Here is a 144,179-nt window from a genome sequence, read left to right as displayed (position 1 = left end):
TCACTGTCGTACAGATAACCAATGCCCGACACTATTGTCCGAATCGATACTTCCTCGTTGTGGGGTTCGACACTTTTCACGCATGTAAGTCGCTCACGGTTAGAACAATGATGGAGACACAAGTTTTTTACCGGGTTGAATTTTCATCACAATGGAGGCATGATCTGTTCACCGATTTAACGTTTCCGATTCGATGGTGGTGCGAGTAGTTTATCTACTTCAAAGTCTGTGCTCCTGGTATTTGTCACTGTTATCACTGCACCATTTTTTCACAAAAGAAACCCTAGTGGACTTGGGTTTTTTTTATCGGTTTCGGTGGGGACAACCCCTTAGCGATTCGGCCGTACCTCCAGCTGGCAGAGACCCGCCAAGAAGTGGGACCCGTATCACTTGTTTTTCGCACTACTGACAGGGCTACGGAACACTGCACTCGCGTAAAGCTTGGGTTAGATAGGTACCACGACGATATGTGCGGGATGGCGTAGGCCGAGCTGGCGAGGTCTGGGAGGCTAAGCTCGAGCAAGAAAGATCCCGCTAGCGTATCGGAGTACTAGCTTTTTCGAGCAATCACAAAACCAAAACCGATCACTCCGAGTGATTGAAACGATTTGGGGTTATATAAAAAAACGCTGCAGAACATGCACTGAGTTCAATGTTTTAGTTTCAAACTGGAACCGGTTTAATAACACTATAATTTATTAAATAATTTAATTTGTTTGGCCATTAATCGTTTAAGAAATACTTAACATCATTATCATTAGTTCATTATTGAACATTTAATTGAAAAATGTAAATTTAATATTTCGTAGAAGAACTGAATATTTTCTTTGGCGAGCATGGGCTTCCTCAGTCTTCAGACCTTCTTTCGCGGGAAGCATCGTGAGGATCCTTCACCAATGGCGTCGTGAGGATTATTCAAATATCTCATGTTGTCATTAACGTCAAAGTTATCATCGTTAAAACTGACGTGATCAGTTGTTCTTCCTTGCCTCTAACGATCACGACGGGTAACGATCACGAACTCGCCGTCATTGGCATTATATATATTTTTTGAATTGCCACCTTAAAAGAGCGGTAAGAGAATTGTGAAGGGGTTTCGTACATAACTAAAAATTGTTGTACAAGAGACGGCGCCGGCGGTTGAGTAGTAAGCGTGACCGCCACTTATTCCAGTTGATCTGGGTTCAGTCTCAGCCGAGGTCGTTGAGATTTTTCTGAGTTGAAAAAAAAAACTGTGTTACGTCTAAAGTAAAGCCGTTGGTCCCCGGTCCATGAGTTGATGGATCGATATCTAGTCCTTATAGTAGAGTAGTCACCTCTCTGGTTTTTGGCTATGAAGAAGTACAATCGAACTGCTATACTTAGTAACAAATATCCTCCTCCCGCGATACTTGTCAAGTACGCAGTAGTATATACGGCCTCTAGCAAAAGCAAGTATCGCACTAACATTCGTTCCCATTACTTTCCGCGAACTACGTTCGGACCTGGCCGACGCCGGTATTGATCAATAAACACTTTAGGATTACCAGGAGCTGCACATTGAAAGATGCTTCGCTGCCTCCAAGCTTAATTATCTACTGATTCCCTGTTCCACTTCACCTAGTCCAAATCGATAACGGAGTAGCAACCAGGGGAGGTCGTACAAGATCAAGCTCAAGCTATAAATGAGCTGTAGTCCATTCACAAGAAAATTTAGCAACCGAACACATCGAACCGATTCCAGTTGTGGACCAAACTCTGGCCGGTGTCAATGTCGATGAAATGATGATTACCAGAGCTTATGCTCGGCTTAAATCGTCTTTTAATCCGGGACCCGAAGATTTCTTTTTGGTTCCTCTCGGAAGAAACATCGACGTTTCGGTAACTCTACTTCTTCTTGAGTTCTCTTGCCAGTGACATTTTTTCGTCTTACTGGAAATCTAACCTATAAAAAGGAAAATGGTAAAATATCAATTACTATCATGGAATAACTACATTGAGCGCTCTCTCGAGCTGGTGATTCTAGATCCACTTCAGGGTCAATATCTGTATCTAATCAGTCTACTTTTTAGTTTCGATCGGATCTGAAGCTAAAACCGTTCTGTTGTTAATAGTGTAGTGAATCTAACGAACGTGCTATAAAGAAGGAAAGCAATCGAAAAACAATGTGTTACTTTCATTGAACAGTTATTAAAGGTGCAAATGCAGTTTTAACTCGCGGAACTCGTCGTCATCCAATTCAACACATTCATATTGCTATACTGATAACATTCAAAACTTTGGCCATGGCGGAAAGTTTTGCTATGGTAATCAAGATACCCGCTTATATTAACGATGATAAGATTGATGTGCGTCTGCAAGATCTATGCCCGAGTACTACCAATAAATTTATTACAACCATCATGTCGGAATGCGTAAGTTGGATGCCCGAAGAATTTTTTTCCGGGTGTTTGTGTTACGAGAATGTGAGTGATGAAACCGATTCCTTCATACCTGAACTTTCAATACGAAATAGAAGGCGTATCCAAATCTCAAATCACGCTGTGTACGTCTTTCACTTTCGTTACCCCTTGCCACTTTCGTTACAAGAAGAAACACTACGGGAAACCATGTACAAAAAACTCAAGCGAAACAACATCAACTGCTAAAAAAACCGATACAGAGCACTCATGAACACTACTTCCCGCACCATTGACAATAAAGTAAATGGCAAAAAAACAAGGTTACACGACCGTTACCCGTAGGTCCCACAAACAACTTAAAACTGATAATCGCGAAAACCCATACAACAGCAATAGCGAAGACAGCATGAACTAAAACGATTAGCCGAGATAAAGCGCACCAAATGATCCCCAAGCAGCAACAGGAAATGCAGCTAAAGAATCTCCGACGAGAACGAAGATCTTTAGGCGAAGTAACAAATCGCGTACACAAGATCCGCTGAATATTCAATAAAATTCAATTTATTTATGTTTATATACCCATTATAAATAAGCTCAGGTAAGCTAACGCATTGAGCCATGTCAAATTTCCGAAATAAAAAATCCACGATTAACATAGCTTCACGTCTAGACGCTGAACAACAACTAACCTACCGAGTCTAGCATCCTACACAACAGTGAGTCGCGCTCAAACTGATATTATTTACACCATTTTTCATATAACAATTGATAAAATGGAGAAATTTGGAATCAACAGTACGTTTAGCAGCTGTTTCGATCCTAGCTCTCAGATCGAGAGATAATGGTTATCGTTGTAGATTGCCAGGTATAGCGCAGGGAAGCGCCGAGGGACCATTGATGTTTCTGATTTACTTTAATGAGGTATATTTAAAATTTAAACTGAAAACTCCTCGCCAGTCCTGCACAGACGATCTCAAAATATTTCATCTCATTCACTCAATTCAGTATTGCTGATATCTGCAACGACAGCATGAAACATTTATTGATGGTGGTGTAGCAAGAACTGTGTGCGTGTAAATCCGAAAAAGTGCTCGGTGATCGAATTCCGAAGAAAGATTTTCTGGCAGAGCTTTTTCTCCAATACCACCGAAGTTTTTTACTGTCGAAGCTCTGCCTGCCAAACCCCAGAACTTCTTAACTGCCGAAAACCTGTGGGGAAGGCACAGTCGATTGAGAGGTAACGGGGGGAGGCAGTCCTCTTTCAACTGTCCTGAGCGTTTACTCGCCTGATATGATTACTCGATTTTAATGGGCAGGGTACATAGCAAACTGTAACATATGGGAGCAGGAGAGTAAGCTAGAGCGTGAGTAGATTGTTTGGAAAGATTCGTTCGTGAATAATATTGCACACTTCTGAAAAAGCTACATTTTTAATGTCACCCTGGTCACGTCATGTACACAACCCCGTTATTAAAGTATGCCATACATACTACAAAATTTAATACAACAATGATAAAAATAAATGTATTCTCGATCTCTCAGAACCTTCATTCTCGAAAGATTTTTGTGGCATAGTCTTTATTATCTCGAATTATCATTTGAAACACAATATTAAAATTCGGGACTGCCATAGCGTAGTTGGAAAATCGATTGACTTTTACGCAGATCACCTGGGTTCAGTTTCCAACCCCGCACATAGGATTTAGACACTTTCCTAGCTGGAAAAAGAGGCAAAAGATTCTAAGGTTTAACCTCTATAACCGCAATGTAAATAATACCAAAATGTGTTATTAATTTGTAAGCTTTAGTTATGTTTTCACTTCGACTAGGGCTTTTAACATTAAATATCATTTCTGTCATATGAAATATAACTTTCTAAGGAGAGAAGCTAGAGGTTCGGTATATTGAGACAAATTGTTCTCCTTCGAAAAATCTGAAAGAATTTTAAGAAACACCCAATTTTGTTTTTGGTAAATTTCTTGTAAAATGAAAAGTACACGACATAGAATTCCAGTGTCTTCGACAAAAATTTTTCAAATTTTATATTCTAGAATTTTCTGGAAGACAACAAAACTCTGTCTCGAATAATTAAAAAGTTAATTTATTGATTTACAAAAAAATAGAACCACCCTACCCACTATTTAAAAGAATAGAAAAACATTGCAAAAGGCAATATTCTATCATGAAAACGAAACTATATTTTTGCCTTTCTCATATAGAAAGGTTATGCAATCACTCTGAAAAACGTCAACCTAATCCCGGCCCGGAGGGCCGAGTGCCATATCCCATTCGACTCAGTTCGTCGAGATCGGAAAAAGTCTGTATGTGTGTGTGTGTGTATGTGTGTATGTATGTGTGTGTGTATGTGTGTGTATGTGTGTGTGTATGTATGTGCGTATGTGTCAAATAATGTCACTCATTTTTCTCAGAGATGGCTGGACCGATTTGCCCAAACTTAGTCTCAAATGAAAGGTGCAACCTTCCCATCGGCTGCTATTGAATTTTGGATCGATCGGAATTCTGGTTCCGGAATTACAGGTTTCAGAGTGCGGCCACACAGAAATTTCTCATAAAAACTATAGGAAAAATTAAAAATAGAATTTTTATTTTTGATGCTAAATCTATTCAAGGTGCATAAAACGTCGAGATTTGATGCAAACACGAAAAAAATTTGACGAAGATTCACTTTTTTGGATTTTGCACATTTTTGCCTTTCTCATATAGAAAGGTTATGCAATCACTCTGAAAAACGTCAACCTAATCCCGGCCGAATTTTTTTTTCGACTCGCATAAGGTTTCTGGATTTTAACAGGGGCGTAGTTGATGGTTTACGGAGAGGGGTTACACCCCCCCCTCTACTGTTCACTCCCCTCCTTTAAAAATCTCCTTAAATCACCCCTCAGACCACCACCTCATACCCCTCCCTTTCAACCCCATCATCTTTAAACCACCACTATATTACAAAGCATACCAATTTAAGCTGGGGAGTCGTTCGTTCATGGGACTTTCGCCCTCCTCACATACCCATCCCCGCATGACAAAATAAGTTAGCAAGCAGATAACATTGATCTAATGCTGATTAGGCTAATGGAGTATGATATTTTTTTGTTTCAAGTGCTTCACCGTCGACACGTAGCTCATCAAGTTCGTGGCTGGCATGCCATTGTGTATAAGTGCAAAGTGTACTAAGAATGTAATGGACATTTCCACAATTATGTTGAACATAAAAAGCCTCCGTGCCATAGTTTAGAGAAATGAGAAAGGCACAATTGCACCGCTAGGTGGATTAAAACAGGTTTTTATATTGTGTCGTTCTACAAATTCGTTGAGGAGGGTGGGCGTAGCGTAGTTGGTAAATCGATTACCTTGTACGCAGCGCACCTGGGTTCAAGTCCCGAGGCCGCAAAAAAAATCGTTGAAGGTCGTTTGGCTCTAACTAGAATAATTAAATATTAATTTTTTGATCTTGGTAAAATTAGAACCGCCCTAATACTATGTTCACACTACAGTGTTAAAACATGTTATAATAATTGGCAACAAGAAAAACGTCATGAAGATAGCGTTAAAACACGTTTTAACTCGTAGTGTGAACGTAGTATAAGAGTTGTTTTAACAAAACGAGCCCAAACTACGAAAACTTCTCCAAAGACATAAGAAGTCTACGTTGTAGTACAGTTCGGTATAGTGAAGTGGTTGAATCGATTGTCTTGTACGCAGATTTTTCTAACCCGAAAAAGAGGCATAACGTTTAAAACCTCTATAATCGAAATAAAAGAAAACATTACTAAAATTGGTTACTATTTTGTAAGCCTTTGTTAAGTGGATCAACTGTTGTAAAATCAACAAATTTTCAAAGATAAGTAATAAAAGCCAATACTAATCAAATAAGTCAGATTTTTACTTTCTTCGCCCCGCCATTTTCACATCTCGGTGTCAACCTTTTCTACTACACCTATCTTCGGAAATATTAGAAGTTTGAAATAGTTCTCTAAAGTAATAAATCTCTTTCATAACAATAAATCGATTTTATGTAAATTCTGGATAGTGATTTCCTTAAACAATTTGCCAAAGCTGCTCGATCAGAATTGGAATGATTGAAAACTTATGCAAACTATTGTAAACTTTTGGCCAGAGGAATCTAATAAAGCATGTAGTTCTACACGGAGTACAAAGAAAGCTAGCTGTAGTAGCAATTTGATCCATCTTCGCGTGTGTCTTCAATTTCACCCGGCGAAATTCAACTCGTCGTCGTTTTTTTCATTTCTTCCTCCATCTCCCACCACACCACACAGGAATCATTTCGCAGCCAATTTTGTGGATCACATCCATTCCGGTGCGATGGGTTGGTTGGCTGGTTACTGCACAGTTGCTGAAACTTTTCTTCATCCCCATGGCAGTCGACGTAGAAGTGGAATCGGTCGTTTATTGCCCGGGTGTTTTGTGTCGTTTGATGTTCGGTCGGTGCGGGATCTTTCAAGGAACTCCGGTTCCGGTGTCGACCTTCGAGTTACTTATCTGCTAGTTTTTTTCTTCTCCCCACTACTATCTTGCTCCGTTGGGTATGGATTGTGCTAGCTTGTTATCGAAAACCGCGCATCGAACAGCAGTTGCATGGGAAGGATGAACGAAAAAAAAATTCCCGAACATTTTTGCTCATGTCAGATGAGTATGATTGCATGTCAGGATTTGCAGCGGAAAACTACTGTTGGACAGAGTTTGGTGCTAGTTTGAAATTGGAATCGGAATGGCTCCGAACGGTAATGTAGATTTTTTTTTCTGATCTGCTTGTAAAGGTCTCAAGTGTGGTGAAGGAGTGTGAAGACGGAGAGGAATTATATTAGTGATTTCTCGTTAACATTATTGGAATCTTGCTGGAAGTAACGAAGAACAAGTTTCCAAGGCGGTTATTTCTTCTGTGCGCTTTAGCCGCATCATCCCCCGGCAGAAAGCTGACGGGTGATGGACTTATGTCCATTGGACGTTGTAAATGTGAATAGATTTGGGGGCGGTAAGTCTTCAGCTGGCATAATAAGAAAACTTATGGTAGAAGGTTCTCGGTATTTGTTTTATACCCGGGTCAATAAGTATGTTTCTGGTGTTGGAATGTCATTGCAATGTGGAGGTATATAAAACTTTTTTTGAATTGGATCATTAAAAAGAAAGTGAAAACTGAATAAGTTGAATAAGAAATTCGTCAATGTGGATAAGAGAAAATTAGTGAACAATCACACTATCTGCGACGGAAATAGCTAAACCCAATAGAAGCAGCAATAACTATTGAAAGTATCGATTTACAGAAAAACAAAAACGATTTAGTTGGCATCTATATACTGTTGATATGGACATTGCCGTTTTTACGTATGGGCACGCTGGGCCAGTGGCCCCACCATAAGCATGAATCTATTCATATTGAAGCCTGAATTTGGGAAAAGACACTGCGTTGGTAAAAATGAAAGTTTGTAGTTCAATAAATATAATTTCATCAATATGCTTGCTTCTTACCGATGGATCGATTGCAGAGCAGCTCAGAAAGCTAAGCGGAATCATGATTCCGGAAGAAAAACAGCACTGCAAAGCCAGAATGGTATTGAACCAATTCATTAGTCGATCCAGCATTTCGATTCAACTTTTCATCTATTTTGAACAAAAACAATAAAATCCTTTTGGCTACACGTAGAAAAGTACGAATAGTACTGAACCTTTGCGAAAAACATTACATGGTTGCCACAATTCATGCACGAAACCTGTGCAGGAAGTAAAAGAAAAGGCTTACCAAATTGGTCAAAAACGCTATGTCTAGCAAGTAATTTGCGGATGTGGCAAAATGATTCAATTCATCATCACATCTGAGATAAAGTTATGCTTTTTAGAGCCTGATCCTGTTATGGCCGACTTAGCATCTTCTACCGGACCGCTTTAGAGTTGCACAGAAGCAATAATGTTATATTTGTTCTAAAAGAGGACCTTCTATCTGTTCCAGAACTTCGCCTTATCGATACATTTTGGGCCAGGCAAACGCTTGTGAAATCACCTTCCCTGTGTTAAATTTAAAAGCCCTGTTTGCGAACAAAGGTAAAGCCAAATTATGGGTCATGACGGGGTTCAATTGTTGTTGCAAAGAATGGTTCTGCTTATATTAATAAATTCGAGTAATTTTGATATTTCACTTTAGAAGTAATTCGAACTAACTTTACGTATTATTGAATATATTGAATACTTCTTCCTTCGATTCGTGGAGATACCGATTTGTAATAATTTTATATAATTTACATCGGATTCTGTCCTAACTGAGTATACAGCATCCGACTCTAGAGTGGCGACATTACTGTCACTAATAACTGATATAAGCGTAAAAAACGCAATAGCGTACTACTATAGTCCACATAGTCTAAAAATTAATGAAACATATTTGACGTTGAATTTTATTGACACATTGGTACTTGTTTTTGGTGGACTGTATTATCAGAAAAACTGTGCATCGTGTTCGTGTATAATCAATAGAATCATCGGCACATGCACTGCTTCTTTCAATCAGTTCAGTCTGAATGCATAATTTCTAGTAGAGAAGACATTCTTTAGCATAAGAATTATGAGAAGAGAACTTCGGAAAATCCAATATTACCAATGAACAATGGTCAAAAGCAGAAACAAATAATGAACTCTAATTTGTATTCTTTTAAGCATGAGCACACTGCACTAGGGCGAAGGCCCTGCACTAAGTGTAGATATAAAATAATTTCTGCTGCCTTCACATGTTCAACAATTGCTTCAACAGCTGTACCGGTTGGGCTCAGTAGTTAGAGGAAACGGGCAGACAAATCGTGGCATAAGACCAATAGTTCCGTAGATTTTTCGATTGTTAACCCTTTGCGACGCAGTGAGACGTATACGTCCCACCTACTTCTCCTAAGTTTTTAATAGATTTCTAGTTAACGTTGACATATAAAAGCGAATTCTTTCTTTTAATCTACTCTTAGGGATGTAAGGAGTACCACAAAAAATTATGTGAATTAGTTAATTAGGGACCATCCATAAATGACGTAGCATTATAGCGGTATGGGGAGTTTTGTATTTTGTGATTATGTGTGACGACAAGGGGGTAGGGGTCATGTCATGCTACGTAGCTTTTTTAAAGGGGAATAGGGGTTGACCTAATGGCACGACAATCTAACCAGTTTAATCTAACTGACATCGTTTTTTTGTTTTTTTAATTTTTTTTACTGGGACAAGGGGGGGGGGGGGGTTACCTGCAAGCTACGTAATTACGAGAGGGAGGGGGGGTATTTAGAGGTTTGTGACGAAATGCTACGATGGGGGAGCGGGGTGTTAAAAATCATTCAAAACATGCTATCTCATTTATGAATGGTCCCTTACTTATTAGTTATAAACAATTAAAACTCGAAAATTTAGTTTTTTTTTACAAAAAAATTGGCTGTGTCTGAACTAAAAGTCCTAGAGATCTAAAAAATTTTTGGAAGTATTTCAAACATTGAGCTGAATAAAAGATTTTTTTGTAGAATTTTTCGTAGGTCAGTTTTTTTGAAAAAAATTGTCAAAATTTGCAGAAATGGAGTTATTATGTCGGTCTATAAAAGATTCTGAGATACAGGAATAACTTCTTAACTAGCATAAAAAAAGATTATGTAGTTTTGCAATCAGCGATTCTGATAACAGAATTTGAAAATTCAATATGTCGACTACACAATGGCAGCCATTTTTTACTAAAATTTGCGAATTTTGTTACAATGAGCATAAAACTCGATTTACGAGTTTTTGGGGTCACTGATTACGATTCTGATATCAGAATCAGAGAGCCCAAAAACCCCTTTGTAAGACGCTTCAGGCCAATATAAAAACATGAAATTTAGCCAAGCACAGTCGCCATATTGGATCCGCCATTATGAATTTTACATTTTCCTTTTGCGACATCAGAATCAGCGACCCCGAAAACTCCCTTGTAAGACGTTTTAGGCCAACATTAAAAAATCATGAAATTTAAACAAACACAGTCGCCATATTGGATCCACCATTTTGAAATTATTATTTTCGACGTCACTATAAGAATCAGCGATCCCCTATATATAACCTATATAAAGCTAAAAATAACAGTATTTACAATAAAAAAATCGCATCGCGCAGGGTTAAGCCAGTTTTTACGTACAAAAGTGCTAGTGTCCCGACTTCAGTGGCAGATATCCTGCCATATATTGCACATTCTAGATTTAAGTAGTACAGTCCTTTACATATCCTAGACGACAAAATGTGGTTAGTTTACGGGTATGAAATCATTTAGATTTGTTCTGGTGAAAACTTAGGTCTAATTTAGTTAGTAGCTAGCTTTGCTTGGCTTTATGTTTTTTTAATTGCTTAATTTGACATGACCCCATGAGTCAGCTTGATTGAGCCGTCGATCTTTTATCGCATACAATGCGCAAAATATAAAAAATAACGAAATTCAATTCCTGTCTGATGGATCCTCTTGGCGCAGATTCTTTTGCTTATCAGTGAAGCATTAACTATACATAGTACACCGCAATTTGGGGATCAATTAGTCTGTTTTTTTTCGCGTCGTCATCGTACACGCCCATGTAGCCATCGCTACTGCCTTCTTGATGTTGATGGTCGTATGTTCTTGTTTGTTTACTGTTTTTATGTCTGTCTTTATCGACGATGGCTTCTTTATTTGTGTTGCTGGTTTGGAGGTACTGAGCGCAATCGTTGTTACTGTTCAGTTTGTGCTGGCATGATCGAATTTTCATTGTGTTTTAGTAGCGGAGGCAGTTTGTTAAGGTTGGTTGTAGTAGGTTGATTTTTCATATCGCCTGGCACGTATCCGACCATAATAGGTGCAATGCGTTGCTTGCCTATAATTGATGTATTTTTCTGCTTTGCACACAAAAGTCAGATAGGAAGAGATAGGTTTGGTTAACCACTAACCCATCACATGAACGCGTACAATTTCATCGTTATCATTGTAAACAGCGATCTAGGTTTTAAAGTGGTCATGTTCGACATGTTGATCTTTGCAGTGAACTTTTTTGCCTGGGCTAAACTTCTCAACGTTACTAGTACACAGGTACGAACATCGTGGAACTGTATGCATTCTGGAGATTAAGATCATTTTCATTTTTGGTATCTGTTCCACCTTGTGGACAACAAGTCTAATATGAGTAAATCGAAGTTGTGTTTCTCCGTAGTACCTGTACTACCGTTTTCTGTGACAAGCTCATTTGACTACGTAGTCGGAGGTAACGATACAATATTGTTTGTGCAGTGGATAAACAACAAAGTGGGAGGTAGAATTGTTTGCTTACTTTGTTGATAGCTTTCGCTTTGCGAGATGGCAAGGTAGACTAATTTTTGCACTTATTGACTGGCTTTTGATATGCTTTCCGAAGGCAGGATTACCGCAAAGTACTGCCTCAAATAGTGATTTGTAGCATATAAGTTAAATACGACCGTATTAATAACAGTAGACAATGAGTGAGTGAGTTAATGTAACTGCCTCGAGGTATTAATGAACGTTAAGGCGATATACTGCCCATAAAAGCATAAGAGTCCCATATGGATTTTTGTCGAAATTGAGTTATTTGTTGGATTATATTCTGCATCACCACTGAATCACAATGCACAAATAAAATTACCAGGTTTGTTTTGAAAATATTGTAAAAATACCCAAACATGGTTGTCCCACCCATAAGGCTCAATGAAAATGTAAATCTTGAACAGCGTTTTTCTCGGCTTGCTGTTTTTCCATATGGGACTCTTATGCTTTTATGGGCAGTATAGGAGTATTACAATGCTTTCTGGTTCAATCTTCGAAAAGGATAAGTCAAAATATGTTGACGATTTTATGCATTTTGTGAAACACATTTTAGTCTTGAACAAAAAAAATTAATGACGTGCCAGAAATTCAACTTCAATTAGCCGGAAGTAGTGGAAAGGGGCACTACTTCCGGCTAATTGAAGTTGTCAGTGCAAAAATAGACGAAATGCGGTACCAAGAATTACCGCTCATACATTCATCGGAAAATGAAAAAAATCTAATAGAGTCTTCAAGCATATTCAATTATTTTTTCCTTGTCCTTCTTTGGAAATTCAAATTAAAAGAATAAAATGGTGAGCATTTGAAGCAAAGAAAACCATTAGTGCCTAAAAATTGCCTTTGATTGATTCAAAGAAATATTGATTATTCCAAATTTGCAAAAGGAGCGGGTCAAAGACCCTTTGAGCTTAGAAACAAAAAAAAAATGAAGGGGATAGTTTGTACGTTTGTTTGTTTGTACCGATTTTGTAGTCACGGTTTTGAGAAAAAAAAACGGGAACCAGTTTTGTGTACAATTTGTTTGCTGACAAAAATCGGCTCGGTTCAAAGTTGCTAATCTCCTTAAATAATAATTCGATTTGTCTGAAATTTTTGGAGAATAATTTCAACAAAAAAAACTTTAAGAAAATGCAACCTAATCAATTTTTTTTTTTCAAAATATAATCATAACCCCTAACGCACCACCTCTACCGGTTTGCCATTGATTTCAAGGGTTGTAAGATTCGGCCGTCTGTTACTAGTATTGCTCTCATGCAGGTAGTTAGGAACGGCGTCAAAATGAACTACCTAATCGCATGCTATTAAAAGTGCCGTAATCTGAAAAATAGTAAACAAATTGTGTGAAATACATATGTATACTCAGAAATGATACAAGTGTTACCGAGACATAGTTACATGTTATGAATTTTGGCAGATTGCAGATTTCTTTCGTTAAATAGCACAGTGTCCTGTCAGATCAAATTTAATGCACCACCAAGGTGGGAGAAAGAATCCTCATGTAGATCTGACTTCAATTCAAAGCAAGGCACACCAAACTGAGTAGTTGTGTTATAGTTTATAATTTAGAATATGTAATCTTGATTTTTTTAAACTTTAGAGCTCAAAGAAGAAAACCGTAAAAGTAGATTTAACATGTGAAAATCATATACTAAATGACGAATTTCGCGCCAACTCGAATAAATGTTGGCAGCACCTTCTCAAATTTTAAAGAAACTTTCTGTATATGGGAACTTTGTCACAAAAACTACTTTGCATACTTTGTTTTTCCAAACATGATCTAGACTGTCTTTTGAAAAGGGTTGAACTTTTTTGCCATTTTTTTTTCAAATGGCTATAGTCTAAAAATGACAAATCCTACAAAAATGTTGGAAAGATTTTCATAAAATTAGTCAAATTTTTGAGTAAAAATATTTAAAAAATTCTACATCGACAACTACACTGAAAAAAATCGATTTTAAAAATTTAAAGTCGATTTACAAAAAAAAAACCATCTTTGATTTCGATGAAATTTTGTTCCAAGATAGTTAATTATGTTTCCTACCTACCGTCAAAAATTTAAGTTAGGCGCTTTCAAGAAAAAAGAAGTTATTTGAAAAAACCTTTTCCTTGTCCAAACTGAATTTTTTTTCAGTGCATTTTTATCGAAAACTAAACCAATGAAAGTCATAATCAACTCAGAATCCAATTTCCCAACTGCGAGTTTCCTGATACATGCTAAAAGTATCAGTAACAAATTTGGTATTCGTTTGGCATAGACTATGGTTACCTGTACCTTTCCTGCATCACTACTCATTTTACCAAATAACAGTGCCTACTATAAAACTAAGACCTTAAAGTAGTTTAGTAACAACGGTTGTGAAGTGTTCTAGTAAAATTATCATTGTGGATCAATTGTATAAATCAAAGTTAAACAATATCAAGTGCTGCGCAAAGATAAACAATCCAAAGTGTAATCGTAATAATTTACGTTCGAAAGTCGCCATTTTGGATTTCAACATGGCGTCAAACATAAATTTCTGGCACCTACTCGTCAAGACCATTCCGAAAATACCCAGTCAGTCTAGATTCTAGAGCGTGAACTCTGGACCCTTCACACTGGATTCTGAACGCCGGGTTCTGGCCTCGATATTCTGTGCAGAGCTTAAAAAAATTGATATCCCTGCGTGAACTTGAAATAAAATGAAATACAATTCATGCCCGCTGCGATGAATGAAATGTTTGGTTCGTTTCCTTCGTCATTCGTTCTCCCGACACAGCGCATTCAGGTTCGGACATGTTAAGTTCAAGGCAAGCTGAATTTTGTTTTTATTCTACCTACGAGAGGGATTCTTCAACAAAAGTGCACCAGATATAGATTACGCAGTTCGCTTATGCTCGAAAATGTAAAAGATGCCAACTTCTGCCATCAAACTGTCCACATAATACCAAATGAATGCTTTAGTTGGTGAAAGAATTTTCATTCCCTCTGCTCTCAAACATTTAATTCTGTATGAAATTTCAGTCAGTTGGAAAGTGAATGAATGCGGGAGGCGTTGAATCTGAATGTCGTTTTCGGTAAATGCAAGCAGAAATAGGTAACTGATTTTGAAATTTCCGAGCACTGATTCTGTGCTATGGATTCTGGACAATGAATTATGGTCTCTGGGGTCTTGATTCTGAATTCTGGAATCCAAACTCTAGACTCTAGACTCTGAAGTCTGGACTCTGAACTCTGGGATCTGCACTCTGGACTCTGGACTTTTGGCTCTCCCCTCGGGACTCTGGGTTCTGGTCTCTGGACTATGTACACTGAATTTTAGAATTCTTCACTCTCATCGCTAGATCATGGACTCTTGGCGTGGCCTCGAATTTATGTATTATGCACTCTGGACTCTGAACCATGGGCTCTGGTATCTGGGGTCTTGATCCTTCACTCTGGAATCTGAGCTCTAGATTTTGAACTTTAGGCTCTGCACTCGGGTCTCTGGATTCTGGACTGTGGACTCTCTCCTCGGGACTCTGGACTCTGGATTCTGGTCTCTGGGCTTTGTGCTCTGAACTCTGGACTCTGTACTCTGGTCTCTGTACTCGGGACACTGGGCTCAGCATTTTGGGTAGAGGACTCTGGTCTCTGAACTCTGGTCTCAGGATTCTCGTCTCTGGATTCTGAACTCTAGATTCTGCACTTTGAACTCTGGATGCTGCATTCTTCACGCTGGTTCTGGACTCTGAGCTTTCGCCTCGAGATTCTGTGCTATGGACTCTGGATTCTGGCCTCTTGGTTCTGGGCTATGGATTCTGGATAATGAATTATGGTCTCTGGGGTCTTGATTCTGAACTCTGGAAGCCAAACTCTAGACTCTGGACTCTGAACTCTGGAATCTGCACTCTGGACTCTGGACTTTTGGCTCTCCCCTCGGGACTCTGGATTCTGGGTTCTGGTCTCTGGACTATGGACACTGAATTTTAGAATTCTTCACACTCATCGCTGGATCATGGACTCTTGGCGTGGCCTCAAATTTATGTACTATGCACTCTGGACTCTGAACCATGGGCTCTGGTATCTGGGGTCTTGATCCTTCACTCTGGAATCTGAGCTCTAGATTCTGAACTTTAGGCTCTGCACTCGGGTCTCTGGATTCTGGACTGTGGACTCTCTGGGCTTTGTGCTCTGGACTCTGTACTCTGGTCTCTGTACTCTGGATGCTGCATTCTTCACGCTGGTTCTGGACTCTGAGCTTTCGCCTCGAGATTCTGTGTTATGGACTCTGGATTCTGGCCTCTTGGTTCTGGGCTCTGTGCTCTGGAGTCTGAACTGTTGCTTAAGTATTTTGGGTTAAGTATTTCGAGCTCTGGACTCTGGGCACAGTAATTTGGGTTGAGGACTCCGGGCTATGTATTCAGGATTCCCGATTCTGTTCTCTGCACTCTGAACTCTGGACTTTGCATTCTAAACTCTGAATTGTGAGCTCTCGCCTCGAGATTCTGTGTTATGGTCTCTAGACTGTAGACTGTGGTCTCTGAGCTATGGGCTCTGGGTCTTGATTCTGGACTTTGGACTCTGAACTATGGCTTCTGAACTCTAAACTCTGGACTACGCACTCTGCACTCGGGACTCTGAACTCCGGACTCTGGGCTCTCTCCTCGGGTCTCTGGGTTCTGGTCGTTGGGCTATGGAATCTAAACTCTAGATTATCGAACTTGAACTCTGGATTCTGGACTCTGAACTCTGGAATTTGGACTCTATACTCTGGTCTCACTAATTTGGGTTGGGGGCTCTGGACTTTGGGCTCTGGACTCTGGATTATGTGCTGAGGACTCTGGGCTCAGTATTCTAGACTCTGATTTCTGGTCTCTGGGCTCTGGACTCTAGGTTTTGGGCTCTGGGCTCTTGCATCTGAACTCTGAATTCTGGGCTCTAAACTTTGCGCTCTGGACTCTGGATCCTGGACTCTGAGCTCTGTCTTCGGAACTCGGGGCTCTGATCGCTGCGCTGTGGACTCTGGACTCTGCATTCTCGACACTGAACGGTGGATTCTGGGCTCTAGATTCGCCTCAGTATTTTGGGTTAATGACTCGCGACTCTGGATTCTGGTCTCTCTCCTCGGGACTCTGAACTCTGGGCTATGGAATCTGGAGTCTGGGTTCTCTTCTAGGGATTCTGGGTACTGGTATCTGGGCTATGGACCCTAAATACACTGAAAAATTCAGTTTGGATAAGGAAAAGTTTTTTTCATATAATTTTTTTTCCTTGAAAGTGCCCAACTTGAATTTTTGATGGTAGGTAGAGAACATAATTACCTATCTTGGAACAAAATTTCATCCAAATCAAAGATGGGGTTCATTTGTTAATCGACTTTAAATTTTTAAAATCGATTAGTTTTTTTAGTGCATGAGTCGATGGAAAATTTTTTCATTATTTTTTTCAAAAAAATGACTAATTTTGTGAAAATCACTCCTACAACATTTTTTTTAGGCTTTGTAATTTTTAGACTATAGCCATTTGAAAAAAATTTGAAAAAAATGGTAAAAAAAGTTTGACCCTTTTGAAAAGACAGTCTAGATCAATTTTGGAAAAAACAAAGTATGCAAAGTTACTTTTTGTGACAAAGTCTTAATGGGCAGAAAGTTTCATTAAAATCTGAGAGGTGCTGCCAACTCTGAATACGATTTAGTGCACAATTCGTTAAATAAAGTTTTTAAGAAATCATAAATAGAGGAACGATTCGTTTAGGAAAGCAACTGTAAAATATGGTATCCTACGAAGAACTATTTGCTGACCTGAACAACGAAGTTCGCATAGAGCATGTGCATTCCATCATTGCTCTTTCCAAGCAGAGGCATTCTTCAGACTCAAACAATGCCATGTAATTATGAACGTCAACGTGCAACGTGTTAATTCTGTCGGCATTATTTTAGAAACTTTGCGATTAAACTCGAAACTGAAATGAGGTGATTTATCTTTTTATTGAATGTAACTATAGATCTGTTCGCTTATAGGGGCCCCTCAATTCAATAGTGCTCAGGGGCCCCGACTGATGTTAAGACGGCCCTGGAGATGGAAACGAAATAGATATTGTGCCTGTCTGATCAAAAGGGGTTTCCTGAATTTAATCCTTAGGGAAAGAGTTCACAAAGAGCTAGCTCGTAGAAACGTGTTTCGATTTCGTTAGGGTTTCATGAAAATCAGATTTTTTGTTCTGGAGAGATTCTAACCGTTTCCTGTCAGTGTTTTATTTTGTGAAAACAAGTAGTGTGCCGTTTTTCATTTAACGTATATGTGGTGATCAAGTCAGCTGATGAGATAAAATCGAAACGCTAAACTTAACTTTTCAATGGGTAATGAAGTGTGTGTCGACTATGAATTTAAACTCCCCTTATTTTCCTCAGGAAAAATTCGTCTATCCACGACAGCTACTGTACATGTAGTCTTTAAATGAAAGAAAATTCTCTGGCCCCGTCTTCCACCCGAAGCCACCTTCTGGAGCGTAGTTCCACGCCACGATACCAATCCGCCCGTCGGAAGGATATCATTCTTTTCCATGCTTCAACTATGCTCCCAGGAGGAATTCGAATCGTGTATGCCCATAACTATTCAGACTCGTGAGTGAAACAAGCTCACGAAATGTGATTTGGCGCCAGTCAAGCATGTGCACATTTTGCTCGTTTAAAAAAAGAACGGATTATTTATGGCGAGTGCGGCCGGGAGCGAAGAAGCTCCAATGATATTCCAAAGAGAACCCCAAAAAAAAAAATTGCAAACGAAACAAGCCCTCGGAATCAGAGAGCTGCGGGAAGATTGAAGATTAAGCGATTCGTTTGTGGACGATGGTGGCATGCTTGGAAGATTTGGGTTTGTTAAAACCAGCCATCGTATAGTTTGTAGTTTTGACATGATATCAACCGGTTGTAGTGTTGCAGATTTTTTGAAAAAAAAATGCAGCTCGCTTAATCCTTTCGTGTCCATGTTGTTTATAAACAATAATAATGATTGACATATATTTAAAGCAAGCAATTTTAGTACTTGTCCGCTTCAAGACGTTGTTGCTAATATTGTTTTGTGTTGAGTGATGGTAAAACTACACCTTACCTGGAATGTTCATCAACCCATTGACTTCATCTATCTGATAGTTATGTCAGCTCTTACAGGCATTAACTTCCAAAAGCCTTTGTTTCCCCCATACAGGATCTCTGTTTAGAGGAACCAGGCAGCTTGCTGTCCATCAGGGTTCGCTAGGATATCCATCAACCTGACAAGAATTTGACCACCTTTCGCCCATAGTTAGTAGTCCAGAGTAGTTTACCAAGTACAGTCGCTTACGGCTCTCTAGTCCAGCGAACAATCCGCCTGCCATTCCGAGAACGCACTGAAACAGCAAGCTTTGTTAAACAAGCTACACCCGCCCATTTGCTTACCTACACCTTACCGATACGGAACGGCACCGGTAGTGAAAGGATGATAAATTTTCTTGCAAATTGGATCAAAGCAAATTGCACCGCAATGAAAATTCCCCATCAAAGAGCCAGAGATCAGACGCGTTGGAATGTGAAAAAAAAAATACCACAAAACAAAAGGATCGATTTCCCAACCCCAACCGCTTTCGTACAAGCCAGCGGAATGCGTACGCAATCATCCCAGTTAATCATTGTGGCACTTCTTTAAACATTCAACGCTCGAAGATCGTATATTTCCTTCTCTCGTTGATGGAAACACCGCCACATCCTCCTGAGAAGCGGAGTCCGGAAGCGAACGGTTACCTAGATACACGTTTCTGTGGCATGCAGAGTGCGGTTTTCAACCCCGGAAAACCCATCGAATCGAATCCATATCCATCAGGGGCCCAGGGATGAAATCCAATTCGCAGACTGGTTAGTGTGCTGTTTGTTGGCGCTGGTATAAGGTGGGGAGAGGAAACAGGAAAAGGGAACACATCACATACCCCCAAGTTCGATTTCCTTGCACGAATACGTAATGATATCAGGTCCAAGAAGGAGAGAAGCGGTATGAAATGCTCTCACAAATGATTTTGTAAAGGAAACTATGCAAAACTATTTTGTTTGAAAAGTGATGTATATTTCAAGGGAAGAATTGAATTTTCTCAGTCAAAGGTGTAAAATACCACCATATTCCTTTCGCAGAGCGTTTAACCCCATTCAGCCATACGAGTTAGCGGAAATGTATTCAGTCAGTTAGAATCCGGGTGTTGGGTGATGGTTATATATCGGACATTGAGTACTTATCGATTACAAATCTCGCATGCTGATAAGAAGTCTCTCCGGGATCGAACTGGCCTGCATTGCAACTGAAATAGATCGCAGTAATATCTTGTTGAGAATCAGGATTAGATGCATTAACATGACAAGATGATGGTTCATCACAGATGCTTCCAGTTTTTCCGTTTATTTTGTAAGTTAAAACGAATGCATCGGAACGCTGACAACCTCAGTCATATGCGATGGCGCCACAGTGCGGTGCGACGGTCGGAATAGTGAACGAAGAGATAATAAAAATATCACTGCGAGTTAATAATAGTTTGGTATGTTCTAAAATATGCTGTTTCGTCCTAGAGATCAAATTGGATTTAACCAATTTTATGCATAAATTGCGCAACCTAACTTTAATTAGTAAAGTATCTGGCGCATTCAAACAAAGAAGTCTGGTAAAAATCGGACTACCATATCGCACAATAAAACACTTCCAACACTTACAATTTCTATATTATTGCTAACAGTTTAATCGAGAAACAGTTTTCTTACCTGTGACATGAAAAATAATAACAGCAAAATATATCAACCCTTTCCGATAATTTTCTGAAGTGAATCCGACGTTTTATTTACTATTACTCCAATTGAATGACTCAAAGTTCCTGGTATCAGAGTCAGGAATCAGGCGGCATTTGTAATTCGGAATGCAAAGAAATTAATATCTATAGAAATCCACACACCTAGAAAAAATAGTGTAAATTTACGTCTCCTGACCCTGACATATACGAGCATCAAAAATGACTTAGTTTTATGTTTGATTTCAATTTTACATGACGTTTAATTTCGTAAATCATGTAATTTTACTCCACATACAGCCTTTGTTCTGAATGGTAGGAAGTGTAATTTTATGTCATTGCGCATGTAAAGTATATATTTCATGTAAAATTGAATGGAACACGTTAATGTTCCGTCATTTCGTAAATTACGGTTTGTTGAATTGTGTCATGTTTGCAATTACGTCAACGATAAAATTCAGATTTTTTTGGTGTGCATAGTCGACCCGTATGCCAACGTTTACCTTAATTTAAACTTATTTCGTTTCTTTGTGTTAGCTTAACTGGGCCGAGATTTACAATATGTAAAGATAATGAAACAACAACAAATATTAGAATACGTTGGATTCTGTGCACGCAGTTTGCCATTACTTGAGCAGAATCAGTTTCATAGCTGCCGTACGTTCCATCGTTTATATCTATGTCACCCTTGCTGCCTGTTCCTCTTTTCCGTTTGAATCCTAATTATTTCAATAAATTCAATGAATTTAAAAATATTGCATTTTTTCTCAAGTGTACTATGCTACGTGTCTTAAGTATTGTATTTGTTTCCATAGATACACGATTTGACAAAATGAAATGTTCTATTTGAAACAATGACATGTTCTACCACGTGGAATAAATTACACTAGTTTACAAAATAAAACTCTGAACTTCAACATTTGAACGCCATTTCTGATGTAGAATTGTATGCTGAATTCGAAAATGAAGTCCAAAAATATCAGGCCCGTGCGCAGAAAATTTTCCAGGGGGGGGGGGGTGGTTGATTTATTAACGTTTATTTTAAAAGAAATGTACAGAAACCCTCAAACTTTGGAGTTTATTTTAAAAGAAACGTACAGAAACCCTTAAACTTTGAAGATTTTTTCAGAGGCCTGGACCTAGTCTTGTGAACCAAACGACTCTGCTCAACAAATTGGGTAAATATTTGTTATTGAGAAGAAGTCATCAAAAGACACCGCTGCATAGTGGTCGGAAACCCCAAAAACGTGAACTTAATTCACTAGAGGCCAAACCATCGAATATATTCACAAGGTATCTTTGGGCAAATTGTTCGTAAGAATATTCCCCACAACCTGCTTACTACGATCAAATTAAAAAAAAATTATGCTGACGAGGTAGAAATTGGTGTCTGCGACAAAGTTTTAGAAATGCTCGTAATAAAGAATTTTGTTGAACTAGTTGAACTTGTAAGATTTAATGTTATCGATTTGTAAAGCGTTTTCTATGGCAACACCCTTAGTTTTTTTAATATAACTTTTTCCACTGTGACTCTTCGTGCAAACCGTCCTCCAATGTGGAGGCATTAAAACCACATAATATTGTTGAAGACTGTAAGTAAAATTACCTAGGTAAAAACATTACAAAATGAGCTTAAAACCTTCTTACCTTTATTATGCGTAGTCCGGACATTGAAAATAGTGCCTGCTCGTCCATTTTGGTTTGCACCTTTCTCTCTTATACTGCCCATGATCGCATATCAGTCCCATAAAGATGGGAAATCCTATAGAAAACGGGACAAGTATGCGATCATGGGTAGTATACTTGGTGTAAAAAAATTAAAATTCTTCAATAACTCTAAAGCGAATGAGTATTTTTACAAGAGGTGTGCGCTGCGCTGCCCATTTCAGATAAAATTTTTATATGCAGTGTTCAACAATATTTTTACATGCAGTCTTCAACAATAATTTAATTTTTACATGCAGTCTTCAACAATATTATGTGGTTTTAATACCTTAACATTTGTCTGGAACATCGTTTGCACTAAAAGTCACAGCGAAAAAAGCTATATTAAAAAGCTAAATTTAAGGGGTTTCCCTTTGAAAACGCTTTATAAATCGATAACATTAAGTCCTACAAGCTCAAGCTGTTCAACAAATTTCCTCATTATGAGCATTCCTAAAACTTTGTCGAAGACACCAACTTTCTCCCTCGTCATTATAAAAAGTTAATTTTTCTAGCTCAATCATAGTAAGCCATGCCTCAATTTAATTTTTATCAGATTGTGGGGAATATTCTTACGAAAAATTCCTCCAAAGATACCCTATGGATATATTCAATGGTTTGGTCTCTAGTGACGTTTTTAGCATTTCCGACCACTGTGCGTTGCCTGCTGGCTCGTGGTGGATTCGAATTGGTTTGTAGTAGTTGTTAAGCCAACAGACTAAACTTAAACCTCTTGTATCCCGTAATCCTCATCCATCCGCGGCAACCGTTAAGTACTGCTTTAGTAAGGATTGTGTTCTTGCTTATTTTGTTTTGTGTTAATCGTCATGTTTTTATCCATAGCTACTTTTCCTTACTTGCTGTCAAATTTTCCTTACTTGCTGTCAAATTTTCCTTACTTGCTGTTAAACCTTCGCGATATATCTCACCTGCTCAGGTCTGCTGCAAATATCGTACCCTGTTGGTACATGAACCGATCCGGGGGTGTCGACCATAAGGATTTACATCTGTTTACAACCACCTTCGCCGGGTTTCTAATCCTTCTTGGAGCTAGTCGTTCCTATTTCTCTGCTAGCTGGTGCTGAGAACTTCTTGGCGGCGGTATTTCACCCTATACTGATGCCCACTTTCGCGATCCATTTCGCTGCCACTCTAACGGAATAATCATCGGCGGTAAAATTGCTCTAGACAACGATATACTGATTTTCTCCAACTTCGTGTTTTTCCTCCTTAACTGCCGTTGCTAGCCCGCTGACCGACATCTGCTGTCTACTCACTACTGTTGCTAATATAAAAACTTGTCGAAACGTTAACCGATCCTTCAGAGAAGCCGTCCATCTTCTCATACATCCCTTTCCAGCCACTCTCGCAAAGTTTCGTCCTTGGTTTCTTCATTGAATTGTTTCTAGAGTGACCGAACTCAAATGACATTTTATGTGTCCAAACGGTTTGCAGTATATAGAAATTTTTCCCTGGACAGGAAAATAATAAATTTTTAAAAGTAATTCAAAACGCTCATGGGGGTTTGAACCACCAACCCCCCCCCCCTGTGCACGCGGGCCTGATATGAGGGATTCTCGGTTAAAAAAATAAAACAAAGAATTTTGAGAGAATTAAATCCGGGGTAATAATCGACCTCGTTTAGCCAATTTTTATATATATATATATATATATATATATATATATATATATATATATATATATATATATATATATATATATATATATATATATATATATATATATATATATATATATATATATATATATATATATATATATATATATATATATATATATATATATATATATATATATATATATATATATATTTTCTATTTGATTATATTGTTTTGTTTGCATTACATTTCTAATTTAGTATATTGGATGTTCAGCCACAAGTGGTGACTTTTTATCCCTATTGTTTACATGATTCAGTTAATTATTATTAAGTTATAATATGCTTTCGCAGTTAAGTATTTTTTTTTTCAGTAGTATGTTTTAAACCTACTTGTCTTCTGAATAAGGAGTTAAACAAATCTTATAAACTAACTTATAAACTATAAAGAGAGCTAATCGTTGCAATTGAAGATTGCAACGATTTTTGTCGGAAGTTGCTTATAATACTGTTCGTCATAATTTCTAATGTTTCTATGTTTGCAAGTCTGTGCAACTCATTTGTGCTAAACCAGGGAGGACGCTTCAAAATCATTTTCAGAATTTTATTCTGAATTCTTTGAAGCGTTTTCTTCCTAGTAGCACAACAACTTGCCCAGATTGGAACTGCATATAGCATTGCCGGTCTGAATATTTGTTTATAAATTAATAGTTTGTTCTTTAGGCAGAGCCTAGAATTCCTATTTATAAGAGGGTATAAACATTTTATATATTTGTTGCATTTTGTTTGGATTCCTTCAATGTGATTCTTAAAAGTGAGTTTTTTATAGTAAATCAAACCCAAGTATTTAACTTGATCTGTCCACGTTAAATTCAAACCATTAAATTTAATAATATGGTTATTATTTGGTTTCAGAGAAGAAGCTCTTGGCTTATGCGAAAACACAATCAATTGTGTTTTAGCCGCATTAGTGGAAATTTTCCATTTTTTCAGGTAATCATTGAAAATATTCAAGCTTCGTTGCAGTCGACTGCAGATAATACGAAGACTCCTCCCAGTGGCTGAGATGCTAGTATCATCACAGAAAAGTGACTTTTTACAGCCTGTAGGTAGATTTGGAAGAGGTAAAAACATTATATAGTATTGGTGCGACGATTGATCCTTTAGGGACGCCTGCTTTAACGGGTAGCTTATTAGATTTACAATTCTGATAAGAAACCTGTAGGGTACGGTTAGTAAGATAATTTTTAATTATCTTTATTATGTAAATTGGAAAATTGAAATCCCACATTTTGGCAATTAAACCTTTGTGCCAAACACTGTCGAAAGCTTTTTCGATGGCTAGAAGAGCAACTCCAGTGGAATAGCCCTCTGAGATATTTGCCTTTATCATGTTAGTTACTCTCACAAGTTGATGAGTAGTTGAATGTCCAATACGAAATCCAAACTGCTCAGGAAGAAAAATAGAATTCTCATTGATATGTGACATCATTCTAGTTAGGATGATTTTTTCAAATAATTTACTAATAGAAGAGAGTAAGCTAATTGGTCGATAGCTAGATGCTTCTGCTGGGTTTTTATCTGGCTCGTTTAGCCAAATGATTCTCGACTTCTGATAGCAATAATTTCAGGCTCAATGAAGTTATAAGCCATCGAATGATTGGTATGCAATACAGCGTGTAATATTTACAAGTGTATTACATATTAACACTTTTATGATGCAAAATTCGTTGTAATCTACACCCCCTTACACGTCATAAAATTCGTATTTTGAAACGTTAGCTGCTCAACTGTGCTGGTAAAATGTTAATACAAATCCGTAGATATATGTGATACTACATACGTCAAGTATTATAAAATTAACAATTTGTAAAACTAATAATTTATTTTCCTTCCTAGAACATCTAGCAGTTCATGTTTTGAAATTTTGTAGGACATCGAACAAGACTTATTTTAGGTTTAAAATCTCAAAATCTGAATTTCAGAATGTTTGGAACGTAGAATATTTTGTAATTGAACTTAGATGTTTTACGCAATCTATTGTAGTATATTGAAGTTTTGTGAGCTAGTACAGTAAGATAGGTACGCCGTAAAAGCCAATATGAATTCAATATAATTTCAAATTATAATCTTCTAGACTTTAGTAATGGGAAATAAATTGTTAGTAGAACAAAACTTGACGAAATGGGTGGATAAGTGATAAATAGTGAAGCTAGTGCCAGCATACATTTCGCGCCGTCATAAGTTTCCGATATGTGTATCAGTCTGATACTATCAGAGCGTTGTGATGTGTTAATAATTACATGTATTCTTTTATAGCAATTTTTTGATGACATCACTCCACTGAGCCTGAAATTATTGTAATCAGAAATCATTTGGATAAACGAGTTCGAGTATAACCTCAGATTAAATTCATTCAAAATTCTTCAATTTACTTGTTTAACAGAATTCCGAAAGAGCATCCCTTATATATTATGAAATAAGCTATAGAAAGAATTGAAATCGAGACGGTTCAATAAGTTGACTCAGAGAAACTCTAAAATTCCCATTCTACAAATACTTTCACAACTTTCATCCGATTTAAACTAATAAGTGCTTATTTTCATTAGCAGGCTTTAGTTTCCCATAAAGATATAATTTTTAGGATTGCTTTATCTTGCCCAAAATCTTGACCAAATGCTCATTTTCTTTAAAAGTTCACTAAACTCGTAAATAATGTCAGAACCAGTAGTCGCACTAAAACAAAATGCTCAAATGACCAACAATGCATTCAATTACTTTTAATTCACCATAATAATTTTTCATATCGATGCACTACTACCGAAGATATGTGTGTGTGTTAACCTTCCTATCTCCCGCTAGCTGGTAGTGATTTACAGAAAAAAGATGTTTGCATGTATTTAAACATTCATGCAAATAACTTGGTTCACGGATTTAGGAAGGTGTTAGCTCAATTGACTTTCCGATGACCCATTTCGTGTACAGTGCCAGACATGTTCCGAGGTCATCGTTCCATCAACTAGCCCCGCCTTACTGCAATGTTTGTATCAATTGGATTGTAACATTGCAGTAAAACTTTCGATTCTATTTAAGCAGGAAATCGACGCGTATTTAGTATAATGGTTTAATTTGTATATATATATATATATATATATATATATATATATATATATATATATATATATATATATATATATATATATATATATATATATATATATATATATATATATATATATATATATATATATATATATATATATATATATATATATATATATATATATATATATATATATATATATATATATATATATATATATATATATAACATAACACATGTGTACTAGAACTTACCATTTTTTCAGTTTTCTACCTTCATTCCTATCTCCCATTTATGTCTCCTTTAACTCTCATCCACATTTCTTGAATTCCTGCTTATTTAAGGAAGAAAAGGGGAAATAATAAAAAAGAACCGATAGACTCCGTGTTTTCCTCAGCGCTTCCGTTTCTCCTAGTCTGGTGCCTGTTGGACTTGTGTAAGTTGTTCCATTGGAGATCTCCAAGGAGCTGTAATTGGAGGAAGATCTGACTTCTAGCCAGAAGTATCAGTTTTTCACATTAATAGATTATATGTGTACACTACAAAACAATCCCATGCATGCAACCATTTTTTTAACATTTATATGTACATACAACAGTTCGATGCGCTATCAGTGAATTAAATTCTCGTTGCTTCGTTTCGGCTAGAATATACCGGTGTATTATTGTACTTCACGAAGATATTTTAGCATATATGTGACGATTGTGGAAAGTTCTATCGAATGGTGTAGTTCATTTGTCGATTAGTGATAGATAGTTGAAATAAAATCGTGGTTTAATCATTGCAAATTCGTGCCAAACCAACCGTACAATTGTGCTGCACGGCGTGCGACCTATGGGAGATGTCATCGACCCTGCTGTGTGGTGTGTGCAGTAAAGCGATAAAGGAAGAAAGTGAAAAGATATTTTGTTTTGGTCCGTGCGGCTTGATTCTACATTTGAAATGCTCGAGTGAAATCGATAAGCACGGCCTGAAGGCAATGGAAACATCTCGTGCTTTAAAATGTTTTTGTCACGAATGTCGCAAGCAGCAAATAAATTACAACAACGTTCTTGAAAAATGTAACGAAATATTGGTCAAGTTAACAGCAAAATACGATGACCTGAAACAGGAAATGTGTGAACAGTTTAAGGTGGTTGAGCAAAGCTTTGGTCGTATAGTTAAATGTGAAGTTGAGAGCATCGTGAAAGAGGCTTCAACGGTGGTTAAAAATGCTGCAAAAACGAGCTAAAGAAGCTGGGACACCATCAGGATCAAGCAGAAACGTAAGGTCTCGCAAAAGACCTAGAGTCGAAAACAGCGAACATGAATTCAAGTCCCCGGTTGTATGTCTTGATGATGATGTTTCGGAAACGGTGCCAAGTGTTCCAACCTTTGTTGAAGTGTTGAAAGGCCGGAAAAATACAGCGGAAAAATCAGTTGTAGTTATTCGACCATAGGATACAAATCAAACTGCACAAAAAAACCAAGAAAGATTTACGGGAAAATATCAATCGAGCGGCAAGCCAAATTCAAATGGTGAGAGAAGGAAATAATGCAGCTGTAGTAATTGGCACACAAAATGCTGGCGCTGTTCAGTCTCTGGTAGCTTCAGTCCAGGAAAATCAGTATGAAGTGATATTATCTCAACCAAAAAGGCCGCGTCTTAAAATTGTGGGTGCAGGTGAAGATTTGCGTGAAACTGAGCTTGCCGAAAGTCTAAAGGAACAGAACGAGTGCTCAAAAATTACAGACCTGAAGGTTGTGACAAAGTTTGCCAACGTGCGGTCGGAATTCACGACATACAGTTTTATTGTGGAAGTGAACCAAGATGCCTATGAAACAATGCTGGAATTGGGAAGAGTGAACATCGGGTGGGAAAGATGTCGAGTAGTGGAATGTTTCGGTATAATCCGATGCTTCAAATGTTGCAGTTACGGACACAAGAGTAACGAATGTGATAATTCTGAAGTATGTTCCAAATGTGCCGGGACTCACAGAACGCCAGAATGTAGTTCCGAGTCCGTTCGGTGTTCGAATTGTGCCCAGTTGAACCAAAGCCGCAAACTAAATGTAGATACCAAACACTTTGCTTATAGTAGTACATGCCCAGTTTCCAAGAAGTTGGTGGCGAAGAAGCGACAGCAAATTGACTATGGGCAATAGCAATTAATGCCAGAAATGCGAAATTACACAGCTATGTGCATTAACTGTGGAGGACTTACAGCTAATTTTGATGAACTCAAACATACTATACAGTCTGTAAAACCAAAGTTAGTAATGGTTACTGAAACCCACATAACAGAGTCGTATGGTGACAATAGTTTTACCATTGAAGATTACGATCACACTAGCTGTTATTCTGATTCCAGACACACAGGTGGAGTTATGATCTATACCCAAAGAAGCTTGAAATTCCGCGTATTGGATAACAGGCAAATTGATAAAAACTGGTTCTTGTCTATTGAAGTATATCGTGGAATGAAACCTAGCCGCTATGGAGTTGTCTACCATTCCCCTAGTGAAAGCAATGCATCGTTCTTGAGAATTTCGGAGAACACTTGGCTGGGTAGTTTTCTTAATATGGCAAAACTCAACGTGTTAGCGGGTGACTTCAACATCGACTGTGCAAAAGAACCAGACTCAAGTCATCTCCGGCAGCTTGCAGAATCGTTTGGATTGAAGCATGTACATGTACACGACTTCACCCGTATTACCCGTACTAGTCGTACCACAATCGATCTTGTTTTCTCAAATTGTGATATTGATGTGGAACCAGTGTATTAAAGGTTGCAGATCATGAAACGTTGTGCTTGACATTCAAGGGTGAATGTGAGAAGAATGAAGAAACACTGGTGAAGATAAAGTGCTGGAAAAATTACTCGCGTGAGGCGTTAATTCGGTTGTTGAGGGAAAACATAAACCACGAAGCTAGTCTTGGCGATCTACATGAGAAGGCTGATTGTTTGATCGAGATCTTGAAAAAATCGGTGGACACATTGGTGCTAGTGAAGTTATTCAAATCGAAGAAATCGTGCAAATGGTACAGTGTGGAACTACTGGAGATGAAACGACGACGGGATAAGGCATATAGAGCGTATCGACAGCAGAACTCGAACTATGCGTGGACTGTGTACAAAGTGTACCGCAATGAATATTCGTGTACCTTGTGTCAAAGTAAAAAGGAATATGTGCAGCGCAGTATTGATGAGCATAAAAGCAACAGCAAAGAATTGTGGAGGATTTTGAAACGACTGATCAAACCTGAGGGAAATCGTCCCAAGTCCATAATGTTCGACGGCATCGAGGTGCAGGAGGAATAGATAGTAGCACAAAAGTTTAATGACTACACACCAAAAAAATATGAATTTTATCGTTGACGTAATTGCGATTATGACACAATTTGACAAGCCGTAATTAACGAATTGACGGAACATAACCGTGTTCCGTTCAAATTTGCATGAAACATATACTTTACATGCTCAATGATATAAAATTACACTTCCTACCATTCAGAACAAACGCTGTATGTGGAGTAAAATTACATGATTTACGAAATTAAACGTCATGTAAAATTAAAATCAAACGTAAAACTCAGTCATTTTTGATGCTCGTATATGTCATGGGCAGGAGACGTAAATTTACACGATTTTTTCTAGGTGTGTACTTCGTTAGCAGTGTTGAAGAAATCAGTAGTTCAATCGATGATGCAGAGGAGCCCCGATTGATTAGTGGAATGTTTACGAACCAACGTTTTGAGCAATTTGAACCCATAACATTGCAAAAGCTAAGGTCAGTTATTTGGTCATTAGAAGCAAAAACCAATTCGGATGGCATTAGTTCCAGAGTGTTGAGAGATTCGTTCGACTGCGTTGGAAATATCCTACTAGACGTGATTAACGAGTCGTTAACGACAGGAGTTTTTCCCAGCTCGTGGAAGGAGTCCATAGTAGTTCCAATTGAAAAAACTCAAGGAACAAATAACTCAGAAGAATTCAGGCCAATTAACATGCTCCCTCTTTACGAAAAATCGTTGGAATTAATTGCAAAAGAACAACTGCTAAATTTTGTTTCAATACACAAGCTTCTAACACCAGAACAGTCGGGTTATAGAAAAAACCATTCTTGTGAAACGGCTTTAAATCTGGTTTTGGACAAATGGAAGAAAAGCCTAGAGAAAAGACTTTGCGTGTTTGCTGTTTTCCTAGATTTGAAGTGAGCGTTTGAAACGATTTCACGGAAGAGATTAGTGAGCACTCCGACAAAATATGGAATCACGGGCTCAGCTCTTCAATGGTTCTCGTCCTATTTGGATCCTCGAAGTCAAAGAACCAAGTACAATTCTGTGTTGTCGGACGCTAAGAAAACCACGGTGGGTGTTCCACAAGGAAGCGTACTGGGTCCCCTGTTATTTATTTTATACATTAACGACTTGAAGCGAATTCTAAAATACTGTGATATAAACTTGTTTGCTGATGATACTGTGATATTTATTGCCTCCGACAATGCTATTGCTGCTACTGAAAAACTGAATAGTGATCTAGAAAGTTTGAATTATTGGCTAAAATTAAAAAAACTGAAACTGAACGTGACGAAAACAAAATACATATTGATTGGAAAAAGCCAATGAACTGTGATTGTGTTAATGTTAAGCTGGATAATAATGTGTTAGAACGTGTCAGTGAAATTAAATACCTGGGAGTGATTATAGATGAAAATCTAAATTTCAAAAAACACATCGACTACACTATCAAAAAGATCGCGAAAAAATACGGAGTGCTGTGTCGGTTAAGCAAAGAGCTATCGCAGTGGAATTTGATACATCTGTACAAAACATTAATATCGCCACATTTTGATTTTTGCCCTTCTATAATATTCCTTGCTAATGAACAACAGATGAACCGTCTTCAGAAGTTGCAAAACAAAGTGATGAGACTGATTCTACGATGCAGCAAAAGAGTATCAATTCAAACCATGTTAGATGCACTGCAGTGGCTTTCGGTGAGGCAACGTGTTACATTTCTCACTCTACTCCTAATTCATAAAGTGGTAAGAGGGCTAGCGCCAGAATATCTGCATTCACGAATTGTACGGGGTAGAGACCTTCACCAGTATGACACCCGATCTGCAAACGACATAAGGCCAACTTCTTATCTGTTAGCATCCACGCAAAATTCTTTGTTCTATAAAGGGTCAAAGCTTTACAATACACTGCCAAGGGATATTAAGGACGAGACTAATGTGAATGTGTTTAAAAGAAAATGTTTGTTATTTGTTAAAAATGGAATAAGTATAATTATGTAATTTTTTGTGAAATATCTACTAGATAAATAAATGTCAATGTCAATCAATATACACACATAAACACATACACATATATACACACATGTATACATAAAACCGATTTAATCCACCCATCAGTTGGATGAGACACCTCTCACACATATAACTGTTGTATTATTCATTAAATTGCCAAACGCACGCAAAGCTGGCAAGCAACTATATGTGAGACAAGCACAGCCTCGAGTCCTGCACGTATAACACGTATAATAAACTGAATAAATTGAAAAAAAAATAACAAAACAAACCAAAAATCAAAACAGTTATGAAGCAAAAAAAAAAGTTTTTCATAAAATGGATAGAATGATCCATATAAATCAAATTAATAAAACAAATCAAATTAGCTCAAATGAAAATCAGACAATATTAAAAAAGTTATGAAATTAAGAGAGTAAACTAAATTGTTTCAAGCTAACTAACTGTCATCCAATAACTAAAAGAACTGATTAAACCGAATTAATAAAATGAAGAAACTGAACAATATATGAACTGGGAAAAACTAACAATTTAATAAAATGATTAAAACAAATGAAACAAATAACATGAATAAAACAATAAAAAAATTATTGAATTAATAAGATAAATAATATGAATAATGTGGATAACACTAACCCTTTCATACCTAACACCTTTCTAGCACATATTTGGTTCCAAAACCGTTTTTCTCAAAATTGCTAGAGCAAAGCAACGCGAAAAATCTGTTTTGATCAAGATAGATGCCTATCCACAGCAGTGTGACAAGCTGATCAATTTTTACATACCGATCCTCAATACACATCTCCTGCAAAGTTTTCAACACCTTGATTAGGCAGAAAAGATAGCCAAAAGCAGTCCACCCTGATAAAACCCATCAGTCCTCAACAACATTTGAAGACAATGAAGATACATCAAAACACAACCTTTCACCGATAACTGAAAATGTCTCTGGCCGCACCGCCTCAGTGAAATCCAATCAAAACAACCGCAACAATCTCAGTTCTACGGATATTCTTATTAGCGCTCAAATAAACGGCGATAGTCACAACCACCAGCTTCACCCCTTTGTGAGGAAATCCCGTCCAATCCCAAAACTATAGCCGTTTGAAAACGTGATTGTTCATAAAAAGCAGGGTATGCCGAGTGTTAATAAAATCAATAAAATGAATAGAATGAATAAAACAAACAAAACTAAGAAAGTGACAAAATGAATAGAAATGTTTTCCCTCTCTACATTTTCTCATTTTTTTCTCATTTATGCTACAGGCCATAATTATTCAAAAAGTCTGGCAAACTCCTTTTGTCTAGTAAATGTAAAAAACTTGCTGAGCCAGATACATCTGGTATAATAATAACTCTAGCCGAACCAAAACGATTCTTATTAGAAACAATCAAAAATCAGCCAGGCTGTCAATGCAACAGAACGTATACATCCCGTCACCGTTCCGACAGAATACGTTGAATGCATTTCTCACACGTTCCTTATGTCAAAACATTCCGTCTATGCTGCATGTACACGTTGCCACAAAAGAGCCACACGTAAGCAAATTTGACGCCCCGTTGCCATGCTGCACCGGTGACGGAATGTTGAGCAATCATGTAGATGACACATACTACAGCAACAATCCTTGTAAACAAAAATAATACTTCTGCCGTAACGCACACAAACACACGTATCTTTGCATCATAATTCGTTCCACAACAAAAAAATATTTCTTTTCAGAATCTTAGTTCAACATCAACTCCGTAAATTCAATTCCACGAGCAGCGCACTGATGGTCCTGCTAAAAAACCTGACGTAACAGAGCAAACCTTCAACATACAATTCACCATTCGTTCAGGCAGCATGCGCAGAAAGGCAATGGTTTTACTGATAAAATCTACACTCTACTTATCACACAATAATTTAAATAAAATAAATAATTCACTCATCTTTCATCCTCGTTGCATTTGTTACTATAGCAGGAAATATTTATATGGGTAGCTGTCACCATTAGCATTGCGGTAGTGGTATTATCCATATGGAACAGCACCATGGCAAAAACCCGTTTAACGCACACCATTACAATTAATATCTACAAAATGCAACGCGTCACTAGAAAATTCTTTAAAATGCACTTTTCACCGAAATCGAACAAGAAACTCATATCACCACAACTTTAAACTACTTTAATCCTGATAATTTCAGAAAAAAATACATTTTAGTGGTTAATAACACTTTAAAAGCAGTCAAAACTTAATAATAAGTAAGAGCACAGATTATCACAGGGCTGGTATGCTGCAGTGCACCCAGCGAATCAATCATCGGGTGTTGATAAAATCGGGTGCCGATGAAATCGGATGCTGATAAAACCGGGTGCTGATAAAATCGGGTGCTGATAAAATCGGGTGCTGATAAAATCGGGTGCTGATAAAACCGAGTGCTGATAAAACCGGGTGCTGGTTAAATCGGGTGCTGATAAAACCGGGTGCTGATAAAACAGAGTGCTGATAAAATCAAGTGCTGATGAAATCGGGTATTGATAAAATCGGGTGCTGATAAAATCAAGTGCTGACAAAATCAGGTGCTGATAAAATCGGGTGCTGATAAGATCGGGAGCCGATTAAATCGGGTGCTGATAAAATCGGGTGCTGATAAAATCGGGTACTGATAAAATCGGGTGCTGATAAAATCGGGTGCCGATAAAATCGTGTGCTGATAGAATCGGGTGCTGATAAAATCGGGTGCTGATAAAATCGGGTGCTGATAAATTCGGGTGCTGATAAAATCGGGTGCTGATAAAATCGGGTGCTGACAAAATCTGGTACTGTTAAAATCGGGTGCTGATAAAATCGGGGGCCGATAAAATCGGGCGCTGATAAAATCGGGTGCTGATAAAATCGGGTGCTGATAAAATCGGGTGCTGATAAAACCGGGTGCTGATAGAATCGGGTGTAGATAAAATCAGGTGCTGATAAAATCGGGTGCTGATAAATTCAGGTGCTGATAAAATCGGGTGCTGATAAAATCGGGTGCTGATAAAATCGGGTTCTGATAAAATCGGGTGCTGATAAAATCGGGGGCAAATAAAATCGGGTGCTGATTAAATCGGGTGCTGATAAAATCGGGTTCTGATAAAACCGGGTGCTGATAAAACAGAGTGCTGATTAAATCGGGGCTGATAAAATCGGATGCTGATGAAATGGGGGCCGATAAAATCGAGTGCTGATAAAATCGAGTGCTGATAAAATCGGGTGCTGATAAAATCGGGTGCTGACAAAATCGGGTGCTGATAAAATAGGGTGCTGATAAAATCGGGTGCTGATAAAATCGGGTGCTGATAAAACCGAGTGCTGGTAAAATCGGGTGCTGATAAAACCGGGTGCTGATAAAACGGAGTGCTGATAAAATCAAGTGCTGATAAAATCGGCTGCTGATAAAATCGGGTGCTGATAAAATCGGGTGCTGTTGAAAACAGGTACTGATAAAATCGGGTGCTGATAAAATCGGGTGCCGATAAAATCGGGTGCCGATAAAATCGGGTGCTGATAGAATCGGGTGCAGATAAAATCGCGTGCTGACAAAATCAGGTGCTGATAAAATCGGGTGCTGATAAAATCGGGTGCTGATAGAATCGGGTGCTGATAAAATCAGGGGCCGATAAAATCGGGTGCTGACAAAATCGTGTGCTGATAAAATCGGGTGCTGACAAAATCGGGTGCCGATAAAATCGGGTGCCGATAAAATCGGGTGCTGATAAAATCGGGTGCTGATAAAATCGGGTGCTGATAAAATCGGGTGCTGATAAAATCGGGAGCTGATAAAATCGGGTGCTGATAAAATCGGGTGCTGGTTAAATCGGGTGCTGATAAAACCGGGTGCTGACAAAATCAGGTGCTGATAAAATCAAGTGCTGATAAAATCGGGTATTGATAAAATACGTGCTGATAAAATCGGGTGCTGATAAAATCGGGTGCTGATAAAATCGGGTGCTGATAGAATCGGGTGCTGATAAAATCGGGGGCCGATAAAATCGGGTGCTGATAAAATCGGGTGCTGATAAAATTAAGTGCTGATAAAATCGGGTATTGATAAAAACGGGTGCTGATAGAATCGGGTGCTGATGTAATCGAGTGCTGATATAATCGGGACTTCATTGTAATTATTGTACCCATGAGCGAGCTAGAAACTATTTTTGACCATACCTAATTGTCATCAATCTCATAAGCATTCCGGAATTCAGTCAAGTTCACTATACGAGGTTAAAAATCGATCTCAGATGCAAAATGCACATAAAATGAACATCTTACCAACTTAGTGTATCTGCCTCCAACGGCAGAACTACTGATTGATCGAACAAGTCAAGTTAGTCTGTAGCGGCTCTGATAAAAAAAAAACTATGGCATGTTTTATTAAGTCACTTCCAAATTAGAATAATTTAACCAACACTTTATAAGTTACGAAAATCTAACTTGATGTCTGTATATCCAATTATTCATACCCATACTCAATTATCCCACTTTTACGCACATGCCCATAATTTGGGCTTGCTTGTTTCAAAAAAGAACATTAGGTTTACACTACAGGCGAAAAGAGTATAAAAAGACCACAACCTTACTATCACGAACAGGCCGAATTCGACTGCCTATAATTATGCAGGAAATACCGCCAGCTACCCTAAACATCAATCAAACGATGCGTCACCATATTTATTAAATTGAAGATATGAAAGACATCCAAAACCAACCCAAACTCTCTCAGTCACTCTCGAGTGACCGAATGTGCGACTACCCGATTGAATCACTAGATGGATGGAAGTGCAAAATACGCGAGCTGGTCTCGACGATTTGCACGTAAGTATTGTAATACTAGACGAAATGTACTTCATTTACCATTTAGATATTGTTTTGGATCCATTAGCTTTTTAGTTTGTATAAGTTACATATTCAAAAGGGAAATATTCCCAAGACAACTTTAATCTTAATTTTAAATCGTACGTACTACAATACAAATCAATATTTTTTTCATATGGGGCTGATAAAATCGGGTCAAAAAGCCGATAAAATCGGGTGCAGATAAAATCGCGTGCTGACAAAATCAGGTGCTGATAAAATCGGGTGCTGATAAAATCGGGTGCTGATAGAATCGGGTGCTGATAAAATCAGGGGCCGATAAAATCGGGTGCTGACAAAATCGTGTGCTGATAAAATCGGGTGCTGACAAAATCGGGTGCCGATAAAATCGGGTGCCGATAAAATCGGGTGCTGATAAAATCGGGTGCTGATAAAATCGGGTGCTGATAAAATCGGGTGCTGATAAAATTGGGTGCTGATAAAATCGGGTGCTGATAAAACCGGGTGCTGGTAAAATCGGGTGCTGGTGAAATCGGGTGCTGATAAAACAGAGTGCTGATAATATCGGGTGCTGATAAAATAGGGTGCTGATAAAATCGGGAGCTGATAAAATCGGGTGCTGATAAAATCGGGGGCCGATAAAATCGGGTGCTGATAAAATCGGGTGCTGATAAAATCGGGTGCTGATAAAATAGGGTGCTGATAAAATCGGGTGCTGATAAAATTGGGTGCTGATAAAATCGGGTGCTGATAAAATCGGGTGCTGATAAAACCGGGTGCTGGTTAAATCGGGTGATGATAAAACCGGGTGCTGATAAAACAGAGTGCTGATAAAATCAAGTGCTGATGATATCGGGTATTGATAAAATCGGGTGCTGATAAAATCAAGTGCTGACAAAATCAGGTGCTGATAAAATCGGGTGCTGATAAGATCGGGAGCCGATAAAATCGGGTGCTGATAAAATCGGGTGCTGATAAAATCGGGTGCTGATAAAATCGGGTGCCGATAAAATCGGGTGCCGATAAAATCGTGTGCTGATAGAATCGGGTGCTGATAAATTCGGGTGCTGATAAAATCGGGTGCTGATAAAATCGGGTGCTGATAGAATCGGGTGTAGATAAAATCAGGTGCTGATAAAATCGGGTGCTGATAAAATCGGGTGCTGATAAAATCGGGTGCTGATAAAATCGGGTGCCGATAAAATCGGGTGCTGATAAAATCGGGTGCTGATAAAATCGGGTACTGATAAAATCGGGTGCTGATAAAATCGGGTGCCGATAAAATCGTGTGCTGATAGAATCGGGGCTGATAAAATCGGGTGCTGATAAAATCGGGTGCTGATAAATTCGGGTGCTGATAAAATCGGGTGCTGATAAAATCGGGTGCTGATAAAATCGGGTTCTGATAAAATCGGGTGCTGGTAAAATCAGGGGCCGATAAAATCGGGTGCTGATTAAATCGGGTACTGATAAAATCGGGTGCCGATAAAATCGGGTGCTGATAAAATCGGGTGCTGACAAAATCTGGTACTGTTAAAATCGGGTGCTGATAAAATCGGGGGCCGATAAAAATCGGGTGCTGATAAAATCGGGTTCTGATAAAACCGGGTGCTGGTAAAATCGGGTGCTGATAAAACCGGGTGCTGATAAAACAGAGTGCTGATAAAATCGGGGCTGATAAAATCGGATGCTGATGAAATGGGGGCCGATAAAATCGAGTGCTGATAAAATCGAGTGCTGATAAAATCGGGTGCTGATAAAATCGGGTGCTGACAAAATCGGGTGCTGATAAAATCGGGTGCTGATAAAATCGGGTGCTGATAAAACCGAGTGCTGGTAAAATCGGGTGCTGATAAAACCGGGTGCTGATAAAACGAAGTGCTGATAAAATCAAGTGCTGATAAAATCGGGTATTGATAAAATCAAGTGCTGATAAAATCGGGTGCTGATAAAATCGGGCGCTGATAAAATCGGGTGCTGATAAAATCGGGTGCTGTTGAAAACGGGTACTGATAAAATCGGGTGCTGATAAAATCGGGTGCCGATAAAATCGGGTGCCGATAAAATCGGGTGCCGATAAAATCGGGTGCTGATAGAATCGGGTGCAGATAAAATCGCGTGCTGACAAAATCAGGTGCTGATAAAATCGGGTGCTGATAAAATCGGGTGCTGATAGAATCGGGTGCTGATAAAATCAGGGGCCGATAAAATCGGGTGCTGACAAAATCGTGTGCTGATAAAATCGGGTGCTGACAAAATCGGGTGCCGATAAAATCGGGTGCCGATAAAATCGGGAGCTGATAAAATCGGGTGCTGATAAAATCGGGTGCTGATAAAACCGAATGCTGGTTAAATCGGGTGCTGATAAAACCGGGTGCTGACAAAATCAGGTGCTGATAAAATCAAGTGCTGATAAAATCGGGTATTGATAAAATCAAGTGCTGATAAAATCGGGTGTTGATAAAATCGGGTGCTGATAAAATCGGGTGCTGATAGAATCGGGTGCTGATAAAATCGGGGGCCGATAAAATCGGGTGCTGATAAAATCGGGTGCTGATAAAATTAAGTGCTGATAAAATCGGATATTGATAAAAACGGGTGCTGATAGAATCGGGTGCTGATGTAATCGAGTGCTGATATAAGCGGGACTTCATTGTAATTATTGTACCCATGAGCGCGCTAGAAACTATTTTTGACCATACCTAATTGTCATCAATCTCATAAGCATTCCGGAATTCAGTCAAGTTCACTATACGAGGTTAAAAATCGATCTCAGATGCAAAATGCACATAAAATGAACATCTTACCAACTTAGTGTATCTGCCTCCAACGGCAGAACTACTAATTGATCGAACAAGTCAAGTTAGTCTGTAGCGGCTCTGATAAAAAAAATATGGCATGTTTTATTAAGTCACTTCCAAATAAGAATAATTTAACCAACACTTTATAAGCTTCGAAAATCTAACTTGATGTCTGTATATCCAATTATTCATACCCATACTCAATTATCCCACTTTTACGCACATGCCCATAATTTGGGCTTGCTTGTTTCAAAAAAGAACATTAGGTTTACACTACAGGCGAAAAGAGTATAAAAAGACCACAACCTTACTATCACGAACAGGCCGAATTCGACTGCCTATAATTATGCAGGAAATACCGCCAGCTACCCTAAACATCAATCAAACGATGCGTCACCATATTTATTAAATTGAAGATATGAAAGACATCCAAAACCAACCCAAACTCTCTCAGTCACTCTCGAGTGACCGAATGTGCGACTACCCGATTGAATCACTAGATGGATGGAAGTGCAAAATACGCGAGCTGGTCTCGACGATTTGCACGTAAGTATTGTAATACTAGACGAAATGTACTTCATTTACCATTTAGATATTGTTTTGGATCCATTAGCTTTTTAGTTTGTATAAGTTACATATTCAAAAGGGAAATATTCCCAAGACAACTTTAATCTTAATTTTAAATCGTACGTACTACAATACAAATCAATATTTTTTTCATATGGGGCTGATAAAATCGGGTCAAAAAGCCGATAAAATCGGGTGCAGATAAAATCGCGTGCTGGCAAAATCAGGTGCTGATAAAATCGGGTGCTGATAAAATCGGGTGCTGATAGAATCGGGTGCTGATAAAATCAGGGGCCGATAAAATCGGGTGCTGACAAAATCGTGTGCTGATAAAATCGGGTGCTGACAAAATCGGGTGCCGATAAAATCGGGTGCTGATAAAATCGGGTGCTGATAAAATCGGGTGCTGATAAAATCGGGTGCTGATAAAATCGGGTGCTGATAAAATCGGGTGCTGATGAAATCGGGTGCTGATAAAATTGAGTGCTGATAAAATCGGGTGCTGATAAAATAGGGTGCTGATAAAATCGGGTACTGATAAAATCGGGTGCTGACAAAATCAGGTGCTGATAAAATCGGGTGCCGATAGAATCGGAGGCCGATAATCTCGGGTGCTGATAAAATCGGGTGCTGATAAAACCGGGTGCTGATAAAATAGGGTGCTGATAAAATCGGGTGCTGATAAAATCGGGTGCTGATAAAATCGGGTACTGATAAAATCGGGTGCTGATAAAATCGGGTGCTGATAAAATCGGGTGCTGACAAAATCGGGTGCTGACAAAATCGGGTGCTGATAAAATCGGGTGCTGATGAAGTCAGGTGGTGACAAAATCGGGTGCTGATGAAATCGGGTGCTGATAAAATCGGGTGCTGATAAAATCGAGTGCTGATAAAATCGGGTGCTGATAAAATCGGGTGCTGATAAAATCGGGTGCTGATAAAATCGGGTGCTGATAAAATCGGGTGCTGATAAAATCGGGTACTGATAAAATCGGGAGCTGATAAAATCGGGAGCTGATAAAATCGGGAGCTGATAAAATCGGGTGCTGATAGAATCGGGTGCTGATGTAATCGGGACTTCATTGTAATTATTGTACCCATGAGCGAGCTAGAAACTATTTTTGACCATACCTAATTGTCATCAATCTCATAAGCATTCCGGAATTCAGTCAAGTTCACTATACGAGGTTAAAAATCGATCTCAGATGCAAAATGCACATAAAATGAACATCTTACCAACTTAGTGTATCTGCCTCCAACGGCAGAACTACTAATTGATCGAACAAGTCAAGTTAGTCTGTAGCGGCTCTGATAAAAAAAAACTATGGCATGTTTTATTAAGTCACTTCCAAATTAGAATAATTTAACCAACACTTTATAAGCTTCGAAAATATAACTTGATGGCTGTATATTAGAGTGCCCAGAAAAATAATGAATTTTTGAAAACTCACTTGGCCCACCCCTGAGTCGATTCCTAGTCCCATCAGGAGTACTTGCTCCAAATTTGAAGCAAATCGGACAAGTCTAGCTACCGGACCAAGGTGCCTGAAGTTTGTATGGGATTTTTCGACGATTTACATGGAGAAAACCCACTAGCTCGCATTTTCACCGCTAGGTGGCTCTGTATGCATCGTATTATCACTGTAAGTGAAAATAAGAAAGATAATTTAATTGTCTACAACTTTGTCGAAGACTGCTAGTCAATCCGGCTTTGTTGAAAGAAGTTATTAAACTTTTAGTGAAGTGATGTCTGAGTCAGTTTTGCATGGGGCCTAGCAATACGTGGTAGTATATCAGTACTAGGTTCTAACAAACTAAACATTTTTGTGGAATAACGGTTAGATTTAGCTGAATAGTATGTTCGGAAGAATTGCAGTACATAACACGAGTTATGTTTTGGTTAGAAGATTTTAGTTCCACCTGTGACCGCATAGATGGCGCCAACACTAACTTTTTAACGGAGAGAGATAGAATATCGAGATGTTTGGCAAAATTACTGAAAAAATCTTGTTCTACAACTTTGTAGAAGACACCTAATTTCTATCTCTCTCCGTTGAAAAGTTAGTGTTGGCGCCATCTATGCGGTCACAGCTGGAACTAAAGTTTTCTAACCAAAACATAACTCGTATTATGTACTACAATTCTTCCGAAAACACTAGTGAGCTAAATCTAACAATTATTCCATAAAAATGTTTAGTTTGTTAGAACCTAATACTGATACACTACCATGCACTGCTAGGCCCCATGCAAAACTGACTCAGACATCACTTCGTTATAAGTTTAATAACTTTTCTTGTTCGAGTCAGATCGCTTTGCAGTCTTCAACAAAGTTGTAGATAATAGAATTATCTTCTTAAGTTTCACTTTTGGTGATAAACTGATGTATACTGTGCCCCCTAGCGGTGAAAATGTTCGCAAGTGGGTTTTCTCCATGTAAATTGTCGAAAAATCCCATACAAACTTCAAGCACGTTGGTCCGGTAGCTAGACTTGTCCGATTTGGCTCAAATTTGGAGCAGACACTCCTGGTGGGACTAGGAATCGACTCAGGGGCGGGCCGATGGGGGTCATTTTTTTTCTGTCACTCTACTGTATATCCAATTATTCATACCCATACTCAATTATCCCACTTTTACGCACATGCCCATAATTTGGGCTTGCTTGTTTCAAAAAAGAACATTAGGTTTACACTACAGGCGAAAAGAGTATAAAAAGACCACAACCTTACTATCACGAACAGGCCGAATTCGACTGCCTATAATTATGCAGGAAATACCGCCAGCTACCCTAAACATCAATCAAACGATGCGTCACCATATTTATTAAATTGAAGATATGAAAGACATCCAAAACCAACCCAAACTCTCTCAGTCACTCTCGAGTGACCGAATGTGCGACTACCCGATTTAATCACTAGATGGATGGAAGTGCAAAATACGCGAGCTGGTCTCGACGATTTGCACGTAAGTATTGTAATACTAGACGAAATGTACTTCATTTACCATTTAGATATTGTTTTGGATCCATTAGCTTTTTAGTTTGTATAAGTTACATATTCAAAAGGGAAATATTCCCAAGACAACTTTAATCTTAATTTTAAATCGTACGTACTACAATACAAATCAATATTTTTTTCTTATGGGGCTGATAAAATCGGGTCAAAAAGCCGATAAAATCGGGGGTAGATGAAATGGGGGATGATAAATTCGGGTGCTGATAAATTCGGGTGCTAATAAAATCGGGTGCCGATAAAATCGGGTGCCGATAAAATCGGGTGCTGATAAAATCGGGGGCCGATAAAATCGGGTGCTGATAAAATCGGGTGCTTATAAAATCGGGTGCTGGTAAAATCGGGTGCTGATAGAATCGTGTGCTGACAAAATCGGGTGCTGATAAAATCGGGTGCTGACAAAATCGGGTGCTGATAAAATCGGGTGCTGATGAAGCCGTGTGCTGATAAAATCGGGTGCTGATAAAAGCGGGTCCTCTAAAATCGGGTGCCGATAAAACCGGGTGCTGATAAAATCGGGTGCTGATAAAATCGGGTGCTGACAAAATCAGATGCTGATAAAATCAGGTGCTGATAAAGCCGGGTGCTGATAAAGCCGGGTGCCGATAAAACCGGGTGCTGATAAAATCGGGTGCTGATAAAATCGGGGGCCTATAAAAACGGGTGCTGATAAAATCGGGGTGCCGATAAAATCGGGTGCTAATAAAATCGGGTGCTGTTAAAAACGGGTGCTGGCAAAATCAGGTGCTGATAAAATCGGGAGCTGATAGAATCGGGTGCTGATAAAATCGGGTGCTGATAAAATCGGGTGCTGATAAAATCGGGTGCTGATAAAATCAGGTGATGGTAAAATCGGGTGCTGATAAAATCGGGGGCCTATAAAAACGGGTGCTGATAAAATCGAGGTGCCGATAAAATCGGGTGCTAATAAAATCGGGTGCTGATAACATCGGGTGCTGATAAAATCGAGGGCCGACAAAATCGGGTGCTGATAAAATCGGGGGCCGATAAAATCGGGTGCTGATAAAATCGGGTGCTGATAAAATCGGGGGCCGACAAAATCGGGTGCTGATAAAATCGAGTGCTGATAAAATCGGGGGCCTATAAAAACGGGTGCTGATAAAATCGGGTGCTGATAAAATCGGGGGCCGATAAAATCGGGTGCTGACAAAATCAGGTGCTGATAAAATCGGGGTCGAGTGACCGAATGTGCGACTACCCGATTTAATCACTAGATGGATGGAAGTACAGAATACGCGAGCTGGTCTCGACGATTTGCACGTAAGTATCGTAATACTAGACGAAATGTACTTCATTCACCATTTAGATATTGTTTTGGATCCATTAGCTTTTTAGTTTGTATAAGTTACATATTCAAAAGGGAAATATTCCCAAGACAACTTTTATCTTAATTTTAAATCTTACGTACTACAATACAAATCAATATTTTTTTCATATGGGGATGATAAAATCGGGTCAAAAAGCCGATAAAATTGGGGGTAGATAAAATGGGGGGCTGATAAAATCGGGGGCCGATAAAATCGGGTGCTGATAAAATCGGGTGCTGATAAAATCGGGTGCTGGTAAAATCGGGTGCTGATAAAATCGGGTGCTGATAAAACAGAGTGCTGATAAAATCAAGTGCTGATAAAATCAAGAGCTGATAAAATCGGGTGCTGATAAAATCGGGTGCTGATAAAATCGGGTGCTGATAAAATCGGGGGCCGATAAAATCGGGTGCTGATAAAATCGGGTACCGATAAAATCGGGTGCTGATAAAATCGGGTGCTGACAAAATCAGGTGCTGATAAAATCGGGGTCGAGTGACCGAATGTGCGACTACCCGATTGAATCACTAGATGGATGGAAGTGCAGAATACGCGAGCTGGTCTCGACGATTTGCACGTAAGTATCGTAATACTAGACGAAATGTACTTCATTCACCATTTAGATATTGTTTTGGATCCATTAGCTTTTTAGTTTGTATAAGTTACATATTCAAAAGGGAAATATTCCCAAGACAACTTCGGGTATTGATAAAATCGGGCGCTGATAAAATCGGGTGCTGATAAAATCGGGTGCTGATAAAATCGGGTGCTGATAAAGTCAGGTGCTGATAAAATCGGGTGCTGATAAAATCGGGTGCTGCAAAAATCGGGGGCCGATAAAATCGGGTGCTGATAGAACCGGGTGCTTATAAAATCGGTTATTGATAAAATCGGGTGCTGATAAAATCGGGTGCTGATAAAATCGGGTGCCGATAAAATCGGGTGCCGATATTATCGGGTGCTGATAAAATCGGGTGCTGATAAAATCGGGTGCTGATAAAATCGGGTGCTGATAAAACAGAGTGCTGATAAAATCAAGTGCTGATAAAATCGGGTATTGATAAAATCGGGCGCTGATAAAATCAGGTGCTGATAAAATCGGGGCCGATAAAATCGGGTGCTGATAAAATCGGGTGCTGATAAAATCGGGTGCTGATAAGATCGGGTGCTGATAAGAACGGGTGCTGATAAGATCGGGTGCTGATAAAATCGGGGGCCGACAAAATCGGGTGCTGATAAAATCGGGGGCCGATAAAATCGGGTGCTGATAAAATCGGGTGCTGACAAAATCGGGTGCTGATTAAATCGGGTGACGATAAAATCGGGTGCCGATAAAATCGGGTGTGATAAAATCGGGTGCTGATAAAACCGAGTGCTGGTAAAATCGGCTGCTGATAAAATCGGGTGCTGATAAAATCGGTTACTGATAAGATCGGGTGCTGATAAAATCAAGTGCTGATAAAATCGAGTATTGATAAAATCGGTTGCTGATAAAATCGCGGGCTGATAAAATCGGGAGCTGATAAAATCGGGTGCTGATAAAATCGGGTGCTGATAAAATCGGGTACTGATAAAATCGGGAGCTGATAAAATCGGGTACCGATAAAATCGGGTGCTGATAAAATCAGGTGCTGATAAAATTGGGTGCTGATAGAATCGGGTGCTGATAAAATCGGGTGCTGATAAAATCGGGTGCTGATAAAACCGGGTGCTTGTAAAATCAGGTCACTCTCGAGTGACCGAATGTGCGACTACCCGATTTAATCACTAGATGGATGGAAGTACAGAATACGCGAGCTGGTCTCGACGATTTGCACGTAAGTATCGCAATACTAGACGAAATGTACTTCATTTACTATTTAGATATTGTTTTGGATCCATTAGCTTTTTAGTTTGTATAAGTTACATATTCAAAACGGAAATATTCCCAAGACAACTTTTATCTTAATTTTAAATCGTACGTACTACAATACAAATCAATATTTTTTTTCATATGGGGCTGCTAAAATCGGGTCAAAAAGCCGATAAAATCGGGGGTAGATGAAATGGGGGCTGATTAAATCGGGTGCTGATAAAATCGGATGCTGATGAAATCGGGTGCCGATAAAATCGGGTGCCGATAAAATCGGGTGCCGCTAAAATCGGGTGCTGATAAAATCGGGTGCTGATAAAATCGGGTGCTGGTAAAATGCTGTGCTGATAGAATCGGGTGCTGATAAAATCGGGTGTTAATAAAGCCGGGTGCTGATAAAATCGTGTGCTGACAAAATCGGGGACCGATAAAATCGGGTGCTGATAAAATCGGGTGCTGAAAAAATCGGGTGCTGATAAAATCGGGTGCTGATAAAATCGGGTGCTGATAAAATCGGGTGCTGATAAAATCGGGTGCTGATAAAATCGGGTGCTGATAAAATCGGGTGCTATCACCACCCGATTCTATCAGCACCCGATTTTATCAGCACATAATTTTGTCAGCACCCGATTTTATCAGCACCCGATTTTATCAAAATCGGGTGCTGATAAAATCGGGTGCTGACTAAATTATGTGCTGATAAAATCGGGTGCTGATAGAATCGGGTGCTGATAAAATCGGGTGCTGATAAAAGCGGGTGCTGATAAAATCGGGTGCAGATAAAATCGGGTGCTGATAAAATCGGGTGCTGATAAAACCGGGTGCTTGTAAAATCGGGTGCTGATAAAACCGGGTGCTGATAAAACAGGGTGCTGATAAAATCAAGTGCAGATAAAATCGGGGGCCGATAAAATCGGGTGCTGATAAAATCGGGTGCTGATAAAATCGGGTGCTAATAAAGCCGGGTGCTGATAAAATCGGGTGCTGATAAAACCGGGTGCCGATAAAACAGAGTGCTGATAAAATCAGGTGCTGATAAAATCGGGTGCTGATAAAATCGGCTGCTGATAAAATTGGGTGCTGATAAAATCGGTTACTGATAAGATCGGGTGCTGATAAAATCAAGTGCTGATAAAATCGGGTGCTGATATAATCGGTTACTGATAAGATCGGGTGCTGATAAAATCGGGTGCTGATAAAATCGCGGGCCGATAAAATCGGGTGCTGATAAAATCGGGTGCTGACAAAATCAGGGTGCTGACAAAATCAAGTGCTGATAAAATCGGGGGCCGATAAAATCGGGTGCTGATAAAATCGGGTGCTGACAAAATCAGGTGCTGATAAAATCGGGGTCGAGTGACCGAATGTGCGACTACCCGATTGAATCACTAGATGGATGGAAGTGCAGAATACGCGAGCTGGTCTCGACGATTTGCACGTAAGTATCGTAATATTAGACGAAATGTACTTCATTCACCATTTAGATATTGTTTTGGATCCATTAGCTTTTTAGTTTGTATAAGTTGCATATTCAAAAGGGAAATATTCCCAAGACAACTTTTATCTTAATTTTAAATCGTACGTACTACAATACAAATCAATATTTTTTTAATATGGGGCTGATAAAATCGGGTGCCGATATATTCAGGTGCTGATAAAACAGAGTGCTGATAAAATCAAGTGCTGATAAAATCGGGTATTGATAAAATCGGGCGCTGATAAAATCGGGTGCTGATAAAATCGGGTGCTGATAAAATCGGGTGCTGATAAAGTCAGGTGCTGATAAAATCGGGTGCTGATAAAATCGGGTGCTGCAAAAATCGGGGGCCGATAAAATCGGGTGCTGATAGAATCGGGTGCTGATAAAATCGGGTGGTGATAAAACAGAGTGCTGATAAAATCAAGTGCTGATAAAATCGGGTATTGATAAAATCGGGTGCAGATAAAGTCAGGTGCTGACAAAATCGGGTGCTGATAAAATCGGGTATTGATAAAATCGGGCGCTGATAAAATCGGGTGCTGATAAAATCGGGGCCGATAAAATCGGGTGCCGATAAAATCGGGTGCTGATAAAATCGGGTGCTGATGAAGTCGGGTGCTGACAAAATCGGGTGCTGATAAAATCGGGTGATGACAAAATCGGGGGCCGATAAAATCGGGTGCTGATAAAATCGGGGGCCGATAAGATCGGGTGCTGATAAAATCGGGTATTGATAAAATCGGGCGCTGATAAAAACGGGTGTCGATAAAATCGGGTGCTGATAAAAACGGGTGCTGATAAAATCGGGTGCTGATAAAATCGGGTGCTGATAGAATCGGGTGCAGATAAAATCGGGTGCTGATAAAATCGTGTATTGATAAAATCGGGAGCTGATAAAATCGGGTGCTGATAAAATCGGGTGCTGATAAAATCAAGTGATGATAAAATCGGGGGCCGATAAGATCGGGTGCTGATAAAATCGGGTGCTGACAAAATCATGGGCTATAAAATCGGGTATTGATAAAATCGGGCGCTGATAAAATCGGGTGCTGACAAAATCGGGTGCTGATAAAATCGGGTGATGACAAAGTCGGGCGCTGATAAAATCGGGTGCTGACAAAATCGGGTGCTGATAAAATCGGGTGATGACAAAGTCGGGGGCCGATAAAATCGGGTGCTGATAAAATCGGGGGCCGATAAGATCGGGTGCTGATAAAATCGGGTTCTGACAAAATCATGTGCTGATAAAATCGGGTATTGATAAAATCGGGCGCTGATAAAATCGGGTGCCGATAAAATCGGGTGCAGATAAAATCGGGTGCTGATAAAAACCGGGGGCCAATGAAATGGGGGTGCTGACAAAATCGGGTGCTGATAAAATCGGGTGCTGATAAAATCGGGTGTTGACAAAATCGGGTGCTGATAAAACAGAGTGCTGATAAAATCAAGTGCTGATAAAATCGGGGGCCGATAAAATCGGGTGCTGATAAAATCGGGGGCCGATAAGATCGGGTGCTGATAAAATCGGGTGCTGACAAAATCATGTGCTGATAAAATCGGGTGCTGATAAAGTCAGGTGCTGACAAAATCGGGTGCTGATAAAATCGGGGGCCGATAAGATCGGGTGCTGATAAAATCGGGTGCTGATATAATCGGGTGCTGATAAAATCGGGTGCTGACAAAATCGGGTGCTGATAAAATCGGGTGATGACAAAATCGGGGGCCGATAAATTCGGGTGCTGATAAATCGGGGGCCGATAAGATCGGGTGCTGACAAAATCATGGGCTATAAAATCGGGTATTGATAAAATCGGGCGCTGATAAAATCGGGTGCTGACAAAATCGGGTGCTGATAAAATCGGGTGATGACAAAGTCGGGCGCTGATAAAATCGGGTGCTGACAAAATCGGGTGCTGATAAAATCGGGTGATGACAAAGTCGGGGGCCGATAAAATCGGGTGCTGATAAAATCGGGGGCCGATAAGATCGGGTGCTGATAAAATCGGGTTCTGACAAAATCATGTGCTGATAAAATCGGGTATTGATAAAATCGGGTATTGATAAAATCGGGCGCTGATAAAATCGGGTGCCGATAAAATCGGGTGCAGATAAAATCGGGTGCTGATAAAAACCGGGGGCCAATGAAATGGGGGTGCTGACAAAATCGGGTGCTGATAAAATCGGGTGCTGATAAAATCGGGTGTTGACAAAATCGGGTGCTGATAAAACAGAGTGCTGATAAAATCAAGTGCTGATAAAATCGGGGGCCGATAAAATCGGGTGCTGATAAAATCGGGGGCCGATAAGATCGGGTGCTGATAAAATCGGGTGCTGACAAAATCATGTGCTGATAAAATCGGGTGCTGATAAAGTCAGGTGCTGACAAAATCGGGTGCTGATAAAATCGGGGGCCGATAAGATCGGGTGCTGATAAAATCGGGTGCTGATATAATCGGGTGCTGATAAAATCGGGTGCTGACAAAATCGGGTGCTGATAAAATCGGGTGATGACAAAATCGGGGGCCGATAAATTCGGGTGCTGATAAATCGGGGGCCGATAAGATCGGGTGCTGATAAAATCGGGTGCTGACAAAATCATGTGCTGATAAAATCGGGTATTAATAAAATCGGGCGCTGATAAAATCGGTTGCCGATAAAATCGGGTGCTGATAAAATCGGGTGCTGATAAAATCGGGGGCCGATGAAATCGGGTGCTGATAAATTCGGGTGCTGATAAAATCGGGTGCCGATAAAATCGGGTGCTGATAGAATCATGTGCTGATAAAATCGGGTGCTGATAAAATCGGGTATTGATAAAATCGGGCGCTGATAAAATCGGGTGCTGATAAAATCGGGTGCTGATAAAGTCAGGTGCTGACAAAATCGGGTGCTGATAAAATCGGGGGCCGATAAAATCGGGTGCTGATAAAATCGAGTGCTGATAAAATCGGGTGCTGATAAAATCGGGCGCTGATAAAATCGGGTGATGACAAAATCGGGTGCCGATAAAATCGGGTGCTGATAAAATCGGGTGCTGATAGAATCGGGTGCTGATAAAATCGGGTGCTGATAAAATCGGGTGCTGATAAAAGCGGGTGCCGATAAAATCGGGTGCTGATAAAATCGGGGGCCGACAGAATCGGGTGCTGATAAAATCGGGTGCTGACAAAATCGGGTGTCGATAAAATCGAGTGCCGATAAAATCGGGTGCTGATAAAATCGGGGGCCGATGAAATGGGGGTGCTGATTAAATCGGGTGCTGATAAAATCGGGTGCCGATAAAATCGGGTGCTGATAGAATCGGGTGCAGATAAAATCGGGTGCTGATGAAATCCTGTACTGATAAAATCGGGTGCTGATAAAATCGGGTGCTGATAAAATCAAGTGCTGATAAAATCGGGTATTGATAAAATCGGGTGCTGATAAAATCGGGTGCCGATAAAATCAGGTGCTGACAAAATCGGGTGCTGATGAAATCGGGTGCTGATAAAATCGGGTGCTGATAAAATCGGGGGCCGATAAAATCGGGTGCTGATAAAATCGGGTGCTGACAAAATCGGGTGCCGATAAAATCGGGTGCTGATAGAATCGGGTGCAGATAAAATCGGGTGCTGACAAAATCAGGTGCTGATAAAATAGGGTGCTGATAAAATCGGGTGCTGATAAAATCGGGGGCCGATAAGATCGGGTGCTGATAAATTCGGGTACTGATAAAATCGGGTACTGATAAAATCGGGTGCTGATAAAATCAGGTGCTGGCAAAATCGGGTGCTGATGAAATCGGGTGCTGATAAAATCGGGTGCTGATAAAATCGGGGGCCAATAAAATCGGGTGCTGATAAAATCGAGTGCTGATAAATTCGGGTGCTGATAAAATCGGGTACTGATAAAATCGGGTGCCGATTAAATCGGGTGCTGATAAAATCGGGTGCCGATAAAATCGGGTGCCGATAAAATCGGGTGCTGATAGAATCGGGTGCTGATGTAATCGAGTGCTGATATAATCGGGACATCATTGTAATTATTGTGCCCATGAGCGAGCTAGAAACTATTTTTGTCCATACCTAATTGTCATCAATCTCATAAGCATTCCGGAATTCAGTCAAGTTCACTATACGAGGTTAAAAATCGATCTCAGATGCAAAATGCACATAAAATGAACATCTTACCAACTTAGTGTATCTGCCTCCAACGGCAGAACTACTGATTGATCGAACAAGTCAAGTTAGTCTGTAGCGGCTCTGATAAAAAAAAAACTATGGCATGTTTTATTAAGTCACTTCCAAATTAGAATAATTTAACCAACACTTTATAAGTTACGAAAATCTAACTTAATGTCTGTATATCCAATTATTCATACCCATACTCAATTATCCCACTTTTACGCACATGCCCATAATTTGGGCTTGCTTGTTTCAAAAAAGAACATTAGGTTTACACTACAGGCGAAAAGAGTATAAAAAGACCACAACCTTACTATCACGAACAGGGCGAATTCGACTGCCTATAATTATGCAGGAAATACCCTAAACATCAATCAAACGATGCGTCACCATATTTATTAAATTGAAGATATGAAAGACATCCAAAACCAACCCAAACTCTCTCAGTCACTCTCGAGTGACCGAATGTGCGACTACCCGATTTAATCACTAGATGGATGGAAGTACAGAATACGCGAGCTGGTCTCGACGATTTGCACGTAAGTATCGCAATACTAGACGAAATGTACTTCATTTACTATTTAGATATTGTTTTGGATCCATTAGCTTTTTAGTTTGTATAAGTTACATATTCAAAAGGGAAATATTCCCAAGACAACTTTTATCTTAATTTTAAATCGTACGTACTACAATACAAATCAATATTTTTTTCATATGGGGCTGATAAAATCGGGTCAAAAAGCCGATAAAATCGGGGGTAAATGAAATGGGGGCTGATAAAATCGGGTGCTGATAAAATCGGGTGCTGATGAAATCGGGTGCTGATAAAATCGGGTGCCGATAAAATCGGGTGCCGATATTATCGGGTGCTGATAAAATCGGGTGCTGATAAAATCGGGTGCTGGTAAAATCGGGTGCTGATAGAATCGGGTGCTAATAAAGCCGGGTGCTGATAAAATCGGGTGCTGATAAAAGCGGGTCCTGTAAAATAGGATGCTGATAAAACCGGGTGATGCACTACTACCGGAGATATGTGGATTTTACTGGACGTACTTTTTATTTTAAAGGTGAAATTAATTTTTTTTACTGTACCTCGAAAACCGCTCTACTATAAAATTTTGGGGGCTTCATTTTTGGAAACCGAATAAATTATAGAAAATCAATAAAACAAACCTTCGTCGTCTGGTATAAATATCAAACTAATGATTTTTTTATTGCCCGAGGTTTCAGCCTTGTGCCGTGACCTTATTTTTATAGGTATATTATGCGATATATTTATTTCTTTACGCTTATATTATAAATTATGCAACTAATAGTTTTTGCGCCATGACCAAATGTTGCAAAAAAAGACAAATTTTCGCTAGAATTTTTGGATTCAACTACAGTTGCTACGAGTATAATTATATAAAAAATCTTTTATCTGACTACTAGGTGGATTACTTGATGATCTGTGAACTAATATACCTTCCAACATCTACCTCACGGTTGAACGCAACGCTTAACTCTCTAGCGCCCATATTTTTTGCCTTTCTCAATAGAAAGGTATTGCAATTGCTCTGAAACCCGACTTTTTAACGGAGGCCCGGAGGGCCGAGTGACATATACCATTCGATTCAGTTCGTCGAGTTCGGCAAATGTCTGTGTGTGTATGTATGTGTGTATGTATGTATGTGTGTGTGTGTATGTGTGTGTGTATGTGACCAAAAATGTCACTCATTTTTCTCAGAGATGGCTGAACCGATTTTGACAAACTTAGTCTCAAATGAAAGGTGCAACGTTCCCATAGGTTGCTATTGAATTTCTAATGGATCCGATTTCCGGTTCCGGAATTACAGGGTGATAAGCACGAACACGCAGAAAATGTCGATTTTAATAAATTCTGCAATGAATGTATAAAGGTGAAAAATTTTCCAAAATATGACCACAACTGCTTCGATTTGTAGTATTAGGTCACTAACATCCATTCAAAGTCTATTTGGCCACATTGGCCACCATCCTCGGTTCCGGAAGCCCCGGCGGAAGTATCTAAATTCAGAATAACAGTCACATCGGTTTCTCGGAGATAGATAGACCGATTCGACTAAACTTGGCCTCAAATGAAAGGTATTACGTCCCCGTAAATGGCTATTTAATTTCATCCCGATCCGACTTCCGGTTCCGGAGTTGTGGTGTGCGATCACATAGCAAATTGTGATTCAAACCGATACTCCGATGAAAGCAAAAAAGGTAAAAATTTCGCTAAAATGTCTCTCAAACAACTTAAATTTGCTGTTCTAGGTCACCGACGGCCAACCAAACTTTCGTTGACTACATTGACCACCATAGACGGTTCCGGAGGTGCCCGGGAAAAGCGGCCATCTTTCAAAATTTACGAACTCACATCAGTTTCCCGGAAATGGTTGGGCCGATTTTCACAAACTTAGTCCCAAATGATAGCTATAATATCCCCATAGATGTCTATAAAATTTCGTACTGATCGCTTATATGGGTCCGGAAATATAGACTAAATCGTCCGGTCACATATGAAATTCCCATATAAGTCGGAACTCTAATTTTTTTTTCAAAGGGGGGACCCCATGAAATTTCAGAAATCGAATTCGTATTTTTGATGCCAAACATCTTTAAAATGCATGAAACGTCGAGATTTTATGTTATCTCGAAAATTTTTTTTTTTATAAAAATCGACTTTTTGGGACTTTGCCGATTTCGCACCTTTTTTCAGTTCAATATTACCGTGGCTCTTTTTTCTTTTTCAAAATTTTAGAACTCGAATAATGATATTTTCCTGTATATAGTTGTCATGTGATGTATAATAATATAATGTAATATATGCATTTAAAAGTTTTTAATGAATATAAACAACGCACACATTCTCGTGTCTCATGATTGAGAAAGGCACAATTGCACCGCTAGGTGGATTAAAATAGGTTTTTTTTGACTTGAAAAAACTTTTGTAGAATGGTTTCGCGATGAGAAACAAGAAAATAATATTGCTAGTTCTTATAAGCAATGGATTTTTCATTAAAGCCTTAAAATAAGTAGACCGCCTAGAGGTGGTGTTGGGCACCTGAGCGAATAAAAAACAATTTTTTTCTTCTGGTTACTTCAATATAAGCGAATACAGAAGGTTGCTTATATTTTGGACTCCATCAGAATGCAAATACTCAAACTGTAAGGAGTATTTCTCTAGTGCTTTGGTTGTTTAATTATTGACTTCTACTTTATAGTAGGGGAGTCCAGGGTGCTGGCGATGGTTTCACTTATTATGTTTTATTTTTTTAATTAAAGAAGATCGTGTAAAAGAGACTGCGTTGCATAAAAGAGCAGACTGTTGGCTGCATCACAGAATTTTAAATATGTGACGTGAAAATCTCACCAACTTACGACTATACGCACAACGATACCACCTGAGATGTCTTTTCAATAAAACAGTGAATCTATCGATACTTGTTATTATTTTTCAGCCTGAATGTTCCGGTATTTTACATTTGGCGCACACTTCGTATTTAAAAACGAATTTTCGAAATTCTCGAAATTCCGTAGTGAACAAACAAAAAGAAACCTATTTTAATCCACCTAGCGGTGCAATTGTGCCTTTCTCAATCATGAGACACGAGAATGTGTGCGTTGTTTATATTCATTAAAAACTTTTAAATGCATATATTACATTATATTATTATACATCACATGACAACTATATACAGGAAAATATCATTATTCGAGTTCTAAAATTTTGAAAAAGAAAAAAGAGCCACGGTAATATTGAACTGAAAAAAAAGGTGCGAAATCGGCAAAGTCCCAAAAAGTCGATTTTTATAAAAAAAAATTTTTCGAGATAACATAAAATCTCGACGTTTCATGCATTTTAAAGATGTTTGGCATCAAAAATACGAATTCGATTTCTGAAATTTCATGAGGTCCCCCATTTGAAAAAAAATTTGAGTTCCGGCTTATATGGGAATTTCATATGTGACCGGACGATTTAGTCTATATTTCCGGACCCATATAAGCGATCAGTACGAAATTTTATAGACATCTATGGGGATATTATAGCTATCATTTGGGACTAAGTTTGTGAAAATCGGCCCAACCATTTCCGGGAAACTGATGTGAGTTCGTAAATTTTGAAAGATGGCCGCTTTTCCCGGGCACCTCCGGAACCGTCTATGGTGGTCAATGTAGTCAACGAAAGTTTGGTTGGCCGTCGGTGACCTAGAACAGCAAATTTAAGTTGTTTGAGAGACATTTTAGCGAAATTTTTACCTTTTTTGCTTTCATCGGAGTATCGGTTTGAATCACAATTTGCTATGTGATCGCACGCCACAACCTGCAACTCCGGAACCGGAAGTCGGATCGGGATGAAATTAAATAGCCATTTACGGGGACGCAATACCTTTCATTTGAGGCCAAGTTTAGTCGAATCGGTCTAGCTATCTCCGAGAAACCGATGTGACTGTTATTCTGAATTTATATACTTCCGCCGGGGCTTCCGGAACCGAGGATGGTGGCCAATGTGGCCAAATAGACTTTGAATGGATGTTAGTGACCTAATACTACAAATCGAAGCAGTTGTGGTCATATTTTGGAAAATTTTTCACCTTTATACATTCATTGCAGAATTTATTAAAATCGACATTTTCTGCGTGTTCGTGCTTATCACCCTGTAATTCCGGAACCGGAAATCGGATCCATTAGAAATTCAATAGCAACCTATGGGAACGTTGCACCTTTCATTTGAGACTAAGTTTGTCAAAATCGGTTCAGCCATCTCTGAGAAAAATGAGTGACATTTTTGGTCACATACACACACACATACACACACACACACATACATACATACACACATACATACACACACAGACATTTGCCGAACTCGACGAACTGAATCGAATGGTATATGTCACTCGGCCCTCCGGGCCTCCGTTAAAAAGTCGGGTTTCAGAGCAATTGCAATACCTTTCTATTGAGAAAGGCAAAAATGTTTGTGGTTACATATATTGAATATATGACCCCGGAAAGTTCTTTTCGCGCACTATCGAAAAATCTAGTCATTCATGGAATAGCTTTGAACTCGTCCTAAATACATTTTGCACTTACTTGCCAGCCACGAGTTTGATGAGCTACGTGTCGACTGTGAAACACTTGAAACAAAAAAATATCATACTTAACCCTCAAAAAGGCAAGCGGGTCGGCACGTTACAATTTGAAGGCACAAATCCCGGACTATGTACGGGGAACGTGCCATTTGAGCCAATATATTCTGATTCCTGATTCCTGGGAAAATATCAAAATATCAATGTTCACAGAAGAATCTTTTCATCACCGATTGATTTTCTAATAAAAAGTTCACTGATATAAAATATCGCTACGGAAAAAATCGTCAGTGAACTTCAAGAGTGCCGATGTTTGGGAACATTATTCGGTTCAAGCAAATATCGGAAGAAGAACAGATCGCTTGCGAACTTTTATATCAACGAAAATATAGAAAAAAGTTCGCCTTATGAAAACATCTTACACGATCTTCGAACAAGTGATTTCCGAGGGATTTCCAAAGATTCTAAAAACCTGTAGATTAACATGATATAAAAAACTACGTTCTACAATATTACGGCGATAGCTCAATGGGATAAAGCGTCAGGCTACTTTAGTGTCAACGAAGCTTTCTTCAGAAGCCATCGTGTGAAAAAATTTTTCATCAATCGACAGAATTAAAATGGGAAGGAATTAAAATGGTGCTTGAATGGTATGTTGTCAATATATATATATATATATATATATATATATATATATATATATATATATATATATATATATATATATATATATATATATATATATATATATATATATATATATATATATATATATATATATATATATATATATATATATATATATATATATATATATATATATATATATATATATATATATATATATATATATATATATATATATATATATATATATATATATATATATATATATATATATATATATATATATATATATATATATATATATATATATATATATATATATATATATATATATATATATATATATATATATATATATATATATATATATATGGAAAAAAGCAAATTCTGCAAGCAAGTTCGTGTGCGAACTTCGATGCTAAGAATCATTGAATATTTGTCTCAAGAATGATACATTCGGATGCGATGTTTGGTTTCACAGATTTTTGTTTGGAAATGTTCTGGGAAAGATTGATTCGCGAATGAACCTGGAATGAACTTTTATTGATAATGATTTTCCCAACACTGCATGCAATATTTACTAGGAATAGCACGAGTTTTGTACATTAACATTTATTTGAAAAAAGAACATTTTGATGAGTTCATCTTTATTAGCAGGAATTTTTTTTTCTTGTTTTGATTGATTTTATCTTTTTACCTTTTCTTATAAGTAAAAAATCTTGAAAGTTTGAGCGAATTCTATACATTTCTTTTATAAGAAATGTAAAAATAGCATAATGACGATAATAACGTGTGTCATATTTTTTTGAGTAATTACTTTTATTTCACCCACTGTGGTCTACTTGACAATTATTTGGATACAACATAACCTAACTCTCTCGTTATTGTCATTTTTGTTGTCTATTCTTTGTGTTATAGTTGTCGTTATTATTCAAATTGTAGGATCTAAAAGCAACAAAAAATTGAAATGGCTATAAGACGATATGCCCATGTTTTCAATCGTCTCAAAGAATCTGAAATAAGAAGAAATTCGAGCAAATTCAACAGCAGACGATTCCGAAACTGATTTGCAAAGCGAGGAAGAAGATGTGAATGATATTGCTTCCGACGATGAATCTGATGCAGAAAAAATGAATATGTACTCCGGTTATGCATCAGAAGAAATTAATAGCAACCCAGAAACATTTATTGGTCGTGTTCAAACGAAATAGAGCTCAGAACCAATCGACAGTCAACGTGATCTTCCGAGTACTACCCTTTGGAAAAAGTGACCTTTTTACATCTATCGCCTTATACGCTGAAATCGGGATTTGCTGCGTGTTCCTACTCATCATCCTGTAATTCCGGAACCGGATACCTTGCTGTACCTTTCATTTGAAACCAAGTTTGTAAAAATCGGTAAAGAATTCGCTGAGAAATAGGTATGAAATTATCTTAGGAACTTGGTAAGTGCTCCCGGGGCATCAAGAACCGCCATAGCTGGCCAATGTGGTCGAAGTGCCTTCGGTGGGTCATTAATGATCTAGACATGCAAAACCAAGTAATGTTGCACATATTTTAATATATATTGCATCATTTGGACATCATGGTGGTATCAGTTTCTATGGAAATTTGCTGTGTGATTGTCTGTGGTGATTGTACTCTTCAACAAGTAACTCCAGAACCGAGAGTCGGATCAATAAAAAAATCAATAGCGACCGATTGGAAGGTTGTACCTTTCATTTGAGACTAAACTTGTACAAATCGGTCCAGCCACCTCTGAGAAAAATCGGTGAGATTGTTTGCCACACACATACATCCATACATACATACACACATACAGACATTTTACGATCTCGACGAACTGAGTCGAATGGTATAAGAGATTTGGCCCTGCGGGTCTCGGTTAAAAAGTCGAAATTTCGACCGATTGCGTAATCTTTCTGTATGAGAACGGCAAAAAAGGAGCTTGAATTTAGACGGGCCTGAGAGGCCCGGCTTGCCCTTTAATGTTAGGATTTTAGCTTGCCTTCACAAGGGCTAATGAGCCTAATCAGCATGAGTTCAATGTTATCTGCTTGCTAACTCATTTTGTCATGCGGGGGGTGGGCGTGTGAAGAAGGCGAAAATCACACGAACTAACGACTCCCCAGCTTAATTTGGTATACTTTGTGATATAGTGTTGGTTTAGAGATGATGGGGTTGAGATGGGGGGGGGGGGGGTATGAGGGCTGGATGGGGTGGTGGTCTGAGGGGTAATTTAAAGGGATTTTAAAGGGAGGGGAGTGAATAGTAGAAGGGGGGGGGGGTAACCCCTCTTCGTATACCATCAACTACGCCCCCGTTAAAATCCAGAAACCATACGCCAGTAAAAAAAAATTTGGCCCTCCGGGATTAGGTTGACGTTTTCAGAGTGATTGCATAACCTTTCTATATGAGAAGGGCAAAAATGTGCCAAAATTCAAAAAAGTGAATTTTCGTCAATTTTTTTTTTGCATCAAATCTCGACGTTTCATGCACCTTAAAGACATTTAGCATCAAAAATAAAAATTCCATTTTTAATTTTTCTTATAGTTTATATGGGAAATTTCTGTGTGGCCGCACTTTTAATCCCGTAAATCCGGAACCAGAATTCCGATCAATTCAAAATTCAATAGCAGCTGATGGGAAGGTTGCACCTTTCATTTGAGACTAAGTTTGGGCAGTTCGGTGCAGCCATCTCCGAGAAAAATGAGTGACATTTTTGACACATACCCACATACATACACACACATACAGACTTTTTCCGATCTTGACGAACTGAGTCGAATGGGATATGACAAATGGCCCTCCGGGCCGGGATTGGGTTGCCGTTTTTCAGAGTGATTGCATAACATTTCTATATGAGAAAGGCAAAAAGTTTATATTTAAAAACTTCACCTAGGGTAATGAAGCTTTTTTCGCCCTAACCATGTGAAGCCGGTGGTTAGAGCGGCGTTAGCCATATTTGTTCAACGCATTGGAAAGCAAAAATATTTGTGCCAATCAGGCATGGGAAAATTCACTCATTCGTTAGATTGCATCTGATAGCCATTCATCCTTGGTTCAGCCGCACACAATCAGCATAGTGAGCATGGAGCAACGAACCATGGGAGAATGCGATGAATCCTCTCTCCACCACCATGTATGTGCAATCCGAACGGTCAGCGAACGCACTATGTGAGTGAGTGGTTAAAAAATACTAGTAACGAACCGAACGTCTGCGAACAGGCAGCAATTCAATTTCAAATGAACCAAATTTCGCTCACTCATCGAATGCATTCGTTAACTCATTCAGAGGGTTCCTTGCATCCAATAATAAGCATGAGGCGCAGTATATATGGTTTACGTAGAGCTGTAGGAATTAGATTTTTCTTTAAACTTCTTGTTCGGCTTGGAAGCCTTTTGGTGATTATAAGCCGGAGAATTACATGCAAATATACACACTAAATTTTGCCTGCCGAATATCAGAAAAATTTTGCTGAATTTTGCCTAGCTGAAATATCAGCAACACTTCCAGCAAAAAATCTTTCACTGAAATTACAGCAAAATTAGCTGAACTATCAGTTTGATTTGCTGGAACTCAGCGAAATTGCCATTCTTTCACTGATTGCTTCAACAATTCTATAGATTTGCTGATTTTCGTCAAAATAATGGGCTTTACTAGAAATCAGCGAAACAAAAATGGCAAAGCTGAACTCTTAGCAAATCAAGTTTTGCTGAAAAGTTGCAGCAGAATATTTTGCTGAAATAAAATACAAAAAATTGGTGTGTAACACAGTTTGAGTACTATTTCATTTATGACTTCTATAATATTCGTTGCTTCACAGGTTAGGACTTGACGTCGCTTTTGTGAATGATTTGAGATTGTCGCATTCGGAAAGCGATATAAATTGTGAAATTTAACATTAACTCTTTTGAAAGTCTAACGCGAAGTTTATAAACAAATTCATTATACCGCTGCAGAGCGAAATGTCCTCTCCCTTCGTAGTCTTAGCAATCGCACAAGTGCTTATTATAGTATATTAAGAGTAACTAACGAAATTATAGTTTGTTTGCAGCTATTGTAAAGATTATATTGATTTCTATAGAGAGCTACACTAAATAGTTTTAAGGGTTGGATACGTTGTACATAAAAACGTAGTGACTCCAAGAATACGTATGTTGAACAATTTTTTGTCATAAATAGCTCATCGGGATAGTGCCGGATATCAATATGTTTTCTAGCCCCTTTTAATTTTCTTTGTTTTTGGAACGAGCTTGACGAGTGGGTTTAGAAATAATCTTTTTAACGTTGTTTTGGGATATAATAAATATAGTGACATCCGTGTAGTATTTTTTCCAAAACTTTCATTTGCTGGACAGACTCAGCGAGGCACAGTGCAATTAGAACTACTGGCCGAATCAGAAACGAACTGTTTCTCAGTCATGGTAATACTACAAAACGAGCATTTTCATGGCTGTCTGAAATTTGACGTTTCGTTGTTGTGCTTTATCGGAAATGCTAAATCTGGTAAATGCATAGCTAGTCATTGTCGGCAACAATTAATAGAAGCGAGTGCATTATCATGTTGAGATTCTGCTAGATAAAATTTATTGTAAATTTTAAAATATGGAAGAAAAACATTTCATTTCGCAATTGAAAATTCAGTCAATAGAACGATGTTTTTTGCACGGAAATATATGATTCCTTACACAATATAATAATAAATCGAAAATAATCGAATCGGAAGCTTTTTGACTTATTGGCTTGTCCAAAGTCGTATCAGATAGATATTACTAATTAAATAATCATTAAATCAGTACAGCGTTTAGTAGTTTCCGGCATCTACTCTAAACTCTGTTCAAAAAAATATATTGTGGGGACAAAAAAAATTTTCTCAGCAGATGGCATTTTTATTGACGTCAGATATCTATTGCTGGCAACTAGTCACAAAACCCGTATCAAAAATATAATTTTGAAAGATATTCGCCCTCTAGGATTTTAATGTGGCATCATTCGACTTTCTGCTTAAACTCTTTAATCGCGTATAAACATTTTATGTGAAGTTGGCTCGATCGGTTGTTGCCGAAAAAGATGGTTTCATTCCTATCTAGAATTTGAGCTGGTTTGAGGTTTCTGCCAGAATTTCGGATCAAATCAAACAAACGATCACCGCTCATTATCGGTTGTTTCATTTAAAACTGGTTGTGGTTAGTTTGATTAGGATTAAATAGTACTTACAGGTGTTCCGTTGGGATGATTTTAGATGCTTTGATGCATTTATTTTTTTTTAATTTACCCTTTGGTCGTTATAACGCCTCGTACACTATTTTTGGATGTTATAACCTTGAATTTCATGTGCGTCATGATATCCAAAGAAATATTGTGGTTGCAGCTGAAAACTAGAAAACCCAACCAGCCACAATCGTATTTTCTCTGGTTTTGATGGAATCACGTCGGAAGTAGTGCTAATTTTTCACATAATGATACGCTAGAATGCACACTACTCCCGACGTCGTGAATTAGCATTGAACAAGAGAAAAAATTGTCGCTGGTTACATTTTCCAGTTTTATCGATAATATTTTAACTGTTCATAAGACAGATAGATTAATAAATACAAAAATGGTAAAAAACACTTCAACATGATACAGAAGAAATAAAGTCAGTAACTGGTAGGTCACGCTACCTGTTAAATGATAAGCTTGTGCATCCTCCCTCTTGAGCTATTTCACCTTTGCACTTCTAACCATAAATCGTTCCATGTATTACCTCTACAAAAGATAGAGAACCGATTGAACGATTCAATGATTGAATATGATGATTGAATCAAGATGAGACTCATCGAGTGGCTCGCAAACCAAAACAAAAATATTCCAATCTGATTCACTCACATCCAAACATTATTCTTAGAAAATATTGAGAGAATGAGAGGCTCTCCGACTTAGAATGAACGGGAGTCAATTGAGTGCCGCACAGCTGCTTTCGCGAATGAGCTTTGCGACTACCTCAGTGTATACTTCCTGGCGTTCACTTCGTGAGACAAACACAGCAATTGAAAGCATGAGATGTATCAGAAGATGAATGCAGTGGAGTGAATTTCGAATGTATTTTTCCCATACTTGACTGCCAATTCATACGCATTGCATCAATTGTATTCCGAGTAATTCATGAAATGGTGGGGCACCCTCCCTAATACGACCAAAATGGGCTCTTCGCTCTAATACGCTCGAAAACTCGCTTACGTGTACGAAACAGAATGTAATGCAACATAAACACATTGGAGAATGTATTACACAGTACCTGAAGTGCAGAACTAGAGACAGCGCCATATGTCTATTACAAAAGGAGAAAAAAGATTCCGCCAACTAGCCCCAGACTCATCTAAATATTATTAAATGATAAGGACATCCATATTCTAACAGCAACATTCATCCAAATTTTTGAAACATAGTTCTTTTCAGCTAAAATTGCACATAATGTTAGTTTCGGTACGATAAGTAATCACTAAAGACTGAGTAACAGGGTACCCAAAAAGCTAAACTTCCGAATTATTCCACTAAACCAATTCACATCTACAGTAAATACTAGTAACAGGGTACCCAAAAATATTTTTTGGTTGCTAAAATTTCCAAAAATAGTTACAATTTTTTTAAGGAAGTTTACAACTAAACAAAAAATAGTTTTTTTCACGTTTTGCTCGAATTTTTAACTTTGAGCTTCAATTGCCTTGGACAGAAAGCTACGAATACTCAAACAATGTGTGTGTATGAAAGGTGTGAGCGTTGGGAAGAAATACTAGTGCGGATGACAACATACAATAAAGTTTTAGTAGTATTATTTAGATTTTTATAGAGACCGCCTAGAGGCGTTGGTGGGAACTAGATGTTATGTTATGTTATGAATTTTTCATTGATTTTTTTCAGATGACTATAGTGTTTTTACATTTCTTATAAAAGAAATGTACAGAATTCGCTCAAACTTTCAAGATTTTTTCCGAGGCCCGGAGGGCCGAGTCTTCTGTACCAATCTACTCAGCTCGACGATGTGGGAGAAACTTATAAACTTCAAATCGATTCAAAAAAAAAAATCGATTTTTTTTGGCTCAGTACAATATATGACCCCTTTAGGAAAATTCAGTTTTTTCTCAGAGATGGCTGAACCGATTTTGACAAACTTAGTCTCAAATGAAAGATGCAACGTTCCCATAGGCTGCAATTGAATTTCTAATGGATCCGACTTCCGGTTCCGGAATTACAGGGTGATGAGTAAGAACACGCAGAAAATGTCGATTTTAAGAAATTCTGCAATGAATGTATAAAGGTGAAATTTTTTCCAAAATATGACCACAACTGCTTCGATTTGTAGTATTAGGTCACTAACATCCATTCAAAGTCTATTTGGCCACATTGGACACCATCCTCGGTTCCGGAAGCCCCGGCAGAAGTATCTAAATTCAGAATAACAGTCACATCGGTTTCTCGGAGATGGCTAGACCGATTCGACTAAACTTAGCCTCAAATGAAAGGTATTGCGTCCCCGTAAATGGCTATTTAATTTCATCCCGATCCGACTTCCGGTTCCGGAGTTACAGGCTGTGGCGTGCGATCACATAGCAAATTGTGATTCAAACCGATACTCCGATGAAAGCAAAAAAGGTAAAAATTTCGCTAAAATGTCTCTCAAACAACTTAAATTTGCTGTTCTAGGTCACCGACGGCCAACCAAACTTTCGTTGACTACATTGACCACCATAGATGGTTCCGGAAGTGCCCGGGAAAAGCGGCCATCTTTCAAAATTTACGAACTCACATCAGTTTCCCGGAAATGGTTGGGCCGATTTTCACAAACTTAGTCCCAAATGATAGTTATAATATCCCCACAGATGTCAATAAAATTTCGTACTGATCGCTTATATGGGTCCGGAAATATAGACTAAATCGTCCGGTCACATATGAAATTCCCATATAAGTCGGAACTCTAATTTTTTTTTTCAAAGGGGGGACCCCATGAAATTTCAGAAATCGAATTCGTATTTTTGATGCCAAACATCTTTAAAATGCATGAAACGTCGAGATTTTATGTTATCTCGAAAAATTTTTTTTTATAAAAATCGACTTTTTGGGACTGCGCCGATTTCGCACCTTTTTTTCAGTTCAATATTACCATGGCTGTTTTTTCTTTTTCAAAATTTTAGAACTCGAATAATGATTTATTTTCCTGTATATAGTTGTCATGTGATGTATAATAATAAAATGTAATATATGCATTTAAAAGTTTTTAATGAATATAAACAACGCACACAGTCTCGTGATTCATGATTGAGAAAGGCACAATTGCACCGCTAGGTGGATTAAAATAGGTTTTTATTACTTATATCAGTAAATAAACTGTCTAAGGATATTTATTTATTATTCATTTATTTATTATTTCTTTCGAATTTTTTTTATCAACCGTATTACTCGTATTTTGCGACAACATTATATACACTGTGTAAATATAATAACTGCTCGACTGAGTATAATCGTTTGACAGTCTTTCCTTTGTTGAATTGCTTCAGAGTCACATTTGTGTATTTGTAATGTAATAAGAAAATAAGTATTGAACAACCCTATGACGTATTTTATCTGCCCTAATCACCAGTCAATTTTATTTTCAAGATTTTATAAGGTCAAAAAACAAAGTCAGTGCACCAAACTTACATGAAAAAAACTTAGTTGGTGATCAAAATAAAAAAAAATGAGTCACCCCAAGAAACAGTTAATTTTATTTCATATATTTTCCTATGTCACTATTGTCAATAATATATTAAACTTACCAAAACTACTTGAAACCACCTTTTTCGATCCATTAGAAAGTGGCGATTGTGGTCTACAGTCTCTTCTATACCGCGCCACACTGTGGTATGCGGTGTGTCCTATATCATTTCATATTAATTTGATTTCTTAATAAAACACATGCAGGTGAAACTAGAAATACATCTGGTTTGGCGTTTCAAATCTTTATTTTGAGTTATTTACAGGGTCAGAGGTAACATACATCGCTTTGTTTGAGCTTCAATAAATTCTTCAGTCGCGTTAGGGGACAACACTTCGTAGCGGTCATGAAAAAAAATTCCCAAAAACTCGAAAATCTAAGTATACTGTATTGTTCTGTGACTATCGATGATCAAATTTCTAGAACAAATAGATGCTCTAAAGTTTGAGACAGAGCAGGTTTTTTGATAAATACAAGTGTAGGTTGGAAAATCAATTTTTTGCGCTTTTTGCCCCTAACGCGACATTTTCACCTCTCAGAATGAAAGGACAACCTGAAAAACATCAAACCCATAACATTAACGTTGTGTTAGGACTTTTAAAGTATTCAATTAAGTTTTTTGAGCGTACATTGTAGGATTTTTCAAACGACGAGCTGTTAACAGTTGCATGATGCGTGCAAACGTTGTCCCCTAACGCTGGAATGTGTCTATATAACTTCGATAATTATTAATAGTTTTTATGTTCTCATGTGGATTTTGCAAATTGGACATTGAACTACGCTAGACATATAACAAGTATTTCATAAAAATATGGCTGCATACCTTTACTCAAATTCAAACTTTTCCTTTTTTTCCCGCATCTCAACATATATAACCCCTTAATAAATAATAAAGCTCACCATCCCAGTTGTTTTATTTTTTATTGTATTGTAAACTTGCACAACTTAAAGCTTAGAGTCTAAGATTATGCCTAAATATCGTAAAATTTCAAAAGCACTTTTAGATGTATGCCAGAGGTAACACGAATTGGTTCAGAGAGTATATTTTTAAAGCGAACCGGCAGTGTCGTTAAATATGATTCGAACCACATCAAATTCATTTTTATGCCATATTTTTGCAGTTTGAAATGTAATAAGGTTACGTCTATACGGTCGAATGCTTTACTACAATCTGTTTAGAGGGTCTCCTCGTGGTTGTCATTATCCATTGAATTTACTTCCTTTTCCTAAAAAATTCTAAAAAGATTGTTTTCATCCTCTGGTGGTAGTTTGCTCTTATTTTTTTTAATTCGTTTATTTGACACGGCTCAATGCGTTAGCTTAGAGGAGCCATGGGTCTTTTATATATTTACAAGAAGTAAAAAATAAAAAATAACAATAAATTTTATTTTGAGTCTGCAAGATCCCGTGCGCGCAACTTGCTATTCCGAGCGGAGATCTTTTTTCGTGTCGGGAAGTTGTGCCTTCTTGCGCCATCTTTGGGGTTATCTATGTCTGTCTCGTTGTTGTTTACGCCCGTATCATCATCTATATTACTACCATGATACTCGCGATCAGATGTTCTTCCTGGCTTCTTGCCTTTGCGGGTCACGAATGTGAACACTCCATCCTTGGTGGTAGCTTCTTCACTGGTGGCATTAGTTGTTGAATTTGAAGTACTTGACGCAGCTTTAGCAGTTGTCATTATTGCCTGAACAGCAGCCACAAATTTGGCAACCGTTTGTGGTTCAGGTAAAGATATTGGAGCCTGTGTGTTGGCATATCTTTCTGGAGATGAGCTTTCCTCAGCTGTTTCTGGGCAGGGTTGTCCGTAACGTGCCGTTTGTTCACAAAACTGGCATGTATTAGTTTGTCCTTGATATGTACAAAGAGTTCGTGTAATGGTATCACCCCCTCCTGTTTTGGGTAAGGTAGGAGGGAATGGGTTGGTCTACTCGCATTCTCACCACAAAGACACCATTTGAAATACCTGGGAAGTAGTTTCTCCATGTATCCTCCGTAATAGATTCCACTGCTCCGAAATTCGACATGAATTTTTTAATTGCCACTTTGCAAGTAAGTGGAGATAAATCATGTAGTTTAACTTCAATATTCCCATTATTCATGTATATAGGGATCTTAATTTCAGCGTTGTCACAAACAAGCACGTGTTTTAAGTTGTTCTGCGAAACGAATCTTTTCGCCTGGGCGAATTTGTTGAAAGTTATCAGCACCGCATGCCTGACGTGCTCAAGCTGTATGCAGGTGACTTCCGAAAACCGAAGCTGCATTTTCACCTTCAGCAGATGTTCCACATCACGAATACTTGGTCTTATGCGAAAAGACCTGAAGTCAATGGCCACTGTGTTAGGCCGAATAATCACGTTTTGTTGATGAGATTCAGTCATCTTGATAGATCACGCAAGAATAAAAATAACGGTATCCTTTGTTCTTCAGACAATGCGCACAAGTAACTGTTTTTGCGTTCGCTTTGCACTGGCTCGGAAAGAAGCAGGAGCACACTGAGTATCGTTACCGATGCCTTTGATGGTTGAAAATAGACTGTAGTTTGCTCTTAATGAACTTTTGAAAAATTTAACCGGAACGAAATACCTCATAGTTGAATTTTTTATTCTATTACTTTAAAATAAAGCAGCCATGTCTACTTTTGATTTATATGGCATAAATCTCCGATCAACGTGGGGAACGTGCCATTTGAGTCAGACGCTACTGATTCCTGAATCAATACATCATGTTATCTGAGCTCAATCAAAGCCCTAGTTAATAGGTTTTTCAGTAGTTTCAATAATTGCGCAAAGCCCCTAATGAGCGTTATGTTCGCTTCTGAACTGTTATATAAAACAAGAACATCTCTAGTTTGCTACCGTTTACAAATTTTCTAGTACTGTAATAAAAGCACGACTATTTGGCGATCTCTCCACACACGCTGAACCACCCTACGGCACAGTACACAATTTACATTACGAACTCCCCAGATTAACCGCAACGCAGGATGTGCCGTGAGGACGGAATCCTGGCTGTTTTACGCCGCAGCCCGGCCGAAATGCCAGCTGCTGAATGTGCAAAAGTTTCACTTCCTGCTAGATGATGGAGGAGGTCTGCCAGTCAGCCTGCCTATCCAATGAATGTGCAGGTTGTTAAGGAAATCTGTGTGCACGGTAAAATAACCTAACAGTCTACTCGAGCAATAGGGGAAAACGGTGAGGCGGAGCGTCTAAGATAGATTAATTTCTTACCAACCTGGAAAGCCTCTTTTGAGCACTTAAATCATGAACTTTACCTGTTGGGAAAGGTTGGTTAGTAGGTTCCAATGCGCCTGTATATATATGCATGTACCAGTTGCCAGAGCCGTATTAAGACCACTCGGGGCCCCTGGGCACAACTGAACTGAGGGGCCCCTATAATTCAACAGGTATAAATTGCTGTAGAGTAGGATGATCTAAAAATGATCCCCAGCATCAGGGAACCATCAACACACTTTGAGATTTATTTAACTATGTGAAAGTATTAAAAATACTATAGAAATCAAAATATATGGAGAAAAACTTTTATATTTCCATCATTGTAATTGTCCAGGTACGGTCGAAAAACAGAAGATAATTTTGATAGATCTTAAAAAGATATTAGCATTTCTGACCAATTTGACCGAAATTGGCAAATGTCCTAACACACTATATGCGGTTGTAGGAGTTCGAACTCAGGTGAGCTGCATATAGAGTTGCGTTATTTGTTCCCCATATGATATAATCTGACCTTCATTGATCGAAGTCTAAGACGATGTTTGAAACTGAAGACTGCCTCCGTCAATAATGAGGGATGATGGAGTAAGGCGGGTTAAACGTCAACACTGCAATGTCGACGATTCATTCAATAATTGTCCTTACACTATGACTGTCTAGGAAAAATGTTTAGCAATATTTAGCCAATAAAATCCTATTTGTTAATAGATGACGACTACGTGATTTACAAAAGTTACATTGATTCGTATAATGATGTTCTCAATTTCTTACTGTTCCTGATATGATGCAGCTGGATAAAGTCAATTGCCAGCCTTATAAAAAAGCCACATTTTTGCAATCATGATTCAACTACATTTACAGATGACAATATTGAATATTGCAGCCATTGAAACCAATCGATTTTATGTCAAATCAAATTGTGCGATTAGAGGTTCATCCATTTTGGATATTCGCATTTTTCACCGCAGAAATAGAACGATTCTTTGAAATAGTGTCTCTTCCTGCAAAAATTGTTGGTGAAGTAGATTTTTGTTACATATTCTGACAGAAGTTTTGTGCTTTCTTTTGTACTAAACGATTCTGAGAGGCGAAGATAGCAAACAAGTACACTATAAGCAATATTAGTATTTTCATATTTAACGAATTAGTATCTCAAAGACGGCGCTATTAGTTAAGGGGCAAGCCTCTGGTGTCGGTGATAGGCACTCAGTACAGAAAGAGACCAAAGGAAAAAAAATAATATCAATAATTAGCTCTTTCACCTTTCAAAAGTACAAACATTCAATACCTTTATTGTTACTTAAACAAATAAACATAGCAAAACATCGAAATTACTCGAACCAATTAATATGAGCAACACAATTCATTTCAATAATTCATTACCACAACTTTTAGGAGATCATTCATAATCAGAGATGTAACCATCTACCAACGAAGCTCATCAAAGACGACAATCATATGCTATATCACTTAGACTGCAATATTATATAAAATGTAAACTCAAGCATAAATGAATAAAAAATTGAATTTAAAAACATCAATTCAATATCAATCGAAATAGGAAACACATCGAATGCATGCTGCACAAATCCTTGACTACCTACGGAATACGTTCCATTTGAGCCAGTATATTCTGATTCCTGATTCTGACGGCTTAAAATATTTTTGATAGGGCGGATTGTCGTACAAAAATAACATAATTGATACTGTACCAGATTACGACGGCATAGTGGAAAATGCCTAATCTGGTCGCGAAAGTATATTGAGACCTAAAGAAGTCCAGGATTCATTTTTAGAGGTTTTCATGTAGATTTGACCATTCACACACACTGAATTCGCATCGCAATTTTCCCACAGCCGTGTAGTCAGCAAATTTAGAAACTGAAATCTCAGCAAAGTAAGATTTGTTTGCTGATTTTCTGTGAAATGTTTTGCGAGTATCAGCTAACAAACGCCACTTTTACTGAGATTCAAAAAAAATGTTTACTGAGATCTCAGCTGTTGAGATTTCGGCAAAAGATGCGAAAAAAGCTGAGATGCGGCAGAAAAAATTTAAGTGTACAATCCCTGATGTAATGAAGAAATGAAAATTTGCCACATGTGCGGATCGCTTGCCAAACAAGCATTGTGTACCGAATTTCGACATCTTTCTACGCCACTACAGCTTTCTTGTCAAATTTTTGCCACCTTGTTGGTTGCCGCTCCTGGTTGGTGTCTTTCGAACTTTCTATATGTTGTAGAAAACATTTCATTGTTTTTGCTCAAAATGAATTGAAACTTGAATCGAAATGTTGGGCTGACGTTTGAATTGGTCCAATACCATCCTGGTCATGCAGTACCTCGTTTCCTGCCGCTACCATAACTTCGTTTAATTGTCTGATGCTCTTAAAATGTGACATGGCACATGGGTTAAGGTGCAATGTGCGAATACGAGCAACTGATCCATTATTACCCACACGCTATAGAGTTGCAAACAATTGAAAGCTACTATTTTTTTTTAACAAAGCCTTCATTAGAATGATTCCAATTCACCCTAAGTTGGGGGCCCCTAAAAGCCCGGGGCCCCTGGCCCTGGCCCAGTGTGCCCATGCGTAAAGACGGTACTGCCAGTTGCCATAACTCTCCACACCAAATCTTTTCAAGGGAGGCTACCAAGGATGTAACTTATATAGGTGGTAAACAGCTTTCCGGAACGTTTCCAAGTGAGTGCAGATTCGATGGTGGTGCCACATTGTAGTGAATAGGCTCTTGGTTACTGTTACCGGTGCGATACCAAGTTTCTAGACTTTGCCACTATTGCGGTTTTTTTTTGTGTCCGGGGTGTACCGAGGGCGTCGGAAACTCAAACTTCACTGCGGTGGCGTTGATCTAAGGTGCCTCCTTGGTAAAATGTGATTAAGCACAACAAGGAAATCTTCCAGAAGATGAAGACGGTAAAGTTTTCTGCTGTATTTCTTCTCGCACAGCACCCCAGGATAAATGAGTTGGGCATGTTCGGAATGCAGAAGAATTGCCATTCTTGGCAGAGTTGGGCGCTCTATCGACCGTTCAGTAACAACTGCAAACGCAACTTTTGGCTCGCCGTCGGTCGTCGTCGTCGTCGTCATGGTCGCCGTTGTCGGATGGGAGGCAAAGTCTGGATTTTACTTATCCATCTTGCGGCACCGGGCGTTATCAAAACAAATGGAACGTAATCTTATTTATTGACCCAATTTACAGGACGTGTTTTGCAATTCAAATTCACCGGCATCACTGTGACGGTTAGGGCAATCCCGGATGACCAAGTTTTAGGAAAGTTTACCGCAGAGAAATGTGGGGTTGGATGGGTGAAATATTTCACTCAATACAACTGTGACTTCCATAGCACGAACGGTAACTTATGCAGGGGGGGTTTAATTATTGCATCTATATAACGAAACATTTATGATCTTTAGCTACTATTAAGCCAGTTAAGAGTCGATGTTTCACTTTGTTACGACTTCAGTGGTAGTCTGATTTAGCAACTCTAGGATTAATTCCGAACACTGTTCATAATCGCTTTAAACCTTTGTCGACCAACGAAAAGCCGCTTTAATTGCTTTCGTATCTTGAACTTTAAAACGAACGGATGGAAAGTAATTATCGTTTGCTGCATCCCCCGCACATCGTGAAAGGATTCCAACCCAAGCTTCAAAGTTTTCCAGCAGTCAATCCGATAGTGTTATCATACATTCGCAGCACAACGCAACCGCAAGTTCACTTTGTGAGGGTCGTCTTTCCTGCGGTTTGGACGAGACCGATGGTGGTCCAGGAAACAGATAAAGAGCCAAGTTTTCACACCGCAATTTCCCGCCTCGCTGGTTGTCATCACATTCGCACCGAGAGACACTGTCAGCGTCATGCCACACCCCGCCGGAGCAGAGGAGATATAACCGGAAAATCTAGTTTCTTTATCCTTGCCCTGGCGATCAATGTGAAACCGGTGGCAGCGGTTGTGCGGAAGGTGGGTGTGTGTGTGTTTGGGTGCGGAAGAAAACATAGCAGGATAGCACCGGAAGGAAGAAAATAAAAATAAGTGGCGCATAATAAGGAAAAGTACAAACACTTCTCGCTGCCGTACAATTGCTAGCCTTTCCGGTGTCCTCGGCTGGGTTGAACTTCAGACTATCCCCGGACGGTTGATGGGAGTGTTATCTCTCACTTTGCTATCTGTTTTTTACCGCTGGCTGTTGGGTCGGATGACAAACCCGATGAAAAGATGGCGTTGTTGAAGATTTCTCGAAAAAGAAAACATATGAACAAATAAACTAACAAGCAAATAAACGAATAAATGAATAAGCAAATAAACCAATAAACAAATAAACAAATAAACAAATAAACAAATAAACAAATAAACAAATAAACAAATAAACAAATAAACAAATAAACAAATAAACAAATAAACAAATAAACAAATAAACAAATAAACAAATAAACAAATAAACAAATAAACAAATAAACAAATAAACAAATAAACAAATAAACAAATAAACAAATAAACAAATAAACAAATAAACAAATTAACAAATTAACAAATAAACAAATAAACAAATAAACAAATAAACAAATAAACAAATAAACAAATAAACAAATAAACAAATAAACAAATAAACAAATAAACAAATAAACAAATAAACAAATAAACAAATAAACAAATAAACAAATAAACAAATAAACAAATAAACAAATAAACAAATAAACAAATAAACAAATAAACAAATAAACAAATAAACAAATAAACAAATAAACAAATAAACAAATAAACAAATAAACAAATAAACAAATAAACAAATAAACAAATAAACAAATAAACAAATAAACAAATAAACAAATAAACAAATAAACAAATAAACAAATAAACAAATAAACAAATAAACAAATAAACAAATAAACAAATAAACAAATAAACAAATAAACAAATAAACAAATAAACAAATAAACAAATAAACAAATAAACAAATAAACAAATAAACAAATAAACAAATAAACAAATAAACAAATAAACAAATAAACAAATAAACAAATAAACAAATAAACAAATAAACAAATAAACAAATAAACAAATAAACAAATAAACAAATAAACAAATAAACAAATAAACAAATAAACAAATAAACAAATAAACAAATAAAAATATAAACAAATCAGCAAATAAACCAATAAACAAATAACAAATGAACAAATAATCAAATAAACAAATAAAATGTCGGGTCTCATGGTAAAGAGAACAAGTTTGTTTTGAGACATGTTGGTTGACTTGAGCGATTCGTAGTAACTTTGCTTAAGGTCGTCTCTTGCCAGTAGAAGGAAAAGGATTAGTCCGTAAGAGTTTAAGCCTGTTCCTTATGGCCCTGGCACTTCTAGTTTTCCGATCTGCACATGTCAAATTTTTGCTTGCACTTGAGTACTACGGCTCAAAATTTTTTCATGACTTTCCCTGCTTAGTAATCTCTAGCTAATTGATAGTCGTATTAGCGCTGCATTTTCAGCGCACTGAGCGGTTGACCAGAATGTGAATTTAGTACGAATTTTAACTATCCACTGAAACTACATATCTAAGCCTTATAATATGCTTTTTGCAGTTTTACTTTGTAATGCTCTGTTATTCATTCAAATAGCAGCTAGGATGGTTCTAATTTGAACAAGATTTAAAACTGATCTTTTGAAATATTCGAGATAGAGCTTGACTGCCTTCAATTAAGCTTTGAAGCAATACATTTTAGACTAAATTGCCGAAGACATGCAAGCTCTATTGTATCGATTTTGTTGGCTATTTTAGACAAATTTAAGACTAAGAGGAACGAAAACAATGAAATTGAATGGCGGTTAGGTATTCTAGACGACGGCGATACAGTAGAACCTTGCGGCAGGCCCGATGAGAGGGGGGGGTCAGCCAGGGCAATTACCCTGGGGCCCGGGTCGCATTTAGGGGCCCGCGCTTTAACCCGGAAGATGGTCGAACACGTTCCGATAAAAATGGTGATACAGGTCGGACTCGATTATCCGGGGATTTGAAAAAAATCTCACCCCGGATAATCGAATCACCCGGATAATCGAATCAAATTTTTTTTTGCGTTTTTTCATGAATCTAAGCTTCATTCGTGGAGAAATTGGAAATAAAATGACCAGGACAAATTTTCCTATTATGGTAAATATAAATGTACCTATTTTGGCCCTAGTCGATTTTTCAGACTTTCAGGGTGTGATTTGTATTTTCAGTTGGTTTTCATTTACTATTCATATTGGTAACGAGTTAACGATATGTATCAGTTGCTTATAGCTATTTGTACAAGAACTCGAAGATAAACTTTTTAATAAGGTATGTCTTTTGCAATACAAGTCAAACTCGATTACCCAGGGCTTAGATTTTCCGAGGTAACAGATTCGATTACTCGAATACCAGAAAAAAATTTAATAAGTAAACTGGGGGTCGTCTGTTTCTTGGCTCCAGTTTAATTTACGTGGAGTGTCACATATCACAGCTAACATGTCTAGTCATTCTAATTAGAAGAGGGCGTGTTGCGCACCCACAAAGAGATCCTTGTCCTTGTAGCATCATTTAGTTGACATATGCTGGATTGTCAGGTAATAATTACGCGTGTAGTCTTCGCAAACTGTACCACTCATACTTGTCACTAGCGAAGGACTACCAGATTCCCGGGCGCCTCAGCGAGAAGTACTGCTGGCGCCCTCTTTACATAGCCTATCATCCATCTTTGCTTGAGCTACCCAAGAATTGAAATCACCTCCAGTGACGGCCGGGTCTCTTTTCAGAATCTCGTTAACCATTTCTTGATCAACTTTTTTCTACCACGTATAGGGTCCCAAAACTATTTTTCCTTAAAACTGTTGGCGTCAAGAAACACGAAAAACCTGGTTTAAGAAAGATAGGTGCTTCTTTTGCTGCTGCTCAATATTTACCTTCCGATCTAGTCCAATTGCATGAAAAAGGTAATTGAGGGCAATCTAAATTAGAAAGTTTTAGCAGTTTTCAATAATATTCCCAGGCTAAGAAAATATTCCAAAATTTCATTTTCGCCGTTAACAGAAACTATCCCTGGCAGCACTGCTTCAGCGGAACCCAACCAGATTAATTGTAATAACTTCTGTTCTAATGCTAATATTTATAACTTTTAGTGCTCAAATGAAAGATCTTGGTCACAGTTATTAGCCTTACTTGACGTTGGTAAACCAAACGTTATAGTCATATAGAAACATGGTTGTTCATCAACCAGAAGGGCACGAACGGGTTAAAGATGCTATTGGAATTCTGAGCAGGAATCACTTATTGAAGGGGATAATGGGAGAAGAGCAATATTGTTTGTGTCAAAGTCCACTGGAACTCAAAGCAGGATATTCATCAGAATATTACACCGGATTCCAATGATAATAGGACCATGATTCTGTCAGTATCTGAAATAAAGCATAATCTTCAGCAGAATTCTATCTTGAGAAATATTCCACAAGACATTTAAGACGCTTTTCTCTAGAATCCTACATCAAAATTCAGAGAAAAAGCCGTAGAAATACGGATAAATATTGAATCGAAGTTCTGAAATAGATTCCATTGGGATGCTAAGAAAACTTCGATCAGAATCTTGAAAAGTATCCAAACAGAATCCTGAGAAGCATGTCATCATTATCCCAAGAGATAGCCAGAAACCGATCGAGCAATGTAGGTATAATGACGTTTTATGTGGCCTACAGTAACCGATGTATTACGAGGAAAATGTACTTTTAGTGTAAAATTAAAAAGTTGCATATTTGGCAATATTGGCATTAAAAACTTTTCATTTTTTTGGAATCCCTACACAAATCTTTAAAAAAAATATCTCGCTGATTGATTCTAGTGCAAACAGTACCAGTGATATAATCCGAAAAAAAAAACATTTTTTTAAACAATTTGTTAAAATTAACCGTTATGTGTCCAACAAAAAACACCTATAACAGGCCATCGAGGGTACCCGGGCACCCACAAATTAAAATGCTCATAACTATGGCTTCCTTTAACCGATTTTGACACTTTTAGATGTTATAGATTCAGGAACTCGTCCACTTTTGGATTCTGTAACATTGAACCGGATGAATGGATCTGGTTCTTGGTGATCCGGATTTTCCTGAGTAATGTTCCAGTACTAGGGTATGATTTGTAAATTTAAATAATGCCCTAGCAAAATGAGTATCAAAACACTTCAAATTGTCTCGGAAGTCTATTATTTATTGTTACGGGACCCTATGGTAGTTTGAAAAATGGAATTGGAATGGAATGGCCATTCACGGCCCTACGGGAACCTGCTCCGGAATGTCCGTTCCGTGGTGAAATCACCAAATGGTTCCAATACCATGAGATACAGTCTATTGATGCTATGCCAAGAATTTTGATACCCATATTGCTAGTATTCCATTGATATTGACAAATAGTATCCAAGCACTGGAACATGCTTCCGGAAATCCGGATTCCCGAGAACCGGTTGAAATAACCCGATTCATTTTTACCAAGTCTAAAAGTGGATGAGTTCTTGAATCCAAAACACCCAAAAGCATCAAAATCGGTTGGAAATTACCTTAGCTATTGGCATTTCAGTTTTGGGGGTACCCGGGTATCCACACGGAAACGCTCTCGATCGCATAGCAACTAAATTATTAGTCAAATTTCTGAAATCGATTGGTTAAAATTTGGTACAGCTAAACGATTGTTGATTTTTCTAAACTGTCATTTTTGTTTTTGTGTCAACACAATAGTGGTTGAAACAACTATAAAATCTAGTTGAAAATGCGATGCTGTCAGTTAGCAAAGACACACATCATCCGGATTAGCTCATCAAATGAGTTGTATCTACTAATGTTGTTGTTGATTTTAAGATTATTAAGAGTTGAAAATTAAGACTAAGTTAGTTGTTTCAATCAATGGTTTTGTTAATTTAATAATTCCCAACCAATTGTAACAGCTAACGTATTTGTTGGAAATAAAGAGATTTGGTTGTTCTAATCAATTAATTTTTTGTTTCCGGTTTGGATTTGTGATTAGGAATTAATAATATTTGTAATCTGGAGGCAAAATCAATTTAATGCAGACGAATATCTCTTAAAAATAAGCATTTTTTAATATCTAATAGCATAAATTATAAGATTATCCAGTTTCAATCAACCGAACATCGAGAAGTATAATTTCGTTTTCGGCAAAACAGTTTCACTCGAAGTTGTCCAGTGTAGCTTTATTCCACCAGCATGGTTTATTCTGAATTTGTATTCAATATGGATTCGCTGGGAAAATTTAAACACCCCTGTGCTGTCTGTAACACCGACGTTGACATTGGGCTTCTGAAAGACGGAACCAGTATAGCTGCAAATTGTATAAAGAATCATAATTGCAAAACGACATATAGGGAAGGCTTTAGAAGGAATTTAGCAATTTGCATCCGTGAAAGAGTATTTGCCAAAATATATATCGCGTTTCCATCACTGAAAAATAGTTTTCAATCTCAGAAAAATTATTTGGGTACAAAATGTGAAACTGAAAAAATCATAGGTTGCTCAGTGTATATCGCTACTGGTACCACAGACAAACGAACATAACGCTCGAACAGAATTTCTCGCCAAGTTCCACGATCAATTGAAATATATTTTCTTTGATCATGTGTCACATATGCGTTGCTGGCGCCACTGATTGTAATTAAATATTTTATCAATCGTAAGAACACAAACCGATTTTTTGTTTAATTACTTTTCTGCATGCGTCGGATCGTTTGACGGTCTTTGGGACTGTTTTTTGTTCAATTTTTTGCGAAAAAAACACTTGATTTTTTTTTGCGTTTGATGTTTAATTGGATGTAGAGCTAGTTTCTTGCAGAGCTCTGGCGTCTTACACGCAAGGTAAAATGCACTGAAATTTAAATTTTAATGGAGAGATTCGTTTAATTTTGTTGATTTTAAAAATTGTATCACAAGTTATCTGTCCCTCGAGCGGTGGGCTCGTAAAAAACTATTTTCCTACTAAAAAACTAATGTTAACTTCAATCCGTAGGTGCAATAATACAACCAGATATTTCTAGATAACCATGTGAAAAGGGCATAACCCAAATGAGAGTTGTGCTCACTTTCTCTTTACATTATTATGGCGTCACCATGGAACTTTTCAACATTGTTTCGATAAATATCGAAAGATTCTAGCCTCATATGCTAAGAGATAAGGAGCAAACGAAAAAGCGGCGCGTAGTTATTAATGGAAGAGAAAGTGAGGCAAATGAGTATTTTGGACTGTGTACGAGGGGGAGTATGTGTTTTGGGGCAAAAAGAGTATTGCGATGCTTAATGAAGGAATTTCCTCGTAATGGTATAGTCTGTCTGTACCGGCTCTCTCAATTGCCATGTTTAACCTGATAAAGTCAAGGATACCAATGACCTAATACCTTTGTTCGGTACCTGCGACGATCCGCTACTGATGGTTGTGCCAAATTAAGCGAACGGACTGTTATACCCTCTGAAAGCAAGCGTTGACTCCGTTGAGCGTTGAACAATGGACGTCATTTGCTCTAAACAAAGGTGTAGAAATTCTGTAACAATTGGCAGTAGAATCTTCTGCACTCTCCAAGATTTGCTCACGGCGAAACATTTGCTATGTCACTTAAGGTAGCTTGCTTCTGTAGATGGTTGCACTCGATAGCACTAAGAAGCAGATGAATTGGATGGTTGTCACTGGATTCTATAGAATCCGGTCTGCACCTATGAACTAGAAGCAGAAAGCTTCCATAGAAGTAGCTTAAATGGTTCGAAATCCCAAATGGTCCCATCTATCATCAGATTTCCAAAGGTACAGTTTTCTCCGCTACCGCGACGAGGCCAGATATCTTCTTCGCTAATTTCTCGACTATATTTTAGCTTTATTATTTATTTAGCTGTGGGGTGATGCTGCTTCCGAAGGAACATTATTCGGCATTTGCAATCGGGTGATACCTTCAATATTTCAACAATTGATATTTCTGAAAATGAAAGTTATATATCTTTAGATATAGTATTATTATAAAACAATGAATTTACTAACCAGAACTTTAAAAATTAGAATAAAAAAAACTTGAATACAGCAAAAAATGGGAATCGCCAATATGAATATCATGAGCAAGAGCATGTACTGGACTCTGGAACGCAGAGATGCCAGGTATTTTTTTCTAATGTCTGCAAAAATAATTTTAAAAGTCTGGGAAGAACAAAAAATGTCAGGAAAGCTAGTGTAACCAAAAGCCTTTAAATTCAAAAATCTGTAAATATCTGCAACAAAACTAAAAAATCTGCAAATATCTGCATCATCGAAAAAATCTACAGCTTAAATTAAAAGTCTGCGAATTTGCAGACTTGTCTGCAAATCTGGCATCTCTGCTGGAACGTCTGGAACGAACCAATTATGATTTTGACATTTCATGAAAAGGCTTTTAAAAAACCCATGCAGCAGCGCATTGCTCCAATGCTCTCCACTCACAGATGTCGCTTTGTTTGTTTATTTTGTGTATGTTTATTTCCCAGTTAAGTTCAACTCGAAAATGAGCCGGAATGCTGGCTGGTTCTAGTTTGTAGCTAGTCAGAATTCCGACTCATTTCCAACTGAACTTTCCTGGGTTATGTTATTTTATATCAAGAGTACTTATCCAAAAGGTATGTGTTTTGATAGAATAATTATGCCAATATAGTCTATGTTAATTAGGTAAAGAATACTAAAAAATACGAAATGTTTAGTATTAATGTAGTTTTAAAGCCATTTGGTATGATGTATCTTTTTAACCCTGAAATGCATACTGTAATACGAAAGAAAAATTGAATTATTTCATTTAAGGGTTAAAATTACACACATAGGTTTCACATAAGTATTTTCGGGCTCAACAATCTTATGTAGTGTTGGAGAAAAAAGTTGACGGTAAACTTTAGTTTAGATTAACCAACCATTAGCTGCAAGTGGTTAAAATCGATGAAAAACGTGGTACTTCAGAATAAATTCAAATAAGTTGTGTGAACCGAACAACATAATTTGTTTTTCGTTTTGGCATTCAGATTATAGGCGACAGAACCCGCGCCACAAACAAAAATCACTGTGGGTTTCGTTCTATATTCGTAGCGTGCGAATAAGTAGTAGATACAGAACACTAGATTAGGATTGTCGCTGGCATCAGTGGTAGGAACATCATTGTTTCGATTCCGGGATATACCTGTCGAAAGGGTCAAATAAAAAAATAGCAAAAAAATCCTCTATCGTCGTTTCATAGCGACTAATCATTTTTGTTTCTTTTAGCCAGCAAAACAATGGCCATTCTTGGCTAATGTATTTTCACTAATTAGAATGCACAAATTGTCTAAACTTGTACTAAATTTTGATAAAATTTCATTTCCTTGTGCGGTATATACAAACTCTTTCTTTTTATAACAATAACAGTTGAAAATTTACACCGAGAAAATTCGTTATATTGAATATATTGATTTCACACATATTTTTTTGTAATTTGAAGTAGCACATAAAAATTACCTGTCACGCATAGATATCAGGTGAAAATTAATGAAATTATAATAGTATGCCACATAGAAATTTGTTTCATGGCAAATATCACATCATTTTTCTGTTTGCCTCTCGTTTATTCTGCTGCAAATTTTATGCATTGGACGATTTCGGTTTGAATTAATAAAAATCACAGTAGAATAAACGAGACTGAAATAAAAAATGGTCAAACTCTGCATTTTACTAATTTGAAGTTCAACTAAACGGTTTGTGGTTACAAGCAGGCCATATTTTTCTGCGTGTACCAAAAGTGCGGACCAAAGACTTGTACTAGAGAGACTTTCGATACTTTGACAGATATATACCGGAAGCAAAACAAACATGTTCCGAGGCGAAAGCAATGGGAACACCTGCGACAATCCTATTCTAGTGTTCTGTATCTACTGAATAAGTAGAACAAAATCCATAGTGCATATTTTATGTGGCGTGTGTCTTGTTGCTTACTCTATAACGGCCATTATGCTAGACAGTATTGACAAAAAATATTGAACGTATAAGGGCCTCTTATGAACAGCTTAAAGAAATACGTAGCGTAAACACGCAAAGAATTATGTGGCCACCTCTCCATCTTGATGATTAAGCTGCGCAAATATGTTGCATGGGTTTACTACTGCTAAGCAGTAGAGCACTCTAGCCCGGTCAAACCATTCGGAATTTGATTTGGAATCCTGAATGGAGTCATTATGGATTCCAAATCAAATGCAACAACCGATTCTGAGTCGGAATCGGTTGTTGCATTTGATTTGGAATCCATAATGACTCCATTCAGAAATCCGAACCGGTTCCAGAATGAGTTTAACTGGGAGTTAGAGTGTGGCCAAGAGGCCATGACGTATCCAAACGAACATGAAATTTGACGTATCTCTATTGTGTATACGTCAAATTCCATGTTCGTTTGGATACGTCATGGCCTCTTGGCTAGAGCGCTCTAGTTAGAGTGTGGCCAAGAGGCCATGACGTATCCAAACGAACATGGAATTTGACGAATACACAATAGAGATACGTCAAATTTCATGTTCGTTTGGATACGTCATGGCCTCTTGGCCACACTCTAACTAGAGTGCTCTACTCTTGGCCACACTCTAACTAGAGCGCTCTACTAAGCAGGCCCTTTCGAGGCCTTTTGCATTATTGACAATTCTCGACCGTACATCTTGTCTTCTTAGCAGGGATGCCAGAAATATTTTTTAAATGTCTGCACATTTCATGAAAAATGTCTTTATTTGTCTTCTTCCTACTAGAATTCTGAATCGGTTTTTGATTTTGATCCAGAATTCTGCCAGAAATCGGTCATCCATCCGAAAAAAATGCCTTCTAAATGAAAAATTGTTCACGACCTTTCAAATGTCTCCAAAATGAAGACATGTCTTCACATCTGGCATCGCTGCTTTTTAGCATAGTATATGCTGAAAATATGTTTGTAGTCTTCCTTGATTTATCTCTTGTTCCAGAGCCAGCTCTAATTTGTTCTTTTACAAACCTCCCCCTGTAAGTATCTTTAATTTAAAAATAATAAATTTTATTGCAAATCCGAAGTTTAACGTTTAAATAAATTTAATATCACGGAATATTTAGCTGTTAAAAAGTTGGTGCACTTGCGAAAATTGTTTTCATTCTCTACATTTTATTTGCTTAGATATTTCGTAGAAATTTTACCATTGGTATGCGAGGCATTAAAAAAACTTTGAAAACTGAGATTTGATTGAAGACGGATATGTGAAAAAGGTACATAGCGTTTTGAGTTTTATTTATTTCTTTGCAACTTTCATCAAACACCCTTTGTACCATATGTCCGAAAGGTGAAAATTATCAGCAGATAGATAAAGGTATTTAGCTTCACAATTCCAAGAAAATCGCGTTGGAATAAATGCATTCAAATAGAAATAGATACTATGCGCCGCCGTCACATGTTCATCAAGGAAAGTATTTTGTTTTTGAAAGCGTAGATTCTGCGTGCATTGATGAAGGGTTACTCATTTTTTGAAATACTTTGCTTTTGCAATGTGTGTCGAACCATCCCATCGACATCGTATTCGTAGCATTGGTGCTATAAATTTGATACGAAATCCGTTTTCACGGCTGCTTAGCCAAAATTAGTTTAAACTAGTTAGTCGCAGTCGTCTATTAGATTGACGCAATTAAGAAACAAGTAGCTGATAGTTTTAGGCGCGTATGGACACAGCAAATCTGTTTAGCCTCCAGGGGATGTTCTGTCATTCTAATGTTCGTAATATATGCTTTTTATATTAGGTACACTGCATATGATCGCATATCAGTCCCATAAAGAGGAAATCCCATAGAAAACGGGACAACTATGCGATCATGGGTAGTACATTACCTTGTAATCTTTGGACCCATTGTTGTAAACTAACTAGAAGTAATATTGATGAAACTCAAAAGGTTACTACTAATATCGACTATCCGCTATAGCATGAGTACAGCCCAGGTGACACGATAATAGCAAGTATCTGGTGCTATCTATCATATATAAGGAATTTTTTAAACATTGGCGTTTTCTTGTTTTATCTCGGATTGTATTTTATATGAACTCCGTGGTTTTTCTCATCCTCGCGAATTTCTATAATGATGATATACAAGTAAAGATAGGGTATACGTGGATATTTTTTTGTTTAAAAATCAACATTGTTACCTGTTTTGTAGAACACGAAACATTCTTTCTTAGGATAATCAAACGGATTGCAATCCAACTGCCTACTGCGTACTAAAACCGATTATTGTGAATGGAAATGAAAGCGATCTATCATTTACTGCCAAACAACGATTTTCTGAAACTTCTTCTGTTTTACAGGGTTTATTTCCCAGCAACTGCGATCGATTGATTTAGGATACGGTTGTTTAACAAACACATTTACATTTACAAATAACACTCTTTGACTTAATACGTGTTTGAGTATCTGCTAAAGTTATCGAAAAAAATATTTTGCTTTCACTGCTTGATAAAAATGAATTAAACGCAAATATACATCAATGAGTTTTAATAGTAATGTTTGGCTACTCACTTCAAGTTTTTGCAACTGATTTGTAGATCTTTCTTCGAAACTAACAAACTTTTATGTTAACTTCAAAATTTTAGAAGCAAACTTATCAACGCATCCTTTTCAACCAAAGCAATGGTTAAATTGGCGTTACAAATTTTTGTTTTCCTTTTTGCTGTTTCTTTTAAGCTAACTGACAGCCTTCAAAAACAACAATTTTTTTCAACAAACTGGTGATGCGAAAATCAACAATACAGTTAGTTGTACTAGCAAATTTTAGTTGAAACAGTAAAAACAAAAATCAACAAATGCAATATTTATTTTTTGTGATTGCGGGGTTTTCCGTGCACGTCGGCCTGTGACGTAGTAAAAAATTCAGGAGCCCCTCCTCACTGCCTTCTTACTACATCAAAAACATTATTACCCCAAAAACTTGACTTAGTGAAGTTCCAAGATGTCACAAAGTTTCAATTTCCAGCTACGGATAAAACATCGGAATTTCATTATTTTTCAACCTAAAAAGGTATCCGGGTACCGCGTCGGACACATAACGGTTAAGAGTGTTCCCATGGACTGAGGGGCTGTTTGAACGACACAACAATTTAGGTTATTATATATTGGCTCTAAATGAACAATTTCTTCAAAACTGGTTCCAATCCATGAAGGTCGGTTCCAAGTTTTGTTTTTTAGGACACTTTGCGCGGAATAACCCATATACAAGCTATTTTTGAGGTAGGTTAAAATTTGAGAGGAGGTTAACCCTAGACCTTCAAATTGCCCGAAAAAATGTTCTATTGACTGCAATGATCGAATTAGCACTAAAATAAGACATTATAGTTGAAATTTGATTTTTTTCAAAACACCCGGATAATCGAATCATTTTCCCCGGATAATCGAATCACGGATAATCGAATCCCCGGATAATCGAATCCCCGGATAATCGAGTCCGACCTGTAGTAATTTCTTTATAATCATTCGCCTTATTAAATTGTCATATGATGAAAGTGTAAAAAATGAAAACTTTATTTGATAGTTGTCTTTTGTTAAAACAAACGTTCTTAAGCGAGTTTTCCACTTTGTGTACATGCTAAAAAACAAACGAAGGAGTATACACTATAAATTATTGAGAAGCCAATTCAAAACATGTTCGAAGAAAGCAATAGAGCGTCAAAGAGAAATGCGAGCGCGAGGACAAACGCATCCGTTCTCTTCTACGTTCGATTCTTAATGGTGGTACCGGTTGTTGGCTTGGAGATACTGTGTGCGATTGTTGTTGAGTGAAGATTTGTTCCTGTCAAATTCGTGGATATTTTTGCAGAAATAGGCATAGGAATCTACCATGGGTGCATAACCAGTGTTTTTCTGGTGAAACGTCCCATTTTCGCTTGATAAGCATAAAAAGTTACGTATGAAGGAGTTGGTTTGTACGGAAGCATTCTCACCATAAGAACAATGTTAGGGGCACCCGGGAAAATGGGAATATTCAGCTGTTATGAAAACCACTTCTCCGTTTCTTGGCATGATTTTATTAATCACGATGGTGTGTGAAGATAAGTCATGTAAGCACATATCTCTGGAGGCCTTTATATACGAGGATATTGTTGCTAACGTGGCAGCTTTCGTTGGTGTGCTGCACATTGTTCCGCGAAACACACGACTGTGCTTCTTAATGTTTGATATGGTGCATTTACAGGGCATTAACTTTTCCCGGATTGAGCACAATCTGTACGTTTAGTAATTGTTTTACTACCCGAGTAGCTAGTCTTGCAACACATTTCCAAAAATCAATAGCAAGACAATTCGTCTGCAGTCGTTTTTGCCGTGTATCTTTAGTGGAACGATTTTTATCTTCTACTCAATGCGAGATGAGAAGGTAGACTGACCTTATTTAACCGGTGATAAAAAAGGATAATTTTTGTATTTTTAATTGTACGTTCAAGGATTGTTCCCTCTAGCAAAATATCCCTAGCAAAGAATTGTGTTGAGATAGAACGGTAATTTTGGGCCTCGCCAAAGATGCATGTGATGTCTATAAGAACCCAATTATAATGTGCAAACTAAAGCAATCAAACAGTTCAGTTCAGCCAACAGCAGCAGTACTCGGTTGCCCGCTGTACTCGCAGTTGTTTAATTTGCGTCTGATTACTGCGATGATTACTCTATATTGTTGTCGGGTTCTGCATATTCTCACAGCATATAAAAACCGGCTCCTACGTGAGACATAGCACATTGTTTATTTACAAAACCTGCATAATATCTACAATTGGAAACGGTTTAAACTTATGTAAATTAAAAAATCTTTTTGATTTAATAATTTTAAACGAGAATTTCGAGCTGCATCTGCTACCTTCTCATCTTGCTTACAACAAAAGCTACAAACTGCTCCACCGTTACCAGCAAATAACTCAATCCGTGTTCCTGCTTTGTCTGCACAGTAGAAGTAATGTATCGTGTTCCAATTCAGTATGTCGAAAAAATGAGTGATGATTATAAGCAGATCATAAGGTTTATTGTGGTCGAACTGTATTCCTGTTTACTTTTCGAGGCTTCCTTAAGATGTATTGTTAGAAGGACAAATGGAGCTAAAGATGGCCAATGTTTACACTCTACAATTTCACCATGTTAGACATACCGTGCTGATTATGTTTCAGAACATCAATCAAGTAGAAGCGTTTTTTTGCGAAACGAAATATATCGTTGAATGTGGCAACATGAAGTCAGAACCTCTGTATATATAGGCGATGACACAAACGAGGTACGAATACACGAATTAGCACCGTGCGCCTCTAATTACGTCGATAATCGTTATTTACACCCGAGTACCCGCAAGTTGAAAAAATCGTTACTATGGAAATTTTACCCGATTTGGATACCACGGAATAAGAAGCTGTCGAAATTCAACCTGTCTGGCACGCTATCTGTGGATGTGGATATATGAGTCAACCGGAGACTAATAGAAACCACGGACTCACGAATTTCCCATGGCAGAAGAGGTACCAACTCATGCTGAGCTAGACGGCTTAGGTTTAAAAGGGCCCAGCAGTAATACAAACCTTGGGGCCCGACGCGGCTCTCGACGGCCCTGCCTTGCGGCATCCCTTACTTCGGTTTTGTAGCAGCAAGGGACACTCTCAGGCCTTTACGAGGAAGCTTAGGAGAGAAAACTGATTTTCCTGTTTCGGAATTTTATAGGCACATTAGAAGATATTCCCACAATGGGATGGTCAGACACTCGCTCTTTAGTGTAAAGGAAACGTAGAAATTAGTCGTTGTCGGTGGCGTAACACTCTTTTGCATTATCGGAGCATTCCTTAAAAGAATGTTTCATTTTGTTCCCACATAATTCATACGCGGGATATGTCGAGAGATCATGCGGAGTCTCTCCACAGTATGAAAACTTTTCATGATTCTCTCCGCTATTTCCACAGCGTGCCTTGTTTTTACAATAAGAGTTTGGAAGAGCAGATTCGGCAAAAGGTTCGAAATGATGCTGATAGAAAATAAATTGTTTTTATATACTCCTCGATTTTTCCTGAACGCAATTGCTTGCGAACCAGAATTTTCACTGGCCGAAGCAAAGGGTTCTTGAAGGAGCGAACCCCATACTTCGCAATTAAGAACCCTGTTGGAGGCTACACCACCAATCTCTACTTCCCGAGCGGGTACATAGACAAGATACTTTTTCGTACACGGCCAAGTGGTATTTAGTTAAATCTCGCATATATCGATAATGTTAAATCGCTTATCTTTGCCCTCATTCATGTTTGTTATGTTACATACCAAATTCGTTACTAATTAAGTGTTGAGTTTTTGTGTTTCGAATTCATCTCGTCAGTAACTAGCACTATCTGGGTGTCTAGTTAGACGATGTATCTAAACTAGTACCCAAATTAGCACTAGTTAGATATAAAAAATTCCAAACAGTTCACACGACATATGTGACCGTCTAAGCAACTGACTTATCGTTACTGATACTTTTTGCATATAGCAGGCAACTAGCGGTTGGGAAATTTGACTCCGTTTTTGATAACCTACATGTTTACCCACATTAAGTTATTGATGTCAATGTTTTTCATTCAAATGTTTGTTTAATCTATCTCTGGAAAGATACCCATTGTTAAATAGCTGTTAATTGGTATTATACAAAGTATTTCAATATACTGTAAAATTCGAGTAATAAAAATTCCTATAAATTGTGTCCAATTAGAATAAAAGATTCTGAAAACCTTTAAAACTGCTAATTTTTTTTAATTCCGGTTCTTTATCAATGTACAAAAAGTTTCATCCATTTTAACACGTTGGAATATTGAACAATAAAAAATGTTGCGAATTTTAGCCTGAAATAATTTGAAATAATTGCCAACTAGTTTCACAAAAAGTTGTATTTAAAATACGCAAACTCTTAAAAGTAAATTTGGCACATCCCACTCTAAAGGAAAATAAAAACTCGCTTGTAATTTATTACTCTTGCTCAAATCTGAGATTTATTTGTTTTATAAAAAATAGACACTTTACGAAGTTTCGTAAAAATTAGGTTAAGTCAAATTTCGGTTTTTTGTAGTTCTTGTACCCAAAAACTGAACAATATACTCAAAAAGTATAAGAAAGCAATATTTTATAAGATTGGAGTTAAAATCATTTCAAATTAAAATGATTCGGCAGACTATTCTGGTTTAATAAACCGATCTACGAAAAAAGTTTCAAGTGATCAAAGTCACCCCGGTTTACGATACCTATCTTGGAACAAAATTTTAAGCGCTTACTTTGACCGGTCATTCTCAGCTGTTACTTTATCGATTCTAAATCTGTTTTCTTCACTGGAAAGGTATATCTGTTGTTAATTCAGCTTTTTGTTGGTGGCTGCGTCCCAAAATGCGCCCCCCACTTTGACAAGTCGTCCGTCCAATGTCAATTTTGACAAATCATCAGTCTTGTCAAATTTGACAAACCGTCCTTCAGATTCAATTTTTTGATCGTGGTAGGCGTTCACTTCTGCTCTCAACTAAAATTGAACGTCAAATATAAATAGTTTTTCAGTTGAAAAACTAAACTGATTTCGGTACGGATCCGCACAGTCAACTGTAGTCCCATTCAACAGCGGCACTTAACTCGAAATGTGGATACAGAACATCTGCTATTCAAAACTATTCGCTACTCGCAATCGGCATACAAAAATCGGTCGACCAATACGGCAATTAATCAGTCTTATCATGTAATTGGACGATTAGCAAACTGAGTAAAACCAATCAGCGATACTCAATCTAGTCGAAACTAATGCTGATTTCGTTTTTAGAATCGAGTCGCTCTAGGTTCGCTCTGAACTGTCACTTTTGTATGGATTTAGTAAATATTAGAGCGAACCTAGGGCGACTCTGATCTAAAACCGAAATCAGCATAATAAGTCAGGTGAATTGCAACCGATTTCTTCGGTAAACGCAGATGCAGCTGTAGCTGACAATTGTCAATTCTTGGTGCTAAATTTTGCTACAAATTTGTATTCAAAATCAGGTGTGAACAAACATTGTTTAGGTCTAGGTTTAGGTCAACGTTGTTTAGGTACTGTATCGTTAGAAGATGCTTTTCCGGGTAGTTTAAAAGCAAGTTTCGTGTGCTATTATTAGTCATTTCATGTGGGATGATTTCTTGTTTTTTTTTAAATTTTCTCCACTATTCAGATTGAGTATCGCTGATTGGTTTTACTCAGTTTGCTAATCGCCCAATTACATGATAAGACTGATTAATTGCCGTATTGGTCGACCGATTTTTGTATGCCGATTGCGAGTAGCGAATAGTTTTGAATAGCAGATGTTCTGTATCCACATTTCGAGTTAAGTGCCGCTGTTGAATGGGACTACAGCTGACTGTGCGGATCCGTACCGAAATCAGTTTAGTTTTTCAACTGAAAAACTATTTATATTTGACGTTCAATTTTAGTTGAGAGCAGAAGTGAACGCCTACCACGATCAAAAAATTGAATCTGAAGGACGGTTTGTCAAATTTGACAAGACTGATGATTTGTCAAAATTGACATTGGACGGACGACTTGTCAAAGTGGGGTGCGCATTTGGGGACGCAGCCACCAACAAAAAGCTGAATACGTTGCACTAAAATAGAATAGAAGAAGGGGGTTATAGCAAAAAGAGTAAAACAAAGACAGCGGAAACAATGGGAACGCTACTTCGACTCGCTATATCTTAGCTGTTTGTTAACCGATTTCAGATTATTTTTCACCATCGGATAGGTATATTTTATACAAAAACTGTGATTACAAAATAATGGAAAACAAATTTGTATATCCAAAGTAATTGTTAAAAAAGTACCTGGAAGTCAGTACAGACAAAATGAGCTTTTCTGTTCAAACAATCGTATCTCGGCCATTTGTCCATCAATTTCAATTTTCCTTATACTAATGAATTCGTTGGAGCTTCTAAATTTGTAATGTATGTAATAGATAGTAGATTTTCAAAAAATGCTATACTTTTTTGAGGATTTAGGCAGAATGATCTTCACAATGCACGTGGCACATGGTTGTTTAAATTTTTTGCGCCTTGTTTAGTTTTACGGTTTGAAATGTAACATGTTTACTCAATAGTTTTACATATTACATAGGGATATTATTATATCAAAATCTTCGTATAAACGTGGAGAAACGCAATATTATTGTAAATTATAAAATAATAGAGTGTAATTGAAAAAAAAGTAAATGCGAAGAAGGTCAGAATTTTAAAAATCTTCGTCATATAACATTGAATTTAAAACGATGACCTATACTTTTTTGTACGCCAATCGCTTGTAATTGATGACGGCTACAATTTCTGAAAGAACAAATTCTTATATTTTCTAAAAAAATAGGCAAACATACGTAGAAGTTCAGAAAGTTCATTTAGTTCGCAAATATCGTCGAATTCAAAGGGATGACATATAACTTTCGAGATAGCAATCGGTTTTAATCGACTTAGGTTGCTATTTCTGAAAGAATTTTTTTTATATTTTCTCAAAAATAGACAAAAATACGTAGAAATACAGAAAACTCATTTACTTGGCAAATAATTGAAAAATTGTTCTTTCAGACCTTGTAGCCGAAATCAATTACAATTGATTGGTGGTGCATCAAAAGATATGGATCATCGCTTTGAGTTCGAAGTTATCTACCAACTATTCTGTAGTTCTATGTATTTTTGTTTATTTTTTGAGAAAATATAAGAATTTTGTCTTGTAGAAATTGTAGTTGAAATCAATTACAATTGATTGGTACACAAAACGGTATAAGTCATCGCATTGATTTCGAAGTTATCTACCAAGTAAATAAAATTTGTGTAGTTGTACGTAATTTTGTCTATTTTTGGAGAAAATATAATAATTTATTCTTTCAGAAATTGTAGCCGGCATCAATTACAATTGATTGGTATTTAAAAAGGCATAGGTCATCCTTTTGAATTTAAAGTTATATGACGAATATTTAAAAAAATCTGAACTTGTTAGTATTTACTGAATTTTTCATTCATGCCCATGTTGTTTGTGGACAACAACGTTTTTAAACAGCTAAAACTTTTGATTAAGGCAAGATTTACTCACAAAAACAAGTAAGGCTAATAAATGTGACTATTGGCTTTCATTTGAGTATTAACGGTTACAAGGATCAGCTCTAGAACTGAAGTTATTGCAGTTAGTCTGATTGAGCTCCGATGGAGCAGTGCTGCCAGGGACCGTTTACGTTGACGACGGAAAATGAATTTTTCATATAACTTTGTTATGTTGCAATATTAGTGAAAACTTATAAAACTTATCAATTTAGACTATTTTTTTTGTAAATATTCTAGGAGAATTGTAGTGAGCATTGGAATGTAAAAATTGAGCAGCTTATAGCACTGCAAGGAAAGCACCTACCTTTATGAAAAAAGGTTTTTCTAGTTTCTTGACCCCACCGTTTTAAAGGCAAAATAGTTTTGAAACCCTACATGCACTAGAAAAAAGTTGGGCATGAAAGAGTTAAAAAGGCATAGGTCACCTTTTGAATTTAAAGTTATATGACGAATATTTAAAAAAATCTGAATTTCTTCGCATACTGAATTTTTCCTATCACACTATTTTTTTGTAATTTACACATAATATTGCGTTTTTCCACGTTTGTACGAACATTTTGGTATAACAAAATCCATATGTAATATGTATAGTGCGCAAAAAAAATACGCATGTTATGCAAAACTGTTTTACTTGTACAACTCTTTATATCGGCCACCTATCTTTATTATATGTTCTAGTAAAACGTTCCAACATCAGTAATGTTTCGAATTTTGAAGAAAAAGTGTGTGAGTTACGCCAAATTATTAAGCTTTATATTTTTTTTTTCTATAAGGGGACGATTTTTGAGAGCCACAAAAAAGTACGCATTCGAAAAGCAGTTTTCATTTTGGTTGTTGAAATTTATAGTAACTAGTATTTAATGTGGCCTTCCTTAGCTTTAATGGCAGCCTGCAAACGTCGGGGCATATCCTCGACGAGGTTTTGTAGAAACTGACCATAATTGTTGTTCCTTCAAATGTGCTTCTTCAAGGGCTGAAAACAATTTTGCTTTATTTGTCAACTTGTTGATCCAAAATAGACCACACAAGTTTTCACTAGGATTAAGGTCTAGACTCTGGGGTGGCCGTTCTAGTAACTTAATTCTGTCGGCACGGAAGAAAGCAGTAGTTTTTCGGGCGGTGTGCTTGGCATTGTTATCTTGCTGGAAGATAAATTTATTTTCCAGCCCAGTTTTCACCAAAGATTTCTCCAAATTTTCATTTAGAATAGAAATATGCGAATCTGCCGACTCTATTCTTTAAAATCGATTAAGTAACAGCTGGGATATGACCGGTCAAAGTAAGCGTTCCCATTTGTATGACCCCTTTGGTAGTCCGCGTAACTTTTTACCCCCTTGGTAATGTTAATACACGGTATCTGTACGGCCAGATTACATTTCTACTCGGGCTCCGATTCTTTGCCGTTTTATTAATTCGCGTCTTCACCAGCCAGCATTACAGTCGGACCGGCCACAATCCTCGCTTCTGTGTCTGTGGCAGATTTGAATGCAAACGCTTGGTGCTTTCGCACGTTTGAAAGATAAATTAAAACTTAAAAATTGAAAAAGTTAGCCTAACCGGATGCAAACTCACTAGCAGCGGACAACTTTGTGATGAGTTGTAAAATTATTTATATTTATCGCTTCTTTGTGATGTTTTGCTATTGCGCTGGTTTCGAATGGGTTGCTTTGTCATTTTTTAATGGTTTTTGATCCCAGAAATTGAGAAAAAGTTTGTATACAGGCTTGCCATTTCATGTCATCAATTTTCAACGAATCTCGCTGTCAATGTAAACCAAAATGATTCACACTGGATTGGGTATGCTAACGCGAGTTGCAGAAATTAACATTATTTTAACCGAATTCTATTACGCAAGCACTTTTTTTTTTTTTTTTTTAATTTAATAGCCCGCCTCTTACCCCCACACCAAAAAGCTCACAAACGGAGCCCCCTGGTAGTGGACACATCAGTTCTCAGCGTACAAAAAAAAGGTCAGCACAACAAAACAAAGTTACGAATCGCGGAAACGCTGAGAACAAAAAAAAAACATTACGAGACCGACAAAAACACAAAATTTGACAAGAAGCTACGGCGAGTACCCAGCGGAAAAGAATCCTTTTAAGGGTCCCATCGTAGCTTTGCAGGAAGCTCATAATAATTTAAATTTATTTATTACTAATTGCTATAAAAAATGCATTTATCAATTGTTTTTATTAAAAAAATGTTAACCAATTATAGCTAAAGGAATAAGCTCGATTGGTGGTGAACGAAGTTTAAATTAAAAATTCTCCTATTTTATTTTTTAAAATTAGTTTCAATTTTGCTTGGAAACGAGTGCGACATGTTATTTGCTTTAAATCAGTAGGAAGCTGGTTGAATAACTTAGGTCCGATGAAAGAAATGCGTCTTTGAACAAGGTTCGTGGATACTCTGGAGTATAATAAATGATTGGCTTGTCTAGTGCTGTGAGTTCGAATGCCTGTTGTAAATTCTAGATTGTTATGAGCAATAGTATTATGCAAAGCATTGTGGATGTATATTATTGTTTGGTAGTTAGTCAACCCAAGCAAAGGTAAAATGTTATGGGCATTATTATTGTATAACAAAATAGTAGGGTACATAAATGGTTTTTTATAAATAATTTTAAGACATCTGTTTTGAAGCGTTTGTAGCTTTTTCAGATTCGAGATACTGGCACGGCCCCACACAGATACAAGGTAGTTCAGCAATGAGTGGATGTGCGCATAATAAACTTTTAGAAGTACATGCTGGGGAACAAAAGAGCATACTTTACGCATAGCCCCACATAACGATGCAACTTTTCTCTCTATAGATGTGATATGCTCAATCCAGGAGAGTGTGGGGTCTAAGTGAAGTCCTAAATATTTGAAGCAGTTAGTTTCTTGAATTACAGACTGTCCCATTTTTGGGTCTGGATGCACGCCTATAGCTCTTCTAGATGAACGAAACAGCATATATTTAGTTTTTGATAGGTTCAAGGAAAGAAGGTTTTCACTTCAATCACTAACAATCTCTGAAAGCGAAACACATATGAGCGACCGAAAATAAAAGTCGTAAGAGCAAAACATACTTCTTAAAACCCATTTTAAAAATATTAGAATATAAAAAACGGATGTACACTTCAAGGGTAAAAACTGGACTGAGGTTCTTCGATAATTCGAATATAACATTCTAATATTTTAAAGCGGGTTTTATTAAGCATATTCTAGTCTGGCGACTTTTATTTTGGTGGCATATTAGATTTGAATGCCGTTTCTTTTTTTCATTTTGATGAAAATAGTCGGACACACCTCCGACACGTTTCCTGGAAAGATTCGTGAAAGAAAGAGGGTATGACGATCCAATGAATCAGATTTTTCTATTGCCAACTTCGGCTACACACATCCGCGCATACGGACACGTCTAAAGCACGGATCTTTATCATTTTTTTTATCACGCACCGTTGAACTTCCATATAAATAATACCTACAGAGTGCTCGTAAATATATGTGGCCGACATTCGCACGTTCTCTCCGGCGACGACGACGTTCCTTCTGGCGGCAAAAGGTTCAGAGAAAAGTGATTTCGGTGCCTTTGGAGTGGCGCTAATCTTTTTAAAAGCTTGCAACGATATGATGATGGTTTCGATGGCTCTTCTCGGTGGAGATTTCAGAACCTGCCTGCCAGAGCAAAGCAGGGGGGGGGAGGTTGGTGCCGCCATTTTATGCCATTTGTCGTAAAAACCGCGATTTAACAATTTAATCAAAACGGGCAATTCCCATCGACAGCTAGGATTACACTGTTTAAAATATGATGGGCTTCAGGCAAGCACAAGGCGGTGTGGAGTGCTGAACCAGATCAAAGCATTGTCTTTTGCTGAATGGTGCCGCCAATCTCGGGAATTTGAATGCGGTGTGGATTTTTGATAGTAAATCTTCTAAATCTAGAGAAAAGAAAAGAGGATAATATGAAATCAAATGTTTCTTTTTATGAAATCTGGCTTTCTTAGATGCACAGAGATTCATTCTGAGAAAACTAACCGTCGCATATATTATTTCGTAGTGCGTCGCTACAATGAATGACAGCATGGCTTTCGGCGGATATTTTGAGAGAATGTAAAACTTCGACTCACATAATTGTCATCATTGTCACGGGAGAATCGAGTGAGTCGTTGCTTGTGGAAGCATAGCGAAAAATTTTCTGCTCAAAATTTTGATCACTACTATTCCTACAGTACGATTTCGCATTCTTTTGGCTATGTTCGAAAGAGTACTCGTTGGTTTTTCTCTACAAAAGTTTGAGTGCACTTTCAAGTTTTTATGCTTTTCGCAACATGATCATTCGGGGAATAAATTGAAAATCACCTTAAATAACAAAATGTTCAAAATTAAGAAAATTTACAAAGTATGCCCAAAAACACAATATCACCCAAAACTTCTACAAAACAAAAAGTTTCGCAACAAAAACATACAGCGACAGGCAATACTCTATGTTTAATACAAACGGAGAAAGGGGGATTCCGCTAATTTACCCCAACCACAAACCATCCCAGGCTCCCCTATGTTACCGAAATAAAGCATTGTTAATTTACTGAAACTGCGAAAATTTCTATTGTGCGCACGATTCCGATTGGAATTTTAATGAAAGAAACAGCTTAATTTTTTTGTTTTTTGATTATGCTTTTAAAATCCGGTTGGGGTATTATCGTACGCGAAACTTTTTATTTGAACTCTATAAGTTGGAATCTTTATGTGCGTGTATACAACCCATCTCCAACTGATCTGCAGTGCTTTTATGGAAGAACTTGCATCTATTTAGTGATATAAAAAGTATTATCCACATGCACAATCTTAGTCCTGGAGATGAAAGGTAATAGCGCTATTGTTCATCTCACGACCCATATCAAGAATGCTTGTACGTACATTCTGAAGTCGCCTTGAATGGTATTAGGAATATTTTTCAGTTACAGTAAATATTGATAACTTATGTATGTAATATATGGTCAATACGAACGAGTCTTATAGATACTTTCGTTATGTATGCATATACAGAGTGTTTGGTTCATGGTTAAGAACTTGGTGATTTGGGGAAAAATAGTTCTACACATACCATCAAACCCCAACCGTTACAAGGTAACTGAACTTTTTGTGTGAAAAACTTATTTGTCTCAAAATACCACTAACTCAAATAGAATACTTTGTATTTCAAATCTTTTAGGTCCATTGGGAAGTTGAGAAAATTTCCCATTGAGTGATTCCCTCACATGGTTCAGCTAATGAGTTTAAGTATCTTTTTCAAAGAAATTTATTTGAAATTTGACAATTTTGGTCGATTTTTCGTTCATTTCTTCAAAATCTTAATAGTTAACATCATCATTTTAATAATTCATATTGTTAGTCTTGAAGAGCTGAACAATTCGTTCTTTGGCATGATACACTTACCTTTTCTTGTTTTCATGTGTTTGGGTTATTGAACTTGGATATTTTTATCTCATTTTCTTTATTACTAGCTCTAATTGAAAGTAAGTACGGCACTTATTATTTCTTTTCATTCGAAAACCAAGAAAAATTTACAGAGGAAAATGTATTAATACCTTTCAGTTAAGTGAATTTAGCATTTTTTTTAGAAGTAAATTAGTTTGAAGTTAATGTTATTAGCATTTTCGTTAATTTTATTAAAATAGTAAATAATAATTTCCATTATTATCATGGAAATAATGCATCTCAGCAAGTTCTGCAATTCTTTCATTGACTCCATTCAATTATCTCTTTTGGTTTCGACGCCAAATCATTTTTATCGCATCGTTTCATATGAAAAAACAACGATTTCGAACCCACTACATTTGTGCTGAGGTCATGCTGTGTTAACTTTTAAACAGCAGCGAAATGAAAAGAGATATGGATAAAGTGTCAGTTAAGTCATGAAGAATGCTACGGGTCACCAAATGAATAATAGTAACAATACATTTTGTTGTATAATAATTAGAATAATTACAATACTCCTCGAAAAACGCCAATTGCGAGATATTTTACTGGTAAAAAGACATTTAGTATCCTTAACTATGAGATATGTATACAAACATCGATAGAAAATTTTTACAGCTTTCCAATGAAACCTTGGAAATAACGATTTAAGCCATATTTTTAGATTAGAGTCTTTTAAGCCCTTGATAGTCGATTGCAGAAAAAGTTTAGTAATGCAATTACAAAGAAATGAGATGAGATAGGAATATGGTGTTGAAGAACAAATTATTAATCGTCCTAGAACCCAACTTTGGCTAATAGATATTGGTATAATCATAATTCATTATTTTGAGAAAATTATCAAAAACCTTCTCAAAAGCACTTTAAACTACATTACAACTAAAAGGTAATTAACTAATTAGCTGAAAGATTTGAGAAAACCATTTGTTACGAAATTTCGTATGGAATTAAAAGATTTAAAACACAAAATATACTTTTTGAGTTAGAGGTATTTTAAGACAAATAAGTTTTGTAATGGTTGAGATTTCAATCACCTCTCGAGAGGTTGTTAACCATGAACCATGAATGTATGTATATAGTAGAAAGCCACCAGTTCAAGGCGTTACCAGTGCATGCGGGTGGACTTACAGTGGACTGAATTTGCTTATCAGGAAACTCCCATTATTGCTGTTACTGAATGGCCAGGGTTACGCTGAGCCGTAAGCGGAGATATTTATGCGTATTCCGCGGGGATATAGAATCTTCGTCTTGTAATAACATCCGGTCACATAGTAAAGAACTTTGTTTTGTTGAATTTGCAAAGTCTAGACTAACATTATCAGCATCTCAAGAAAATATCCATATTCTTTTTAACCGAGAATATCCCCCACCCACCCCCTCTCTTTAAACGGCATTGTCTAGAAGTCTTCGACGGAATAAACTTCTCGTCTGTCCATTATCAAAGGTCGCCCCATTGTTGCCCAATACCATTCAATAGGGAGCAGCTCGAGACAGTTGGTGGATTATGAAATTGCTCGACAAAATCGACATTTTACCTCTTAAACCGCTTCAAAGTTTCTAATGCATAGTAACGATCTGGTCAAAGCAATGCGCTGTGGTTCAGAAAATTTGCCAGGAATTTTAAGTTACTACTCAAACTGAACAACTTAGCCTTAGTCTTTGAGAAAGTTTTCGTAGTTTGCGTGCCCCATCTTTTTCTTGAAGCAACAATTAGGGTGGTTCTAATTTTACCAAGACCAAAAAATATCTTTTTAATCATTTTAGATAGATACTACTTTCAATGAAGTTGTATAACAACAAATTTTATTTAGAAAAGTTTGCTGAAGACAAGTAAGCTCTATTTAGCATGCTTTTCATTTTATTATAAATTTAAAATCAGGGTTTAGAGTGGTTCTTAATGTTTCTCAGTAATACTGTTTTGTTCATATAACTTTTGCAGTGTTGATTTAAAACTGAAGCTCAACTTAAATTTCAGACAACTTTATGATAGTTCTAAGAGGAATAATTTATTTCATGTGTGTGTTATCCTTCCAAATCCCACTGGCCGGCAGCGGTATCATGAAAAAAAAACTACAAGGGGCAGCCCTATGGGGTTGCACGAACTGTAGACGTAGGACTATACTACTTAATGTAAAATATTTATTTTCTTAGTACTTAGTGTGTGGGAAAAAACACCCGGACCGGTGAAGAAAAATCAAATTTTAGACAATATAATCACATCTCATGTATAGAACAAGCTTTCTAGTTGCTCTCAAACAGATCCTATAAGTTCAAACACCCATGGATAACCCCAAGTTTGTAGATGTGTTTCGATGCCACAGGATTGTAAAATGGTTAATATTACGTCATGAAAATTCTATTCTTCCGTGACAATTTTTTTTGCCTGCAAAATGCCCTGTGGAAAATGCTTTCCAACGCTGCGCATTGCATACATAAAGGACATTTTGCAGGTCACCAGAATCTGTTCATTTTACCCACTCGCTATAAACTTGTCTCATTTTTGGACATGTTTAGAAATCAAGAATCATGTTTGAAAAAATGTGTTTTTGACGAAGTATTTTTACCAGATATGTACAAAACATGTCGAACAAGAAACATAAGGTGGTTGTAATATCTCAGTCACTTATTAGTTAGAAAATAATGACTTTGCTGTTCATTTTACCGCCAGTTCCCCTACCTACCAACACATTCGCCCCAAACATTGAACCCAAGCGTACAATGCAAAATGAGTTAACGCTGATGATGATGGGTAGAGCGAAAGAGACAACTAGTACCACCACGACACTATTAGCGCATTTCACCAAAATTCCGCGCGGCCTTTCCCGATTGAAAGGAACGGCCGCGCTTAGCCCATCTGTCATAATATCGTGATTTTGCATAGCGAAGGGCTGAATGATTTTGTTCCAAAAAACAGCCCTGCGTTATGCAACACTTTGTGCAGGTTGATTATACCAGTTGCAAGTGAGGCCAAATTCACCAAGTTCCGTAAAATTCCTTGTAAATTTCAGAATTGATAAAATTGCTTAGATGAGCTAAACTAATTAATCAAATCCTGTTTTAAAAACTGTCCTTGCGTTTAAACCAAAATGGGAAGCTTATTACTACCACTACATTACTTAATTTCAAGCGAAAATAGCAAATACATGTGCTAGTTAAACCAAAAATTTACTGGCAACATTACAGCGGCATTTAGGAAGCAGTTGGAGCGGTCGCCTGTTGGACGACACAGGGTAGCGTCCCTACACTGGCTGTAAAAAAACACAGCGCAGTGATCTGCTTCGCCAGCCGTTCAACAGGGAACTGAGCGTGTCTGGCCAAGTCCGTTCTTTAAATAGTCGATGATGACGTCATTCATAGAAGCGTTGTGCGCTAGGTACACCAATCCGTCGTACAGGGCTTGGGAAGCGCTATCTTCTGTGTGCTAATGCGCGATATTTTGACAAGGTTGTATATTATTTAATTTTTTAATGCTATGATATCAAAAATCCTTGGGTTTATCTATTGGAATCTATTCTTAGAAGTATTTCGGGGCGATTTGTGCAAAAAATTTGAAAATTTATCGTGACATGGCTGAATTATATGCGTTCAAAATTGGACCATTTTTGTAGAATTTGCAGAGTGCACCCCCATATCGAAAACAAAGACGTAGTCCTACGTCAAAAAAGTTTTCTGCATATGGTCTAGCTTCTCCATGCAAACAACTTGTTGGAGATGTTAGCTCTGCCGTTTTTCCAATGACCCATTGCAGAATGATAGAGACCGAGCGGTATATTCTGAGTTTATTTCCTGTCGGCAAGCCCCGCTCAACTATAATACTAGGGTTACCAACCGTCCTTACTTTAAAGGACATGTCCTTAATTTCGATGATTTGGGAAAGCGTCCTTAATTTTACTTGAAATGTCCTTAGTTTTTATCTCAATCCATGTTATATTTGAAATCAATTAGATTAAATTCGCTCAAGCGAATGAAACATTTTACTCGTCATTTTAGTTGTTCACTTCCTTATAGTCTTTTGATTTGTTATGTTCAGATTAATGATTCAAAAACATTGATTAATTTTATTGCTTGAAGAAAAGTTACAACTTAATACTTTTCATGTTTCTCATCTTGTTGAGCGCTGACAGAAAAAACGATTTGTCCTTTATTTCAAACCATCGAATTTTAAACAGCTATCACTTTCTAGCACAGTCGGCAAATTTCTTAGTTACTTCAAGGACTTTAATCAATAAGTTCTATACTTAAGGAAAAACTTTGATTTTTGGAAATGAAAATGCAAAAATAGGATTTCTCGTACTAATATCCATACAAATTTCAAATGTTACACGGGATGCCACGACCTAATATTCTGTATAGTTTCTTAGGACCTAAGAAGAACAAAAAAGCGCTGTTCTAAAAAAAATATTGAAAATCTTTTCTTAACACCACTCAACCAAACACATTTTAGTCAAAGATGAGTAAAATTTGTTAGTCTCGGTCAAAATTCAAGATGTCCTTATTTCGCTTTCAGCTCATTCGGTAACCCTATATAATACGAGTATCAAGTTTATAGCATATTATCAAACTATTGATTCCTTGCTGCAAATAAGTACGGATGGAATTGACGTGCATTTAGTGTATCATGAAATTTTAATTATTTGCTTGCAATATATTTTTTTTACCGCGATGAACATTAATTTTAACTATGAGCAGCGTATGATTCATTTGGCATTTATTCTCTTGAAATGCGCCCACCTTTTCAGCAAACGCAGATTATGAATCCGTCGATTTTAAATTTACTACTCCGCTGAAACTTGTCACATCCGCCTTTTCCGGGCAAACACTAGTTAATCACTCGCGATCATCATCGAAATACGTTCGGGTGCTTACGGCCCTGCGTCAAACACTCTTCATTAACCGATCACACCGCTTTCTCTTCCGTTCGTGATCCTTTCATGTCCGAGGTAAAATTAGAAGTTTTTCTAAATCAACACTGATTTGCACAATTTTTTACAATAACATCTCGTCCCAGTCATTCGCCAAAAACCGGAGCAGAAAGGTTTCAAATCTCTTTGCCTTTCTCCTATAGAAAGGTTATGCAATCACTCTGAACATCGTCAACTTAATCCCGGCCAATTTTTTTTTGACTTGCATAGGTTTTCTGTATTTTAACTGGGGCGTAGTTTATTTGTTTATTTGTTGTACCGTCACCTTGGCCCCAATGGTGGTTACTTAAACTAATTACATTTCAGAATACGCATTATTTTAGTTTTTATCGAATTCCTTGTCAGGTTGAAGTCAAACGCCGTCGCCACACTGTTAAACACACGCTGGAGTCCGGTAACAGCGCTCTGGCGCCCATAGTTAGTTCTCCTGAACGGGACTCGCAGAAGAGAGTTATTGCGCAGAGCTCGAACGCGAGCTTGAAGATCGAGGCGTCCGAGGATTGTAGGGCAATCCACCCTGGCAGACAGTAAGTCCGAGACGAACAGGGCTCGAGAGCAGTCCCCCTGGATGCTTAGAGTATCGAGCTGCATTAACTGACAACGGTTTTCGTAGCTTGGCAGCTGAAATCTGTTTTGTCAAGGAAGATGTCGGAGTGCAAAGCGTATGAACCGGCGTTGGACGGCCTCGATTCTGTCGACACCGTTCTGGTAGTAAGGGTTCCAAACAGCAGAACAATATTCCAGTGTTGAGCGAACCAGCGCGCAATAGAGAGATTTTAAACAGTATACGTCCTTTAAGTTTTTCGCTATTCGGAAAATGAACCCAAGCTGTCTTGAAGCCTTATCCACAATGGATGATGTATGTGGTTTGAACGTTAGTGCCGAATCCATGATGACTCCGAGATCCTTGACGTTAGAGTGTCTTGGAATACTCGAGTCGAAGAGATGGTAGTTAAACTGAATCGGATGGCGTTTCCGCGTGAACGTAACGATTGAGCATTTGCTCGGGTTTAAAACCATTCTGTTCAGATCACACCACGTACTAAAGCTCTCCAATTCGCTCTGTAGAAACTCGGCATCGGTTTTATCCCGTATTTGTCGAAACATTTTTATGTCGTCGGCAAAAGAAAGGCGGGGTCCTTGTAATTTGATGTTGACGTCATTAAAGTAGAAGAGGAATATCACTGGACCGAGATGCCTTCCTTGAGGGATGCCGGATGTAGCGAAGAATGGTGTAGATAGACAGTCCTTAATGCTGATTTGGAGTTGCCTTCCATCGAGGTAGGAACGAAACCAGCGCTGTAGTTGTCCATGAATACTGAGTTTGTCCAGCTTCGCTATTGCGATATCATGATTGATTTTGTCGAAGGCCGCAGATAAATCCATGTAAATAGCATCGGTTTGCAATCCGTCAGCGAATCCATCGAGTACATATGTTCTGAACGAGAGCAGGTTAGTCGTTGTCGATCGTTTAGGCATAAAGCCGTGTTGATCGTCTGCAATGTAGTGTTTGCAGTGAAAGAAAAGAGGGCCTAAGACCACCAGCTCGAATAGTTTTGATACTGCACTTAAACACCCCCGATAATTGTCAATGTTCGATTTGTTTTCTTTTTTGTGAACTGGAAACATGTGCGCTGCTTTCCAGCAGGAAGGGAATGTTCCAGTATTGAGTGGTAGCACAAAGACTCACCGAAGTGGTTCAAGAAGCCCGCTGATACACTTTTTGACAAAGATCGAGGGAACGCCATCTGGGCCCGGGGAACTAGATGCTTTCAGCTTGGAATTTGTTGCAAGAATGGCAGCATTATCGACACAAATTCGGTTGATGGTTCGTCCTAGAGAAGGAGTTAGATTTGAAGCGGCGGCGACTTGTTGTGGGGAAAGGTTCTCGTCGGAAAAAACGCTTGAAAATTTGTCGGAAAACAATTGGCAAATTTCCTTAGTGTCGGTGCCTAAAACTCCATTTAATGACATAACCCGGATTCTTTTCGCTGCTCGTTCACATATTTCCAAAACGACTTGGGCTTGGATTTCAGTTGACGTTCGACGTTTCGCTGGTATCTAAAAAAGGCACGTCTGCTTTGCTGTTTGTATTCGTGGTTGAGTTGAAAGTAGTGGTTTCGTAATGCAAGTGTCTTATGCTTCGAGAACTTTTTAAATGCGGCTCGTTTGGCAGTTTTTAATCGTCTAAGCACTGTTGATTGCTAGGGAGGGTGTTGTTATGTGCTGACTGTTCGTTTTGGCACATGACGGTCGATTAGGTAGTTAAGAATATTAGAAAACGTCATCGCTGCGTCGTTCGCGTCATCATTGTTAAGATTTTCGTCCCAGTTTATATCCAACAGTCGTAGTCAGCGTTTTTAAAATCGTAGACGATAGAGCTTGAGACGTCTTCAAAATTCACTCCTAGGTTACCAGCGAGTACAAGATGTAGTGGGGGATGATGGCGCACATGCTGGACTAAAGGTGTCGGAGCGGCGCAGCAGTACGGAGCGTAGTCCCGGGCACTTACAAAGCAGAGGTCCAATGTACGTCCGTTCTCGTTGATGATATTATCAATTTGCCGAAGAGTTGCGCTACTGTAGTTGTCCAAGATACAACTGGCATTGTTGATAAGCGCGGACTTTTCGATATCCAATCGTAGAAATCCATTACTTGCCGGGCACCAGGTCAAGCCAGGTAAGTTGAAGTCGCCCAGTACAACAATATCATCAGACGGGGCAGCGATCGAGGTGATGAAAGAAACGGAGGAAATATGTACATCGATCAGGCTGTAATCACGAATTCGGTCAGGTGGAAAATACACGACACACAGGAAGAGATTGCGATCGGCAAGTTTCACTGATATCCACACTTGCTCGGAGCTCGCCCATCGCTCATCGTTGATCACTCGAGCTACCATGGCGAACGGCGATAAGCACACCACCCCCTGATGTCTTGTGGCTGTTGAGGGTATTGCGGTCACAGCGGTAGACATCAAATGTTGAACCAAACACCTGGCGAGATACGGTGAGGGGTACCCCCTCATAACTCATCACCCTTTCCTAAACCGCCCTTCCCTCATCTTGTACTCCTCTACCCGAATAAAAAATGACTGGTTCCTTCACAATAAATTTTCCTTCTGAATCAGAAGGAAAATTTATTGCGATTTGCGGGGCGGGATCCAAACCCCCGAACCCTCCTCCTGGATCTGCTGCTGGTTTCAAGTGTTTCAGCGTCGACACATAGCAACTCAAGTTTGTAGCTGTCGATTCATTGTACGTATGTGTAAATCGCACTGAATATGTAACAGACATTTCCACCATTGTGTTAAACATAACCAGCCATGGAATCGTAGTTTGGATAGTGCTCGCTGTTCACTGTAGATGTTGTTCCTCCTTTTAAAAATTTGTACTGTACCTATTTTACGTCCAATTTCGTTTAATAATATTGCAAACAGGAGGCGTCTTGTTTGATGCATGGCTGCATTTTCCATAACGCGTTCTACTGATTTACAAATATCCAATCACGCTTTGCTAAATTATTCAAAAATCCTTAATAATTCCTGCTAGAATTCAACTTGTTACTTGAGTTTTTCTGGAGAGCTGTTCTCACTATATCATGCTCACCACAAGTGATAATGAAGAAATAGTTAATGGGCGGCCATAGCGTAGTTGGTTATTCGATTACATTGTTGAACAGTTCATCTGGGTTCGATTCTCAAACCCCGCACTTAGAGTTAAAGATTTTTCCGAAGAAACTTTTCTAACCCAAAAAAGAGCTAAAACCTCTGTAATCTAAATAATAAAAACCTATTTTAATCCACCTAGCGGTGCAATTGTGCCTTTCTCAATCATGAGACACGAGAATGTGTGCGTTGTTTATATTCATTAAAAACTTTTAAATGCATATATTACATTTTATTATTATACATCACATGACAACTATATACAGGAAAATATCATTATTCGAGTTCTAAAATTTTGAAAAAGAAAAAAGAGCCACGGTAATATTGAACTGAAAAAAGGTGCGAAATCGGCAAAGTCCCAAAAAGTCGATTTTTATAAAAAAAAAATTTTTCGAGATAACATAAAATCTCGACGTTTCATGCATTTTAAAGATGTTTGGCATCAAAAATACGAATTCGATTTCTGAAATTTCATGAGGTCCCCCATTTGAAAAAAAATTTGAGTTCCGGCTTATATGGGAATTTCATATGTGACCGGACGACTATCATTTGGGACTAAGTTTGTGAAAATCGGCCCAACCATTTCCGGGAAACTGATGTGAGTTCGTAAATTTTGAAAGATGGCCGCTTTTCCCGGGCACCTCCGGAACCGTCTATGGTGGTCAATGTAGTCAACGAAAGTTTGGTTGGCCGTCGGTGAACTAGAACAGCAAATTTAAGTTGTTTGAGAGACATTTTAGCGAAATTTTTACCTTTTTTGCTTTCATCGGAGTATCGGTTTGAATCACAATTTGCTATGTGATCGCACGCCACAACCTGCAACTCCGGAACCGGAAGTCGGATCGGGATGAAATTAAATAGCCATTTACGGGGACGCAATACCTTTCATTTGAGGCCAAGTTTAGTCGAATCGGTCTAGCTATCTCCGAGAAACCGATGTGACTGTTATTCTGAATTTATATACTTCCGCCGGGGCTTCCGGAACCGAGGATGGTGGCCAATGTGGCCAAATAGACTTTGAATGGATGTTAGTGACCTAATACTACAAATCGAAGCAGTTGTGGTCATATTTTGGAAAATTTTTCACCTTTATACATTCATTGCAGAATTTATTAAAATCGACATTTTCTGCGTGTTCGTACTTATCACTCTGTAATTCCGGAACCGGAAGTCGGATCCATTAGAAATTCAATAGCAGCCTATGGGAACGTTGCACCTTTCATTTGAGACTAAGTTTGTCAAAATCGGTTCAGCCATCTCTGAGAAAAATGAGTGACATTTTTGGTCACATACACACACACATACACACACATACATACATACACACATACATACACACACACACACACAGACATTTGCCGAACTCGACGAACTGAATCGAATGGTATATGTCACTCGGCCCTCCGGGCCTCCGTTAAAAAGTCGGTTTTCAGAGCAATTGCAATACCTTTCTATTGAGAAAGGCAAAAAGAAACGGATAACTAGGAATGCATCTATTTTAATTGATTTGTTGAAAAAGCAGTTCAGCAGTCTCGAAGTTAACTTCTGCTGGATATGATTCCAAACAACTATAGCTATAGGCAATACTAGCCTCCCTACTTATAAGATAGTTGAGCACCGTGCACGCAATATTATTATAGGGTGAGGGATTGTTTATGGCGGCTGCCATGTCCCGAGGTACTAATCTGGAATGTGCGGCGAAATTAAACAGAATCGCACCTATGAGGCGTTGAAATAGAAAGTTTGGAATCTTACCTTTCACAGTTAGTTGATTACGGTAGCAGCTAAATTCCATACATATTTCATCGAGTTAAATTAGTTACCACTTGGTAAGCGTAAAAGTATCAGTTTGTGCTAACGTTGTTTCAAAACATTTTTAATTTGTGTGTCTGCCACTAAAAATTTTTAGTCCAGCATTCTACTGACTAATTCGCTGGAAAGAGAGTTCTCGAGCGGTTCAACGTAGACTGATAAAAATTTAAAGACCTCCGATACAAAAAAAAACGGATTTCATTTTGACTGTGTTGCCTCAAGAGGATGGTGGTAGCAAACTGGTTCCATGGGAATACAGAAAGCGACAAGCTGCTAAAAAGATCTTCGTCTATCTCTGGCATGAGACATGACTGCTCGGAAACTGGCTCAAATTCCAATCACGTACGACATGTACTCCTGCTTGTGTCGTGTTGCGAAACTTCTGCGTATATTGCTGCTATATGGAAGACAATCCGAGATGTACCGATGTGTGTATGTATATAATAAAAAGGAAGGGGACGTTCTGTTCTGACCCGTTGAATGCATGTATTTTTCATGACGTCTTGCACTCACTGATCCAAGGATTTGCCTTCATGACCAAGTCAAGCTGCAGTGTTGAAAGTAATAATACCAGAATCTGGAATATTCCAAGACCAGCAATAACGAAAAATCTGGGGAAAATTTAGATTAGGACTTAACAATGAGAGATTTTCTTTGGGATCTTTTTCCTCTGTTCATTACTCGGTCGTTTTAACATTTACTACTCAACTCTTTGCATAATATTTCAGTAAAATCCGTCGGCTTTCGATATGTTCTGAAAAATTAGTGCAAAGTGTTATACTGACGTCGTAATAATCGAAAGAGCAAGTAAACAAAGGCTCTCAATGTTACTTACGTCATAATCTAAATGTTCTCCAGAAATATTTCATCTGTTCTAATACCAATCTCTTCCATTCATTTTCAAAGCGGTCAATTTACGTTATTTTCTCATTGACCTCCACTCAATCCAGAATATAGAGCTCTACAGCTTTACACAAGCGTCATAATAGGGATTCCCAGGTGATATCCGGTAATGCCGGAACTGTAGTGAATATTTGAAAAAATCGAAGCACATATAGATTTATAACGCAGAGAAGGAAAAAATAGAAGACGACATGAGATGAATGTTTAATATTGGCAGCACACTATTTCAGATCGTTTTGTTGAAACTATAATATAAACCTCGTGGTGCTGGTATTCGGCTATACAGTGCGAGATGAAAGATGTTATGATTTCACTTGTTCCTATCAGCTTAAAATTAACTCCTTTTCTTGCGGGACATCACGTGTTTTCGTTTTTTGAACCTAGCGTCAATCCGGCGCTAGCTTAGTCTTGTCACTAAGTGTCGGGTTCTGATGAGACGAAGTAGAAACACAAATTCCATAACTAATTTAGTTGGTTGGTTGGATGTTTATTAAGTGCTTTAATCTAATTGGTTATTCGCCCGAAAAAATGGTAAATTGTGGTATTACGTTGCATAGTTGAGTTTCGTTGGCGATGATCGAAATGCTGAGTAATATTGGTTATTGTGTTGTTGGTCGCTGAAGTGCTTTGGGTACACCGGAGGGGGTGGGCCAGAGACCGTGGAAGTTTCTATGGCTTCTCAAGCAGCTCAGCATCTCTCAAGAATGAGGTAAATGTATCCTCACTTGCCGGGTCGTTGGCCAGAATGTCTCGGATTAAAGAAGGTAGTGGATGTAAGTTTCGGAAGTGTTGATACTTTGGACGATCGATTAGGAAATTTTTCACGGTTAGCCTGATTTGGCATACCAGGCAGACGGGGGGAGTCAGCTCGAATGATCGTATGCGAGTAGGTCAGTCGCTTAGAACAATGTGCCGTGCACAGTATATTACCTACGAAAACACGATTTAAGAATACAGTTCACAGTAATACACAATCTTATCAGTCATTACCATAATGTGTGGAACATTGTAAAATCCTTCTGTCAACTAAAAAACAGTCAAAAAACTGCAGTAATTCGTATTTTTTATTTTAATGATAATGTTAATGTAACGTTTTCATTCATCGTGAAAAAAAAACACGAATTTTTTAAGAACTTTGGGTGAATTGAATTGACCAAAACTTTAGTGCATTATGATGTATCATTTCAATAACATTCAGGAATTTTTTTCATGCAAAAATTTTGACAAGTGACTCGGTGACGGAGCCTTTTGTAGATCATCTCTGGGAAAAACACGATTTGCGGTGTTACCTCGTCGCTGTTGTGCTATCTTAGGGGCCGTTCATAAACCGCGTAGACTCATGGGGGACGGGAGGTCCAGCAAAAGTCTACGTGTGCCTACGAGGGGGGAGGGGGACGGTATTTGCAAAAGTCTTGGGCCATCTTGTAATCAAAAATGGCGACCTCCGGTTTAGAAAATTTCTCTATAACCCCAACAATATGGGTATTTTTGGAATAGGGTTGAGTGAGTGCATGGCGGGAACCTCTGTTCTGAGCCATTTTGTAATCCATGGGTATTTTCGGCACGGGGTTGACTAGTACAAGACGATTATCTATCTGAAGCTATTTTTAAACTTAATATAGCAAATTCCGGTTTAAATTTCCATACTGTTAGGGTTATCGTAAATATTGCTCAACCGGAAGTCACCATGATGGATTTCAAAAAGGTTCCAACTGTCCATTTTCATTATTTACTTGTCAAGCCGGACCAAAAATTACCATATTGTTAGGGTTATCGAGAATATTGCTCAAACGGAAGTCGCCATCTTCGATTTCAAAAAGATTCCAATTCACAATGTTTTAAAACGTCGATTACGTGCTCAAAATAAATAGCGTCTAAACCGATAACTATAGAAATATAGTTTGTTCGGAGAAGTTGTTGCCCTTGCGAATGCGCATCCACAGGAGTATATAGTTCAGTGATTAATTCATCTATAAGTGATATACGAAATTTAGTTTTCTGAACTAATTAAGATATAGACTTTGTGTCTTCGGCAAAGTTGTATCAAATGTTACTACAAAAGAAATTGCTGAATGCATTATATATCTAGCTTTAATGATTTAAAAGTTATGGAACATTTTATATGGAAAATCCCTTAAAATTAGTTTTTAGACATTCTCCTGGCTTCTTGAAATCTTCCTCAAAGTTGTTTGCGGCATCGAAAAACATACTTTTGCCAAACAAAGTTACTTCCTATCTGTTGAATTTAAAAATATATTCCCAATTTTGCGATTTTTTTGGGATAACTTCCACCTTAAATAACTCGTTAAAAAAAGGAGCAAACAGCATCATAACATACTGAAAGTACTAGCTTTTCGCTTTCATATGGTGGTCCGATTGTTAGTCGACGCGATTCTTCCCGAGTGTCATGTTCAAAACAATATATATGCAACCGCAGTGGTATAAAATGAAATATTCAAGCGCACAGCGACAAGCAGCTTCATCTTTTCGTGGTAAATTGCAGAGATGATTGTATAGAGATGCGCGAAGACTGAAGCCAAAAAATCCAATCGAACCCAAAACAACAGTTCCAAGCAAGCAATGTAAACAAATATGTCGGATTTAGGAAGTAACTCGTGGGGAGCATTGAGATGGAAATAAAAATAAATGCATGTAATTATGTTTACATACATACAAACATGCATAACCCATCATTACATTTCGGCATATTTTCCAAAACTAGTGGAAATCCCAAAAGAAAATTTGTTCAATAATTTTAAAAACACAAGCCAGAAAAAAACTATGGTAGGAAAAGTTTTACTCCCAAGACAAAAACCTAGCTAATGTTTATGGTAGATCTGCATAGGAATTACGTATGTCTTCAGAGACATCTGTTGGCTTGTTATAAGCCTTTTGGCTTATAGCAAGCCAACAAGCTATGATTGTTATCCTTTCCTAGACTAGACAGGCGACTAGACGAAATAGAAATTGGAGGAGATAAGCGAGAAGGCAGGGGACTTCCGTTTTATTGTTTTATAGCCTTCACTAGAATAAGGTATTTCTTTGCATTCTGTGGAATCCCAAGGAACGTTCGAAGAGTACTGATGTTTTGATGAGGTTAGAGTTCTATAATCCTGGCTCGTGGGCAGCTTGCTGGGAAGTTTTCGATTTGCAGGTTTAGATCAATGATGGCGAATCGAAAATTCTTGGAATATATTGTCTACTATCGACGATTCCGGAAGTCCTGGGCAAGGATGCAAAATGCCTACCTTTTCTGCGGCTGTAATTTTTCTGCCTACAAATACTGCTCATAGTACAGCCACCAGACGCGAGCGGTAAGGCTTCTCTTTCCTTATTTTACACTTTTTAATATTTTTAATCTATTCAATCTTTTTAATCACAAACGACGACAATGAATGCGGTTCGTTTACGCCACGATCGGCATCAACGCTTTCGTGTGCGGGCCTCTCCCTTTGACTATGCAGAGAAGAGTGTACAAAACGAGAGCAAACTTTACTACGCCACACTCTCAGCGAGCAGTCGGAGTACAGCAGCAAAAACAAAAATGTATTCTACTGCTGTACGGGAAAAAGTACTCGGTTTGGCTACCGTTCTGGCAAGAGCTGTAGTGATGCGTCGTTGTAGCGGGCTGTACGGTTTGTTGCAAATGTAAATATACCGAAAAAATGTAGTTTACCGGTACTGTTGGCATCCCTGGTCCTGGGTTCCGGGCATATTTCCAGAACTAAAGCCACTTCGGTGATGACTGAACCAATTTCCACTAACCTAGCCTCAATTGGAAGGTGTAATATGAACACTCCACATCCACCCCTCACCCTCTTTCTCCTCACCCCCACTCTCCACACTCTCATCCCCCTGACAGACCAACAAAGCACCTGCATTCCCTTCATCCACCCCGTATACCAAAATAAGTTTGGTGGTTCCCGGCGCAACCTAGCATTTCAAAACATGTTAGCATTAAGACTACATTAAACTTACGCTGATTAGCCAATTAAATATAATATTTTTGTTTGTTTCAAGTGTGTTTCAGTGTCGATATGTTGCTTATCATGTTCGTGACAGTCGTACTCTTCTATATGCTTACCAAGTGTAATAAGAATTTAATGGACAATGTTATATTGAACGTAACCAGCTATTAAATTTAAATAAAAGTTTGAATAAATGAGAAAAGCACAATTGTACCGCTGGGTGGATTAAAATAGGTTTTTTGAATATAGTTGCTCGACAACAACACCTTGCCTAGTTTTATGATGGTTGTAAAATTGTTCGTAAGACCAAAAATTATTGGCTTTCGACGATGGTTTCGTGCCTCAGCAAAGTTTCATAAAACCTGATAAAGCATCTGAATCGGTCAGCCTCTAATTTGTTCTTAAAAGGATACCCAGAAATCTTTTTCGTTCGACCAGAACTATTTTTTTCTTATGCAACCTTCTAGAACAGTTGGTTTGGAGTAACTTTGATTAAGATATTACTTACAAATTAATTTATACGGGCAATCCATATATTGCACAGTGGCGTAACTACTGCCAAAACCTGGCCAAAATAGCAAAAAATGAATTTTCGTGTTTTTGCCCATTTTTGTCAACAAAATTGTTTTTCAAACCATACTCCAATAAATGACTTCAAGAAAATAGCTTTTTGGATTGATAATTTTTGTATGTAAGTATTTGAAAATGATGAATTTTTAACGGATTTTTTAACTTTGAATAACATTATTCCACAATTTTTCATATTGCCCAAAAACTAAGTTTATAAAGACAATATCTGATTTTCCCAACAAACACCAAGAACTTTGACCAAAGGAGACCTTTATTTGTTATGTTTGTTCCTTTTTTGAATTGGGGCCAAAATGTGCCAATTTTTTCAATATTGTTGAAAATTCGGTGGTGGAAAAAGTACCTTGTCGGACATTGTCGAGTAATTCTGTTTAAAGGACAAGGTTTTTTGGGTTCTCTTCTTTCCGTTCCACGAAAAAACATTCCCAATTAATCCCATTACCGCTTTTACAGTAGTTTGAAAATGGTATGATTTTGCTGAAATATAGGCTAAATATGCAACAAAGCCTTTGTTGAGGTTATACGAAACAATGAACAAGACGAATTTGATTAGATTGATTGAAGGTATACATTTATTAATTTATCGTCTTCGTAAGTATTTTCATTTCAATTTAAATATGGACACTTTATTTATTCGAGATAATTAAAAATGAAGAACTTTTTTCCATTAATCTTTCAATCCATTATGACAATTATACTTATAATTGCATGTATGTTCTGCTTTGAAGAATGTGAAATATAACATGTGTGTGACTACTTATACACACACACATGTACAAGTTGTCTTCTAAACATAGGTGAATCGTTCGTTCGGGTTGTATCTGTTGTGAATTTGAATACTGTATGGGAACCCGGGGCTATTCGGACCTACTTAAGCAAATCGTCCTTTTAGGTGGATAGATGTGAAAAAATTACCGGTCTAGGGTCCTAATTCAGACCGTCATTTTTTTTACAATGGAATTTTGTTTACTTATGAAATATTTAAAAGAGACACTCCTTAAGAAGCAAAAAAAATGCTTTACAAAAACTTAAACTGGTAAGTCATAGCTGTCGATTCGGAGGCCCATGTATTTTCATTGCTGTGGCTTGTGCAATGGTATGCGCAGCCGCAAGCCGCTGAACGGTGGTTGACGGAATAGGGGAATGCAGTCCGAATAGCCCCGTACGCTCATTTCACACAAAAGTGGTAAGCATCTCGAAAATATCCGTGTTTTTACCCAGACAAAAATCATTCCATAAAATAGGAGCCTCAAGCTTTTCAAAATATTTACCATTTCTTTTTTCACTTTTATTTGTTGATTTAATCACGGTTTTTCCATTATAATGATTTTTGTTTTGAGAATGACAAAAAAACGAAACACGTTGTATGTCCCTTCTACAAAGAACAAAGAATCAAATTCAGCTCTCAAAATTAATGCTTCAGAATCGCGGTTCCGCGAATATGTACAATGGTTAGAAAGTTTTGCTATTTTCTGAGAAATCGAGGGGGTCCGAATTACCCCCACTGTCTTAATAGCCCCGGGTCCACCTATATCATGCTTTTTTTGTTCATAGTCTATTAATTAGAAAGTTGATTCACATTTTTATGTAGATTACTCACAAACATCTGACTAACGGTATTAGGAAATTTTGTTTACAATCGATTAAAAAAAAGTTCATTATTGATATATTAAAAAAAATTATTCATATAAGTATTCTATTTTTGAACCATCGACAACGAGGTTATTTTTTAGATACCGATAGAAGCATCAAAAGGCTCACAAGAAGATATCGTTTTCAAATTTTGGAACAATTTCCTGCTATGTTTATTTAAGTTAAGTTTGGCAATTTAGAAAATGAGCTGGCGGAAGACCTTAATTGCACTAAAGAAAAACTGGCATAATTTGATCGAAAATTAAGCAATTTTAAGACCAAAAAACCTATTTTAATCCACCTAGCGGTGCAATTGTGCCTTTCTCAATCATGAATCACGAGAATGTGTGCGTTGTTTATATTCATTAAAAGCTTTTAAATGCATATATTACATTTTATTATTGTACATCACATGACAATTATACACAGGAAAATAAATCATTATTCGAGTTCTAAAATTTTGAAGAAGAAAAAACAGCCACGGTAATATTGAACTGAAAAAAGGTGCGAAATCGGCAAAGTCCCAAAAAGTCGATTTTTACAAAAAAATTTTTTTCGAGATAACATAAAATCTCGACGTTTCATGCATTTTAAAGATGTTTGGCATCAAAAATACGAATTCGATTTCTGAAATTTCATGGGATCCCCCCTTTGAAAAAAAAATTTGAGTTCCGACTTATATGGGAATTTCATATGTGGCCGGACGATTTAGTCTATATTTCCGGCCCCATATAAGCGATTCGTACGAAATTTTATAAACATCTGTGGGGATATTATAGCTATCAAGTTTGTGAAAATCGGCCCATATGGTGGCAAATGTAGTGAACGAAAGTTTGGTTGGCCGTCGGTGACCTAGAACAGCAAATTTATGTTGCTTGAGAGACATTTTAGGGAAATTTTTACCTATTTTGCTTTCATCGGAGTATCGGTTTGAATCACAAATTGCTATGTGATCGCACGCCACAACCTATAACTCCGGAACCGGATGTCGGATCGGGATGAAATTAAATAGCCATTTACGGGGACGCAACACTTTTCATTTGAGGCCAAGTTTAGTCGAATCGGTCTGGCCATCTCCGAGAAACCGATGTGACTGTTATTCTGAATTTAGATACTTCCGCCGGGGCTTCCGGAACCGATGATGGTGGCCAATGTGGCCAAATAGACTTTGAATGGATGTTAGTGACCTAATACTACAAATCGAAGCAGTTGTGGTCATATTTTCGAAAAATTTTCACCTTTATGCATTCATTGCAGAATTTATTAAAATCGACATTTTCTGCGTGTTCGTACTCATCACCCTGTAATTCCGGAACCGGAAGTCGGATCCATTAGAAATTCAATAGCAGCCTATGATAACGTTGCACCTTTCATTTGAGACTAAGTTTGTCAAAATCGGTTTAGCCATCTCTGAGAAAAATGAGTGACATTTTTGGTAACATACACACACATACACATACGCACATACACACACATACATACATATACACATACATACACACAGACATTTGCCGAACTCAACGAACTGAATAGAATTGTATATGTCACTCGGCTCTCCGGGCCTCCGTTAAAAAGTCGGTTTTCAGAGCAATTGCAATACCTTTCTATTGAGAAAGGCAAAAATTTCACCTTTTTACATTCATCGCAGAATTCGTTAGAATCGAGATTTGCTGCGTGATCGTACGTATCACCCTGTAATTCAGGAACCAGAACTCGGATCCACACAAAATTCAACAGCAGCTGATGGACCTTCCATTTAAAATCAAGTTTATCAAAATCGTTTATCAAGTTTATGCAATACTCAGCTGCATATTTTGCCTTCCATTTGAGACTTGGTTTGAGAAAATCGGTTCAGTCATCACCGAAGAAGTGACTTTATTTGTGGAATATGCCCGGAATTCCGGACTTCCAGAATCGTCGATAGTGGACAATATATTCAAAGAATGTTTGATTGGCAATCAGTGATCTAGATCTGCGATTAGAAGTAATTTGGTGACCATTTCAATAGTTTTTAGCCTCTGAGGTATTACGATTGTACCGATTTATATGGGAAATTCCAGTGTATCCTTACTAACACCCCTGTAACTCCGGAAGCAAGAGTCAGAACAGAATGAAATTCAGCAGCAGTCAATGGTATTACTGTATCTTTCATTTGAAATCAAGTTTGTAAAAATCGGTAGAGAATTCGTTGGGGAATAGGTGTGATATTAGCTTAGGAACTTGCCGGGTTCCCCGGGGGCGTCATGAACTGTTATAGGTGGCCAATGTGGTCAAAGCTGCTTTGATTGATCATTAGTGATCCAGACCCGCAAACTAGAGTAATGTTACATCAATTTTAATATGTTTTACATCATTTGAACATCATGGTGGTACCAGTTTATATGGGAATTTGCTGTGTGACCGCACTCTTCAACCCGTATCTCCGGAACTGGAAGTCGGATCAACTAAAAATTCAATAGCAGCTTATGGGAGCGTTATACCTTTCATATGAAACTAAGTTTGCGAAAATCGGTTCAGCCATCTCTGAGAAAATTGTGTGAGTTTAAATGACACGCACACATACACACACACACACACACACATAGACATTTGCCGATCTCGACGAATTGAATCGAATGGTGTATGACACTCGGCCCTCCGGGCCTCCGTTAAAAAGTCGATTTTTACAGTGATTGCATAGCCTTTCTTTATATGAGAAAGGCAAAAGGCTTTAATTTGAGGTGTCACATTCATAAAATCAAAACCTTTAATTGTGAAGCCTTCTAACTGCCACCCGGCATCCCCAGTAACATCGTTAGATTTGAAGAAATCAAATGAGAAAAGTGGGTTTTTTTTAATTTTTTACTTTGGCTGTGCATTAAACTGCTAGGAGGATTAATACGATAATTATTTATTCATATATTGTCCAAAACTGCAAGAAATCACTTTTTACTACACTTTGACTTATAATAAGGCTTAAAAACGCGCAAAATAATTTTGGCCAGGAATTTGGTCTAGTTACGCCACTGTGTATTGGTAGGAGTTCCTTAAAATCAGTTTTCGACGTTTTTTTCATGAAATGCATGTTTATCACTTGTTTATTCTAGAAAGTTTCAGATACTAGCAAATTTCATCATTTTACTGAACACACTAATTTATTTTGATGGCAAGTTTAGGAAATAAACGTGTTTTTACGTGGAATTTGGAAAACACTATAATACAAAGAAGATAAAGTACCCAAAAAGTCCCGATCCTCGATATTTTTCATCTGCTAATACAACATATTGCAATAAATTCAATCATGCTTAATATGGGTTCACAAAGTTTCACAAATGTGAAAGAAATCATCTTGGGAAAATGCATTTTTTTTACTAAAAATATTTATATATACAGAAATGTTGTGGAACTAGCTAATGTCTAAAACTTTCTGGAATAGAAAGTGATAGATAGTTATCGTATAAAGAAAATTGCAACAAACTGATTTTAAGATACCCCCACCCCAACATCATCTATGAAAAACAAAAGTAAATAGTATTTTCAGTAAAGTTATTCAAAATTAACTGCTGTATAAGCTGGCGGAAGAGAAATATTCCCAATTGTTGAATGAATTTGTTTTCCAAATTTGGGAGTACTCACAATCCGGTTAGATGCGTTATCACGCTTCAGGAAATCTTGCTGTAGACATATAAGCACGAAAACGGCATCTAAAGCCAGAAAATACTTTTCTCCGTGTTTTAACAGTTTGGGACCAGTGTGCAGCGTCCCGTGAAAGAATCTTGACGTACAATTGTAACTTCGCACTCGAGATCAGTCTGATACCCACCAGTATTAATTTATACTTTTATTTTATTACAAATTGCAGTCCTACAGAAAATCCACGGCTATTTAAACTAAATCTCTGCTCTTTTTTCTGCATCCCCTAAATAAAGTACCATGCGTCCACCTTTAGAATCACCAACATGAGAACTCATGGTTGATTTTAAATGAATGCTGAAAGAGTATTCATCACATGTACCCTTTTCAACAATAAGAGTGTTTGATATATTATGAAGATATAAATAAGTAGTGAATAGAGTGTGTTCATGTTCCTAGGGAAATATTGTTCAAATTGTAATCTCTGTGTTAAGTAAAATTTTACGCAGAATTGGAGGACGGTGTAGCGATTGACTTAGTTGGTACTGAGCCCGCCCTGCCAATTTCGACAAGAGAGAAAATGCGATCATGGGATTCGTCCGAGCACCGCAATTATTGAAGAAGTCTACAAACATGCCGCCAAACCAAGGCCCAATGATTTCGAGAAATATCGTACATTTTTCGAAACTCCACCGCAGCCTGCCGACCAGGGCTTCAACAGGTTACTGTAAACACAATTATAACAGGGAAATTATTCTTTTTCATGTGATCTTTGTGAATCCGACTATGGGACCTCATATCATCTGATATGCAACTGCGCAGTAGTAATGCAATTGAGATTTCGAGTTTTCGACCGTCCTTACATAGACGACACCGTGTTTGGACGACTGAAGCTCAGAGATATTCCAAAGTCTCTTATCCAATCTGATAAAGAGCTTTAGGCTTACTCGCAGGTGTTTTGAACTACTTGTGATTTGAACTTACCTGGTGTTTGTTTTTGTGCTGTTATTTTTCCCTTCTAATTCTACTTCCTCCATCCTCCTTTTCCTTTCATTTCATATAGGAAATATGTACCAAGACACGGCAAGGTACAAATCCCCGGCTACATACTGGTGTTTGGGTCAATATGTTCTAATTCCTGATTGCTGATTTCATGTTCTTAGAAAAACATTATTTAAATTGTAATTTCTCTATTCAGTAAAATTTTTCACTGAAATGGAATGAAAAAGTTAACCCCTTTTCAACGGTTTCTCAACAATTTCATATTGGAGCGTATCTTATCAGTTTATGTAGATTAAAGAGCCCTCTATTATTACTTTCTCGATTTCAATAATAACAAAACACATTCATAAACATCGGTGTCAAACGAGACCGGATAATTTCATCGAAACGAGAAATTAATCCTCCGTCATATTACGTCGTTACGCACCGGCTCTGAAAATCTAGTTGATACACAAATCCCACGCACAAATGCCAAAACGGAAACCATTTCCACCGAAATCGGATCACGGTCAGCAGCAGCAGCTCTACAGACAACCGGCTCTCGACCAGTTTACATGACAATTTCCGGCTACCGCTGCTACACCGGTTACCGTGGCACTCAGTGGGCATCAGTTGACGACAACGACGACGACGTGCCGCTAGTATTATCACAAACCAAAAAGCAGCCAGTTATTATTGTATAGTGAACTATTTAGTGTATGTAGTTATAGGTACCACACACACACAAACACCCGGCAGTGACCGGGCGCCACCAATTTCAATTGCAACACATGGTCCATGACAACCGACCGACATGCTGGCCAGCAGCAGCCTCCCACGCTAAACCGAAATACGACAAGACAAAAATGGCGGCGGTTGCTGGCAGATTAGTTTGTTGGTCGAAAAGCACACGCACCATCTGGGCTGTGGTTTGTTAGGGGGGTGGGGGTGTTTTTCGCCGTTTCGGGTAAGCTTCCAGGGTCAAACACCGACAGGGACAGGGAATGGGACTTAGTGTCCGATGCGATTGCAATAAAATCAGTGATGAGCTTCCTATAAAAATATAATTGAAATAAGTCTCAACGAGGTCAGATATTTCGTAGGATCATAAAAACACACATTTTTTTCAAAATTCCAAAGATCACAAAAAATATTCCAACCGACTGCATTTCCTATACGTAATATTGTAATCCCACCCAAAGTCTGCGCTAAAAAATCTTTGATTGGGAACTGTGAAAGTATCCATCATTTCGACCCTCCAGATCCGGGGGGAGGCCTGTATCCTCGAGGGAATGATGAATTAAATTACCACTAGCAGATGAAGTGAATCGGGCTACACATTGTACGGTTTGGTGGCTGTTTAGTTGGTTGATTTATACATCCCTAATAGCGGGCAGAGAGCCACCGGGAGTGGCGGTATAGCGGCTGACACGCGTATTCACTGGAAAATATGCGAAAATTAGAGCTTTTTGGCAGAACACAAATGAACATAAATTGTTTTTACGGAACATAATTTATTGAAATCATTCGCATCCGATGAGTTGGCATGGTGTGGGACTAAATGTGTGTGTGTGTAAATGTCAGTGCGAGTGAGTGAGTGTGTGTGTGTGTATGTATGTGCGTATGTCTGCTAGTGACCGGTCGAAATTGGAACAAATTGATTGTGCAAACCCATAAATATGGCACCTGTTTTATGGGCAACGAGTCCCCAATTAAGTTTAGGCTACCGGGAGGGGGTAGCTAGTGATATGCGTACATTTGGCATTTATTTGCGTTCTGTGGTATGATATGCCGGTAATTTAATTGAATATCATTGATGTACTCTCGATGAACTTTCACAATCAACGGAAGGTTATTTGATTTCGGAATGAGAAGAAAATCTGCTGCATCGATGGGAAATTTTGGGGGCAACATTTGTTTTACCTACTGAATAGGAATTCCACCGCAGAACACAGTCAAATTTGAATCGTTTCCTTTTTCCATTGCCCCGTAGAACCGAATGGTAAGCAGTTGCCTTCGCCGGAAGTGTTTTCCTATTAGACGCAACCATTATCTTCTGTGTTCATTGCTCTGCTACTGCTGTTTGTCTGACGGTTTAAGCCTTCAGCATTGCTTCAGACCGGACACACAATGAAGATTTATTCGTGACAGGAAATTATGGAAAATTAAATAATACTCTCCCTATCTGTTATCTAAAGAGGTAGAACGTTTCTGTGTCGGTTGTTCTCTAACGCCAGTCTGCGAATGACGAACGATAGCTTTCGTTTAAGTTTAGGTCCAGTTTGGGCTTTCTGGGATTGAGACAAACAAACGACTATTATGAAGGTTTTTTTTTAAATTTAGGCATATGATGTTTGTTTACGGAAGACGTTCGGTTATTTTGCTGCACCATCCGATTTCATGTTTTTTTTCAGCGGCCTCTCGCAGTATTTCAGTAAATATGTCATCAGAGCCGATTAAAAATAGGAGTCCTCAAGTCAAGGTGTTTCTCCGTGCTGAGGACGGAATGGCTGGTAGAACTAAAATATGCCAGTCGCGCACGGAATGCCGTGGGTCTTACCCTTCTTATACGAATCTCGGACACAGTGGACGCTTGTTTTTTCGCAAATCGTGAGATACAAATGATGATCATGTTCCTAATGCCCATTTCGGGGTTCGCTATTGTAGGTTGAAGCCAACGTGGTTGGTATCTTATAGTTGCTGTACAACAAGTGCTGATGATGAAATGTGTAGTGCTGTGATCGAGTAGGGTTAGAGTAGCACAAATCAATTTTCAGCATAACCGTACAGGAAATATGAATCTTGTGCAGGAAGGAAAATATTCCCTCCGTATTTCAATAAAGGAAACTTTTATGTAGGAAAACTACTTAACCCCACCTTCGCAGTTTTCAACAAATATGGCATGACAATTCCACGTGAAATGCCTCGTGCGTAGGCTTCCTAGTACCGACTCTTATTGGAGAGAACCGGTTCCACGGTACTGACACCCTCAGTACCGCTAGTACCGGGAAAATACCAGGACTTTTTCTTAAAAAAAGCGATAAGCACAGTGTAGTAAAATTGTGCGCTCAAAATCATGATTTTATTAATCGAATTTCGTATCAATTACAGATATTCGGATTGACAAAACATGTTTAATTTGTCGCTTTCTTTGGAACATTCCAGCCAATTTTTTTTTTCTAATGCGGCACCTCCTTTGATTCCGAGAATTCTGCTTCAATACGCAATTACTTTATAGTGGCTCTACACAATTTGAACTCGAATCTGATAGATCTTAAAAATCATGTTTTCAACAAAAAATTAATAAGGTCTCAGTTGCTAGATTGGATTCTCTCTTCTACCACATCTCTGGCAAAATTCAGTGTAATTCTCTGCGCAGCAGCTTAATGCAACAGTATGGTTTGCCTGATCTTCTCCTTTGTACTCGATCGCTCCTTCCTCTAAAGTACACCACGTCTTTGTCCTTGCTAGAGCCTTTTCCAACCGTCATGAAATTAAAATTTTCGCTATTTGAAGCGATTCATGCAGATGCCAAATCTGAAATAATAATAATGTACTAATTTCGTTTACGTTCTTCAGAACTAATTATGTCGGCACACAACGATTAGTGGGAACTAACCTGAACTTCACTTATGAAACATTCTCAAAAAACCATGTTTCCCATTGTTTTCCGTTCGTTGTAAATACATTGAAATTTAATACAAGACCACTGTAAATATTTTCGACCTAATAGTTAAAATATTTCGTTTTAGTATGACGAGAGTTATACATCACCTTTAAGCTGTATGGTACAAAAAAATCAATAGTGAACATTTTTATGGCATGTGTCCTGTCGCTTTGAAATGAATCTGTATATTAGAAGGAGTGATCATTTATGAAATGTATCTCTATCAAAGAGTAAAACTGTGTGGAGAAGTTAGTTTTCAGTTCGTATTGTTCGAGTTTTCAACTACAAGCAACAAAGGCATCCATAGAGAGTCCCCGACGGCACAAATAACTGAACAAACAGTTCTCTCTCCGCCCATATTCTCACTGCTTCTCAAAGGTGAAGCAATCATTACCTTTGCCGTAGGTTAGTTCGTTTTCTTATCATATTTGAACTCTTGTCTGCAAACACTTTTATGTCTACAGCATGGATTCAGCATGTAACAAGCGTTGTTGCGATATGTTATTACTTATATTGCGTCATAGTGATAGGTCTTGATTAGATATATGTATGGGTCATTCCACGTCAGTGAAAATTGTTTGATTGTGTGAAAATTTCAGAATGGAACTCGAGGTATTTTACGAGATGCTTCAATTATCACATGCCTATCAATGGGCGTTTTGCGTAAAATTGCCTTGTTTTAAGTATATAATTGTAATATTTCGTAAAGTATTTTGATATCCACTCCCAAATTTTTACACAATATTTTTAACATGATTCTTAATATTTAAAGAAAATAAGTAAAACAATTGGTCTAACTTTAAAAAAATCAATTTGTTTCAAATAATTGCAAATTTCAGAAGTTATTTAACAAAAAATATTTTTTTGTAAATTTTTTTCCGTAAGCTCATTCGAAAACGCAACTTTTTTATTTAATTTTTTTCCATATATCGAATTGTTTCCATAACTCGGTGTTGACCTTGGCCAACGGATTAACAGCAGGGTATTTCCGCAATTGTAATCTCCAATAAAACACTCGGGTTTCGTAACGATATTATTTTCCTATTTAGAAATCAAATGAATCTTAGTTTAGTTTAACTGTACATTTTAGCGTAGCACAGGTTTAGATTAGTTAACTTTAGTAATCGTATATATAATGAAAATATATCTAGATGTAAGTTTAGATAAGTTAAGCTAAGTTTTGAATGCATATTCATATTTAGTTTGTATGCATTGGAATTATTGATATAAGTGTATTTAATATTTACTCACGTATTCCAAGCAGAAATCTTTGCGATTCTGTGTGGCGTACAATCCGCACTTCAATGGGGAATTTGCGGTAAAAGAATCTATTTTTTGCTCTGACAGTCAGGCTGCCCTGAAAGCACTTAGTTCGGCAGATTCGAGATCGAAATTAGTAATCGCATGTCGAACTCATATCGAAGAACTTAGCATTTCAAATGCTATCTACCTTCTATGGGTACCCGGTCATTCCGGTATTACTGGAAATGAATGGGCGGACGAATTGGCTAGAGCTGGCGCTGCGACTGATTTCGTTGGTCCAGAACCAGTTCTACCACTGTCAATAAGTTGGATAAAGCACAAGATTCGCTCTTGGGCTGCATTCGAACCTGCCAACCATTGGCGTAGCTTGCAAACTTGCGTTCAAACAAAGGCTTTTCTGCCGGATGTGAATCCGAAAATGTTAAGAAATTTATTGCATTTTTCCAAGCACAACTGCAGTATTCTGGTCAGGGCACTGACTGGACATTGCAAACTCAATTATCACATGGCTACTATTCAGCGCGCTGAGTATTATTCATGTGATCTTTGTGAATCCGATTACGGAACATCATATCATTTGATATGCAATTGCCCTGTATTAATGCAATTGCGCATCCGGATTTTTGGTTCTCCATACATAGATGAACCTATGTACAGAGAGCTGAAATTTAAGGATATGCTTTTGTTCCTAACCCAGTGTGGTAAAGAGCTATAGTTTTTTAGCCGTATTTGAATGACAATATCTCTTCGGGAGTGTTGTCGTTCTGTTATCTCAATATCCCCTCGGGGGTGTTGATATATCCGCTCACTGTTTGAGTAGAGGTTCTAAATCCCTCCGGGGGTTGGAAGTTTTATTCCTGCTGTTGTAGCACCTGCAGATCGTTCAGCATCACTCCGGGGGTGCAGAATGCTCTGTTTTAATTGTTCTGTGTCGTTGTTTTCCTTACCCTTAACCTTACCACTTTCCCAATCCTTCCCATCAGGAAAATGATGAAAAGACGATTCTTGGCAAGGCACAAATCTCCGATCAACATGGGGAACGTGCCATTTGAGCCAGACGCTGCTGATTCCTGATTCCTGATACACTGAAACCTCCATTTACGTACTCTTTTTTTACGTAATATTCGATTTACGTAACTTTTTTTACGAACTAAATTCGAAATAACGAACTCTTTTTGGAAAGTTTGAGTTCTTACATTACAGCATGAAGTTATATACTTATGTATTCTTAGTTAATTGTTACTAATATAAGTTGGGTATTTTCGAAATGGGGTTGACGAGTGCATGACGGCAATCGATGTCTTGAGTCATTGTGGAATCCAAGTTGGCGACTTCCGGTTTAGATAAATTCTCTATAACCTCAACAATATGGGTATTTCTGAATGGGGTTGACGAGTGCATGACGGAAATCGATATCTTGAGCTATTTTGGAATCCAATATGGCGACTTCCGGTTTAGATAAATTCTTTATAACCTCAACAATAGGGTATTTTCCGAATGGGATTGACGAGTGCATGACGGAAATCAATGCCTTGAGCCATTTTGGAATCCAAGATGGCGACTTCCGGTTTAGATAAAGTCTCTATAAACACAACAATATGGGCATTTTAGGAATGGGGTTGACGAGTGCATGGCAGAAATCGATGTCTTGAGCCATTTTGGAATCCAAGATGGCGACTTCCGGTTTAGATAAATTTTCTATAACCTCAACAATATGGGTATTTTCGGGATAGGGTTGATGAGTGCATGACGGAAATAGAACCCATATTGTTCGTTATCAAGAACAATGCTCAACCCGCAATCATCATATTAAACTTGGAAAAGTTTCCAATTGTCCATTTTCAGCATCTACTTGTCAATCCCTTTCCAAAAATACCCATATTGTCAGGGTTATCGAGAATACTGCTCAAGCAACGAATATTAATAAGAATGTGAAGCAAACTTTTTTTGCGAACTAAATCCCAAATAACGAACACTTTTTTTACGAACTAATTCAATTTACGAACCCCCGGTTTGGTTCGTAAATGGAGGTTTCAGTGTATCTAGACGTAAGTTTAGATAAGTTAAGCTATGTTTTGAATGCATATTCATATTTAGTTTGTATGCATTGGAATTATTGATATAAGTGTATTTAATATTTACTCACGTTTAGTGCCTACTGTATTTCGTTTATCCGGTTACGATACGGAAATTCTGGTGCGATTTAGGTCGAATTTTAGCAAAATATAAACCACGGACTCCCGCTAGTGGGTAACTGCTATCGCTATCCTAATTTTAAGAGTAGTCTGTAATATATATATTTATAACAAATTGGCATTAAATCCTTACCGACTTTAGTTGTAATTATACGGTAGTTTCTAGGCACTAGACTACACTAGACTAAGTTAGATTTAAGGCAATTATGTAGCACTAGATTAGGGTAGTTTAAAATCAATTTTCTGGGAGGTTCAATACACTTGTTTACGCGAACAAATTGTGATAATTGCTTACTCACTGCGATGACGTTTCACAGTGTATTTATACATGTTACCTCCAGGTATGCTTCGTTGTTGGCTGAGTTGGTGTGCGAGGACCAATGTGTTGGAATGGAAGGTGCGCATGTAGACCGAGTACGGTCGGCTAACACTCGGAAATACGCTCAATTTTATAAACTTCAAAAGTTTAAAAACTAATAACTTGAAAAAATATCATATTCAGCCAAAACAAAATTATTTTTAGCTAAAGAATGCAAGAAAAAAAATTAGAAGGAATCAAAATTTTGGTTGTAAATCTGACATGGCATTCCTGTATATTTTAACAAAAGTTGTGCATAATACCGAAAATGCCGGTACTTAATTTTATTCAAAGTATTTCATCACTAAAAATGGGTCGGTATTCCCGGGATTTTCGGTTCCAGTACTATCATAAGCCTACTCATGCACGTATAGGAACATAGGGGAACATGGGGAGACGACCAAGCGCAAAATTATATTGTTGGCTATGGCGTCTTCTATTCGATTCTTAAATTTTTTTCAAAAATATTTTTATACTTGTTTCGATCCCTTAAGGTAATTTTAAAAGTTTGGAATGAAAAATCCTTTCCTTACAGAAAATATTACGTGATTAATAAATTTGAATTAAATGATGTAATTTATTATCAAACTTTGTATGGACATATCTACTCGACTAGTAATTACTATTAATGTACTAATATACCATCTTGATTCTTGTGAAGCAGTGAAATGATTTTACAGAAATTGGATCATTGAAACAGTTTTTACTAGAATTTACATGACATTGAACGCAATAGCTAATGTTGGGGAGACTTGACCAAGTGGCAATTAGCTGAAGAAAGATAGAAAATTCCTGATATTTATTATGCTTTGGTATCAACTGTTAATGTTAATCAAGCCATAAAAAATCCCACTTCAAACATGAGCCTGTATATTTTAGTATTAGTAAACAAAGTTAGCAATAGTAGGACTGATTTCGTGACTTTTGAACATGCAATGCAAGCAGTACAGTTAATCCTTAAAAGTGAATGCATTAAAAAAATCGAAATTTATCAAATGCAACCCTTTTATATTTTTTACTGCTACCTAAGGGTATCGATAATATGGAAAAAATAATTACAGTATGTTTTTTGTCATTATTTTTTGCTATGATTTTTCATAATTCTCTTGGGCAAGTCTCCCCATGGCTTGGTCAAGTTTCCCCGCACGATCACAGAAAAACTTTTGTCACTTTTCAAAAATTAAATTAAAAATTCTGCAAAAAATCATGAAGACGCACAATAGCTTTGCACATTATATCTCAATGACTTTTGAGGGATTGAGGGCTTTTTTAGAGATTTATGCAGCTTTGGCTGAAACCCTGGTCAAGTCTCCCTATGTTCCCCTACTTGCGAATAGTGCTATTGACGCATGTCTTTAACCCAACCCCGCAACTCGCGATATTTGTACTTTCGTGGTCAATATAACCGCTCATAACATAAACAAGAAATACGTCTATTTTTCAGCAAATTTGCCGAATCATAACCTTCTGATGATTTCAAAAGGGTTGTATCGTACTATGGCAGAAATGGGTTTCCCTTCATATTCGGCACTGATGCAAAAGCCCACCATATAATTTTGGGGCAGCTCAGAAATTAATTTGAGAGGCACCGAATTAATGAAATACATATACACACGGTGGCGATTCCTGGAAAAAACCTGGAAAATCAGGGAATTTCAGGGAATTCTATTTGACCTGGAAAAACCTGGAATTTTCAGGGAATTTGTATTCAAATCAGGGAGAAATTTCGACCTAGCGTTCATATATTTTTTTATAAATGCAACTGGAAAATATTGCCTCAAATATTCGGTTGAACGCACTCCTTAACACATTTTATACTAGGGAGAATAACAATATTCGATCCATCTCATAATTAGAACTTCTCACAACAATGGTTTTATGGGTCATCCCCCGCCAGATTTACAACCAAAATTTAAATTCCTTCCAATTTATTTTCTTGCATTCTTTAGCTAAAAATAATTGACACGCATTTTTTGTTTTGGCTGAATATGATACTTTTTTCAAGTTATTAGATTTGTAACTTTTGAAGTTTATAAAATCGAACATTTTTCAATCACTGATAACTGCATGGAAAGAATATTTTTTACAAAAAGGAATTTTTGCACGAGCTTACCGAAAAAACATAAAAAATATTTTTTGTTATATAACTTATGAAATTTGCAATTATTATAAACAAATTGATTTTTTAAAGTTGGGCCAATTTTAAATATTAAGAATCATGTTTAATCTTTTTTTGTGAAAAAATATGGAGTGGATTTCAAAATACTATGCGAGATATTACAGTTTTAAACTGAAAACAAGCCAATTTTACACTAAACGACCAGTGACAGACCTGTTATAATTGTATTATCTCGTGAAGTACTTGGAGACCCATTCCGAAATTTTTACCTAATCTTCGCAATAGAATTATAAATGATTTCAAAAAATAATAAAATGTTTTTGGCTCAACTTAAAAAAAAATTGCTTCTAGTATTTGCAGAATACATAAGTTACATAGCAAAAACAAATATGCATTGCTAAAACAATTTCGGTGAGCTCATGCGAAAAGGAAACTTTTATTATTTAATATTTTTTCTACAAATTGAATAGTTTCTGAGTAGAAGATTCATTGATTCCAGCGGATACTGAGTAGGTGTAATTGTCTACGTGTCCGCTACCCCCTTTTGGTCTTTCATACAGTGGTATGCTGAATGCAGAATTGTAACGAAATTTGAGCGTACTGTTAAGTGAAGCCGCATGCAGAATAAGACTCGAGCTAGGATGGTGGCTACCAACATACATACATACAAATTGAATAGTTTCAGAGTTATCAGTGATTGAAAAATGGTCAATTCAATAAAATTCAAAATTTTACAAACTTATAAATTGAAAAAAATAATCATATTCAACAAAATCAAAACTTAGTGTGAACAATTTTCAGCTAAAGATCGCAAAAAAAATCTCTGACATTACCTAAAAATCTGTAAATATAGTAACCCTGCCAACAAATTAGATATACCTACATTCGCCTCAAACCTAAGCGAACAAAGCAAAATGAGTCAACGCTGATGATGATGGGTAGAGCGAAAGAGACAACTAGTATCACGACACTATGATAACCGTGTTTGCAAATGGAGCTCGAATGTACAAGCGATTTTGTGTAGGAATAACTGTGTTCGAGATTGTACATAAAAGTGTGCTGGAAACGAGCACAACACAAAAGAAAGCATAGCACTGGATAGCGTACCTCCACAAGCAGTGTAACGGACTTCTCACTCAGCTACACTGGCTGTGAAAACACACAGCGCAGTGATCTGCTCCGCCTGCCGTTCAACAGGCAACTGAGCTTGTCCGGCCAAATTCGTTCTTTAAATAGTCGATAATGATGTCATTCATAGAAACGTAGAGCGCTAGGTACACAAATCTGTCGTACCGGGCTTGGGAAGCGCTATCTTCTGTGTGTAATTGCGCGATATTTTGACAAGGTTGTATATTATTTAAATTTTTAATGCCATGATATCAGAAATCATTGGGTTTATCTATTGGAATTTATTTTTAAAAGTATTTCGGGGCGATTCGTGCAAAAAATTGAAAATTTATCGTGAGATGGCTGAATTATTTGCGTTCAAAATTGGACCACTTTTCGTTAATACCATTTTTGTAAAATTTGCAAAGTGCACCCCCATGTCGAAAACAAAGACGTAGTCCTATGTCAAAAAATTGCCGATTCTTGAAATAAATCTTCATGACCGTATAACAGTATATGGCATTGTAGCTGATCTCTTGTTTTGCGGCAGCTTATTTTTTGCTTATATGACCAATTTTGGGGTTTGTAATCAACTAACTCTCAACGGCGTAAACTTGTTTTATTCAAGTTCTTTCATGTACTAGCCATCGAGTTAATTCTAAGCGCAACTCAATTTCACTCGTGTTCAGTGCTAGTCCACAGCAGCATTAGGTAACGCACAGCTTTCATACTTCTTATTCGCGCACGTTCGCTGCCCCTATTTTTTGTCTGCAGCTAAAGTCATTTGTCTGCACCGCTCACTGACAGACAGAATTATTTAGAAACTAAATAAAGTTGTGACGACCGCTCCGGGGTCAAATTATCAGATAGTCCCATGACGATTGTTAACAATCTCTGTGGCAAACCTAAGAATTTTGACATCCATATTGCTAGAATTCTTTGAAATTTACAAATAGTATTTCAAAGCTGGGACACACCGCCAGGACCGGGTGTCCGGAAACAAGATCTCATACGATTCCTTATAGCAGGATTAAAAATAGATGACTTCCTGATTCCAAAACACCTACAAATATTTGAATAAGTTTAAAATTATAATAGTAATGACCATTACCCTGTCAGTCTGCTATGCGGTAGAAACGACCAAAACGTTCGCTCAGGTCTACATTTTCAATTTTATCTCACTAAAATTTATGCCTAGTGATGTACTATGATGTCACCAAGTTTCAGGTTCTAGTTATGGAAAGCACATTGTAATTTTAATTGAAATCTGGAAAGGTACTCGCGTACTATGTCGTTACCTAACGGTTAAACACTCAACTCCGCTTAACGATTCAACGTTTTCAATATGGGTTTCCGTGTATAATAGAACTGTATGAAGATGAATTTCGCAAGCTTCAGTTTCAATATCATCTTCCGCTTCCAAGATGGAATTTCCATCTGACCTTTTCACTGCCGTTCAACACATAATTGTCTTATGTATAGAGGAAACCTCATAGAATATGGGACGAATATGATCTTAACGGAAGTTTAGAGGGTACTTAATTTCTGAAATGATGAATTGGTGGAAAAATCATAAGCAGGCAAATGAGAGACTAAAAACTATTTGTCTCAAATCACAAGTAAACTTACCAAAAACCGATTTCTATAATTTGTTCGCAGACCTGTCTGTTTTTTCTTGTGATTATTCGACATTTTCTTGAATTATGTCCCTATTTTAAAGTTGTGAAAAAGTGCTGGATTATTTTGTATCAACAACACAATCATTATTAACCCTCCGGAAGTCGCGCAAATGGCCCACTGAACGAGCAACTGCTGGTGCGCTCAGACGATTTCGCTAGATTTTCAGATCAGCGTGCACTCAGTGCACTAGCGTGACATCCGGAAGGCTAAAAAGAACCAGAACATAAAAAGCCGATTATTACTGCACAGAAGTGGTTGAAACCGTTTCTGTAAACAATCTTCTTAGTACATATTCTGGGATACCTTCCTGTTGGTATGAAGTTTTTACTGGTTCACCCTCTGTTGCCGATTACCTGCTTAACCAAATATTTCTTGAGAAACTTAGACTTCTCTATCGTTCAGAATTACTTTAATACTTTATTTCATTACATACCATGAAGCATGGTTGAAGTCTTCTACGTCCAAGTTTTGTAATCCATTGCCACACAGGAAAAATTGGTAGAATATCCACGTTACAATTTTCAAAGAAGTGTTTAGCCCTCATATTCTGCCTATCACTATAATTCGGAATAATCAATACCTTCAATGACTTCGTTCCTTAATGATGCTTTGAATTATACACACATTTGACGTTTTTATTTTATTATTATTTTATTAGTTTACGAACAGAATGTTTGTCTCACTATCGAATCCTCCGGAATTCGCGCATGACACTGAATGAGCAGCCGCAGTTGCCCAAAGAATTCGCTAGCTTTTCAGAGCAGCGTGCACTCAGTGCACCAGCGCGACTGCCGGAAGTTTAACGGAAGATCCCAGACTCATCACCATTTCCACACAAACTAAAATACATAACACTATGAGTAAATTCATCCCCAAAATGTCAATCCGCTTATTTTTCCAGAACACTAGCTCCTCCGTTTATACACGGTCCCATACACTCATTTGCTTGTCGGTCATCCTTCGGGCCTGGTAACATTTTTTCATATTTGGAAATATTTAAATTACATGGCAGTTAGAAGACCAAAAGTGGTTTAATTGAAATGGAAGATACAAAAAGTTTAAAACTAACTGAAAATGAAAAAATTGTGTAAGCTCAAACGATAGACAGTGAAAAATGTTAATTTAATTTGATTTGTTTGAGCACTCTGGAAAATTTATAAAATGGTCTGGAAAACCTGGAAAATCAGGGAATTTCATTATCAGAAATGAGTCGACACCCTGATACAGTAGTACAAATCTGCACATACCTTATGTAGAACATCGCCCAACATTTGCGCGAGCTGACAGAGGAGAGGTGTTGGAAGTAACTCTCTGATCTGACGGTAATACGCATGAATTGAAAAACTGGCCTGTACCAAACGAGTTCGAACCGTTGTTATCTGATCATAACTACATCGTCTGTGATAATTCAAATGTCTCGCTAGTCACATATCGTAATCCTAAAATCTACGAACAGGACCTCTACGAACAAGGCTTGCGACTAGGTTTAATGGGTCATCCGACGATTAAATCTCCAAGTGACTTGGATGAGGGACGATTTTTCCAAAAAGCTCCCTTTTCATCTGAGACAAATTATTAAAAAAACTCATAACATTGATATTAAAATTGAGTCGACAAAATAAAATCGTTTAAGGACTCTGCAAATAAATTACGAACAAAACAAAACATTGAAATCGGTTGAAAACTTTTTCGGCAATTCTAGAAACCGCAACGACATTATTGGAAAAAAACATGAATCCGAGATAATCGCTTATAAAATTTCATGTATACACAACGACCCAGTTATAGAACAACATGAGAACTGCTATAACTTTGTTTCTACTGGAATAACATTCTTAAAAACCTATACTTTAAGATAAAGGAAAAAAATGATTTTTGACCGACCTCTACATATATAGCCTTAATGTGGCCTGCTTTAAGATGCGGTGCTAGGTCGTGTGAACATGCTTCGATTTCATCGCCATCGATGTAAGCAGGGATCTTGGTTTTAACGTTGTCAGGCTCGAGTTATTGTTACATGTTGTTTTAGTTGGGCTAAACATCTCAACGTTACCAGTACATGGTTACGGGCGTGGTGGTGCTGTATGTATCCTTGAGTTAACCAACATTTGCCCACATTTACACTTCGTGGAGTGTATGCCCAATATGAGTAAATCGAAGTTGTTCTTTTGTAGTTCCGGTACAATAATTTTTTGTGGCTCGCTTATTTCACTACGTAGCCGGAGGTAATGATGCTGTAGTGTTTGTGCAGTGGATAAGCAACAAAGTGGTGAAGTTTTCAGAGAACTTTTTTTTGGTCCTCAACTTTGGGTTTGACGATATTATTTGCGTGCTCAGTCATATTTGTCTACGCTGAGTTTAGTATCAGCAGTTGAAATTTTGCCTATTGTTAGAATTTCTTCAAGGGGTCATGCATAAATGACGTAGCATTTTGGAGGGGTACACCAAATTTGTGACGAAGTGTGACGACGTAGCATAAAGTTAATTTTTTTTTGATTAGAGAAAACAATTCCTCTATTCCCAAGAAGAATAAATCTGAATTCACACAAGTTACTTTTCACGCGGTTTTTCATGTGACAAATTTTATGATTCACGAAACTGCAAGCTCGCAAAAAAAAAGAAAAGATTTTGCGTGCGGATTTAACTTGCTACATAAGCTGGCTAATGTTACTAATTAGTAGACTAAGTTTGGGAGCTGAAATAAATTTTCTCTTCAGATTCAACCAAAAAAATGACTAATTTAGATGAACGTATGCTTCTTAGAATCATTGGCAGATGCAGGATTGCGAACTGAGAGAATTTCTCTTCATGCTCCATGACATACGAAATTCAAAACAAAACTATCAACACTATATTTGTCATGAAATGGGCTTATTTTGTACGTTATTTGCTGTTATAATGAAAATTCGTCAAACACAAGGATATGTGTTTAAATGAATTGAAAAAGATATGTAATTTTTTTCACTTCATGGCCTATTGCGCAGGGGAGGGGGGGGGCAAGTAAGGAAATGCTACGTTATTTACAAGGGAGAGGTTAGAATTTTGTGACAAAATGCTACGAGGTGGGAGGGAGGGGTCGCAAGTCATCGTTAAAAAGCTACGTCATTTATGTGCGACCTCAAAACGGCTTTGAATATTTGTTCTTAAAATATTTACATTTTAGATTAAGCAAAAAGAAAAATCTCTTATGCCCCCTAAAAAGCAACAGTTCATGATTTCCTACCCCCTGTAGTTACAAATCATCACAAAATACAAAACTCCTCCCTCTCCCATATAATGCTATGTCATTTATGGCTGAGACCTTAGGATGCATCCGGAGTGCCTGCTTTATGATGACCCAGTATTTCGCTATTGGCTGCAATTTCGGTGCGTCTAAAGTAACGCCTAAATAACTCTTTTTTAACTTCAGTCACGGCTTCCGCTCTACCATTATCAAATCGATTTTCTGTACGTGAACTAGTTCACAACTTTATGAACATTATTCATAAAACCAAAGGTTCGACATCGTGATGTTATTCATAGCTTTTGGAAGACTATCCCGAGTCCGACTATGCGACGTGAACTGATTCATGCTTTGTTATATTATGAGCATGATCTGGTTTCGTGGTTGTGAAGTAGTTCAAAAAATCAAAACCTATTTTTTCGTGAATTATTTAACGAAATTAAAAATATTTTTCATGAATCCTTTCAATCATCGTAAACTAGTCCATGATTCCTAATATATTATTCACGATTCAATATCCGCGCTCATAAAATAGTTCATAAATCCTGAAATTTTATTTATGTATACGTTAACTTATTTATAATTTATAGCGAATTAGTCACAACTCACTATTCATGCTCATGGAATAGTTCTCAAAACCATGAAATAATTTTCATGTATTCGTGAACTAGTTCATGATTCCTAGTATAATAGTAACGACTTACCATGCGAGCTCGTGAAATAGTTCACAAGATCAAAAAATATTATTGATGTATACGTGAACCGATTCATTATCACTAGCGACTGATTATTCGTACTCGTGAAATAGTTCACAAAATCGTAAAATAAATGTGATGTTCGGACAGAAAACGAAAACTGCTGAGTACTACAAATATGTTATTGAGCAACAAATCGTGTTCGTGGTGTAGTTCACAAAACAAGATACCGCGAATCAGTCATACCTTTATGATCCAATTAATATTGTCACGTTACTCCGAGTAAACAATCCGATTGTAATAAAACATGAGTTACATTAGTCCACGTGTCAATTTCGAAAGTAAGCTCAAGAATACGATGCAGTGCATAAAAATTACGAAAATCGTGGCTAAGATCCTGGAATCATGAACACAAGTCATTCTATTTGTGACTAAAATATTACGAAAACGTCAATAGAAATTACGGAAATCATGACTAAAATTCTGAAATGTTGAACATAAATCACGCATATTCTCCCAGAAAAATCATATATTAAACTCATGAAAATAATATCACGGTATCGTGATGACAAATTACGAAAATCGCGACAAAACTCCTGAAACCATGAAAATCATTTAAATGTTGTTATGATTCCTAAAGTATGAACGAGAATCATAACAAATATTAAAAATGTCCAGGGAATATCCATAGTAACCCAACTAAACTGGTCATGTACATGTCAGCATCATGTACATTTTTGGGCGAACTAGTTTTATAAAAACGCACATAGTTTCGTGCAGTCTTCAACTCTAGAACAGTTTTCGAGTAATGGTACCAGGCTAAATCTGGAAGCAGATACTTTTGGAGGCATTCGTTCCAGTACACTTACCCATTGACCGGTGCTTCGCTTTCCTCACGAGCAAATTGCTTGCCAAATCATGTGTTTTTTAAGAAAACTTAGACATCTTCTACTTCCTAGTTTCTATAGGGATATCGATCTTATGACAAATAGTGAAGAAAAGGAGCCCGGGAATTCGCTGGAAGTCTGCTATCACATAAGACTCGTCATCCATAACGAAACAATGCCTTTTTCTTCAACATCTGAGCTGACACGCACATGTTTTTCTCACTGATTTCTGCGTTCATCGCGATTGGGCGGCTTTTGGACGTGTGCAGTCTTTTGAGTTTTTTGTATTTTGCATAAGTTTGCTTAAATGCATTTGTTTCGCCGCATCTATCACTGAATTAATGAGATTTCTCTAGAAAGCTACCCGTTTGTGATCCTTCACACTATACGGATCCATTTTGACCATTTTTTGTACTATTTCAAAACTTGACTTACCGTACATTGATCCATTCCCAGCTTCTTGCTAATGGTGTGGTGAGGATGATCCGGATTTTCTAGGTACGTGTGTAAAAATTTTTGTTCTTCCGACTACATTTTTTCAACGGTTGCTCAATTGATAGTGAAACTTACACAATGTAGGTAATACAAATTGAACTAATTTCACCCAAAATTTCCATAGAAAATACTTACTGCAAAAATATTGCAGCAATTTGAAAGTGATGCAATTTGATTCCGTACACCCTGCAAACCGTACTACAGTCATAGTTTGGGATGTAATGAGATCTCCAGGATCTCCTCTTTCTGTTCACCACACTGAATAGGCAGCTTCGCCTGAAAGGATAATTTTTTGGCAGCAAACAGTGAAAAGTTTGCTAGACCAAACGGTCATCATTGATTGAAAGTTATAAAATTTGAAGATGTTGCTCATCCGTGTATTTTTGGCCTGTGAAATTTAATGAGAAAATTTTAACGCAAGATTTTGAGGGTATGTTGAATTTATCAAACGTGGTTTTGTGTTGCATTTGACCAGACCTACAACCTTTGACATTAAATTTGATTTATTTTTTAGCACCGTGTAATCGGTTCAATTTCATTCTGTGAATATTTAATTGACGTAAAATGTCACTGGAGAAACCATTCTCTCAGATATAACTGATTGGAAAATTTAGCTACATTAAAATTAAGAAGGACTCTACAGTATATATTCAAGGTCTCTAAGCTTCTTCAAGTTTCACATATAATCATCGTATGCGTAATAGATATATACTTCCCAACACTACGCGCAGCCATCCAAGATAATCAAACTTGTCGTCGATCTTTAACCGTGCTCATCTCCTCCGTCTTATTCCGCCGCCTCCAAAATGAGAACTACCAAGTGAACGAATTAATTACAATGATTGCCTAGTGGTTCTTCCCGGTAGGTTCCTGTGATATATACCAGCAAAGAAACGGTTTTTCGTCTCGCTATCATCGCCCCCACATTTGATGACAGAATCCCCCCCCCCCTAAAAGCAGAAAGCCTTCTGTTTTTTTTCCTTCTACACCTGTTCTGCTCGATGGTTTTCTTTGATGTTTTTTTCCCACGTTTTCCAACTGCCACGAAAAGAGAAGTACGGTATCTATTCGGTAGGTATGCACGAACAATTTTCTACTCAACGAAAGTGATGTTCACCTGCCTGCTGCCAAGTGGCCTGGTTTCTTCGGTAACGTTCACTTTTTCACCATCACGCACACACAAAACAGGTACCTACATAGTACCTAACAGGGCAGAACGAACCAGTGCAGTGCAGTAGAACGGATTCCGATTGAAGCACTTCCCGGTAGGTGCCATCTTTTATAAGCATCACACTTTCCTTCGACCTTCACTTTTGCGAAGGCCCATTCAGTTTAAAGGGTGTATACGAGAAAAAAAATGATCTTAGAGATTATCTTTGATAAAATAGATCCAGTTGTGTATGTGTGTCAAAGTCGTAGAAATTTAACACAAGACTGTTACATTTATTTTTGACAAAATATTGAGAAATCATGCTCTTCTATTCACAACAATGGGAGATAACAACAATCTGAATTTCAATCGAATTTCTTGTAGAAATTTTGATACCGCGCCTTTTTTTTAAATAGCTACGAATAATACCTATTGTGCTTTCTTGAAACTCGCCAACGTTTAACATATTTTGGACATTATTTTGCAGTCCTTTTCGAAACTAAATAGTTGTATTTTTAATATCACAGTTAAAACTCTTCCAATAAATATTCGAAGAATTTCAAATTGGTCGAAACATTTTTTCATTGCATCCGACATAAAAAAAATCATCATCTCGCATGTGCAATTTTAGTCGACTACACCCTTTACTATCCTCGCTGGATCGCTTTATTACCGACGATGGCCGTCTGCGACTTCCTCCACCGATCATCCGACCGGAAGATGAAAGAACTGATTCTGGAGGTGTGATACGACGACGATGATGATGCGATGATGCGGTTTGCTTGCGGGATTCTCCCCAGTGCGAGCGACCGCTCGGGCGACGAGGGGAAAGCCATTTATGATGGCAGCTACTATTTCCTCGATACGCTTAGCTTTTGGTGCATTGGTGGGAGGCGGGAGAGCATGAAAGTTGATTATGCAAGGTCCGCTGAGTAGTGCTGTTGCTGATTAGCTGCTGGAAGTTTAATTATGGGCCGAAGCAATAAAGATATTGATTCGGAAATTTTATGGATCAATACCAAAACGCGAAATTGTGAATGCCACACGACCTAAGTAGCATTAGTTTTTTAGCACACACTACCTCAATTGTTTCTAGGGAATGCCGCCAGCCGAGTGTTGTCGGGGAGACTTCTTGAATTCACCAACTGAAGAACGCTTTCCGACAACTTTGTTATACTGTTAATGTCGAATCTTCTAAGTGCATTGCTTGGAGTGACCGAGTTAGTTTTGGTTCTGCATCAGCTGCTTGAAATTTAGCGAAATACTTGGAAAAACCGACTTTAACTATCAAACAGTGAGATGAGACATTTCTTACACATATCAATGTGGGATCATTCATTAATTTGCTGAATTCATGCGAAATAGGCACCCAATTAGTGGTGAGATGAACACAGTTTCGAATTCAGCAATACTTCGAATAAAATTAATAAATTATAGAAAATGAATAAAACAAATGAAATAAAAAATTTGTTCAAGTAAAAATTTTGATAAAAAGATATCAAATTCACAAAATGAGTTTAATGATTAATATAAATAAAATTAAGGGGTTATGTACAAAGTTGGAACTCAAAAAAACGAAAAAAAATATTGACTATTCTGAATGCATATACTTTTGAAAATATCTGTGTGAAATTTCATCCATATCGGAGCACTAGATTTCAAATTACAGACGTTTGTAGCGCACTGGTTCTTCCACCAATGAAGTTAACACAAAAGTTTAAACGCAATCATCTCGGGATGAAGTTTTTTGAAAAGTACCGTTGCGGTGAACGTGATATCTCAAAAAAATTTCATCTAACTTTCAAAAAAAAAATTTGAATTGTTTGTATTTACATTCTCGTGTATTTGAACGGTTAATTTTTCATCAAATTTTGTTCGATTCTTTGCAATGAATTTTTGTAAAATTTTTGAGCACCACAAAACTCAATTTTTTGGTCACAATACATTTTTATTCAATAATCTTTTTAGTTTTTGAATTCAGTTGAGCGGTTCGGCTTGGAGAGCGTTCACCACAAACCTCTAAAAAAACGCACGTTTCGGGGGATGAGCCATAACTCCGACAAACTTGAATACTTTTTTAATTCAACTTATTTTTTTTTCTATCTTCGATAGTGCTACAAACTGTCTTTCGCTTTGCCAAATAAAATTTGCATAAAACACTTTTAAAAAATCATGAACTCAGTTCACTTTTTCGCTACAATTTTGTATATAACCCCTTAACAGAATAAATAAATCAAATTGATTCAGCTAATTGAGTGAAACATTAGGCATTTTAAAATAAAATAAATAAAATAAAATGGGGGTGGCGTGGCGTAGTTGGTAAATCGATTGTCTTGTACGCAGTGCACCTGGGTTCGAGTCCTGACCCCGCACATAGTGTTATAAATTTTTCATAAGAGATTTTTCTAACCCGAAGAAGCGAATGAGGTTAAAATCTCTATAATCGAAAAAAATAAAAAAATGAATAAGAGAAATAAAATAATTAAAATAAATAAGATAAATAAAATAAACAAAATAAATAAAATACATAAAATAAATAAAATAAATAAAATAAATAAAATAAATAAAATAAATAAAATAAATAAAATAAATAAAATAAATAAAATAAATAAAATAAATAAAATTAATAAAATAAATAAAATAAATATAATGAATAAAATAAACAAAACAAAAAAAAATAATTAAAACTTGAAAAATAATATGGATTAAATAAATGGAATAAGTAAAATGATAAAAAAAAGAAAAATAAACAGAATAAATTGCATTCAATGGATAAAATGAGATACTAATTAATTTTAAACGATTGAATGTTTTTGTGAGGAAATTTAACCTCAAAGTTATAGCTGTTCTTAAACGCTGTTGTTTATAAACAGTATAGGCATGCAGGGGTTAATAAAATCAGTAAAACGAATAGAACAAATTAAATAAACGAAACGATAGAAAATGATCAACTGAATAAAAAGAAAAAAAAACAAAGAATAGAATGATGAAAACAAAAAATAAAACAATTTAATAAGGTATAAAAGTCACAGAACAAATAAATTTGTGTCAAATTAATTGTTTGGATGAAACGAATAAACAGAATGACTGCAAAAAATTGTCAGATCGTAAAAATTAAAAAACTGAATAAAATTTATGAACTGGAAAAAATGAGTAAAATGCATAAAATGAAAACGGCATATAAACTAAACTAAATGAATGATATGAATGAAATTCACGAAATGAATAAACTGATCAGAATGAATCCAAAGGATGAAACGAATAAAATAGATGAAATTAACTAAAATGAACAAAATTAATAAAAAGAATGCTGAATGAAATAAGTCCATCAAATGAAAAAAATGAAAAGGTGTATATAGTACGAAACTTAAAAAATACTAAAATAAAGTAATTGAATAAAACTAATTCCACAAATTTAAGAACCATTGTTTCAGAAAGTTCCGAAATATTTGGTAAATATTTGGTTTAAGAAATGGCTTGTAATTAATTAATGCTTTTTCTTGTGTTTCCATTCTTTTCTGTTTTCACCTTTTTTTTCTTGACGGTGTCGTTTAAGATTATCGTGTATTTTATTTTTTTAACGACCTTTATCAAGAAATAGGAACGTTCAATTTGTTTTGGATTTCAAAGGTCACAGATTTCTGAAAAAAGTATTTTGCGCAGAATAAAATTTTCAGGTCCTATATACAAAAGCGTAATTAAAAAAGATTAACTGAGATAAGGTCGCAAGTGCTTTCAAACCCATTATCAAAAGAGCTTCAAAGAGACAATGCGGGTGAATAGGACAAGTAAATATTTCAAAGTATATATTTGCATTGAAGTAAATAGAAGGGTGTATTTAGGCTATGTTGGCGTTTATATTATTGTCGATAACACAAAAGTCATGCATTCAGTCAATTTCAATGCAGCTTATTTCCAGTCACACTTATAACTTGTGAATTGTTTCATTCGGAATTCAAGTTCTGGAGAGTCGGTTAATGAGCCCTATACAAACGAATACCACGAAAAAGACTAGGACGAATTTCGCACCAACTTGAATAAATGTTGGCAGGACCCTCTCAGATTTTTATGAAACTTTCTGTACATGAGAACTTTGTCAAAAAATGCCTTTTTGCATACTTTGTTATTCCAAAAATGATCTAGGCTGTCTTTTGAAATGGGTCAAACTTTTTTTTAACAATTTTTTTAAAGGGTCTGAAAATGACAAAACCTACAAAAAAATTGTCGGTGTGATTTTCACAAAATTAGTTAAATTTATGAATAAAAATATTAAAACAATTTTCTTCGACTTTTACACGACTGTTCCAAGATAGGTAATTATGTTCCCTACCTATCGTCAAAAATTCAAGATGGGCACTTTCAAGGAAAAAAAGTTATTTGAAAAAAACTTTTCCTTGTCCAAACTGATTTTTTTCAGTGCAATTTTTTTTGAAAACTAAATCAATGAAAGTCATAATCATCTCCGAATCCAATTTCCAAACTGCTAGCTGCCTGATACATGCAAAACATATCAGTAACGAATTTGGTATAAATTCATAACAAACTTGAATGAGGGCAAAGATAATCCATTTAACAACATTGATATATGCGAGATTTAATTAAATACCACTTGGCCGTGTACGAAGTAGTATCTTGTCTACGTACCCCCCCGGGAAGTAGAGATTGATGGTGTAGTCTCCAACAGGGGCCTTAATTACGATGTATGCTGCTCGTTCCTTCAATAACACTTTGAAGGCCAGTGAAAAT

The sequence above is a fragment of the Topomyia yanbarensis genome, chromosome 2, assembly GCF_030247195.1.
Source record: "Topomyia yanbarensis strain Yona2022 chromosome 2, ASM3024719v1, whole genome shotgun sequence".
Taxonomy (NCBI): Eukaryota; Metazoa; Arthropoda; class Insecta; order Diptera; family Culicidae; genus Topomyia; species Topomyia yanbarensis.
The sequence above is the reverse complement of the archived record's forward strand: the minus strand, read 5'-3'. Positions refer to the sequence as shown.